We start from the raw sequence: 142,637 nt of genomic DNA, 5'->3' as shown, positions 1-142,637 counted from the left end.
ATTCCCTGCACTCTGCCAAAGGTTTGGTTATGAGTTTTAGTATCTGCTTTGATACACTGCTAGGAAGAGTCTCTCAGAGGTCCTCTGTGGTAGGCTCCTGTCCTGTTACTTGTTTTCTTCTATGTCCAATGCACATCCCATTTGTCTTTCTAAGTGAGAACTGATCATCTTACCCAGGGTCCTCTTTCTTGTTTATCTTCTTTAGGTGTATAGATTTCATTATGTTTATCATATCTTATAGGTCTATACAAGTTAGTATATACCATGTGTGTCTTTCTTTTTCTGGAATACTTCGCTCAGAATGATCTTTTCTAGATCCCACCATTTGCCTGCAAATTTCATGATTTTGTGGTTTTTGATTCCTGAGTAATATTCTATTGTGTAAAAATATCATAATTTCTGTATCCATTCCTCTGTTGATGGACATCTGGGTTGTTTCCAGGTTCTGGCTATTACAAATAAAGCTGCTGCAAACATGGTTGAACAAATGTCCTTGTTGTGTACTTGAGCAAATTTTGGGTATATGCCTAGCAGTGGTATAGCTGGGTCTTGAGGAAGCACTATTCCTAATTATCTGAGAAAGTGCCAGATTGACTTCCAAAGTGGTTGAGGGTTCCCCTTTCATCACAACCTCTCCAGCATGTGTTGTCATTTGAGTTTTTTATTTTAGCCATTTTGATGGGTGTAAGGTGGACACTTAATTTTTGATAAAGGAGCCAGAAATTCACACTGGAAAAATTACAGAGTCCTCAACAAATTGTGAAACTGGACAGCTATATGTAGAAGAACCCAGATAAATTCTTACTTACCTCCCTGCTCAAATTCAACTCCAAATGGATCAAAGACCTCACATAAAACCAGATACACTGAACCTCATAGATGAGAAGATGCAGACTCTTAAGTATTTTAGACTCTAAGTAAAGTTAACCTTGAGCTAAATGCTGCTTTGCTCCCACCCAACAAATCTTTAGAGCCAGGCTCTACAGAATTAGATTGCTCCCAGGAGAGTTTAAAATTTTCTAAAATAGATCTCAACAATGTTTATCAGAATATAACAATTCAAAAACAATAGTAAAAATTAATGGGCAGCATTTAATTAAAATGTGATAGACATGTAAAAAAATGAAGAAACATAATTCATAAAGATGACAAAAATGAATTAATTGAGCTGTCCCTGAAATGACACAGATGTCAGAATTCAAGACAAAGACATTTAGATAGTAATTATAACTGTGTACCATATGTTCAAGAGGAAGCAGGAAGACTGACTGTATTAAGCTCAGAAAGGGAGCTATCCCAAAGCACCAAATCAAACTGATGGAAATTAAAAACTATAATGCATGACAAGAAAAACATACTCAGTAAGATTAATGGTAGATTATACTATGTCAAAAAGCAAAGTTAAAAGCTGGATTGTAGTAATGAAAACAAACCACAGTGAAGTGCGGAGAGAAACAAATTTACGAAAACAAACCCAAAAAATTATAGAAAATGTAAAGTGGTTTTATATATTTGTAATTACATATTATCAGACATATAAATAAAAATATAAAATTAAGCTATATCAATATTAAAATGATAAAAACACTGAACTCTTCCAGGTGTGAGGGATCATGCCTGTAAATCCCAAAACTTTGGGAGGCAGAGACAGGAGCATGGCCATGAGTTCTAAGCCAACTTGGGTTACACAGAGTGTTCCTGGACAGCCTTGGCTACAGAAAAAAATCATACCTAAAACTCATCAAGAACCTAAATCAAAGCAAATAAGTAAGACCAAGTTTACACACACACACACACCACACAAAATAATTTCATTTAAATTGCTCAAAACTTGTTTTAAGAAAAAGATATTGCTATTCTAACTGTGTGAAAGTTTTTGGGGATAGTTAATTTTGGTATGTGATGTTTTTTTATTTGTACATATTTTATAACAAACTTTATTTTAATCTTTAAAAAAATTAAGAACAGCCAGATTACAAAAACATGTTTTACAATACAAAAAATAATAAAGAAGCTAGGACCGCTGCATATATGTTACAGTGGTGTAGTTGGTCTTGTTGTGGGACTCCTGCCTGCTTTACGGAGCCTTTCCCCCTTTTGGGTTGCATCCTCCAGCCTCAATGGAAGGGGAGTGCCTAGTCTTACTGCACCTTAGTTTTCCATGGTTGATTGTTGTCCGTGGGAAGCCTGCTTTTTTCTGAAGAGAAAAAGGGAAAGAATGGTTGGGGATTGAAAGAGAGAAGAGAGGTGGGTGGCAGGGACTCGGGGAAGAGGAGGTAGAAGAAACTGAGGTTGGGATGTAAAGGAGAAAGGAGAGAGAGAGAGAAATATGTATGTGAAAGAAAATAAAGAAGATAGATTTTTCTGATTTTTAAAAAAAAATGTATAGCCAGCACAGGACTTTAATCCCCGTACATGGGAGGTAGAGCCAGGTGGATGGATCTCTCTGTGAGTTTGAGATTTTTGTGGTGCTTAAATCCAACACAGCTCAAATACCAGGTCAATGCAGATGACAAAAATTCATTGTAATCTAGCTGCTATTGATCGATCAGGGCATAACAGACTCTGGAGATGAACTGTGACCCTGGATAGACTTCGTAAAGCATATTTAAAAGATGAAACTGTGAAGCAAGAAGGAGCAGGAGGGCTATAGCTTCGTCTAATCGTATTTTGACATAAGGGGTTGAACAAGAAAGTTTCCATCAATCAGGGTAGAAGTAGGCTTCTGGGTCTGGGAACACGAACTTAGTTTGACACTGCCAGCAAGATGGAGAAGTTGTCCTTGAGATGTAGAGACACAGACTGTTTCCTTAGAAGCTGTACCTGAACTGTCTAGACTCTGACAACCGTCTCCTTACAACAGAAGCTGTTCAGCTATTGGGGAAGTCCTCAGCTCCCCTAGGGACTGAGACCTTGAACTTTGTTTCTCCCTATGATTAAAATGGAATCTGAAAACAAAATGGTAGTACTTAGAATAAGTTTTTTTGCTTGTTCCCAACAACAACAAAAACAAAAAACTGCTGTTGTTTTTATAATGACTACTGAGGAGATTTGGGGTGATCCCTTTGATTGACATGTCCTGGTGACAGTGAGTTGAGGATTATTTCACTTATTTTTAAAAACTAAAGGTGTTTTTATTCTCTCAGAAAAAGAAAACTTTATCAATTTTAATAGGATTGGGGTTTTTTGTTTTGTTTTGTTTTGAATCTCTACTTTTATAAGAGCTCTATACTAAATTCCTTCTGTAATTGTAGATATCACATAAATATTTTGCCTCATTTCAAAGGTTTCTGTTTTATTAGTATTTTTTTGTTGTGCAGAAAATTTTTAGTTCAAATTCAGCTTCTTAGCAACATTTGTTCTCAAGTGTTTTCAATTTTAGTTGTAAATTGGCTTGCTTTTGTTTTTCATTTTTATTGTTCAAGGTTAACATTTGAAAATGGAACTACATTTTCCACACAAAAAAATTTTGCTATAAGCAAGGGCACAATAAAACCACAAAACTAGACCATTCCAGGGCAGGGGGTGAGGGTTATTGGAGATCAAGATGCCAAGGCAATCTCTAAGTGGGGATAAGGCAGAGAGAAACAAAAGGGCAGAAAAGCAAGAGCGGTTTATATGACAGTCAGCACGGTGGAGTCTTTGGACTGATGTGGGATTAACCTAGATGCCCATGCCTGGGGTAGCTAACCTTTGGGAGTAGGCTACAAGCAGTCCTGGTAAATAAAAACACTCAGATTCCCAAGAAATGCTGAATTTAGGCTTCTGTTTACTTAATAACAATTCTTTATTTAATGAGAGATTTTTAATTACTTCTTCATAATTACATCTTGATTGATCACGTGTTTCTGTGTTTCTTTTGTGGAGAGTAGGTATATGCATGCATGTGTGTATGTTCATAACCATGGTCATGACCATGGTTTATAACATGGTTATGTTATGTGCACACAGGTGAGTGCACACACATGTAGAGGACAGATGATTATCATAGTTGCTGTTCAGATGCCATACACCTATTTTTTTTTTCTGAGACGAGGTCTCTCACTGAGCCCTAAATATATGCTTTTCTTCCTAGAACTAATTGGATCATGATGCTTAGCTTCTCTCTCTCTTTTCACATATGTTCTGGACAATCAAACTCAGGTCATCAAGATTGTGTTTGTGCCTGCATGATAAACATTTTACCATGTAATCTGTTTCCCCAGTCCTAGCTTCATGTTTTGAAGAATCTATCGAACTTGTTGGAAACTATTCCAATCCACCCAGGGCTTTTGCAACTATTATAGCACCTATCTGAGACATTCTACCCAGACGTTTTCATGTCACCTGTAGCCCCTCACTCAGGTCTCTCTGCTCAGATGCTACCATCTAAAAAAAAAGGCCTTTTAACTACCCTGGTAGCCCTAAGTAAAACAAATGCACAAAACTTCACCTGATTCTCATGCTGAATATCCCGAGTCCTGTAGCATGCAATAACAAAGAAAATACTATATTCAATTTCAACAACACTTAAAACTTGCTTAAGGACAGTATTAAATCAATGGAAAAACATCAAACATACTAGAAAATATATACACACACACATAAAGTCACAACTAGTTATAATTTCATCTGAAATAGCCCCAACTTAGAAAAAAAAAAAACCCTTTTGTCTATCGGTGGATGATGAAAGGATGAAAGATTTGTAGTATATCCACACATTTGCATATCTGTCACCAATAAAACAATGAGACATTTATATTTGCAACAGAGTAGATAAATCCCCAAATGATTATCATAAATGAAATCAGAGAGACAAAAAGAAATATACATTTTATCATTCTAGTGTTTAAAATTCTAGAAAATGCATAGCAATCTATTATATCAAAAAGTAGAGTTCTAGTAATAACTATAATAACAGTTATAGAAGAGAGGGTAAGATTACCAAAAGATGCAAGGAAACTTGGAAGTGATTTCCTTAGTTCTGCTGATTGTTTTATAGGTATTAAACAGGTAAAAATTTATCTATGTTTTAAATATTCCATTACTTGACCGATACACCTTAAATAAATCAGGTATAAAAATAAATGGTTTTAAGTATCTGAACAACAGAAAGCCACTGGGAACATTTGAACAAAGACATTTCATAATGAATATAATATTTTAATTAGTTAACCACAGTTAATCAGGAGTAATAAGTGAGAAATAGGTTTCATGCTAAAGAGTTTCCAGAAAGACAAGTAAAACCATTTACAGTGTGTGTTGCACTGCAGAGCTGGGTAAAATCCTTCTTCTACGGGTTTGTTATTTTGCCAGATTTCCATTCTAGATGCCAGCTACCTTTTTATTTTGTCTTTCTCTTAACCTCATTATATCATCAGACATTCAGCTTAAAAACTATAACCAGATAAACAACAACAAATCAGACCTACTTGATCAGCTCTTGTTATACAGTCTTAATTAACTTACCAGTGTTGCCCTCTGACCCACTTGCTATTCACAAATGCAAGTCAGCAAAGAGTTTTCTGGACAATCTAGTACCCAAAAGAATCTTTTCTTAGAATATAATTTTTTATCATCTTACTACAAACACATACAACAAATGACTAAAAAAAGAAGAAGAGGAACTTGATTGTGTAAAACAGGTTGATACAAATCTCTTCATGCCCTGATCTTGAATTCATAGTGATTCAATCCACTGGAGGAAGTTTAAAGTAGATTTTTAATGACACTTCAGGACTAGCAATGGCTGCTTTGGAGTCTCCCACATAGAACTTATGAAGCATCAGTTGAAATCTCCAAAGAAGCAAATGAAGGAAAAAATACCCAATATCCAAAAGCAGAATCAGTGACCATCTACAACTTCAGTCATAAGAAGAAAAGAGTTTTAGAAATAAAATAAGAGGCATATGAAGCAGAACGGTGTGTCTTTGAAAGTCGTAATTAGAAACATGAAGCTACACATATGAAGAAGGTGTACTGGGGCCAAGTGTCTTACTGCTTGGAGGGACCAAGAGTAGCAGCACTCATGGACAAACTAGAGGTTCAGAGTGCGGAGAACCAAGGAGATGCTGATGGGAAAGGAGAGTACAGTTCATTCTTTTGTCAAGGTATTGGCAATTTGATTATATTTAAAAGCCAAGAGAAAGAAATCTGTGAAGGTAGAATATCTGAGGATGCTAAAGCATCAACATAGTAGAAAATGAAAGAATCATGAAGAAATTATTTCATTAAGAAGTCTTTTTCTTCCTCTGAAGTAGGTCAAAAAGAACATGTATATAAAGACTTTCAGTGAAGAAGACCAGTAATTTCACAGAGATGCTTTATCTCAGTGGAGTGTGAATTTAAAAACTGGATACAAACGTTTTCAAAATTAAAAGAATCAATAATATCTGAGTTGGTGAGCATGTGGGGAACATTTTCACACCCAGCATGAAAGTAAACTTTAGCTGACTTTGTGGAGGGAATTTAGCAATGCTCATTAAAAATGTACATGCATGCCAGTTTATTCTACACCACAATGAAAAAATTCCATAAAACATATATACATTTGAGAAATTAATGAGATTTAAGTTGTAGCATTATTCATAAATGGTAAGATATATGTAATATATACGTGTCTGTCAGTAAATAAATGGGCAGATAGTGATCTATGCCATGCAGTATGGGAATTAAAATGAATGAAAAAGAGCAATGTGTGGTAACATGGAAAAATTCCATAGTTATTTAGTTGCAAAGGCAAGTTGCCAAAGAGCACACATGAAGCAATATGATTTTTATAAAACATGCAAATGAATACATATGCAAACCAGTCTATATATATATATTAGTTATAGATATGTATATGCATATATATTGGTTTGTATGCACAAACACATACATGTGCATTTCAGTTTATTCTGTCTGCAGTGATGTGCACTTACTTTACATTTCCACCTTACTTTGTGTGGAATACAAAATACATAAAAAGAAAGGCTAGAAAAAAATGCACGCCTACCCGATAATGATGGCTATTTCTTTGTAGAAAGGTCAGGAAAGATACTTGCAGGAGAAACCTGATTTCATTTGTAGTGTGTACATCTTGAGTGATATAAAATATAAGAACTGAAGATTACTCAGTAGACTGTCTGCATAAATAAATAAAGTCCAGAGGAGAGAAAGTAGAGAAAAGAACATGAATCAAGGTCTGAATCATCCTTGGATGTGAAAATGGGTCAGCAGAGAATGTGAAACCATCAATTTCAAGCAGGCTGTAGTCATAAAAGAAAATGAGTTCAAAGAATGGCAAGCAGAGAAATGGGAGCAGAGCTGACCAAAAGTAAGGTGGGTCTGGCCCCTGCTGTGGTCCTGCCTCAGTATACGTTTTGGAGACCTCTGAATGGAAAAGGAAAATGGGTGATGGCATATAAAAAGTCGGGTTTTATTTTAGATTGCACAAGTTGGGAATCTAGAAAATATTGAGAGAAAAAGAGAACTGTGTGTGCAAAGAACAGACACTGACTGCACAGTAAGGATAATGCTGTTTGCTACGGCAGTGTGGCCAATAAGAGGTAGTCACAGCAGACCGTGCAGGCAGCCTGTTGGAGAGCACTGGGTGTCGTCAATTGGGATAATAAAAATATCTGGGCAGGCAGCAGGGAGCGAGCCATTCAGGGGAAAGTCTCAGTGAAACCTGGAGTATCTGGTTGCTGTTACCCCAAGACAGTGGTATGTCAAAACAGGAAAATCATGTTCAGGAGGCAAGAAGCCAGTAGTCACAAACAGTGCACATATACTTTCTCGCTCATAAACACAGTCCCTAAGATTCTAATGCAAGACTCCTAATGAGTCACAACAAGAGGGACAATGAGCCGACCTGTCAGGTATGTTTATTCCTGACTCAATAAGAGCAGCCAGGATGTGAGAGTTTCCTTTTCCATCTCCCTTTGAAGTCTTTCGCAGCGCTCTGTTCAAAGGTAGTGTTAGATTCTAATTGAATTATCTCACACTAAAAGAAGCTGAAACAGAAGCAGCTTGGAAAAGTTTCAGGATGGTAAAGAATTGCCAAAAGAAGTGTTTATGAACAAAGAAACTAGCTTTATATGCAAATTGAAAATAAATCACAAAGAACTTCCAAAATAAATTTTAAAATTATGACCATAAAAAATAGTCTGTTTCTTTAAAACAACAACAACAACAAAAAAGTGCATGAGTACTTGCTGTGTCCCTGAAAATCAAGCTTTTGTCAGACCTTACCACCCTTAAAATAAAGCTCTACAATGTTGGAGGCACTGGCAAGCAGCCCATATAACAAATGAGGGCATTGAGGCTTGGAGAGACTGAATTACTTGCCCAGGGTCACACCACACAGACAGCATCTGGGTCCAATCTAATACCGACTGACTACAAGGCTCAAGTGTTTAATCTGCACAATGTCTTATTTCTCATCACAGTGAGAGCAGTAGGGAGTCAGTTGCTACTGTGCGGAGGCATTGCCTTCCTCCATCTCTATTAGAGCTCATTGCTCCTCAGGCACACTTCTTAATAACTTCATCCTGACAAAGACCATGTGATTGAAGAGCTTTTCTCATCACCCCCACTCCACAGAAAAGAAACAGAGGGGAAGATGGGTTATACATTTCTGGCCACAGTCACATGCTTAGAGAGTAGCTGAGCCTAGAAACCAATCCAGCTGTGGTGAGCTGTAGTATGTTTGGGCAGATATTTATCTTTTCTTTGAGACTCTAAAAGAATTCTAGTTCATTTCTCTCTTCACAACAGGGCTGAGTAGACAAACTGGACCCCATCTTTTGTCTGTGCATTCTGGGTCATGAGAATTGAAAATAGTTTGGAAGACTAACAGACACATCACGGAAATGTAGAATCTCAAGATTCTTAAGCATCTCTTGTGTTGAGCAAAGCAATACAAGAGCAACTTGTAAAGTTGTCAGGGGATATGGGAAACAAAATTTAAGAAAAAACAAATGTAATTGAAGGGGAAAATAATAAACTTGTAGGATAAACTTGTAGTGGGTGTTTACGTGTCAGACACTGCACCACCGAGTACCCACTCCATGCTGGAGCAATTCCTGGTTTTCTCCCCTCTGTAGTAGGACAGTCAGATTTCTCTCCCAGAGCACTGAGTCATCAACCAGTGCATAGAGAATTGGAACTCAAGACTAATTCGGTCTAAGTTAACATGAATGAATTATTTGGACCTGAGATTCTATGATTCTAGAAATAAGATAGGCTTTCTAAGAATAAAGCCAAAAAAGAAAGAAAGAAAGAAAGAAAGAAAGAAAGGAAGGAAGGAAGGAAGGAAGGAAGGAAGGAAGGAAGGAAGAACAGAAAGGATGAAAGAACAGAAAAGAGAATGCTTGAAGACTTGATTAGAAGAGAACATAAAACAGAAGGGAAGTAAGAACAGAAAATCAGAGAAAAAACCAGATACCCATACTATGTTGATATAGAATTAAGGAGATATCAGGTTTACACCATGGAGAGAAAGCAAAAGGTCCAAGAACATTGTACAAAAGATAGCAGCCAATTTAATGGATTGTAAGATGGAAGTAAATGTCAGTAGAAGATGTATTAGGGCCTTTGTGGGCCCACTAGAGAAGTACCATGATAACTGGCTTCGTCTACTTTAAGCTACAGATTTCCTAAAGATGCTGTTATTTAGGAAAGAAGTGGGAAACAGTAAGATCTGGAGAGGACAGGAACTCCACAAGGAGAACAACAGAACCAAAAAATCTGAGCACAGGGGTCTTTCCTGAGACTGATAATCCAACCAAGGACTATGCATGGAGATAACCTAAGACCCCTGCACAGATGTAGCCCATGGCAGTTCAGTATCCAAGTGGGTTCCATTGTAATAAGAACAGGGACTGTCTCTGACATGAACTGATTGGCCTGCTCTTTAATTACCTCCCCCTGAGGGGGAAGCAGCATTACCAGGCCACAGAAGAATACAATGCAGCCACTCCTGATGAGACCTAATTGACTAGGATCAAAAGGAAGGAAAAGAAGACCTCCCCTATCAGTGGACTTGGGGAGGGGCATGCATGCAGAGGGTGGAGGAAGGGAGGGTTTGGGATGGGAGGAGGGAGGGAACCACAGAGAGGATACAAAGTGAATAAAGTGTAATTAATAAAGAATTTTTAAAAAGATGCTGTTATTTCATCTGATCACAGTGGAGAATGAATGGAGAACATTTCATTGACATGTCTACAAGGTCTTATATTTTTTCATTAAATTTGAACTGTGTTTAAGTCAAATGTATCATTCTTTCATAAAGAAGTGAACCATTGCTGCAAGAAGCCAATGAAGAACAATTTAAGCAATTCAGTTATTCTGCACAGCTGTCTTGTGAAGTTTGAAAGCCAGGCAGGGTGAAATGGAGGGGAGTCCCTGCAATGGGTGAATAAAGGTGATCGGAAGATTTCAGTAGTTCGAGCCAAGGCAGATTCTCAATAGCTGAGGCAAGCTCTGCAGTCCAGAGATGTTACCACTATACAGAACACACAGAAAATGAATGTGGGGCACAGATAGAGGAAAAGAGGGGAGAGGGAAGGAGGGAGGGAGTGACAGGGAGAGGGGGATGAGGCAGGCGATATTTACCAGGACAGTACAGAAAGGCCTCCATCATAGGCCTTAAAAATGCTATTCTGCAAAAACAAAGAAAGCACCCTAGTATGGCCATTAGCTTTACACTTAACAAGGCTGTAATTGGAAAGGAATTGAAAATTACAAACAAGGAGTATTTTCATAAGCATCAGAGAGTTGGCAGAAAGCATCATAAAAGTCAAACCAGATAAATTTTTATATTCCCTCTGACAAGACCCATATCTGAGCAAAGTAAAGGATCAAAAGACAACGTTTGAAGAAAAGCTGGTACATGACAGCTGGCTTAAGAGTCTTCAGCAAATAAAAAATAATAATGCAGTGAAAAACTAAGGGAGGAGGAATTAAAAGATTCTTTTCCCCTCATGTCAGTAGTATGATTTGAAACTATTAGATGAGTCGTAGAGGTAATGCAGCAAAAGGAGGCTAACAAGACCCAGTATGGAGACAAGCAGCTTCGGAGACAAGCAGAATTCACACAGCACTAAATGTAGAGAAAGAAGTCAGTGGTCCTGGAACATGTGTAATGGGATAAAGTGAGGTCCAGAGAGTCCAAACAAAAGAGGAAAGAGGGAGGAAACACAGGAAGCAGCTGTTGTCAGTCTCACCACATCTCCAGAGGGCAGAAGGCAGAGCTGGGGAAGTAGGGTGTCAGGTTGAGGGAGCAGAGAGAAAAACTGGTGGGGAGGGGGCGGGGAAAGGTGCATTAAGAGCCAGACTGATGGACTAGGGTTGCTGGAGGAACAGAGCCAGCCAGAGAGAGCATGTTCCAAGCCAAGTGGACATAAGGACAGGCACCAAAGGGTGAATGACGATAAAAACTCATCAAAGGTACGACTGTTTAACAGAGCCTGCAAGAGGAAGGACACAGTTCCTGGCAACAGAAATTAAAACAGGGTTACATTGTTTTTAGCCTGAATAAAATGATATCGTTTTAGAGCCTTTGAACTATTGCATGCATGAGGTCTCTTCAGCTCAGTGTTGGGAATTATTGATATCAATAATTATTTCTATCCCCTGTGAGTCCACAGGTTCATTGTTTCTCACCATAGACATCCTTGGGTGCACGAAGGTAAATTCCTTACCTTTATGGATGAAAACAATGGATCATAGCCATGATAAGGAGTTTTCTCACTTGAAGGCCATACCTTGGCCAAGATAGAAGGAGGCTTTGAATCCCAGTGTTGAAAGAGTAAAAGAACCAAGCCAAAACAACAAAACAAAGCAACAGAACCTAATGCTGAAGTGAGGAGCTGGAAGAGGGGGGCAGCAGTGAAGAAATGTATTTATCTTTGAATATTGCTTGAGGCACAAACAATCAGTCATGGTGTATAGTCTTTATTTTTCCTGTGACCACAATTCAGTGACAGAGCCAACTTAAGGGAAGAAGGATTTCTTTTGTCTCACAGTTTCAGAGTGTTTCAGCCCACAACCACAGGAAAGAGTGGCAGGGTCCATGACAGTGGGAATGCCAGACAGACATACATTACTCCACCACAGACCAGGAATCAGTGAACAGGACAGAAACAAGGACTGGGCCTAATGGCCTACTTCCTTCAACTACACCCTACCTCTTAAAGGTCCTCAGACTCCCAAAACAGTGCTGCCATCTGGGGAACAAAGTTCAAAACGTGAGCCTGTATGTTTGGCAGTGGGGGATGGGGAGTCAAGAGGCAGGAAGTGTCATTTCATATTCAAAGCATAACAAGGTGAGTATTAAAATGTCCAAAAATTACAGGGGGTTTGGTTTTTGATGAAGGAAGAAAATTTCATGGAAAGCTTCCTGAAGAGTAAAACAAAATCAGAGTTTAACTCCTTTGGGAACACTTCTATAGATGAGAAGACACTTTAAAAGGTGGTGGCATCCTGAAAGCATTTGCTAGCTGTTAAAAGACTCCTCTATACACACACCTGAGAGAAGTCAACACAGACCTTGACACAATTCCTGGTTCTCCTTGCTGGTACTTTTATGTATTTTTTTCATAGAAGTTAGTCCATCTTTCAGGGTCTACTCAAGTTCAAATAACAGGTTGTTATGTGAACAACATGACTGCAGAATGTCAACTTGTAAATTAAAATTTTAATCATGAAAAATACTATTGCTTTGGAGTCTAAGTACGTGCCCCTCAGCCATCGCAATGTCTTTCTGAAGAGAAGGAATTTAGGCATCCAAATGATTTCTGGAAAGTCACATATGGGTGCAGATGGCTCAAAGGAACTGTTAGCCTAGGCTTGCCTGATGCAATCAACTGAGGAAGAAAAATTCTTCTGCATCAAGGAAGAGTCATCCGACTATCTATTTATCCATATAGTCCTCTACTCTGTATTGTTATTTGTTTGTTTGAAATAGGCTCTCATGTAGTACAGGTTGGCCTTAAATTCTTTCCCAAGTGCTGGATTTTATTTCATGTTCCACCATAACTATATACTTTATGCCTTTTATACAATCTACTCCAATCGTAGTTGTAATTTCTTAACTATCTCCTCAGTGCACATGTGTCCTCTCTCCGGCCACAATTAAATTGCATACTAGAGGTACCTCATTGGGAAGGTGGATCCAAGCAGAGCATAGCGGTATTTCAAAAAAAGTGTTCACATTTCAAGCATCCTTAACCATTACTTTTCATTACTTAAAAACAAGCTAGCTCCTCATGTGGTAATATGATAGTATTGGTACTGCTATCTTCTTTCTTTTTCAATTTTACTTTCATTTTGTCAAGGTTGGCATTATTTAATTTCATTTTGTAGCATAATCAAGTAATTTTTTTGCATCTTCTTTATAACTTAATTCTACAAGTTTAAATTTGGCACTTAGGTTATTAAATATTCATAGTTGATTTTTTTGCTGCAAAGTACTACAGATTACTACAGCTATTTTCCTACATAAATTTTATTCCTTTTACTCTTTTCTTTAAAGTAATTGAATCTTTTTTACTATGATATTTTTTATTTCAGAAATTTAAAAGTGGTTTAAAATATACAAATGAATATCTATAATTTACAAAGAAAATTTAGCATTCAACCTGCATGAGACTTTATAATATTCTTGGTTTATATTCATGTTCCCCATCAAGTAAAATATTCTTTTATAGAAGACATTGCTAGTCGCCTCCCAATGTTTGTTCTCTAATCCTTCTAGAATAATAAATTGACATTAAATTTAGTTGGACCTATGGATATTTGGAATAAAAAACAAAACAATGAATACTTTTCCAAGATGACCATAAGGCTAGGTACAGTTTAAAGTCAGTTCTGCTCATAGGATATAACTATGGTGCCATATTTTGTACAACTTTCACTTGCTGTCAGGAAAGAAACTCTGTAAGCCCACTTTCTCTTCTTTATTCTTTTTCTCTCTCTTTCTCTCTCTCTTTCTTTCTCTTTCTCTTTTTTCTTTCCTTCTCCTTCTCCTTTTATTTATTTATTTATTTTTTGAGACAAGATACAGGATTTCTCTGTGTATCCTTGGCTGTCCTGGTCTTGTTTTATAGACCAGGCTGGCTTCAAACTCACAGAGATCTGCCTGCCTCTGCTTCCCCAAGTGCTGGGATTGCAGGCATGTGCCACTATGCCTGGCATTTAATTTGTTTCTTAACATCCAAATGTATTAGCTTGAGTTCATTCTTGGTTCCTAAGGAAAGCAAAGGTAAACAGTGTTCTGGTTCCCAGGTCATTCCACAGTAACACTAGCTATCCTAAGTACTTACATTCAGACTTTTATGTGGAAAGAAAGGCCTAACTTGCCCAAACGTCTACTCAGCCTGATGCTAGTCTGGCACTGTCTCACTCTTGACTTATTTTCTTATCATCACAAATAGGCAGACAATTTACTTCCCTTTGTTTCCTTTATTTTTTTGAACCATGATTATCTGACATCTTTTCCCAGCAGAAAAAAAAATGAACAATCTAATAGAATAAACTCAAAATAGATATTGAGTCTTTTTTCCTTTTGAGATAGATTTTTTAATGGTTATTAAATGATTATTTAATCATTTGTTTGTTTACTCTTTTACAGATGGAAATTTTGAAAGCAAACTTTGCAATATGAATTTTGGCTTCAAAGCTGTCTGTCATGTAGGCATAGTGACACACACCCGTATACCATTCCTTGGAAGACTGACACAAAAGTCAGTTGGAGACAGCCTGGACTACAAAATAAGATATGTCTTGATATTTCTTACCACCTCTGAAAACAAAAATTCTACTAAAATGATAATATCATTATATTTCCAGTTAAAATTCTATAGTTTTATTACTTTGTGAGAGAGAGGGGGTGCCCATACATATGAACACATGTCAAAGCCAAAGTTCAGCTTTGTTTTTGTTGTTGTTGTTGTTCCTCAATCATGCTTTGCTTTATTGTTTGATGCAAAATATCTCACTGCACCTGGAGCCTATCAGTTCAGCTAGACTGGCCGGTTCACTTCACAAAGGAATAAATCCATGGAAGATGCTCTGATTTCAGGGCACGAATTTGGTAGACAAAGCAGGATACAATGACTACTTGAATGGGTCTAGTGACACTCTGAGACAAAACACTTTTAGAGCCGAAGAGCACTTACAACAATTGTTGCATTTAGCAGGGTGCAGTGTACTCTAGGGCATAAAACTTAGGAAAAGAAAACAGGACTCTAAAAATGTAAACCTCTCTTCATAACCAGTGTTTCATTCTTAACTCGCAGAAAATGCCAGAGCAAGTGCAGGTAGAAAACATTCTACCAGCTAAATTCAGCTTCTCTTGCATCTCAGTATTGCAGAACCAGACCCTCTAATATTTTATATCTGCCTTTTCACAGCCAAGATTAGTGCTTTAACTATTCACAGCATTTATGACCTAAGCTGGGTTTTTTTTTATTATCTATTCTTTCTGTAATTTGTCCCTTCAGGGTTTTTTGTTTTTGTTTTTATGTTTGTTTGTTTTAATCAAAGCCTCTAGGACTCTTGAAAGCTAGAAATGTGTCCTCCATGTTCCTTGTCATATCCGAAATGTATATATATATATTTTTTTACTTGCTCCTCCTCCCACAGAGACAAAGTAGTCTGGAGGGAACAGAGAGTTGTTTAAGCACAGAGCTGTGGAAAGTGATCTCAGATATTGGGATGGTGTGCCCATAAGACAGATGAGTAGATAAATTCTGTAAGCAAGGGACTTGGAATGCTTGACCAAGAGGAAATGAATCCTCCAAGGTCAACCCTTTGTTTCCTCTTTTATCCTCATCAGGGAGAGCTTACATTTATTACTTGCCCAAAGCTTAGATGTTATACACATAATTTGTTTGCTATCCCTGTGTCCTTGTTAGTGATGAATATGTTTATATTCTAAAACTTGTTTAGATTATTAATTGTATAGAAGAGAGCTATGTAGCCATGATAATTAATATACCTCTAACTGAAAACAGCTTTTAGTTAAGAACATAAGATGAAAAAATACTTGTTCTCATTCTGTTTAAAGTCCGGCCTTGATATGAGCATTTGTGCATAGACTTATTGTAACCTGTTATGCCATCTTTGATTGATATCCCTGGAATACTTGCTCTTTTTATTTAAGGGGAAACAGAGGAAGCATGTATCTGGGGAAATGGGAGGTCTGGAAAGGAGAGGGAACAGTGGAGGGAGGAGAAACTATGGTCAGGAAGTAATGTGTGAGAGGAAAATTTAAAACAACAACAAATAGTGGGATGCAAGTTGTAACTTAAAATGTATACTAGAAAAATGGATACAATGGCAAAGATGTTAGAAATCATTAGCAAAATAAAGTATGAGTTTCTGAAGACTATTGATTACTATGTCTTAAGTACTATACAAATCAGAGTGCAGAGATACAGCAGTTAGGTCAGGTACAAGAGAGAGCGTCAAGTGAGGCAGGGCCCTTGGAGATATAGCCAGAGCCTGGGAAAGGACCTAAAGCATTTCTCAGCACATTGCAGGGCTGTTGGTTCTTCTTGTGGATGCTGAGTCAGGACCCTTCCTGTCCATCACAACTGTGAATATGTCTATGGAAGCCTCTGTGTACTGTGGCTGAGTGAAACTGACAGCTGGAGAGAAAACTGCTTCCTGAGCAGAGGCTGCTTATCCTTGAGCAGGGCTTACCAGTCCACACACCTCGCCCACCATCAGAAAGCTCGCAGCCAGCCTTTTCACGCAGGAAGGACAGCACTGCCAGAGGAGATGTTAGTCAGGCATGGGTAATAAACAGCATATCTTTTTGTTCATAAACACACTAGACAACTGAGCATCAGCAGATACTTGATTTTAAACACTGTGACAAGAACAACTCTATGGATTTATAAAATCATTCTGTTATCCTTTTTTGGAATACAAGAGAAACCCATTGTTCCTAGGGCCAGATGACTAGGTCTCGATACTGGAGTATGAATAGAAATATATTACCATCAAGCTTGGCACAAATATAAAATCTCCACTATATCCATCTCCCGCAACTCTCACAGCAGCACTGAGAATCTGCTCAGGAAGGACTCCTGCCTGAGGAGACAAGCACCGGCCTCTGTGTCAAGAGAAATAAAATCAGCTTTCAGTTGGTAAATGACCTAACAAACTGGGAATTGGCTACAACCAGTGGTGTTACTGGTGCCATAAAAAACAGGGGCTGGGATTATCTAGCAAGATGACCCCAGAGGAAACAGAAATGACTGACTGAAAAACAGGAACCTCAGCTGAACCCTAAGTCTCCTGTGTGTGTGAATGTGTATGTGTGTGTTGCTTTGTTTGAGACAGAGTCTTACTCTATAAGAAGAATTCACTTAACAAAAATTTACTTAGATGAGAATTTTTAAGAAAAACTGAACACTATAAAACACAGGCAAACAATTAGAAAAGATCAAGTAAGAAATAAATACTAATAAGGAAATATGTGTAAATAGTTTCATTAAATTTTACAATACAAAGATAAAATAGAAAGAAACATTTTTATTCTGAAAGAAAATATTCTTTAAAACCTACTACAGAAAATAATGTCAGGTAAAAGTCATTGACAGAATCATGATTCTGAGTGTCATCTGAATTCTCAGCAACAGTGTGATTAGCAAAAACAAACAGAATAAGCTATTTCATCAGGCTACAGAAGAAAATTTTGTACACTTCATATTCTGTACCTAATGAAAATATACATCAAGCAAAAAGATAGTATAAAGCCAATTTCAGATAGGTAAGGATTAAATTATTCGTGAAACAAGTATTAAAATAGTTACCACAACAAAATGCAATCTTCAAAAAGAAAAAGTAAGCAGAAGAAATCTGAGACGCAATGAAACAAACTCCAAAATTCAGTGAACAGAGGTGAATATTTTAAGAAAAAATAAATAAATATCTCTTAAACATTGCAAGAGTTGAAGTATTAAGGAAGATGAGAAATCAGAGGCAGGATGTGAACAGATACTCCACCCAGGACATTCTCAGTGAGCTGTGTGTATAACAAACACCAACAAAGGCACAGTGGAAGCTATGCTTTGACTCATCAACACAATCTTCTGTTGTCAATACTTATTGGAGATCCCCAACACTTCCAACACAGGTGCCAATGATTAGCACTCATTGTATAACATTCCCTGGGGCTTTGAAGAGACCACATAGCAACCTGATTACTAGTGACCCCCTTTGTCATGAGGAAACCAAACTCAATTTCAGAGTAAAATGCATATATTTTAAAGAGAACCGTCTTTCCTTTTTGATAGTGGTTCTATATGCATTGATATCCTTGACTTTTTTTTTTTACAAGAAAAAGTATTCCATACTTTTATTATATGTATCCATAGAATGTGCAGTTTTTATCACATGTCCCCTCTCAGAAGCAGCTTGGTAAAAATACGAAGTGACCTGACTCTGAAAAGTTTCCCACATGGCTAGACTGAGAAGTTGAAACAGTTTGCTAGAGTGAATGACATATGTCTCATCCTAGAAAAAAAAAACAAAAAACGTTATTTTAGCTCTTCTTGCCAGAACACTGGGGGCTGAGAAATCAAGAATCAGAGATAGGAGTCTTTCACTGTTATACCTTACATACCAATAAAGAATGTTCTTTCTTTCCAGTACCTTGTTTCATTTCTATTCATAGAATTGTTCTCACCAAGAAAGGAAGTTACTGTTTCATTAAATGGAAGCTGAGACTATTCTCTGGCATTTGTGGTTGTTCGTACTACTAAAGCAGCAAAGATGGGCACAGGCTTGGATTCTCATGGCTATTCATGATTCTCATAGCCATTCATGAGAAAGGTGATGGCTGGTGACCAGCAGATCTATTCCAATATTACTCAATATTCCTAGATGATATGTCATCAATTCACAAGCTCTAGCTGTAAGCCCAGTGACCAAATCGTCAGATCCTCTAGAAGGAAGGTATAATTCACTCCAAGGAAGATGAACTCCATGTGAAATGCTTGCAGAAGAAAGGGAAAACTGCATGGGAGGTGAAATGGCTGTAAATACGTATTCTGACAAGTAAATAAACATGGACTGAGGCAGCCAGGTATTGCACTATTTAATCCTCTGTTTTCTCTCCCTACCTTACAGCAACCATACACTGTGAGATGTCTAAGACAGTGACTACAGCTTTCGGTTGCAGGTGAACTCTGATCAGATCATTGTCCTTTATTCCCTTGTCTCTTTACACAGCTCAGGCATCTTCTCATCCTGGGTTCCTGCTTCACACAAAACAGTCTCTCTTCAACTGTTAATCAGCACACAAAAGACATTCTAAAGTAGTATCAGCTGCTGTAACAAGCAGACCCCAAGCAACTATAAGAAAAGTTTATTTCTTGGTCATGGAAAGTCCTAAGTGATTATTTTGGCTGATATGAATTATCTCTCTAAGGAAAAATTCAAAGACTGAAGTACTGTTGTTGTTTTCCTAACTGCCATTTAAAAGAATAAAACTTCCAGCATCCTTCCTTCTGCTCAACTGAACCATCAGGAAACAGAAAATAAAATACAAAGTCCACTTGCCATTATGTTTGTTGGCCTGGACACTTCACAGGTCTCTGATTTCAAACACGAGAAGTAAGAAAGAAATCTCTCTTCCTCCCTCTCACCCTCCTTCCAAATTCTTCCCTTGCTTCCATATTCTTTTCTATTTTTCTCATGTTCTTCAGGTTTCTGAGAGTCCATATGAAATCTCCAAGCAAAACCAACTGGTGATTTTTTAAAACATTTTTGAAGGGTGAGAAGAATATAATTATTGTTATAATTATGACTAATTATAACCAACAATGAACATTATCTAAAGAAAAAGAGATGGCATGGATGAATTCTTCCTTAAAGATACATGTCTACCTACCCAAAAAGGAACTGAATCAGAGCCACCTATATTTGGTACAAGTGAACTTCAAGCCTTGTTTACTTTCACTACATTAATAGAGTACCAAGAGAACTGTTCCTTAACACAGTAAATGAGGTAAATATAGCTGCCAATGGATGTTACCACAAAATTCCTAGGGCTGATGCATGAGGGTCCTGTTCCTAGATGAGTGACATTCTGACCGCAGCACACCCCTTTCTCTCTCTCTTGATATGGAAGGAAAGCATACAGAAGGCAGTTGTAAGACAATCATGAAGCTCTCTACTGGTGTGTCTCTCCCACCCAGCAGAGAGTAATGCCGGGAGACCTAGAGGGCAGAGCTAGAGCGCCGATGTGCAGGTCTCCTTTGATTGATACGTCTTTTGAGAAAGAAAACCAGAAATATGACCTCTTTTGACACCTTTGTCTTTGATTTCTAGTATATTGACTTTTTATCTAACTGATATTTTTTAAAAATTAACAGGAGATTAGCAGAATATTATTGGTAGTATCGGTGGGTGTCTCTCTCTCATGGCATGCTACTCAAGTGAGGTCAGTCACTGATTAGCTGGGTAGAAAGTTGTGGGTGTGGGTTAGTGTCCCCCTTCCTCCACTGCAAGTCCCACCTGGCTACAGGAGGTGGCTACTTCAGGCTCCATATCCCTTCCCCCTCCCCACCCCTACCCCCTCTGCTAATAGTCTTAGCTAGAGTCATCACCATAGACTCCCAACACAGCCTTCCCTGTCCCACATATGCACACACAAACACAGTGATTTCAGTTCTCTGTCTCAGTCCCTACCTTTTCCTATACCCTATCATCTTTACCTCTGTTCCTGACCCCACCTCTCACCCAGTTCCCTCCGTCCATCTATTTCAGACATCTGTTTTATTCTCCCTTTGGGTTAGATTCAAGCATCCTCCTTTGGGCCCTCTTTGTCACTTAGCTTCTTTGGGCCTGTGGAAATGAGGATGGCTAATATCCACTTATAAGTGAGTACATACCATGCATGTCTCTATGGGCCTGTGATACCTCATATAGGGACATATTTTCTAGCTCCATTCATTTCCTTGCAAATTTCATGATGTCCTTGTTTTTAATAGCTGAGTAGTACTCCATTGTGTAAATTACCACATTTTCCTTTTCCATTCTTCCGTTGACAGACATCCAGGTTGTTTCCAGTTTCCGGCTGTTACAAATAAAGCTTCTATGAGCATAATTGAGCAAGTATCCTTGTGCTATGGTAGAGAGTCTTTTGAGTATATGTCCAAGAGTGGTTTAGCTGGGTGTAAGGCAAGTTTTCATTTCTTTGTAAACTCAGTTATGTTATGTAAATATGTTTTTGTTTTAATACCAAGTGTGTGTGGAATTTTAGTTGGGTTATAGTTTGTCACGTGTGTGGCATCACCATTGCCAGCTGGTAAAGGCCTACCATGTGTAGCATGGGAGAGGCGTGGTCTAGGGCTCTGAGGATAGGAATTGAGAGCTGAGAAAGAGAAGTATGTGGTGTTGGTGTGTGTTGAGTAGCAGTTTGAAGAGGCCAGAGACAGAAGGCATGGTGGTTTGGAGCAGACAGATGGAGAGAAAGGACTCCGGGTGCAGCAGCTGCATTTGTTGTTAATGAAGATTGGTCTATCCCTAAAATAACCCCTGGACCCTAAACAGCTAAGAGAAGAAATAGGGTCTGGGCCCCCTCTCCACACTAACCTTTTTTCTCCTTCCTAGTGTTGGTGGAATGGAGGTAGAGGCATAAACACCCCAAATAAAGTAGAATTTTAAAAACAAATGTTACAAATGGGTCTTAAAATAGAGCTATTCCCAATTTTCTGAGAAACTCCTAGGTTAATTTCCAAAGTGGTTGTGCAAGTTTCCAAGCCCACCAGCAATGGAGGAGGGTTTCCCTTTTTCCATATCCTCACCAGCATGGGCTGTCACTTTAGTTTTTTATCTCAGCCATTCTGATGGGTATAAGATAGAATCACTGATGAAAACAGATGACCCACAGCCAAACATTAGGTGGAGCTTGGGGAATCTTAGGGAATAAGAGGAAGAATGATTAAAAGAGCCAGAGAGGTCAAAGACCATAAGAAAACCTACAAAACCAACTAACCTATGGGGCCCACAGAGACTGAACCACCAACTAGAGAGCATCCATGAGAGGGTTCTAGGCCCCCCACATATACGTAACTGATGAATAGCTTGTTCTTCATGTGGGACCTCTATCAGCAGGAGCAGGGGCTACCTCTGCCTCTGTTGCCTGCCTTTGGATCCTTCCCCTCTTGAGGCCTTGTCTAGCCTCAAGATGGGCCCAGTCCTACTTGATGTGCCAAGGCAGGTTGATACCCATAGGAAGTATTCCTTTCTGTGAGAAGAAAGGGAGAGGGCATAGGGGAAAGGGAGGTGAGGTGAGAGAGAGGGACTGGCAGGAGAGGAGGAGAGGTGAAGAGGAGGGACTAAGAGAAAAGGAGGATAAGGGAGGGGAAGGGACTAGGAGGAGAGGTGAAAGTGTAACTTCCTACCAGGATAGAAAGTTAATTAATTAATTAATGAAAAATAATAAACACAGAGATGCTTACCCCTTTATTATGTGAAACAATTCAACTCTGCCTAACCTCCAGCATGAAAATTTACATTTGCATGTTATATTTAGCCTAAAACAAAAGTTTTAAAACTGGTAACCAACCTGAGTTACTCCTTGTATTTAAAGGGCTATTTAAGAGACTCATGTGAAACAAAACACGAGCCTCCCTACTGGGAATTTTTAAAACAGGTGCTAAGTGGGGGAGGGTGTGTATATGACCATATTCTCAATCACATTCTTCTAACGTCTACTGCCAGAATAGTTCACAAATTGGCTTGTCTTCCTGCCAACCAACTTAGCGTTAAAAAAAAAGAATACAATGGCATTTAGCATCTGAAAAACTCTTAGATCATTGAGAAAGGCATACATCATAAACTTACATTCACAAACTTCTTTGAGTCCCAACAAAAACCCTTTAAAAGAACCTAATTTTGCTTGCTTAGAAAGACATAAAATTGTTTCTATTTGGAAAAAAATATAGACTAAATTATACAATTCAGAAACAAACTTATTGCTAATAAAAGAACTAAATAGGAATAGGCATTTGACATACAACAAAATACCTTCAATGTAATTAACTTAGATCATAGAATTTCCCCATCTTCAAGAGCATTGGATTCCCTATCTCTATCATTATCACTATAAAAAAAGATTTAATCAGAGGATAATTATTTTATAAAAATGTTTACAGAATACAATTTTGTCAATACTCTTGATTGTTCAGAATTAAAAGCATTCATCAGAGAAGCCATTCTAAAATCTTAAATTTTCTAGTCTGAACCAAGAAAAGAAAAAAAAACTTGCAAATACCACCTCTCTTTTTCTGTTGGTATTTATGCCTTAAGCTATGAATGTTTATCTTAAAATTATTCTAAATTATGAGACAGAAAAGAGCATAATACCCTATTGGCTTATTTGAAGATTTTCAGGCTCTGGCAGGAGAGTTAGTTAACATACCATCATTATTAGTTTTCAGAATGAATTACTTGAATTTAGAATGCATTCCTAAGCCCCTTCTTAATCAGCCACCTCACTCCCTTTCTACCACATTCAAATTAAAGAAAATGATAGCTCTTGGAGACCATTAGGAATAATTATCCCTTTTACGATCTATAATTTGATCATAGATAATTATGTGATGTAACAATAGAATAATTAGACTTGTTTCTCTATCTGTGTTTGTGTGTGGCCTAATCATGCCACAATTGCAAGATTTTTTTCAATTTTTTTTTCAGATTACGATATAATCACATCATTTCCCCTTTCCCTTTCCTCCCTCCAAAACCCTCCCATGTACCACATTGACCTCTACATCCCCACTCTCTTTCAAGTTCATGTTCTCCTTTTCTTGTTGTTACATGTGTGTGTGTGTGCTCCTAAATACATAAGTACAACATGATCTGTCTTTATATTGTTACTTGTACGTAGATATTTGCAGAGCCAACCATTTCAATGTCATTTAAAAATTGGCCAACTCAATAAATGTCGCAGCTAGAAAGATTTAGATGACTGAAATGTATAGTGTATTCAAAATAGTATTTCTTTTCTTCAGTACTGGAAAAAGATGAATTCAATAGAAAAGTACATACTAGATTATTTCAATGTTTAGACATTGTTAGAAGAAAAAAATAAACAAACCTGACATAGAAATGGTTATGGAGTCTGGGAGAAGAAAAAGACATTGCTAAAAATTAACCAAACAAACAAATGCTGACAATCTAGGGAAACTATGATAAGAGCAGATGATCTCAGGCTCTCCTGTTAGAAAAGCTATCAGACCTCTACTCTTGCCTGATGCATCTAAAACAAAAAGGGGGAACTGTAGAGAGCTGCGGAATGCTATGCCTTAAAGATGGAGCTGGTTTCTGCCTTCCACCTTCCCGATGGTGAGTGCTCTCTGTCATGAACAATTCCACATTTGGCTAAGGCTGAGGATCTGGCTTGCTTCCATGTATGTGGACCTATCTGCTTTGCCCACGTGGCATACCTGGGTTGGCTACCCAGAGGCTATTTAAGCTGTGGGCTGGCTTTCCCCAGGGTCCGAGGATTGTTCAAGGTTCCTGAATAAACTGCATTGAAAAAAAATAAATAAATAAAAATAAATAAATAAATAAATAAATAAATAAAAAGAAAAAAGAAAAGCTATGAGGGTTTTGTTTTTCCATTCCAGAAAAAATAGACAAAATCATATTTATCTCTTTTCACCTTTGTGACATAGTTTGGCCTAATTAGCCGAATTGGCTTCAAATTCAAGGTTTTCTTTTCTCAGCCTGGGGAGTTTTGGAGTTACCGGCATGTACCACTCTGTGAGGCCATTTTTTTTTTTTATCATTTTAACTACAGTTCTGTGTATTAAATATATCCACAAATTGTACAGTAATCACCACTCTTTGTGCCCAAAACTTCTTTAATGACATTAATTAAAAACTGTAGTATTAAATAAAACTTTCTTGTCTTAATTCAGTTATACTGCTGTGATAAATACTATGACCAAAAGTAACTTGGGGAAGAAAAAGGTTTATTTCAGCCCATAGTTTATAGTCCATCATGAAGGGACGACAGAGCAGAAACATCAGATAGTAAGCTGCAGGCAAGGACTACAGCAGGGCTCATGAAGGGGCTCTGTTTATTGGCTTGTTCTCCATTGTTTGCCCATGTACTTTCTTATACAAGTCATGACCATCTGTCCAGAGGTGGAGCCACCCATGGTGGGCAGAGCCCGCTCATGCCAATCATTAATGAAGAAAATGCCCCACAGACTTGCCTACAGGCCAATCTGATATTGGAGATTCCTCACCTCAGTTGAGATTGCCTCTTCCCAGACATGTCCTGATTTGTGATGGATTGACGAAAACTAACCAACACACCTCCCCTCTCTCCCTGAATCCCTGGTCGCCATTCCATGCCTTCTGTATGTTAATTTGCTTATTCATGGCACATTATTGCTATCATTCAAATGTTTGGATTCCCCCCACCCCCAGATTTTCACATATTGAAATTGTAACATAAAACATTGATATCAGAAGTTGATGCATTGGGAATATAGAATCATCATAAATAAGATTATTACCCCTGTGAAAGAATCCCAAGAGAAAATTCTTATTCTCCCTGCAATGTGATGATACAACAAACACATGAACCAGGAAGCCAGCTATAGCCAGATTCCAAGTCTACTGGTGAATTCCTGAGTCCAGAATTGTACGAATTTTATTTCTGTTGCTTTTAGTATATGGCATTTTTCTCTTAAGCACTTCATGAAACTATAACACTCATATAGCTGGAAATGTATATTTGCCCCCCTTTCCCTGGATTGTGTCATTATATATAAGAATTTCAAGATCTGTTTAGGTTGCGGCATATACTGAAGTTCCATGCCTGTGAAAGAGTGTGATAGTACACAGTTTTACTTTACACAGGAGGCAGAGACACGTGGATCTATGTGAATTCAAGGCCAGCCTATTCTACTTATTAAGTTCCAGGTCAGCTACAGTTACATAGTTAGGCCTTTTATCTTTTTTTAATGCTCTTTTATTGTTGTATAATATTATATTGTTTGTATGTACCAGATTTTGTTAATCTTTTCATCTTTTTACTTTTTGGCAATGTTTATGTTACTATTAAAAAGCAATGTTTATTCTAGACCTTGTTTTCAGTTTGGGTAGGGATAAAGGCAAGCAGAATTACTAAATTATATGGCAAGTCCATAGTTAGTTTTTGATGAAAAGCTATACTTCTATTTATAGTGAGGATCATTTTATACTCTTCCCATCAATGTGTAAGATTTCTAATTCCTACATAATACTATCAACACTTGTACTTTCCAATGTCCTAGAAAATGTGAGGAAAATCATTGTAGCTTCAATGTGCATGTTTTAATGACTAAAGACACTGTGCATCTTTAAACACAATGATTGTATATTTATATGTTTGTGTTTTGTTATGTTTGCTGTGGAAAACACAGAGGCGATAAACCTATTTAAAACAGGAAACATTTATGTCGGTCATGTTTTCAGACTGTAGCCAATCACACCATTGCTTTTTTGTTGAATTGGCTGAGCATCATGATGAAGAAGGTCTGATTGAGCAGAGAAGCTACCAGAGTAGCTAGTAGAAAGAAGGTGTGATAAGACCCCCATCAAAAGGCATGACCCCAGTGACCTATTTCCTCTTTTGTAAAAACACATTATTTATTGTTTCTTTTATCATTTTATGTGTCTAGGTGTTTTGCCTGCATGTATGTGTACTATGTGAGGGCATAATCCCCACAAAGGCCAAAGAGGACATTTGATACCCAGACACTGGTGTTACAGCTGGTTGTGAACCCATGCAGGTGCTAGGGATCAAACCTTGATCCTCTCTGAAAGAGCAGCAATGTTCTTATCCCTCTAATCACCTGTACTCCCCCTAATCCCATAAAATTATAAAGTTTTCAATGTGTTAGATCCTTCATGAACCAATTACTTCTCAGTGATTAGGGCTACAAGCTGAGGTTACAACCCATGAGACTTCTGGAGATGTTCACATGTAAACTCTTACATCTCTTTGGAGAATTATCTATTCCAGTGTCCTGTCCGTGTTTGAATTGAGTCATTCCTCACTTGTTGTCATGGCTGTGTTAGAGTTCTTTATGTATTCTGATTCTGTATTAATCCCTTAGCAGGTACATAATTTGTAAGTATTCTTCTAATTTGTAACTATTCTCTAGATTGTGATTTTGCTTTTTTGATAACATCTTATGTTTTGCATAGAAGTTCTTAACTTTTGAAATCTAACTTAACTGTATTATTTTCTTTCTTGAATGGTCCTATCTATTGCATTTCAACTACTCCAATAACATGAAAGTTTTCTCAAATGCTTTCTTCTAACATTTTTGTAGTTTAAGCTTTAAGTTTAGATCATTGATCCATTTTGAACTCACATTGGTGTTCAGTGTGTAGCAAGGGCCCAACTTCAGTCTTTAACAGATCAATATCCAAGTACCATTTGTTGAAAAGATTTTTTTCCCATTAAAAAGACTTGGCACACTTGTTGAAAATCAATTGGCCACTTATGTGAGGGTTATTTCTGGGCTCTCAGCTGATGTTTTAAGGATGAACAAGAATTAAGTCATGAACAAAAGAGAGAAACACCTCTCAAAGAAGAAAGATTGATTTGCGCAACAGTAAGCATTGACTTCCTTTTCTAGGTGTGAAGGAATGTAGCCTTGATGAATCTCATTCCACCATTCCTCTCATACATAATGTATCAAGTTATTGTGGTGTTTGTCTTTTGTGGGGAATTTTGAGTTATTCACTTTGCTTTTATGTCTCTAGCAGAATAGGATGGCTCTTAATCCATTCTTCTTTGTCTCACAACCACCTCTTTTCTTTTTAGAAGCCAGTAGGTGTCAGTGACTCAGAAAAGCACATCTCTCAAGTAAACTGATCAGTTCTCAAAAATATTGTACAACAACATTGCAAGGAGGAAGAACCCACGTTGCCAACAATATGACGAGTACAACTAGAAAAGTTTCTTTCAGGTAGTTACATACTTAGGGAGATGGGGGAGGGAAGGTTGTATCATCATCAGGGATTTAACAAGCTATTGACTGGAAATTTCTACAATTTATGCGAATTATATTTATGATTCTATGTTTTCTGTCAAGTATTTCTTGCCCATTAATTTGCTTTGAATATATTTAATGAATGATACATATAGTTAAGAAATGTACTGTTTTCTGATATAGCAATAAACAATTTTATGTCATTTATTTAAAATACTTAAAGTATCAAAGTATATAAGGTTTTATCTGAATGTGTGTTAACCATTATTTAAAAAATGATCTCCTGCTTCTATACTACATCCTCTTAGCTTTATAATAATGAAAACATCAGCTAATTTCTAAGTGGTAGTCCTTTTCATTACTGCTATCATAGCTATGCAAAGACTCAGAGGAAGCACCAGAAGTCCTGCCTACAGGATCCTGAGTTCTGTAGACAAGTCACTATCATCCTCCTGGAGCTCCTGGAGTTGTGGATGCACGGGAAAGTGATACAGAAAAAAAGAGAAAAAAAGGGGAGGGGAGAAAAAGGGATAGGAGCGGAAGAGAGGCAACAGGAGGAAAAAAGGACAAAGCTGCTGCTTCTTCAAGTGTGTCTGTGTGTGTGTGTGTGTGTTTGTGTCTGTGTGTGTCTGTATCTCTCTGTTTCAAATTATACACATAATTGCAACAAGCATCATTTATACTGTCATTGATAACCTCATTGTTATTTGAGAAATTAAAGAGACATCTACACAGAAAATAGTGTCTCATTTATATAAATATTTCCAAAAAGCGCAAGACAACAGCGATTTATTTGTATATATAATAAAATAAGAAAAAGCTTTTATTACTTGCTATGTGAAATTTCACAATACCGCCACTCCACCGACTTAACACAGAAATTATTCTAGAATATCAGGCTTCTTAGACATTGTACTGTGCTTGACACCTGTCACAATTGTGCACTTTATATTTTTGTGTTTCTTTGTTAACTCTTATCTATTTTGCCTTTAGATGAATGAATTATGTCCACTTGTCTTTACCTTTTATCTATGACTTGAAAAGTTAACACCCTATTTTAGAGATAATCTTACATGATTATCTTAAGGCATTAAAATTCTTTTAACCTAATTATGCCAACAGTAGCTACTAGCTTCCTCTGATGGATGTCAAGGAATTCAGCACTGATGACATTCCATCTTTGCTATTTCTCTTTCATATTTTACATTACATTAACCTAGAGTTTAAGATCTTTCTTCGAAAAGAAAACTTTCTGGAGCTATGGAGATGGCTCTGTACTCATGTACTTATGGAACAAGTGTGAGGTCCCCACACCCATTTAAAGAGCTGTGTGTGACTCTGTGTGATCGTAACACAAGTGCCTGGAGGGAGGAGGTGGGAGAATGGCTGGGCCCTGTTGGCTAATCAGCTTAGTCAAAGGAGGATAGTCAAATTCAACTATAGACCCTGTCTCCAGGGCACAAGGCAAAGCAAGATAAAACAAGATATTTCACGTCCTTCACTATCCTCCATATAAGTACATACTCCAGACAGCACACATGACACATTCATTTACACATATGCATCTGCACATACACATGTGTCCTCACATCCACACACACATATGATTTTACTGGTATATGGACACTCGATATTTTGTGTGGCTACAATTAGCCTCAGTTATAGTATTTTCTTCCAAGTTCAGAATAGTGATTTCCTGACCTATATTTTGTTTATATTGTATTTATTCTGTGATTTTAAACAATTTAAATGATTATAAGCACTTTTTTTCTTAGTCACTACTTCCATAATGAATAAACTGGCCATTCATCTTCTAGTTTTACAGTACACATTGTTGGAAAATAGTCTCAAGTAGCAAGTTTTCTAAGCACTGAAGCTCAGAAAATAAATTTGTCTTCTGAAAATAATAATCTTGTAGCCGAAGACAAAATATTTGAATCTGCGTATGTTAGTAATCTTCAGAATTTCATGGAACAAAATTACAATTACTGGCAGCCCCCTTTGCAGTGTTTGTGGTGTATGTGTGTGTGTATGTGTGTGTGTGTGTGTTGGTTTTTCCCCTAACAGTAGTCTGCAGGTATGCAATTGCTAGTTTTGACTCAGATACCAATATGCTTCTTCTGCACCTGCCATCAGCTCTCTGACAGGCAGAACCATGGTACCCAAGGATATTTCCTGGCACCTTGGAGTTTGCAGGAAGGGGGATTAAAACTTGGTTATTAGCACATCTATGAAGGGCAGGTTTTCCTGGATTATCCTAGCAGGTTCATTATAATCACAAGGGTCCTTAAAAATAGAACAAGGTAAGAGTCAGAGGGACAGCAGAATATAAAGGTTAATTCTCAGGGAGGTCACATTCCTGGCTTTGAAGAAGCAGGGCATGCCCATGAGGTAATGTCTCTTCTATAAGCCACACCGAGAACAGCGAGAGAACAGGTTCTTCTTATAAACTCCAGACAACACCCCTGCCCACACCTCAATCTCAGTGCTGGGAGGAGGACTTCAGACTTCTGACCTTTAGGAGTATGAGATAATAGGTGTGTGTTTTCAGCTGCTAAGTTCATTGTGACATTGACAGGAACCAATATTATGTCCAAGTAATTACTTAAAAACCAGAGAGGAGGACCTACCCAGTCAACGGAGCCTTCTGCTGGAGCGTAAAAGCTTTCTCAGAAATGCCCCTGGCAGAATTTTGTTTTCTTCTGGTGGACCACAGTCAGGTCATATAACTACTCTTAATTAAAGGAAGCGTAGAGAGGACAATTATTTAGCGTTTTAGCGTCAGCATTCGGATAACCTAGAAGAGAGCTGGAAATGGCTTGTGATCTCCTTGATTGTGTCAATTTACTCCTTTCTGCTGAGGATTCTGCAGGCAACACCCCTTTACTTTCTCATTCTTCAGTGTCCCCCAAAAGGAATTGTAAATATATCAAAGCAAAATGTAAAATCTGTGTGGCCTTATAAAGTATGGATTAGAAAGTATTTCCTAGAATGTATCTTAAATGTCACTTTTCCATCTTCTTTAGAAGATGGTGCAGTCTCTTGTCTTTTTAGTTACTTCAACTATGTAATACATACTTGTTAAAATTTAATATTATACTTCAAATATTCAAATGATTTTCTTAAATTTTTCTTTGTTCTCTTGTATATTTGAGCTTGTAGTGTTGGGATCCATAAGCAGGCATCTCGACAGCCAGCCCTGAGGGTCCTGACAAATGGGACATCAGGCATCTGTGTGACCACCTACGGACCACCTGCAGACCACCTGAAACCACCTGTGCTTGCTCTGGGTCACCTTCTCAGAGAACTCTCACTACCACTCCCCCATCTCTTGGTCTCTATGACTCTTTCCCCCTTCCCTTAATGAACCTCCCATGTGGAACCAGTTGCATTGAGTGATTTGTGGACCTGCCATGTAACTCTGCTGCACAATCCTAACATGGTGCTTTGGCGCTAAGATTGCAGGTATGTACTGTTAGCACATAGGCAGCCTGCCTTTAGCTTGCCTAGCAACCTGTGATGTTATCATGTGCCTCCACCAGGTGTGTGGCAGACGCACCTGGCAGATGCTTCAGCTGCCCACCAGGTATAAAGGACCAACCATCATTGCATGCTCTCTGATTCAGTTTCTCTCCTGCCCCCCCATCTCTTTTCTTACTTTCCCACTGTTTTTCTCTCTCTCCTTCTCTCTCTACCCTCAAGGCCCACTCAGGCCTTAACTCCTCTCCCTTTTTCTTCCTCCAATAAAACTCTTCTTATCAGATCTGTCAACTGTGTAGCATTTTTAAACATATCCTAATGTACCACAATGTCTTGCTTTACTATCTCACATATTGAGTGTCTTCCAGCTTCATCTTATATTTCAGCGGCTTACTTTTCCTGTGATTGTGAGTCTTTTCTCCTTGCATGAAAATTTATTTTCATTAATTTGTTCCCTTTTTTCTCTCTCATCCTTTCAACGTTCTACTCGTTGAAAACAGCTTCCACATCTGCTTGTAATTCATTAGACACAAAATAATGACACCTTCTTTCAACTCTTTTACCTTTGTTCATTGTCTGCTTTGTCTTCCAAATTCTAATGATTGAGAGTTTGGTTGTTGCTTACCCAGAAGTGAGTAGTCTCACATAGCTATTGGTGCTTAAAGTAGTGACACAGCCGATTTCTAGAACCCTATTTGGATGGTGAGTGAGATGTATCATCTAGAATGAGGGAGAACTCAGAAGGCTGAGGAAATATTCCCACCGTATCCAGATTCTGAGCGTAGATCTCACAGGGATGCAGGCCCACCTTCCTGCTGGGCCATTGGACATGCTCAGAGGGCACTTTCTGCACTGGAGCTGGAGGAAGAAACTATCTCTGACTGGAGGAGAAGGCCTTCAGGCCACGTGCTCCATGTGACTTATGATCACATCACCTACCTGAAGGACCTGAAGGAACGGAAATGACCAGAACATGATGTAAAGTGTTCATCAATCCTGTGAAGCATTCATAGTGTGCCCCAAACATTATTAAGTGCTATGGTCCTTTCAACTTTAATTGTGTGCATGAGAAATTGCCTAGGATTTATTGCTTTTCTTTTGAGATGGTGCTGTGCTTTTTAGTAAAGGAGGCTCCCAACACTTCCATTCACTCTACTTATTAACTCTCAGGGGACCATATATGTTTAAATAATATAACATATCATAATGGATATAATATATAATATGTGTGTATATTATGGATCTATTATATAATATCTATTAAGTATATATTAGTAATATATTGATTTCAGGGAAAATTATTAGCAAGGCTGTCCTGTGAAAGCTTCTATCTTTGCCAATTGTGGAAGAAAACATATATATCATTGTAAGCATTGTGTTTCTTTTGTGAGAGAGCTGTTGTTTACTAGAAAAATACTCATTATCTTCTCCTCCCCCCCCAAAAAAAAAAAACTTTAATTTTATTTGGCACCTGAAGCTTCCTGATTCTTACGTGAAGGAACGGCCAGGTAACACAGTCCAGAATAACAGTGTGTAAGAAGTTACTGAGTGGAGCCCCACAAAGCTTCTGGATCAGTGATCACACAGCTGTGTGTATATCTTTCATTCTGTTAACTTCTTTTTCATTGTGAACAGAGTTCTGGCTAACACTAGGAGACCCAGAAAGCAAGGCTTCTCCCTAAAGATGGAATTCTGTTGAACTGAGGACTTCCTGACATTCCTGCTCAAATGTGTAGCTGAAGACAGCCTCTGAGATAGTGTCCAATTTGTTAAAGAAGAACCATTCTCCTTTTCTCTTTGCACAAACACATCAGCCTTGTTTCTATTGTTTGGTCAAAGCAATAACAAAGTGTAAGACTGTGATGGGTAAACATTGAAGACCAACAACTAAGGAGTCAATCAGCTTTAATTTACAAATCAGTTCTCATGTAGGTCTGCCTTTTAAACAAAATGGTACCTTAGGATATGCTCTGAAAGTTTCTGACTCAGCAATTTTTCTTTGTATAAACAGGCGTTTGGCACTTATATTAGCAAAATGCTCAGAGAGAACAAACTTCAGCTTTGGGGAAATAAGAGTGTAACTTGGGGCCAAGAGCTCTCAAGACGATTCGGTGAAGAGCCAAGCATTGGGAGCTATAACTTCTGTCTTGAAATACAAGATCTGGAAGTTTAGGAAGTTCTTTTATTGCTTTTTGCTAGATTTCCTTTTACTGAAATCACTTGTAAAGCCGTTTGTTTATAATAACATCAACTTGCATCAGCTGTTCCAAGGGGAAATAAGGAAGTAGAAATTGCACATCTTTGGGGAGTGATAGATATTGAAAAAAGAAAAGCTTAAGAAGGAAGAAAAACATCAGCACAAAAGTGGCAGAGCCAGCCAAGGAGTCATGCCATCTTGCTTGGAGTTTTCTACTCAGGAGACCTTTTAGGTTCCACATTTACATTAGAGGTTGTGTGTGCTAGAGATAATGAGTTCTGTGAGACTGTATATGCTCTATTAAGTTCTGCCTTTCAAAATGTTTTAATACTAGTATTCTTTATTCTTTCTAAAACACTTCTAAGCACCCAATATGTGTCAGGTGTTAAGCAAGTTACAGCAAGGATTTATGCCAAACTTTAAACAGAACTCATTACCTTGCTCTTTCATAGCTGCCGACTGCAGCATAATTTAGCAGACATACTCTGTATTTTCTTCCCATTATTAATACCTGGTTACAGACTGGGGAGATGGCTCAGGGGTTAAAAACACTTAATGCTCTTACAGAAGACCCAGGTTTGATTCCCAGCATCCATGTGATGGCTTACAGTCATCTATAACCGTTCCAGGCAACCTGATGCCCTCTCCTGGCCTTGAGCACCAAGCACGCTCGTAGTGTGCACACACTCACGCAGGGAAAACACCCATGCACAATGCAATGCAATGCAATGCAATACAACACAACAGAAAAGCTTGGTTTGAAAATATGGAAATTAAGATATAAGGCTAATTGTAATAATAAATTTAATCTATGCGTTCTGGATACAACGGCATTTTCTTTGAAAACTAGATGCCCTTGGGTTTTCTGAATTTAAAAAATAATTACATGAAGAAAAGAAAATGGCACTTTTAATGTGTCATACAATAAAAAAGAAAGCAAATATTTTATTGTAATATCAATGCATGGTGTTACAAATTTTTATTGGAATTTCTGGGCTTCATAAAAATATCTGTATTTTGGTTTTGTGAAAATGTTTAAACAAACTCCAATTATGTGCTTTATTACTTTTTCGCTTTTCTAGAAATATTGTGAGTACATTTAAGGGGATGGAAGCACGGGGTATATGTTTAGTGAAAGCATCAACAGCATGTCAGATGGATAAAAGGAAATACACAAATGTCCCGATGGATATGAAGATGGATACGTGGTAGACTTATTTAATAATACATATGATGCAGATTCAGTCCCCCCCCCTTTTTTCCCCAGTAACTGAAAGCTTTGGAAAGAGCAGACCACAAGTACAGACAGCTCTTTATCAGAAAGCTTCCAAACACTGGAAGAAACAAGCGTTGTAGACACACCAGTGTTACTGAAGGTTTAATGAGGTCCAAATGCAGGTCATTAAACTTGACCAGGCTTATTAATTGATCCTCGATATTATGAGCGAACAACCTCCTGTCCAAGTGGAGACTTGTTATTTATCTTTATCTTTCTATCACTCACTCAGCCAATTCATTAAAGACTGTTTCTCACAGTGCCTTAATGAGTTTCATTGTTTAGTTTCTTGTGCATGTTGGCTCATAGTCTCTTTCACAATTTTCATTGGTTTCTAAAATGTTCTTTAAGTACCAGTTATGGTCAGCCCATATGCAGCTAGTGCTTTCATAACCATGCCTTCGAATAAGTGGGGGGATAAGACTGGAAGGCAAAGGGAGAAAAGGAGGACAGAGGAATTCACCAGGTGCCTGTGCTCCCTGAAAGAACCAGCAGGTGGTAGCAACATTTCGTGCGAAGGCTGCAGCCCAGCTCCGCGGGACCAAAACAATAGACCCCCAATCCGGTACTCCAGTTTAGAACTGCGTGTGTGTTGGGGGGGGGGGGGTGGTCCTCCTTCTTTGAGCGCTCGCTCCGTTCCGCCCTTGCCTCCAGGCACCGACCGAGTGTACCTTCCATAGCCTCTCATCACTGTGGGGAGGTTCTCCGCGGAGCGCGCCAGGAAGGTGGCACCCAAGAGGTGCAGCGACTTGTCCAAGCCTTGTCTGAGCTAGGCACAGACATCAGACTTCTCGGACTCCGCCCCAGGCTTCCCTGCCTTTGAGGAGGCGAAGGGGAGATTCGAGTCAGAAGCCCCAACGCTGAGCCAGATCCAGGCACAGAAAGAGATACAAGTTTGAAGCCAGCACCGGGTCGTTTCCCCCGAGACGCCCGCACTGTCTCTGGCTGTTCTGGGCTCCCGTGACCCAAGATTTCTTTCTCCCTACCACCTCCTCCTTTTCTCTGCCCACGCCCACCTCAGTTCAACCCTGAGTAGGAGCCCTACTGCTTTAGTTCTTAGAGTTAAAGAAGAGGAGGGAGGAGCCAGGGGCGCTGCGCTTGGGCTTCTGCCTGGCCCTGGCCATCACTGCCAGCCAGTAGCGCTTTGCTCCGCTGATGCTCGAGCGCTAGCACCAGGGTTTTAAACACGCCTCGCAGCGGTGCCCACTGACCGCCTCCTCCCGGATCCTAACGCGTGCCATCCTCCGGCCCACGTCCCCTCTGCCCGCCAGGTCCGCGAGAAGAGGCCGACCCTCATAGGACACGGGCGGGCCCAGGACGCGCTAGGCATCGCAACTGCTCGCCCCGCTGGAGATCGAGGACCGCGCACTTGGCTCCTAGGCCCAGAGGGCGGGCTCGGCTCCCGGAAGAGAAGAGCGTGAGGGCGGCTGGAGGGGCCGGAGAGGGGCGGGCCAGGCGGGGAGGGACGAGAGGGGGCGGGCCCGGCTGCCTTCGCCCAGCCAGTGCTCCAGTGCAGCAGGCGTCCGAACCCAAGACCAGAGCTCGGCCACTCTGATCGTGGCACCCTCCCTGGCACGGTTTTCCGTGGGGCCCGCCTCGGGAGCAGTCCCTGTTTGCAGCCTCGGGTCCTCCTCCAGAATCCCAGAGACTCCAAGCTGCGAGCAGTCGTGGCCCGTGGGGAAGCGAGGTCCCCAGACCCGAGAGGACGCGCGCGACGCTGGGAGAGATCTGCGAGCTGCAGGTCCACCGCGGGGGCCTCAGGGGCGCAGAGCAGCAGAGCTGGACGCCAGCGGGAAGGTGAGTCCGGGATTTGGGAGGTCAGAGGATACTGCATCTGGAGACTAAGGGATTAAGGTTTGCAAAGTAGAGGGTCTCTCTAGCCTGGGCCTATGTACAACCTAGGGGCGAGGAGGGCGGTCTTTTGAGGGAGTACTGTTTATACCTCTCCAAAGCAGGAGTAGGTTTCCAAGGAACTGTCCCTTCCCTAGCCTTTATCAATGCCCGCTGTCTTATGAATCCCAGGTGTTAGAATTCAGCCCATCCCATTTCCAGCGAGCCTCTTCTTTCTCTAGCATGGGGGGGGGGGTGTGTTGGGGGGAGGGGGTAACCTCCCAAAGGTCAGGCTCCCAGCGTTTGGAAAAGGTTTGTCCATGCCTCTGACTCCTGTGGCATCTCTCCAATCTCTCGCTGCTGGGAGGAGTCAGGGGGCCAATCTACATCTGTACACCGCCACCCCCAACCCCAAGCCTGGAGATAGAGGCTTAGATCTTGAGCCCCAACCTTAAGCACAGCCCCCCCCCCCCCAATTGCAAACAAAGTCTACTCCCTGCTCCTGCCCAGCTCCACCCCCTCTATGCATCTGGGTGCTTGGCCCAGCCTGCCTCTGCCTCTGCCCCTGCCCACTGATCTTGGCTGTCTGGCACCCTCTCGCCTCCCATCCCTGGGGGAGCTGGCAGGGGACCAGCATAGCTGATGTTGTAATGTCCCTGGCAGTGCCCATGTAGAATAGCTGCCCAGCCTGTTCCCAATCAGTTAACCAGGCCCTCCACCCGTCAGGGCAACCTAACTCAAGTGGCTCTGGAAGGGGAGATGATGCTTCTCAGCTGAGAGACCAGTGGGAGTGACTCCTGTGGCTGTTGACAGTCCTTGCAGGCTGACCCAGTAACAGGACATTGAGGGATTGAACCTTGCTCATAGCAGCTACAGACCTTTGAAAGCTGTGGACGTTTTGTCTTGAAGGAAAACTGCTCTGAGCATCCCAGTGTACATACCTAATGACATATAGAAAAGTCCTTTTGAGTCTATTGGTCCATTCATCAAACAAGCAGATGATTGGTAAAGACCATGGAGTTACCAGCATGCTGGGACTAACAGGTCATGATGGCTGAGCATGGGAAAGGCAGGACCTTCCTCTGGAATAGTATTTCTCCCAGCTCTTCACCATCTCCTGAACCTGGCCACAAGGTTTCCTGTCACTCTGCCATCTGTCATTGCAAGCAGGAGGACTATGGTAACGACTGAAGGTGCAGGAGGCCTTGGCTCCCCTTTCTCTGCCTGATGCTCACCCAGGTGCCTCTGCAGAAGCATCTTTCTGGAGAGCAGTTCACAGCCACTGAGGATGGAGCAGGGCCCTCAGCAAGGACAGCAATTCATAAGACCCCTGTGCCTCATTCCTCAGCTCCTTGCTGCTGCCTATCCCATCTCGGTATATTCCCTTATACTCCCTACCAGCCATTTGCTGATACAGGAACTACTCCTGGCCCTCAGGGCTTTCTCCCATCACCTCTTAGGACTCATTGCTCACACGTATTTGCCCCCACACCCTCCCTTATATTCTTTCCAAGCACAAGTCAGTGAACAGCCAAAGTGATTCATTTTCCATGGCTGTCTGGCTAGACCTAGACATTGCTTGCATCTTAAATGCCTCTCCTGTCTGCAAAGACTGGGACTGGGAAGCACAAGCCAGCATGATTGCGGGGGACATTCCCAGAGGCTGGAGATCTCCAGGGACATAGACCTGTCCTCAGCTAGGTACTCCACAAATTGGCTTCTTCAGTCTGGTCAGCAGAAGATCTCGGAGTCAGAAGACAGCTACCTCCTCCCTGTCTGCCCAGAAGGCTGCCCTGAAGTCCCATGGGATCCTTTTCTAAGGCACAAGGCCAGAGCACGGAGAGAGCTCACCAGAGGATCACCAGGGTGCAGATTAAAGGGTAGAGACTGCAGCAGTCAGCTGAGCAAGGATTATATTGGAATTTCCTGGGTGTTTAACAGCTGCAGAACAGGACAGAGGACTAGCCTATGGTGCTGACCCCTCCCACACTGACCCTGCAGCTAACAGGTGTGAAAACCAGCTCAGCAACCGCAAGAGGCCTAAAGCCAGTGACCCCTTGCTTTGGGACAACTCCCATCCCTGCTGGACAGCAGCCTACCATATCTCATGAAAATCTCTCTCTCTCTCTCTCTCTCTCTCTCTCTCTCTCTCTCTCACTCACTCACTCTTTCCTCTCTCTCCTCCCTCTGTTACCAGGGAGTCCCCTCCCGACATGTTGCAAGAATCCAGTCCTCTCTATTCCCCTCTTTCCCTTTGTAGGCATAGACTTTAGCCCTGCGTGGAAACAGAGAAGCATGATGACAACTTGAACTTCTTGGGAGACAGCCATAAAGAACACCCAAGTATAAGTTTTCTCGCCTTTGTTACTGACGTCCTTCTGCTCCTTCACGCCAATCTTTGCCTCTTGTGTCTTATAGTTGAAAATTCCTAGAGTTTCTGAAAACTAACAGGGAAAACAGATTAAGCAAACACATATGTTATATGTGTCTGGTTTCAAAAGCATCCTTTCATATATCCTTGCTTTTTTTTAGACTTTTAACTATAAAAATAAGGTGTGCTTATTATAATAAGAACAAAACAATTCAGGCATGTGTAAGAATTAATTGTCCCCACCACACATCCTCCATCACTAGCACCCTCCTACAGTAACCAGATTTAATGATCCGATTTATCTCTGTCATACCTTGCTTTAAGCTGATTTGGTTTATATTATTTTTTAAATTTAGAGTGAAGTGCATAAACTATCAAATAAGCTGATTTGTTCATGAAGCTATCATAGTTAGCATTTCATTTAAACACTGTTAATTTCTAAAGCTCTTACAGATTTAGAGTTGATGATTTAATTTCTTTCAAATCTTTCATTCTCATAGAAAACAGAATTCACAATCTATATCTGATGAGCTAAAATGCTACCCATTTCTAGGTTTTGCCAGTTTCTAAAATCAGAAATCAGATACAGCCTTAATGCCTAAGACCCTGCCTTATTATTTAAAATAAAATAAAATAAAATAAATGTATCAGGTTTGTGATCTAGTGTCACCATCACATCAAAAAGGCAGAGAGCAATAGACCCAGAGAAGGAGTTGAGGAAAAGAAAGATACAAAGTCACAGAATGTGATATTTGTCACATGAAACTGTCCTGTTGGTCTTTTTCCCAGCTGTCATTTACATTGACATTTCTGCTGCTTCAGCTATTTTATATTTTTACAACTTCATGTACATCTGAAATATGAATGTTTTCCTGGTTGATATCAGCCATAGCCCTTCCTCAAGTCAGAGGACTTCCAAACCCTGACCAGTTCCCTTCTTGAGCTGCAGCAGAAATGGGGATCTCGGACATGCTAGGAGGGAGGGGCTCAAGGAGGCTTGAGGCTGATCTCTTGCCCTTTGAAGACAGGATGCTTGGCTGAGGCCATGATACTCCTCCTGGACCAAATGAGAGGGATGTTGTGGCTACAAGCTGCAAAGCAGCCTTTGAAAGTCAAGTGCTAAGCCCTGCCTTCTTAGTATTCCAGGCATGGGGAACACTCCTGTTTTGTCTCTTGTTTCGCCACCTTTGGAACTTGCTTCAGAAGAATCTGCAGTGGTATGACATAGCTGACAACAATTACTCCTTATCTCAAGGTTCCCTTTTTCTTTGTTTTTATTCTGGCAATGGAGATATACGTCGAATCTTTTTATATATAAATAGGAGATTGGTTTGTTGGGTTAGCAAGTATTGATCTAACTTCCTATTCTGACTCAGCAACATTTTTTCCCACTGAATACACTTGTTTTTAATTTTCAACATTCTGGGTCTGAATCTGAAGATTCACCTCAACCGTCAAAATAATCTGCTGAATACTTTATGATCATCAAACTTTTTTAATGAATGTCTTCACTCTTACTAAATGAAAAAAAAAAAAAAAACAAAAACAAAAACAAAAACAAACCAGAACTCAAATAACAATCTACAGTTGGCTTTAGTTTTTGCTATTTGTTTTGCTTGTTTGCTTCTGTCTTAAGTTCTCTCAATACTGTGAACAATGCACCTCTCATTTTTCTCCTCAACAGAAATAAATGAATCCTGCCACCCTTGCTCATGTGCCACATGAGCTTTTCAGACCAAGTTACAGTGAAAGTCAAAAGTACCCCATTGTGGAGGTGCTGTTCTCTGTGGCCCCAGAAGCAGCCATACCTTTGCAGACCATTGGACATAAAACTGTATCTGCTAATGGTTCTGGAAGTTTCTTGTAGGGGATGGCTGTTATGTAGAGCCTGGGAATTACTCATAGGACATAAGCACTATTTTGACTCATTTTACTAAGCAGGCATTATCTACAGTTTTAAAAATAAATCTAAATTCATCATTAAGTTCAACAGATAATATTTAAGAAAGACTATTTTACTGTAAAAATTAAAAAGACAATAAAAATATCTCCCCAGCCTCTTTCATTTTCTTTTTTTCCAGGCTTGATGTATCATTCTGTTATGTCCTTCCACATAAATATGTATTGGTTTGCTTTGTATTTGCAGTGCTGGGATTGAACCCGGGCCTCACATATGCTAAAATAATGCTCTACCACTGAGCTAAATATCCAGCTCAATATCTATTGATATCTATTGTTTTTAAGTTAACAAGCAGTAGGAGTTTACTTTATGCCATTCTGCACATAGTACTTTGACTTGGAAATCATTTCCATATCATTACATAAACAGCTCAGATTTGTTGCTTATAATGTGCCATAATTTCTCGTATATCTTCCTACTGATGTTCAGTCACTTCACAATCTTTTTCTTTTTTTTTTTTTTTTACAAACAATTCTTTTTTCTTACAAACAATTCACAGTGTCTGAGGACAAAGCTTGGTGATAGTGCTGTGTTCAGTCCCCTGCATTGTTCCAACCCCAATCTCATGAATATCCTTATTTAAACAAGTATCATGCATGTGCATGGTATCCTGCATAATTACCTCCCAAAGGCCCCACCTCCTAAAACTGTCACACTGGGGAATAGGATTGTAACATATGCATTCATGGCAAAGGCACAAAAACCACTTCTGTAACAAATGGCATGTCACTGTTGTTTCAGCATGCCTTCCTTCAGTTATGAGCAAATAAGAAGCCTCCTTTCATATGTTCACGGTATATGCTTAGTTTTCTGTAAGCTTCAAGAGAGAACATACCCCTTGGGGAAGAGAACCTTTGTTCAGAGTAAGTGCCAGACCTACATAGCTCTATCCTCTACAAACACAGCAACATTCATCTTTCAGAGCCCTTATGCCTGCGTCCTTTTTACATCTGTTCTCTCCCCTCCCCTCCCATCATACCCCAAAGCCATCTTTCTTTGTCCCCATTTGCTTCACTATCTCTATGAAATGTCTAGAATATTTTGTGCGAAATTGCTGGGGCCTAGTGTGAACCCATGTGTCTATAAGGATAAACTGCCTCTCACTCGCCTGCTTTTAATGACAGGAGACTTCTAACTACCATACAGGTTAGCTGCTGGAGGGAAGGTACAGAGTAAATGAAGACAAACTGGAATATCTCCTTCCAGACGAAGAGGGTAAGACTGCGTCAGCACTCTGTTATGCCTCCTCTCTGACAGTGAGGGCCTTGAGACACAGTCTCATGAAGAGTTGAGGTGGGGGGTGCTACACCAGTGGTTCTCAACCTTCTTAATGCTTCAACCCTTTAATACAGCTCCTTATGTGTGCTGACCCCAACCATAAAATCGTTTTCACTGTTATGTTATAACTGTAATTTTCCTGCTGTTGTGAATCGTAATGTAAATATTTGATATGCAGAACACCTGATATGCAACTTCTATGAAAGGGTCATTCGAACCCCAAAGGGGATCATGACCCACAGGTTGAGAACTGCTGCTCTACAGGCAAGCAGAATTTTCATAACAGACTCAGAGGAGTCAACCCTTACTGGCTTCTGTCTATGGCTGGTTCAGGGACCATTTGAGGGTTGTAGAACAGGTGCTATGTGAAGTTTGTGCACATACAAACTTGTGTATGAAAATGACTTCTCCTCTCTGCATCTTTTCATCCAAGGACGCCATCTTGGCTTCAGACCCCAGGTCTTGCAAAAGCTGCAGCCTCGCCTCAGAGCAGGGTGGTGGCCGAGGCGATGGTGGGCGTGCTGAAGATACCTTATGGCTACTGAGGACATTGCTGGATCAGGGAGCAGAGTGGCGGGCATGCTGTGCAGTCTGTGGGTCCTGGTTCTGGGGCCCACAGTTCTGGCTCTGGAAGGTAGGAAGGAGGGGAGGCAGGAGAGTATCATCAGCTCGTAGAGTCCAGAGGATGGGGGTGGAGGGCGGGAGGTGAAGGCTGGAGACACATAAGAAAAGCAGAAAAGAACAAAGATGTTAAGGAAGCAAAGCTGTGGGAAGAGGGACCAGAACTTGTACCAAGTATTTTAGACTCAGGATCCTCACAGATACTGAGCTCTTGCCGGCAAATTTATTGGATCTGGAGCTACAGTTTTCCATGGACTTGAGGGGGAGGAGCCTTGCCAGCCTGAGGCTTTATACAATGCATCCCATTATGTCTGCACAGAGGTGCTGCTGGATACCACAGGGGAGACCTCTGAGATCGGCTGGCTTACCTACCCACCAGGTGGGGTGAGTACAGCTCCTCATTCTGAACCCATCACTCTGGCCCACAGTGTTCTCTAGAAAGTGGAACTGGGCGGAAACTGGATATAAGGTGTGAGATAAGACTGCAGCCACCGTGAGGAACAGAGTTTCCGTGTATCCTCTCTGTGCTTTGCTTGTCATTAATGCTAGATCTCGGTGTAACAGATACAGCCCCAAAATGCCCCTCTGTCACCTCTCTCTGCAAAGTCTGAGCAGTTACTGTTTTCCCTGGTCCCTTTTCAGTGGGATGAGGTGAGTGTTCTAGATGACCAGCGCCGTCTCACTCGGACCTTCGAAGCATGCCACGTTGCAGGGGTTCCTCCAGGTGCTGGGCAGGACAACTGGCTGCAGACACACTTTGTGGAGCGGCGAGGGGCCCAGAGGGCACACATCCGCCTTCACTTCTCTGTGCGAGCTTGTTCCAGCCTGGGTGTGAGCGGTGGTGCCTGTCGAGAGACCTTCACCCTTTACTACCGGCAGGCTGAGGAGCCTGACAGCCCGGACAGCATTTCGGCCTGGCACCTCAAACGCTGGACTAAAGTGGACACAATTGCAGCAGATGAGAGCTTCCCTGCCTCCTCCTCTTCCTCGTGGGCTGTGGGACCCCACAGGACTGGTCAGAGGGTGGGACTGCAACTGAATGTCAAAGAGCGCAGCTTTGGTCCTCTCACTCAGCGTGGCTTCTATGTGGCCTTCCAGGACACAGGGGCCTGTCTGGCCCTTGTGGCCGTCAAGCTCTTCTCTTATACCTGTCCCTCAGTGCTGCGTGCCTTTGCCTCTTTTCCTGAGACACAGGCCAGTGGAGCTGGAGGTGCCTCCTTGGTGGCAGCTGTGGGCACCTGTGTAGCTCATGCAGAACCAGAAGAGGATGGCGTTGGAGGCCAGGCAGGGGGCAGCCCCCCAAGGTTACACTGCAATGGGGAAGGCAGGTGGATGGTAGCTGTGGGAGGCTGCCGCTGCCAGCCTGGATACCAGCCTGCTCGTGGAGACAAGCTGTGTCAAGGTGAGAACCTTTCCTGCATGCCCTTGGCCTTGATTTCTCTCCTGAACACTCTATATTTGGCTTTGTTCACAAAATATATGAAATTAGCCACCTCGGGAGAGGCACTCATTGAGCTCTTACAAAATTTCTAGAATTGCTGTAGTTCTCCATATTCCCGTACTTTTGTGCCCTAAGGCCACAGGCCCAAAAAGTGACAGCAGAAGTTGCTCCATTCTTGGGTTATGTTATGTGTACATTATGTGTGCTCCTCTGTGCCCATAAGGTATCTGGCTGGGAAGGGTCCAATGCAGAGCTAGTGGCTTCGAGGCAGTGAGGAAGACTGTCACATAGGCTCAAAAGAATGACTACTGAGGGTTTATCCTCTCCAGGACCACCTCCTTCTGGGGTTGCCCTGCCCACAGCCCACTTAATTATTCACAAGTGGAAATGAATTCTGTCTCCTTACTGACTAAATAGATCTGTGCACCAGGAAACAGGGCATGGGGACTGGGTCTCCGGATTAAGAACCAGCTCTGGGGAACAGAGGACACCTTATACAAATGAGTAGAAACTCGGGGTTGGTGGATGAAGTAAAGATGACACCACATTCTCCCCCTGGTCTCTTTAGCCTGTCCTGAGGGATCTTATAAGGCCCTCGCTGGGAATATGCCCTGCTCACCATGTCCAGCCCGAAGCCACTCCTCTGACTCTGCAGCACCAGTTTGCCCCTGTCTCCAGGGCTTCTACAGGGCCAGTTCTGACCCACCAGAGGCTCCCTGCACTGGTGAGTTTCAGCTCAACACACCAAATCTGAAAATGGGTAGGTTTGGGGGTCTTAGTTTAACAATGTGGGTGAAAGGGCTTTGGAGTTCACTTGGAACAACTTAGCCTTCTCCTGTTTCCTTGGCCCCTCCCCTCATGACCTACATCCTACTATCTATCCTCTTGGCCATATCTTCTGGTCTCCTTTCTTCCCTAATCATCTTCTCCTCACAATCCCTAACCTCCCACACCCCTTCCAGGCCCTCCATCGGCCCCCCGGGAGCTTTGGTTTGAGGTGCAAGGCTCAGCACTCATGCTGCACTGGCGCCTGCCTCAGGAGCTGGGTGGACGAGGAGATCTGCTCTTCAATGTTGTGTGCAAGGAGTGTGGAGGCCACCGGGAGTCCAGCAGTGGGGGGACGTGCCGTCGCTGCAGGGATGAGGTGCATTTCGACCCCCGCCAGAGGGGCCTGACCGAGAGTCGAGTGTTAGTTGGGGGGCTCCGAGCACATGTGCCATACATCTTGGAAGTGCAGGCTGTCAATGGGGTGTCCGAGCTCAGCCCTGACCCTCCCCAGGCAGCAGCCATCAATGTCAGCACCAGCCATGAAGGTGAGCCCTTTTCCTTCTCCTTCAGGACAGCTTGCTTCAGCTCCTCAGACCCCCTCTTCCCCATACCCTGCTTTCCAGCCAGCCTGCATTAGACATCACACTCTGAACTCTATCTTCTCCACCCTTGGGTGATGCTCCTCCCAGACACTCTAGTCCCCCCAACAATAACCCTCCGCCCTGCACTTTAGTCCCTTCTGCAGTTCCTGTGATGCACCAGGTGAGCAGGGCAGCCAACAGCATCACAGTGTCCTGGCCTCAGCCTGAGCAAACAAACGGGAATATCCTGGACTACCAGCTGCGCTACTATGACCAGGTGGGCAGGGGGTCGGGGCACCTCAGCAGGGCCAGTGAAAGCTCTCAGCCGTCACAACCCCAGCCCTGCAATGGCATGGCTGTAGAGTGGGGCATGAAGCAGGTGCAAAGAGCCCAAGGCACCAGGGACATCACAGAGAAAGATAGGGGATCAGAGCAGAGGCAAAGTAAGTGAGTGATTAATGTCCCTAGGCAGAAGATGAATCCCACTCCTTCACCATGACCAGTGAGACTAACACTGCCACTGTGACACGGCTGAGCCCTGGCCACATCTATGGCTTCCAGGTTCGGGCACGGACTGCGGCTGGCCATGGCCCCTATGGGGGCAAAGTCTATTTCCAGACACTGCCTCAAGGTGAGAGGAAGCGTAGATGGGCATTTGGGTCTCAAGACTGTCAAAGCTACAAGCCATCCTCCAGACCAGAGTCTGTGGGAAGGGAGGATGCTCTGGGCGACCTCTGACTTTAGAAGCTGTATGAGTAGAGCGGGGGACTGTGAATCAATGTGAGTCGGGTTGAAGGTGTGAATGGATGTAGTGCGGACCTTTGTGGACAGTTCTTGAATATGGAGGGTTGGAAGGATGTACAAGTGGATGAGTGTACACTGTGAGGCGTATGTGTGTGGTACTGGCGATGTCCAGGGGCATCAGAGGCATGTGGACACAAACAAAGCCTGGCTCCCCCCTGTGACCCTACCACTCATCCCTCAGGTGAGCTGGCCTCCCAGCTTCCAGAGAAGCTGTCCTTGGTGATTGGTTCCATCCTGGGGGCCTTGGCCTTCCTTCTACTGGCAGCCATCACTGTACTGGCTGTCATCTTCCAGCGGTGAGGCCCCTGCCACTCCTACCCAACCTACCCCGGTACCATTGAAGTCCTGACAACCCCAGGAACCCCTGCAGCACTTCACATATCTTTCTACTAGTTCACTGCTAAGATGGAAAGGAGGGGCCTGGTAGAGTCCCCTTGGTCTTTAGACCCACCCGCTGGGAAGTGGTCTGTTTGGCCAGGGTGGTCGGGCTGATGTAAGCCGACAGAAACAGATGTCATTCTAGGCTGTTGGTTTGCCTCTCAGGAAGCGGCGTGGGACTGGCTACACAGAACAACTGCAGCAGTACAGCAGCCCAGGTTGGGAAGAGGGATTGTGGCTGGGATTGGGGCTCGGAGCTAGGCACATGCCCAGTGAGGAAAGGGTTCTTCCTCACCATCTTCCAGAAATAGAAGGGTGTGCTTGGGCATTTGGGTACTCAGCCTTGTAGCACTCCTAATAGCACACTGTGCTCTTTAGGACTTGGAGTCAAGTATTACATTGACCCTTCCACATATGAGGACCCCTGCCAGGCCATCAGAGAGCTTGCTCGAGAGGTTGACCCTACCTATATCAAGATTGAGGAAGTCATTGGGGCAGGTATTTGAGGAGCAGGTGGTGCCCGGGAGGACTTGGTGATGCCCTTCTAAGCACAACTGAACACTTCAATACTTTTATCCATACTGGTATCCATTCTTCCAGGTTCCTTCGGAGAAGTACGCCGGGGCCGACTACAACCCCGGGGAAGGCGGGAACAGGCTGTGGCTATCCAGGCCCTGTGGGCAGGGGGTGCTGAGAGCCTGAAGATGACCTTTCTGGGCCGGGCAGCACTGCTGGGCCAGTTCCAGCATCCCAATATCTTGAGGCTGGAAGGTGTAGTGACCAAGAGCCGGCCTGTCATGGTGCTGACAGAACTCATGGAACTTGGTCCTCTGGACAGTTTCCTTAGGGTCAGTTCTGCCCTGGGGGAGGAGGAGGGTTTGGGGGTTGAGGAAAGCTCAGATCTCTCACATTTTCTCACACAGTCTATGGCTCTGCTCCTTTCTATACCATCCTCCATCATGATCTCCATCTTCATTCCCAGGCCATTTGGATTCCCAAATTTGCCTCCCAACTGCCCTCTTGTGATGATGTATGTTTTGCACAGATGTTAGTGTCTACCCTGTTGGTGACCTCTACCCTCTGCTCTTCAGCAGCGAGAAGGCCAGTTCAGTAGCCTACAGCTTGTGGCCATGCAGCGGGGTGTGGCTGCTGCCATGCAGTACCTATCCGGCTTTGCCTTTGTGCACCGAGCGCTCTGTGCCCGAAGTGTGCTGGTGAACAGCCACCTGGTGTGCAAGGTGGCCCGTCTTGGCCACAGTCCTCAGGTGAGTTCAGAGCTTTGGGGAGTCAGTGTCCTTCAGCAAGTGCTGAAGGGAAAGCTAGAATATGGGATGGATGCTACAGGAGGGATATCGAGGGGCTTGGAGTGTAGACTGGGTCACATGGTGAGGAGAGGGAAGCCTGGACTATGAGCAATTGGGGGGGAGGGCTAAGAAGCTAAGAAAAAAGGGAGCACACAGGAAGACAGGAGACCTGTAAAACTAAAACCAGCTCCTACTTTCCATCAGTACAGAGGTCGCACAGGATGTAGAGTCAGCCAGAGTGACATTACAATTCTGAATGCTCCACTCAAGCCCCATGGCCTCATGCAGTGTCACGTTCTTGAATCCTTGACTCTACATCTCAATGTGTATCTAGTCTTTAGGAAAGCTAAGGGGCTTGGAAAAGATGCTGATGTGAGACTCCCAGGACATCTAAGCATCTATGTTGCCTAGTGAATGTGACTCTTATCATTTTACCTCTGGCTTTTCTCTTCAGAGTTCAAGTTCCTTGCTTCGCTGGGCAGCCCCAGAGGTCATTACCCATGGAAAATATACAACATCCAGCGATGTCTGGAGCTTTGGGATACTTATGTGGGAAGTGATGAGCTATGGAGAACGGCCCTACTGGGACATGAATGAGCAGGAGGTAAACTGGACCTAGACATTTGCTGATTTCCCATTCTGATTCCTCCCATGTTCTCATATCCTAAGCCCACCCTTTCCTAAGCCATTCCTGTCCTGAGATCTTATGTCTGGAGCATTGTAAAATTTGCAATTCCCTTCCACCTTCAACCTCATACTGTGCCCAAATACAGCCTCCCCCACCCCACAATACCCCTATAGCAATAGCTTCTCACTACATGTTCATCTTGGCGTGCAGGTACTAAATGCAATAGAACAGGAGTTCCGGCTGCCCCCACCTCCAGGGTGCCCCCCTGGGCTACATCTACTGATGCTAGACACTTGGCAGAAGGACCGTGCCCGTCGGCCTCACTTTGACCAGCTGGTGGCTGCATTTGACAAGATGATCCGCAAGCCAGATACCCTGCAGGCTGAAGGGGGCTCCGGGGACAGGTCTGAAGCTTGGGGCAGGAGCCTGGGAAAGGCAGGGAGGGTGGATAGAAACCAAAAGGAAAATTGAGCAGAGAGAGTAAGATGAAGAGGAAATCTGACTTGCTTGCCTCTCCCCACCTTAGGCCTTCCCAGGCCCTTCTGAACCCTGTGGCCTTGGACTTTCCTTGCCTGGACTCTCCCCGGGCCTGGCTTTCAGCCATTGGACTAGAGTGCTACCAGGAGAACTTCTCAAAGTTTGGTCTTTCCACTTTCAGTGATGTGGCTCAGCTCAGCCTGGAGTAAGCATGGTTGGTGAGGTGGGAGGGTGGACACTCTGGGCCCCAGGCAAGGGTGCACATCTGGGCTACTGAAGAAGCCGACCCAAGTCTGATCTACTCCTTCCCCACCAGAGACCTTCCGGGCCTGGGCATCACCCTGGCTGGCCATCAGAAGAAACTACTGCACAACATCCAACTTCTCCAGCAGCACCTGAGGCAGCCAGGCTCCGTGGAAGTGTAAAGCTTGGTCGGGAAGCTGTGAGCCGCTGAGGCCCAACCCCAGTCCTGGTCATAAGGTGCAGGAAGGACGTGTGAGACTGAGCCAGGCTGCATTCCAGCCTTCATGCCTGCCACATTAAACCCAACCCTCTGGACTGAATCCCCCAATCCTGCCCTTCCAACAGCCTCCCCATATTAAAGGAAAAGAAGGGAATTTACAAGTTGAGGTGTGTCCATGTCTCAGTCAAGAGGCCTTGGAGGAAAGACAGAGATGCATGATGGGATGGGCCAGTGGATACGTTCAATGAAACATGCAGGGCGCTGGGTGGGGAATCAGGAAATGACTTTATTGGAAGGTGGCAAGGCTCAGCCTAGCTTCCCCACCCTTAGACTGATGCCTGCATTCTCTCCGTCACACACCCTTCCACAAACTCAGTGTTCTCCATGAGTTGTCTGCAGCACACTAGGAAGAGTTCTGTCCCTTCCCTCTTAGAAGACCTGGCTGGAGACAGGTGCCCGAGACAGCAAGCCTGCCTTTAAAGTGCTCTGGTGTGCAGTGGAGCTTCAAGAAGAGAACAAGGAATGCTTGGTTGAGACAAGGACTATGGAGTCTTCTGCCATTTGCTCCAAGCTGAAGGAGTTGTGGAAACCTGGAGCATCTATTCTCCATTTGCATTCCTTGGCATGCTCCTCCCCCATCACCCTTGGAGTTCAAGGGTGATGCCTATATTTTTAACTGGCTTTCTTTCATTCTGTTCTGATGCTTGATGAGAACCAACCTTCAGATCTGGTACTCCCATCCCTCCCCATCTTCTAGGCCCCGGTTGATTATCCCTCGCCGCCGGTCCCTCCTTAGGGCCCCTTGTCGAAGCCTTTCCCAGTTTGTGCTGCTCCGGGAGGTACTTCGAGACACTGAGGGTGTAGGAAAGGACAGATAGGCACCAAAGGGACGTGCCATCTCCAGTTTATCTCCTGAGTCTTTTTCCAAGTCCTCAGAGTAGAGGTCATCTTGTTGCTGGAAGGCTTGTGCATAGCGGCGGATGCGTTGTCTGTTGAGATCTTGCCTGTCTTCCACCCTGGAGAGAGCAGGAGGAGGGATCAGAGACAGTGGAACTGAAAAGAAGAGCTGAGATCACACTTGTCATCCAGCCCCACCAGTGTTGAAGGTTCTGTGCACCCAGTGTGGGAGACACGGAGCACAGCCCCTCAGTGGTTAAGCCTCAGGGAGGTGCAGGCCTTGCTGTGGTGATGCATAGGGACCGACACTCAAAATGGAATTTTGTCCTCAATAGCCACACTTCAGACAATGAGGCATACAGACCTCTAGGAAGCATACAGACCACCATAGAGCATCTAGAAGCAAGAGCCCCCCCATCCAAAGTGATTTCTTAGGGAATACTACCAATGGGCCACGTCACTTACCTCAGGAACCAGCGGTCCCCAAGACCATACTCGCGCCCACATATCCCAGAGCGAGGCCAGAGGCAGCGAGGCAGCTTCCGTTCTAGCATCACAGTGGTGGCCACAACCTTTATTTAGGGACAGGAAGGGAAGTCAGAGAGGAGGTTGGGTGTAGACTGAGAAGGGCAGGGAGAGGAGGGGAAGCCAGACAGAGGGAAGACAACTTAGTAACAAAGACACTCAGGAGCTTATGGCCTTTTGGAAATGGAAGCAAGAGCCCAAACCAAGATGTCAGTATGAACATGACAGAGCCGCTTCTGTGGGAGTTAGTGGATGAGACTTGAGCCTCACAATTTGTTATCCTATGACTTGAAAGCCATGTCAAAACCAGGTAAGATACTAGTGGATGCAAACAACTCCACATTTGGCTAAGGCTAAGGATCTGGCTTGCTTCCATGTATGTGGACCTATCTGCATTGTCCACGTGGCACGCTGGGGTTGGCTACCCAGAGGCTATTTAAGCGGTGGGCTGGCTTTCCCCAGGGTCCGATGATTGTTCAAGGTTCTGAATAAACTGCATTGAAAAAAAAAAAGATACTAGTGGATGTAAGAGGTTCTCCTTGGAAAAGACCTTGATCCAAGATACAGGCAAGAGCATGAAAAGCATAAAGGGGTTTTACAGGTCTCAGAATGTTTTGACCCTGCATGCATAAAGTGATTTCAAAATATAAGCATTCTACATGGAAACCTAATATCAATATATTTTCAACATATTTTTTTCAGTAAACCCTCCTTATCTGGCTTGGGATTTTACTCCATTTCCACATATCACAGTTAAATGCTTTCCAGGGTTTTATCGTTCCATTTTTATTTTGCTTAAATTATTTTTGGTGAGATAAATTCCTTTCCAGGTATATTTTTAAATAGGGACTTGATTCATCTCATTGTCCACAAAGATGGGTTCTTTTAAATGTCATTATTTATAACACTTCCATTTTTTTCTGGGTCAAATTTTGCAGTCTTTAGCGTTTTCAAGAAGACTAGATACTTCCATTTTTACTTGGGAGCAAAACTGACCAAATATAGCTTTAGCCATGTGTTCACTTTATTTCTAGAAAAGACTGAGGATGTAATTGTTGGGAAAACCAAACAGAATTCTTCCCAGAGTTTCCAGAAGTGCTCTCTGTTGCTAATTACATCCCCATGGGCATGTTGCATTATTTTGTAACGTGTGCAAAAACCTATCCAAACATAAGTGGAGTACATACAAAGGACTGCTTTCATCTGAGTATGGCCAGTTCCTGGGTAGGAAGGAGATTTGTGCAATAATCCTCCTATCCACCAGAGGGCTCACCTGTGCTCTCCAGAGCTCATCCCGCTCATGGGCAACTCTCCAATGAGTGTCACCCATCATGGCAATGAGGAGGTTGAGCATGAGCAGTGTGGCGATGATTGCAAAGGCTGCATAGGTGATGCTGTACATGAAGGGCAGATCCACGTCATAGTTGGCAGGGCCATCAATGATGGTGAGAAAGAGTTCAAAGGTGCTGAACAGTGCCATGGGGTAGTCATAGAAATGGCCCAGCTCATCAGGGTCCTCTGTCTGGAAGATGATATAGAAGGCTGCTCCACCCAAGGGGTGAGAGTTACCATGGCAACTGTATCATGAATATCCCACCACCAGCTATTTGTTGTGTGTTTCCATCCTATTCTCTTCATCTCATATTGTGTTCTCAACTCCAAACAATACATTTTACATTATTCCTCTTATTTTCTGAGATGACAATAAAATTACATTATTTCCCCCTTCTCTTTCCTCCTTCCAAACCTTCCCATATAACCCTTATTGCTCTTATCAAACTCATGGCCTCTTTTTCATTAATTGTTGATATATTTCCTAAATACGTAAATTTGACCAGCTTAGTCTTATAATGTTACTTGTATGTATGTTATCAGGGCTGATCATTTGGTATTGGATAACAAATTGGTATGCTCTTTCTTGGGGATGGCTATCTCTCCTTCTCTCAGCATTTCCTAGTTGCCTGTAGTTCTTTGTGTATGGTTGAGGCCCCCTAGGTTTCCCCTATCCACTTTAGCAGGTCTATTGTTGTTTTTGATCAGCTCAAAAATGATACATTTTAAATTATTATGCTCTACTATTTTCTATAAGACTCATGCTCCTAATCTTCCAACCTTGACACTACTGTCCCTTACTTCTGAGCAACACCCCATCTTTAGACATTTCATGGTCTCCTCTAATCTCTTGCCTCCCTCCAAGTTCCTCCTGAAGAATTCTATACCCTCTAAGCTCCTCCCAACCCTTTCCTCCCATGGCTTCCATCCTGGTGTTTTACCTGAAGCAAATCCCAGGATTACTACAGCCATCAGCCAGCAGAATCGCATCAAGTCACCAAAAATCATCTATGGAGAGGAGGAGGAGGCAGTGAACACCATGCCTTCAGAGCAGTTACCCACCTGCCAAATGTCTGATGGCTCCACACACCAAGATGGGTGGAAAGCTACAGGCTGCGTGTTAACTCTCTGCCCTGTCTTGGTGAGGATCTTAAACTAAGGGTGATTTTCAAGCTTGAAGGGGATTTTAAACTTTTTCAAATAAATAAAATAGGAGAAACATATAATAGGAGCTATGTCAGGGTCACAACACCTGAAATATTTACTGTCCAGCCCTCTGGTAAAGTTTCTACTTAGTCTTGGTCTGAAGCTCTCTACTAGGAAGCGTGAGGGAGGCACTGACCTTCTGAATCATGATGGTGAAGGGACCCAGCATTTGGAATCCTCTGGCAAAGTACATGACATTGCACCAGCCCAACACCAGAGCAAAGGACATGGGCACCACCTCCCCGTCTGCATTGGTGAGCCGCATCACCATGGTCAGCAGCACCATGAAGGCATAAGTGATACTGTGGATGGTGGGGGTTGGGGGTGGGAAAAAGGAGGCATAATGAGAAAGAAGCCAGGCTCAACCTGGGGATCAAGCAACAAGCGTACAGCTGACACAGACCTTGTATTGTCAGAATCAGCCTCAACATGCCCAGTACCCTGGGGTTATACATCACAGAGCGAACCCAATGATAAGGGAAGGGAGGGTAAGTGAGATGAAGTATGGGAGTGAGATGAAGAAGACACTCACATGATGACATGGAATGGCCCCCCAAGGATGGTCTGCCCAAAGAATCGAGTGACTCCCAGCCTGAAGATGTCTGGAATCTAGAAAGAAGTCAACAAGACACAAAGGCACTTGTAGAGCATAATGCAGGCTGGGCCCCTGGGCAGACAGTCTCCACTAGGATCCTAGCAACACCTCACCTCCACCAGCAGGATGATCACAGCCCCAATGATGCTCACCAGCTCCCCCACCAGCCGAAGATCATCCTTGGGGGTCACATATGCCTCCTAGAGAAGAAAAATGTTAGCAAATCATCTGTTTCTGTCTAACATAGCCTAGCTCCAAAGGCCACCAGCTCTTTCAGATTCTTTCTAGCCCATGAGATTCAGCTAGTCTCAAATTATGCTCCAGGAGTAAGAATCTAGGTGTGTTTCTGTGGGTGCAAGTGGACTCTGAGCCCATTTAGCAGGGATCTAGGTGAGAAGTGAAATGCTGGTGGGGAAAGTGGAACAATGCTGTGAAAAGTGGATTTCTAATGTACTATCTGTCACCACCAAGGTGTCACCTGAAGAAGCTTCTGCTGCAGGAGGGTGTTGTCACGGGGATTGGTGCGGTTAGTGATCCTGGGCTTGAGGGGACGGTAGACGCAGCACACGGTAAAGCAGATGATGTATAGCACGTAGATGGCGCCCAGCACGCAAAAGTAGGGCCTCCCATACCTCTTCCACTTGAGGCTCACCAGCTCCTTCACAGGTGTCTGGTCCAGGATCTGGCGAGCCTGTGGCAGAAGGAATAGAACAGCATCTCCAAAACCGTGTCACCCATCACCAAGGCCTGTGCGCTGAAGACTGTACCTCCCGCTTCTTGGTAGTAACAATAAGTTCCAGCAAAGACTGATCATCTCCTGAGGAGTCGATCTCAGTGAGGTCATAAAGAGTTGAGGTCAATGGCCCATATGTCCACTGGATGTGTTTCCGCTTCTGCATCAAGTGTTGGAACATCTGAAAAGAGAGGAGATGGTCAGGATTCACAGGCAAATGGAATAGCACAGCCCAGAAGGAAAGGACTAGAGAAGGTGTTGGTATTTTCTTAAAGACCACAGCCTTGGGAAATGAAAGAACTCTGTTATACAGAATCCTAGAATTATCCTGCCCCAGGAGTCATTCCAGAATCTGGAGATAGAGGATATTGGCAAGTCACTGTTCCAAAAAGTGGGCTTAAGCATTGCAGAAAACCTCAGGATGAGGTCTAAACTATATGAGTTCCCAGTCAGAATAAACAGGCAAACAAAAACAAAAAAACAAATAAACAAAAAACAAGGACATGAAAGACATAGGCTAAAACAGACCCTAATTAGAGCTGAGAATGAGGCCTAAGCTTCATAGGTGTATTCGGTTCTTTTGATTCTCAGCAATGTAAAATAAGGTTCATTAAAGGCACTTTAGGGCAATGGCCTCACCACAATGTTGCCTTCTACTCCAGACAGCTTGAAGGGGGTGAGTCCCTGGTGGTTGGTTACAAGTTCCAGGGACTTCAGGTGGTCTCCCCCATCATAGGACAGTAGCAGGTTGTACATCTGGCAGGCAAAGGTTTTGTTGGGCTGAAGGATGAGTATGTGCAGTACTGTATTTCCTGCAGAGAACAGAGGCTGCCATGTGATCATTGCAGCAGAGTTGGTGACAACTTCATCCTCTATCCTAAGGTTTTCTCTCCCCACCCTACCCCCTCTCTCACACACACAACATCCAGAACTCCCTTTTATCCCAGCTCTTACCCAGGGAGTCCTGGGCCCTGATGTCAGCTCCATGCTCAATGAGCATCCTAACAATCTCCTCACTGCCAACACAGGCAGCAAAGGACAAAGGGTGCTCTCCTGTGGGCACAAAGAGATATGTGATAGGAGACAGGAAGATGAGATGAGAGGGATAATTGCCCTCCAGGCCCTCAACTGCTTCCTCCTCCCGTATCTCAGCTGTGTCTTGGGATCACTTGGCCAACAGAAGACTCAGGAAAGGACATCATATAAAGGGCTTTGGAGGAAACAGGCCTCTGGCTCTAAAGTCTCACGAGCACTGCTCTCCTAGCTTCCCAGAAGATATAACCAAGGAGAGGGTACTCTTTAGCATCCTCTCCTTAGCCACTGCCCCACTGTCCACCTCTGGCCCTGGCTCTTACCGTAGTAAATGAGGTTGTGAGGGCTGTAGTGGAAGACTGAACCTGTAGCTCGGGCAGAGACACTGGCCCCTCGGGCAAGCAGGGCGCGGACCAGGTTCACATTCTGGTTTATTGCTGCGATGTGCAGTGCAGTCTGACCTGAGAGAACTCTGAGTTACACGTGTATCTGTTCTCTTAACCCTGAAGGAATCCCTCCAATGTGTCCCCATAGTTTCCTTAGAGGGATAACAGAGGCTTTGTGTTTTTTTTTCTTTTTTAAAGATTTATATATATATATATATATATATATATATATATATATACACACACATACATACACACACACACACACACACACACACACACACACAGTGTTCTGCCTGCATGTACACCTTCACACCAGAAGAGGGCACAAGATTTCCTTATAGATGGCTGTGAGCCACCCTGTGGTTGCTGGGAATTGAACTCGGGACCTCTGGAAGAGCAAGCAGTGTTCTTAACCTCTGAGTTAAGCCCCGACCTTGTGGTTATTAAAGGTGCCCAGTAGGCCCTTCTGTTCCCTCCATCTAACTCTGTACCTTGTCTAGACCTCTGGAAGGTCAGGTACCATGCGAAATGCCTTGTAATCAGGAACTAGAAAAAGGAATGCTTGTGGAGTAATAATAAAGTGTGTGGGTTTTCAGATAACTTTTCTTGCTTGCCAGGTTATCCGCCTGAGATCGCTGGGAAACACAGATTACCATCCATCCTAGGGCCTCACCTTCATAGAGCTCAGAGGTCATGGGCTCAAAGACCAGCTCTGGGGCAGCCTCCATCAGCACGATGGCAGCCTCCAGGTTGTCATAGAGGGCTGCTATGTGCAGTGCAGTTTCCCCCATGGCTCCTGGTATATAGAGAGGGAAGGAAGACATAAGTCTTTGGTGGCAGTCAATAGAGAAAAAACAAACTCTAGGTCTTGGACTCTCTTAGGATGGTCTGTAGATTGGAGGACTGATCCACAGACCATTGCTAGGCCTCTGCTCCGTACCTCTCTGGTGCACCTCACATCCTTCAAATTTGAGCAGCTTGTTCAGAGCCTGGACATCATTTTCTTTGGCAGCTAGAAGAAGAGGCGACTCCCAGATCCTACCAGGAAACAGGACAAGAAAGGTAGTAACAGTGAACATACCCAGTTGCAGAACAAGTTGTGAAGGTTTCCCTCAGATGTGTGTGTCGCAACAGAAATGGATGGCAAGATTCCTGACCCAGCCAGGTGGGTCTGTTACTGTGCAAAGGTCACCAAGTCTCTTCTCCCATTTACTTGGTTCATCTAAACTGACTTTGTCCATTTAGCTTATGTAAGACAATGCCTTGACTAGTTTCCTGTCCCCTGGTGCTGAGATTACAAATATAGCATCTGTTCATATCAGAACAAGAGAGGATGAGTTTTGATCAAGCATACATTCACTCCATAACCTTCTCAAACCTGGAGTGATCCAATTTGGAACTCAGAAGTACCCTGAGATTGCCCTGCATGGTAAGCTTTGTTTTCTACGTACTAGAAGTATAAAGAGTTCCCTTATATTTGTGAAGGAAGTCAACTTGTAGAGCCTAATGTATTTTTTATCTATTACAAGGGGCCTTGCTGTTTGACCTTCAGTGTGGAACATTGGATTCCTCCACTTACCTCTTTTCTCTGGCAGTATCTTTAGGTCAATCTAAACACAGCAATTGTCATTGCGAGAAAGGGACAGTGGTCATTCTTACTCACCTTCTCTTTTCTCATATCTTAATTTCTACATTTTTCTTTCTTAAATCAGAAATCCTAAGGATGGTCAGCATCTTAAATCAGAAATCCTAAGGATGGTCAGATTAATAAGAAATTTCAACTCTCAGGTTTTAGATTTTGGACCTAATCTAGGTCCATTTGACTTGAAATGTCCAGATCTGCAGTTTAGGAAGAGTACCGATGGTTTCTTGTGCAAATGAAAGTTCAGGAAGCATTACTCAAGCCAAGAGTTATGAGTTATTGAGTGGTTCATGCATGTGAAATTGCTGAAGTAAAAATCCAAGGCAAGCCTTGGAATCCCTGTCTTTAAAGAACATGCTTTAAAGCTTAGGAAGTAGAGTCATCAGTCATTCTCAGACCCTTTCTGTGGGGTCTTAGGTGCTACTTTGTTTCCATCCATTAGTACCTGTGATGATATAAATGGTGGCCAATAATGACAGAAGAGGGCGAGTAAAAAATTGAATTTAGAGAATTAATTTTTTGAATTTCATGTGGACCTGAATATTCTCATTTTCACCTTCCATTTCTTCTTGGGGGCATCCAATTTTGAATTCAGAGTCTCCACTCAAATCCTAGTCTCTAACATTTCTTTATTTATTATCTGATTTTTATCTTTATTCATTATCTGTTTGGGGCAAAATTATGTTCCCTGGCTCTGCAAACCAGCTCTGCAGTCTTACTCCAACTATGACACGTAGCTCTGATTTTATTGAATTTTTCTTTCAGCTTAAAGCAATTTGGTCTTTCCATGGGAGTATATGTAATTATATTTATCCTAGATGGCCAGTTATGTGACATAAAAAAATGGTCTCGATAAGAGCTTCCATCTTGAAGTGCTGGCAGTGGCAAGAAGCTTACTACAAATCTGGAGCTGGAAAAAATGATAAGGAGAAAAAAGTGACTTCTATTTGCCCTGGCCATAACCCTCAGCTCCCTTGTAGGCAGACAGGCAGCAACCAGGTTTAATCAATTATTTAAGGTTCTGTCTCCATGTAGTTCTTTCGCTTTTGTTGCTACCAAAGCTCATTAATTCACATCTTTATTCTCTGGTCTAGGAGTAAGAAGAAATTCTCTTCATTTCCATGTACCCTACTTACCCCTAGTCCATCATTTTTTAATTCGGGCAAGATAGTCTTTCTAAATGGTGATATAGTCACAGCTTACGAAAAGCCAACAGGTCTTTCAATGCCCAAGGATAAGGAACACAGAGGCCCTTCACGGTCTTTGTGCAACTATTTTTCCATTCTCTGATCCTCCCCCTCACTCCTTACACCTGGCATTCGAGTCTCACCACACGCCTCAGCCCCACAGAGCACACCGTTCTCCCTGGGCATGTGCCCACAGGGCTGCTTCTTCCTGAATCCACTTCCCCCAACTCAGTGATTGTCCATTGTGCATTCTGCGCTTCTGTGCCCAGCAAAATTGCCTAGTGTGCTGTGGGTGCTTGCTGTGATGGTTGCAGAATGAATGAATTGGCGATGGTGCCAGGGTGGTTTTATAGCTCCCTGTCCCCTTTATTTCCTTTATCTACCACCCCTGAGCCAACTCTAAATAAACAGAATCTAAATAAGAAACAGTGTTTGGTTTGAAAACACTGCTGCGAAGAATCAAGTTTTCTATACACCTTACCACCACCATCACTCCAGTCATTTGCCCAAAGCTCTCTTACATAGATATCTTAGAGTCTGCACTAGAATGTAGGGGAGACAAAGCTTCCTCAAACATGCATACACACACGCCACCACTGCTGCCGCCGCCACCACCCCTAGAATGTTGTTTACTCTTTCCTTTGGTCTTACTTTTATTACAACATCTTGTGCCTTGTGTTGTAAATAGAATACATTTCTTCCTCTACACTTGAGAAGAGCAAAATTTACTTCTGTTCATGACACATCCCTGAAGCTGGCATACGCCCCTCACAAGCCTTTATTCCCTATGTAATCCTTTCTCTTTCGTCTGTTGCTATCCTAGTAGGCCTATGAAAGACCAAAGACTGCTAGATACACTGAGTACAGTTACAGGATACTCAATTAAAATCGAACCTTAGTTATACAACTATTTCAATACTATTTTATGTATTCTTTGAAAATATCATGCATTTATACAAGGTATTGTGATCATATCCATTCATAATTACCTCCCTACAATTTTATAAATATATCATATGCAATATTTTGGGATATGCCTACAGTAATAACCTATCCATTATTCATCTGAAAGTCAAATTGAAAGAAGTATTCTGTATCTGGCAACTTAGTCAGACCACACCCTTGTAAAGAAACAGCTTGTAATACAACTCAACAATGTTTGTTACAAATGACCTCCTCTGGTTGCAAACTCCAGATTCCAACAAAATGAAGGGGGAAGGATCAGGGAGAGTGTCCCAGACTTCTTTATCACTTGCAGTAACTACATAGGGCCACAAGGTGATAGCAGAGAAAGCCCTAACTTCTTAATAGTAAAGAGACAGACCTTCAAACTTGCCTCACAATCCCTGGACTCAAAACAAAAGCAAAAACTAGGAACACCAAAAAAATCTTGTAGATTCTCCAACAGCACCCCGTCGTAGAAGATTAGAGAACTACTAAAGGACAGGGGAAAAAGGAAGGAGAAAATGCTGAACATGCCATCGACAAATAATGTCCTGCCCAACATGTTAACCATGCCAGGTAGAGAAACCCTAATTTAGAAAAGAAAAAATATTCTTCACATGAAGAGAAATTCCACTTACATAATATTTTCTAGTAACATACAAAACATTTCCTCATAATTAAGATGAGAAAGACACAAAAAGGTGGAATCATTTAAACAGTAGTGACAGAGTAACAAAAAGCAATAGAATTTATAAAAACTTCCAGGTTTTTCAATATTTTGTTTACTTGGCAATTGAGTGTAAAATTGAGCAGTATGGTTCCATGATGGCTTAAAAAAATACAAAAAAACTCAATAATGGGGTTCTTGTTATAAAACCTAGCATGTTTTTGTTTTTGTTTGGGGTAACATAAATTAGTGTTCTCTTTCTCAAGCCCAACCCTGTGCCTCCAAGTGAGAGGCCTTGGCTTTCTGCCTCCATGACTTCCGCTTCCCCAACCCTCTGATTCTGGTTCTTATGCACATATAAGTCTATGTATGCCATGCACATGAGTCATGTTCTGCTGTTTATTCTGGAAAATAAGACAGAACCCAGCGAATTTCAAGAAATGTTCAAATCAGAAGAGTAGAAGTTGTGCAGAAATGGAGTCTAATCTGTTCATGTAACAGATGGAGCCCCAGGGTGAGTACTCTTAAGTGATTCGTCCAACCAGGTCAGAGTCTGAACTGAGACAAGGGCCTTGTCAGTAGTTTGTCCCTGCTCTTTGTGTTAATTAGGGCTAGAAGTAGGGGTCTCTGGGGATCCATGTGAATGTCTCTACAAATACCATCGCAGGTGACTGTCGGGGCTGGCAGATGTGAGTGGTAACACCATGGGGTTGCCAAGAGCATGAGTTTTTATTCTGATTGGACTCATTTCTATTAGGAGGAGGTTCATAGTCCTGTGGGTTCTTCTGTAGTTAGATTTTTAATACTATTTTTTGTCATAATCCCATGGTTCAATATGCCTTTCCATTTTCAAAGCAACATCACTTTTGCTTTCCATAGCCATACAACACCAGCTGAGTAATTCTCTCGTTTTTTCAAAAAAAAAAAAAAAAAAAAGGAAACTGAGGCAACAATGTTAAATAGTTTCCAGAAGAACACACAGGGTTAAAAGGCTGACTTGCTTACCAAGAACATAGCCCTGGGCACTTAGTACTAAATTATGTGGTTCTTCTAGTTTTTATGGCTCTTCCTGATTTTTCTTGGGAGGTGGAGGTCAGGCCCAGAGCAATGACCACAGATGAGAAAGAGCAGTCATGTGTGGTAACATGGCATACACTGGGCACTCATGAGCCACCTCCCTCCAGCTGAGACTCCTGACGATGAGATAAGGAAGTCAAAATCTGGAGATTGTGGCTATTTCAAGGCTTGGAACCAAGCTGTTTCTTAACTGCCACAACTCCTTTATGCAGGTACACAAACATGTGTGGTGTGGTGTGGTGTGGTGTGGTGTGGTGTGGTGTGGTGTGGTGTGGTGTGGTATGTGTCTGTGTGAGTGTGTGTGTGTGTGTGTGTGTGTATGTGGTGTATGTGTGTACTTGTCAAGACAAGAACTGAGGTCTACAGAAGAGTGTCAAAGCTCAGCTTGCACAGAAACATCAACTCACATATATTATTTAGACAGGCTTATATCTATGTAACCCAACTTAAAAGTTCAGCATGACTCCCTGTCCTCCCAGGGACTGAGAATGCCAGCACAGTAGGGGTGGGAATCAGGTTGGGCAGCTTCTGTGAAGCTCTCAGCACACCCCACAGGAGCAGAAATCAGATACCAGATAGGACAGTTTCCTTCTCTCTTTCCTCAACACTTGTTTGAACCTTCTCGTGACCTTCACCGTGCTCACCTTTAACCTCGGTACAGTTACTCTTCCAGAATCTGTAAGACAGTGATTCTAGAACATTCCTCTCTGTACCAAAGTCCATACAAGCTCACGTCCCCTCTGCAGAACGATACAATATTCATATATTGTTTATATAATCGAGTTTATATAATTTAAGTCATATCTTAAAGTGTGCCATGTTGTTCTGTGGCCCAGACTGGTCTGGAACTCACTGTGTAGTCCGTGTTAAACTCAGGGCAATCCTTCTGCCTCAGCCTCCCAAGTGCTGAGGTTACCAGAGAAAGCCACAATGTTCATCTTATTTACTAACTTCTGGGTTTTGAGAGACAAGATGTCACTGTGATAAACAGGCTAACCTTCAGCTTATCAGTTTCCTCAGTGCTGAGAGTATAGGCATGCACCACAGCCCTCGCTTCCTCCTGCGTACTTTAACTTATCTCCAGGTAACCTAGGATGCCTAATGGGACACTAATGCTATATAAGTTGCTATTGTGCTGTATTGTTTAAGAATGATGACAAAGAAAGAATGCTGAACATGTTCAATAGGGATACAACTACCATGAACCTAATGTGTAGCACACATAAGCAACAATATAGTTTTGCTGTCTTAGTATTTTCTCTCTGAGGTTGATTTAATCGGAAGATCTGCAAGTACAACATGCACATTGGTACATTTTGGCCATCAGAACACGAGCTCCTTGAGAAGAAAGACCTATATCAGGTTAATTTCCCACAAACCTAATGGAATATGTGTTATGCTCAATTGATGTTTAATGCATTGGATATACAGAAATGGGAAATTTTGAGCCAGAAAAAAAAATAGTTTTGAGGAAATGGGAAAGAGTTGAGAATTCGGCTAATATGGATTCAAACTGAGGGACTGCATGATTAAGACCCAAGAGAAGTGTAATGCTCAAAGCAAGACTGACTCACCTCTGCCCATCTTACAGAGTTCTCAAAAGCTTTGCCTTCTGGTGAGACTGTCCTCTACTCCATGAAATCCTACCTGGTCCTATCTCATAATTCCACTGTGGGGCCCTCTCCTAAGCTCTAACTTGTTCTTATGGAGATGGCAGAATCGCTCACCCTACAAAGCCTGTGTATCAGATAAGCTTTATGGTGACAGTGCCTATAGAGAATGCGATTCTTTCACAGTTCATAGTGCTTATTTAAGAGCCCAGCCTCAGCTTGTCTAATTTCCAGCAGGTCTTCCCTGTGTATAGCTGATCTCGCAGACCAAGAGACTCCTAGGAAAGCTCATCTTCTTTTTGGAAGAACTATCCAAAGAGGGACACTACTGTGGGCCCCGAATGTCTGGGAAGAAGAGGGTTGAGAAATAATGGAAAGAGATGTGACAATCAGAAAAATGGAGTGGTGAGTCCTCTGCTTGGCATTAAGCCTTCCTAGCCCAACACTGTAGAGGAAACCCATCAGATGGTAGGAAGAAATTGATGCCAAGTAGATGCATGCAAATGACATGATTAGCCAGGCTGCCTCTTCAGGCCAAGCCCTTTACTGTGTTCTTCCTGCATGGAAGATATAGGAATCTTACCTACCCCTTTCAAAACCCATGACCTTTCTGCAGTCTCTGTCTGATGCCCCCAGCGACAGGGTCCTGAGAGTGGGAAGAGGAGGCCAATGAGGACTTATTCTCTAACAACAATGCCATTCTGTTGCCCTAAGATGTCATCAACCAGACATGTGCCCTGGCCCCCACTCTCCCAGGCCTGGGGGGAGAGAGGTGGGTGGCTGGGGTGGGAGACAGGAAAGCCACAAATCCAAGAAGGGGCACATTCCAGCAGAGAATGCTTAATCCAAATAATAGGAAATCACAGGTAGCCTTTAGGCAAGGCTAAGACAAGCCCTGCATTCAGAGATGGAGACAAAAACTTCAGCCTTTCCTCTGTGGGTGCACATGCTGCCTGTCTCTGTATAGCCTGAGGAAAGCCCCCAAAAGCAAGATTTTCTTTTAGCACATAACCAAATGGGTGGGGAATACCACTTGCAATGTCAGAGAGGAGACTACTCAAAGGTTGAGCTCAAGATCCAGTGGATTACCTATTCTTCTGCTCCCAAAGCCAACTTGAAGAGGCTGAGGCAGGAGTGGCTATCCAGTGATGAAGGAGTATATATCAAGTGAGTATAGGGAAGTTTCCAGCGATTGGAAACAAAATCTGAGACTCCGTAAGGGTTTAAACTCCAGATTCTTTCCCAGACTCCCTAGCCTGAAAGGCAGCATGGTGAGCGTCTCTGGCATGGAGGCCAGGGGTCCATGCAAATCCACCCACAGAAGGAAGACACTCCAGGCTGCATTGTTGGTTCATTAAATTCCTCTAGTGCCTGAGACAAATGCACAGGAATGAATCATATGTTCACATTTTTGTCATATTTTATTACTGCTTCATTCATTCAGTTATTCTCCCATTTATTCTATTCCCATATGTATGCTTATATATAAAATGTGTTTCTGCCATCAACTGCTGTACGGGCATGGCATACAGATACCTAAGACACTACCCTGCCACTGTCACCTTTTGGGTAGAGGGTTCACAAGGGCCAGAAGGTGCCTGGCTACTGGGGAGGTACTTACAGAGAGCCCTGCAGAAATGAATGGGACCTTAAAGAGAGCTAACATCTGTGCCCAGGTAACCTCCCACCTGACATCCTGGCCAGCTAGCCTCACAGGCCAAGACTCAGAAGAAAATGCTAACAAGGAGCCGGTCTCTGACTGTCCAGCCCGGGTGCCAAGAGAAGACTCAAACAAGCTGAGGGTGGGCTGTAAGCCCTGCTGCTAGGTAGAAGGAGCAGAGCAGATGGCAAACTTACCTCTTCTGCTGCAGCAGGTTCTGCTCGTCTCGGCTCTGAGCCCAGGGCTCTCGTCTGTGGAACCATCTGCAGAACTTGTTCCATAGGCAGAGTATCAACCCCTTCTCCGTGGGCAGTGACCACCCCATGGGGTGGAAGGCTGGTTCTTTGGGGGGCTGAGGCTGATGCCAGACCCCAACTGGGCTCGGCCTTGGGGCCACATTGGCACCCCCAAGAGCCGGCCTGCCCTCTCTCTGTAGAGGTCCCGTCTCCTGTTTCCTATTTCTCCTGTTTTGCTGATGAGACTTCCCGTGGCTACCCCTACGTCTGAAGAGGGCTCCTGCTTTGTTCCACTTGGCAGAGCTGAGAATCTGCTTGGCTTGTATATCTGGAGCTCCTGTTGGGAGTGAGCAGGAGCTGTGCGGGCACTCCCTCCCTCCTCCCAAATTACCTGAGATTTAAAGAGACAGGCCCCAAAGTCCTGCCTCCTAAGGCCATGCGTCAGCTGCAGCTCTCTCCACCCTGGAACTCTCCCCCTGCTCGTAGGCCTTCAAAGAGATTAAAGAGCTGGCCCCTGGACTTTGGGATACTCAGTGACCTTTTTCTAGAAAGTCTTGGACAGGTCAGGCTCACCTGAGGCACTCTTGGCAGTAAAGAGGAGGAGAGCAAGAAAAGGGTTTTTGCGGGTTGAAGGAACTTCTGCTTGTCTCTACTGAAGTCCAGGGGCTTCATATTTTCTTGACTCTTGGGGTTAACTGTCTTGTCTGGCCCTGAACAGGTATGTAAATGGCAGAGGTTCTTAGTTCTCTGTCACACACTTTGAGTTGGCAACTGGTTTCCATAAAGGACCATCTGGTAGTACACGTACCTATTTCAGGTCTTGAAAGCCCAGGAAACAGTCTCTGATGAACATTCTTTGCTGTGGATTGTCTCCATCACCACCGCTGAAAGATGTAAAATCCATCCTCAAGCTAGTGATTCAAGGTATAAAATCCACCCGAGGAAGATTCTGTTTTGAGGGTGGGTGAGTTACCAGATAAGACACAGGTCGGGCCCAGTTGCACCTACCTGTAATCTCAGCACTGCACAGGTAGGGGCAGAAAATGGAAAGTTAGGGCCAGCCTGTGCTACACAGTGAGACCTTGTCTGGAAAGAAAAGGTGTAAGAATGCTGAAATAAATTTGATTTGGGGTGTAAATATAAATACTTTTTATATGCTCTAGACTGTTTTATCTGGCAACTTTCCCATTGAGACATTGGGTCATTGCCACCAGCACTAGACCCTATAACTAAGTTTGTCCACACAAACTCATGGGGAATCTAGGAGGCATATTTTGCCATGGAGAAAACTGAGGTTCCAAGTGCTAGTGTGAGTTCTCAAGGTTCCAGAGGTGACAAGAGAAGCTCAAACTCACCCCTGAATCTACAGTCGCCCTTTATTCGGCTTCACCATGCATACCACTCTAATAGGCAAAATGATCTCTGCGAAGATAAGACTTGCACAGACATGGTCACAGGCATCCTTTGTCAAAGCATTGGGTCTCACCAGGGGCCATTCAGGGGCTTGTATGGTTTACCTTCCGTATGTGGAAGAAGCCAAAGAAGCTCTGTCTTATTCAAAATTCTGCTGCCTCCCAGGGGCCCAATTATCTGGGAAGGCAGCTGGCTGTCTAAAGTCGCAGGTGTCTGTGTGTCACTCTCCAGTTTCAGCTTGTTTTTTCCCCTATGTCTGGTTCAAAGACCAGGGAGTCTCAACAAGGGAGGCATGAATGTGTGTGTTACAATGAGTGGCTTATGAGCAAGTGCTATGTATGCATGCATGCGTGTGTGTGTGTGTGTGTGTGGTATGCCTGTGCTCTGTGGTCAGTGTGCTCAGTTTGTGTGTGGTACATGTGTGATGTGTTTGACATGAGGTATGTATATTTTGTGTGTGCGTTTGATCTGTCTGTGGTCCTTTTGTGTGCAAGCTTCATGTTGACTATGATACTATATGGGATGTATAGTGAATGTGTATGTAGTATATGCAATTATATATTGTGTTTGTTGGTGTCATATGCTTGATGAGTGATATATGCATGTGATTGTGTTTTTAATGTAATGTGCTTGGCACATGAAATGTGTGTGTAGGGTTTATCCTTAATATGCATGTAATAAGGGCATGTGGTGTTTGTCTGGTTTGTGTGGTATTGTATGATGTATGTGTTTGCTTGGTGGGGTTGTTGTATGTGTTGTGTGGGCTTGTGTCTATGAGCATGCTCAAGCATGTGTAGGGAGGAGGTTCTTGGAAGCAAAAGTGAGGTATCTCTGTGGGTGGGGTATGGAAAGGCCACCTTCAAATGAAAAGCTACGGAGTTCCTGCTCTTGGGCCTAAGGCCAGGCCATACAGCCCTGAGCAAACAATGCACTTCGATTAGCTGCCTTCCCCACCCACCTAGGGGTCAGTGAGTTCGAGCTGGGTGGGGGGAAGGCTAGAATCCAAACCTTGAACCCAGGACCTTTGTGCCCATTAAGCCAAGTGTTTGTCTGCTGCTGACCAACTCCACCTTCTCTGTTCTCTTCGGCTCCAGGAAAAGACCCCGGTTTAGACACTAGTAGGAAAGTGGATAACGTTAGCAAGGCTTGAATGCTTGGGAGCGTGACAACAGGAAGACAGAAGGAAGAAGTAGTTTTCTAACACTTTTCCCTTTTCTTTCTTGGCTTCCTTCACCTGGCCCTCTGGTTGGATGGGTAGTGCTACAGATAGAACACTAATAACAGCATCAAAATATGTAGGGTACATATGGGGTGGCTTGGGGGTCAGAAATGTGAACATCAAATTCTCTGTCTTTGCACCCTACATCATGTTCTTGAGACAGGGTGAGGCTGTTTACTCAAGTCTCTACCCAAGGGCTGATAAGGTACCCCCACAATTCACCTCCTGTCTCACAGTTGACAGTTATGTCCCTTTATGCCTCCTAAACTGCCAGTTCTGACGATGGCATTGCTTTATTCCCATGCCACCACTGGGCAATATTGCCCACTTACGAGAGAAGAACTGGTCTGGTTTGGTAGCACAGAGAGAGCCAAGGGATGCCCTCATGCTATCTGTGTTAGAGTCAGGGGTGCTCCCACCTTGTCACAGGCATTGGCCACAAGTTGAGATGCTTGTAATATCACTCTTTGTAAACCTATTTCCCTGACAACAAATCTGAGAAGACTTCTGACACCAAGCTTGCCAGCTGTCAGTCAGTCAGTCAGTCAGTCAGTAGCTCCCCCTCTGATGGTCAGCAGACAAGGAGGATCAACCTAAAGTCTAGAACTGGCCATGATGCTGCACAGGAGTAGCTCAATGTACCTGGTTATTCTTGCTTTGGGCTTAACCCCGCCTCCAACTCTAAGCCGTGGCAGAGGGGAGTGAAAACATTAATGGCTGCCACTTGGGGTCACACACAGTGGAGCTAGAGATGTTGATGAGATGCTATGTGTTTGCCTGTGCTTGTGTGTGAGAATGGAACTGACATGCCAGGTCGATGTGTTCGGCATGGTTGCTGAATCTGGGTACAGTGCATACTGAAGTAATTTATTTTCCTGTAGGACCTGATGCCAGTATCGCCCAATGCTTAGCAAGCTCTGAACCTCCAGTCCCTAGTGACAATTGCCTCCCCTGCCATCAAAGAGCAAAATCAGTGTTCACTGAGAGCCACTGATAGAGTATAAGATTGTGTGTGTGCGTGCGTGAGTGCGTGTGATACTTAGCTAGTGCATATGCAGGATTTGCTTTGAATGTATCATATATATGTGTGTGTAGTGTCCATGTGTGTTGTGTAAGTATACATGGAATGAATGAGTCATATGTGGGGAAGGCACATAGTATGTTTGAGGTGTGGTGTGTATCATTTATTACATGTGCAGTGTGTGTATGTGCGGGTATATAGCATTACATGTTATGTATGTATTTAGTGAATGCGTAATGTTCTATGGTAACATCTGTGGTGTGTAAGCGTGTGGTATGTGTTGCATGTGTGTCGAATAGCATGTTTATTGTATGCAGTATGTGTAGGTGTGGTAGAGTGGGGCATGAATTCATGTGCTTTACTATTATGTGATGTGTGGCTTGTGCACAAGCATGTGTGATTTGTGTACCTGTTGCATATTGCATATGTACATGCTGCATTGTGCTATGTGTGTATTTGGACCATGGTTTGTTCACATGTGTGGGTTGCATGTGTGTGGTGTGTGGGCTTGTGTATACCTGTCTAAAGCTTTGTGTAGTCTCTATGGAACTCTGGATTTCGGCTTCTTATTCCTTTCCAGCTTTTCCTCTCTCTGGTTCCAGTGACTCTCTCTGCCCAGGGTTCTTACCCTGGGCCCTCCTGGAGGGTGTCTGAAGGCAGTTTGATCAGCAGAAGATCTAGCCTGCTACTGGCTGACAGGTGGTGGGGTCTTCAGGGGTGAAGCTAGGGCAGGGCAGTGAGGGCAGCGAGGGCAGAAGCAGTGTTCAGTAAGAGTGGAGTTTGTTCCAGTCACTGGGTTCAAAAGCCCAGAGTGCCTGCTCATAAAGCCAGTGGAAGAGCCTGACAGGTTAGCAGGTGAGCGGGCACATACCACACAAACACACACACACACACACACACACACACACACACACACACACACACAGAGCACCACCCAGGGGTCACCATGCCTGACTGGAAGGCTGGCGAGCTGGGCTCTCATGCTGGCTCCTTCATGTCCCTACCTGACTGAAAGACAGTTTGTGCTGAAACCCTTCAAGGTCCTTTTCAACGCAAACATCCCGTGATTTTGAAGAAATGAAGAAATAGGAGTCAGGTGCAATTTCGTGTGTACATAAAGACACTTCAGTTTTCACAGGTCAGGAGGTTTAATTCATTGCATAGCTTTTGTACACTTTTCTCCCAAACATTCCTTTATTCCCCTTCTCTTGCTGTGTCAGTGGCAGCTATAGTTCCATTACTTTTCCCCGCAGTAAAGTAATGCTGTGATCATTTCTTGGTGCCTCCTGCCCAGGCCCCCCAGAGCCTCACAACATGAGAAATACTGCGGAGCCCACGCTTTGTGTTTCTGTGCAAAATTCTAGGGAAGGGCCAAAAGAAAGACGGATGAAAGCCCAAGGTGATGGCTGCTGGCCACTGGGAAGGCAGAGGCTCTGCTAAGCAGTACCGGAAAGCTACTTCTACTTTCTGAGGCATCAGTGTGTACGTTTGTTGACAGTAATCGATGCAACTTTCATGCCCCAAATGGATCGGTGTGTTGTAACAATGCTTTTGGTTTGTTTCTTTTCATTTAGGTTTCTTTAAGGCAGGGGGTCTATGTCAGTGCACAAGTCCGTTTTCTGATTTTCTCCAAGTAGTTCATGCGTTTCAAAGTCCACATTGCCCTATACTCCATAGGACTCACCCAGAGTGAACAGGAATATCTGTTCTCCTCTTGTCCTCTTACCTGCATTGAATTGCTCGATCGGACTCTGCCACCTTCCTACCCACGTTCCCAGGGGAAGATGGTTTGGCTCCACCTTGATGAGATTGGGTGTGCTCTGGGTGCAATGGCCATAGACTGTAGACTAGTTTCACCTTGAGAACACTCATGCTGATGGTGGTACCTGCTTTGCCCTATGATGAGTCTGACTCGTTCCCCAGTTCCCCACCCAGAAGATATCAGGGGAGGATATGAGCTCTGTTTTTGTTTTGTTTTGTTTTGTTTTGTTTTGTTTTTCAAGAACTTGGTGATGGGTCTTACGGGTTTGTGAGAGAACTTTGTTACTTTAGTGGAAACTCATGAATCCCAGGGACCCCACAAGCTCTGACCTCACTCACTCAGTACCAGGCTAGATGTGGGTTAGGCCCCAGAAGGGGCCCCCTGGAGATATGATGTGGGAAAGAAGGTGTCAAAGTCCACAGCCTGCCCCTGGGTGAGCCACTGGTCCCATTGGCCTTGTTTTCCCCAGACCTGTTTTTCGTGCTGCTGCTTCCTTCTTTGTCTTTCTTCCCCACCAACCATGAGGTCATCTACCTTCCAAAACTGGACCTCAATCTTCTTAACTTCACTCTCTGTTCCTGTATTGTTGTCTGCAGAATCAAGCAGGAGATCGACTGGAGAACTGAGCACAGACCTTCAAGCCAGTTAGCTCTGCCAAGCTCTGCTGACTGGGCTAAGGTGGGTTGGCTTGCTAGAAGAGAAAGGCAGAGAGAGTGCTTGATTTTTAGTTGTGGCAGCTGCATTCCAGGTCTGATACTGTGAGAACTCACAGGCTGGCTTTTACTAGTCACAGACCGTATGGGTTCCTAATACGTAAAACTAAAGACTCCATGTTTTAAGGGCCCCTCTTCCTCAGTCTATTCTCTGTCCTCTTAGGCCGCCTCCTTCAACTTCCCTGCGCAGACATGAACTCAGTCTTACTTGGAGCACATTCTTAGAAATGCTCCTCACCTTTGGTCAAGTCTAGATGTTAGTGTATAAATAACGCTGGCAGGTGCTCGACCAGGTAGGAAGGAAAAAGAGAAGGCAACAGGGTGAATCAGGGCAGACGAGCTTCTCATCAGCGTCTAGCTCTGGGCGAGAAGGGGATGAAGATTTCCAACCTAGAATTCCCTTAAAGCAACATAGGGAGGAAACAAGGTGTGCAGCTCTTCTGCTCAAACAAGAGTAAGCTGGCTCCCTGTTCCAAGGCAGTGTCTCTGAATTCCAGGTTCGAATCCACCATCTGTTTCTACCCTCTATGAATTTCCTGTTCACTCAGTCAATGGTTTGGAGAGGTAAATGTGGTACCATGAACCTATGGCTCGGGGGGATGGTCCAAAATTTCATTGTGGCTGCTCAAATCCACCACCCCCCTTTGAAAAGTGTTTATTTGTTTCTAACACAGCCTTTCAGAAGCACATTTTATCACTAATCCTTCTCTGATTTGTTCCCACCTGCACTTATTCTTTTTCTTTCTCCACCCTAACAAACTCAGTGAAAGGGCAGCCGGTGATAAGAACTCTTTCAAATTCTATTTATTCAACACAAGTACTCACCTAAATACCCCATCACCTCCGTCATAAAACAAAGCAAAATGCCAGACTTGTTAAAGAGTGGGGGTGATTGTTTAATGTGTATAGAAAGTGTAAAACTGTGAAAAGGAATTTCTCTTCTTCTTCCTCCTCCTCCTCCTCCTCTTCCTCCTCCTTCTCTTCCTTCTTCTCAATGATACTGGTCTAAGAGGTCTGAGGCAAAGGCATGGATGGATAGGGAAAAGACAACACAGAGAAGGAGGAAATGTGTGAAGCAGGGAAAGCAGTTCTGAGGCTGGGGGAAGATTTTGAGCTCTGGAATCAAGATGCAAGTCTCATTAGTGAGGGATTGCAGCTCTACCTGTGATGAAAAGGAATCTGGAGGTTCACTGTCAGCATGTTCCAAACTGCAAGTTATCGCCAAGCTGGGGCACAAGGGCCTGGAGAGATTCTAGGGTAGATACCTGAGCAGGGTGTGGTTGGAGACTGAAAGGAAAGTGAAAAGGCATCAACCAGGGGGCCAAGAAAAGGTGACCCAGCTAAGAACAAGGCAGGGCCTGAAGCCAAACAGCACATTCTCTAGGTGGCTGTTGGGCAATTCTGGGGCTACCTGGGCAGATAATGTGAGGTCCCTGGTCAGTCACTAAAATAACAGGAAATAGTGAGAAGGCTGGGTGCATGAGGAGGGAGACCTTAGTTATTCTGCAACTCCTGCCTGTCTCCTCCCTGCCACCAGGCACAATTCCAGGACAAGGGACAAGGAACTGTCCCATGTATACATCTCTATATACACTTGGCTATGGATGGCTGGACATGTCCCCTGTACTTACTCAGCACAGGTGTAACGAAGCATGCATGGTGCTATAGGGGCTAGGAACAGAACATGCCATAGCTGGGCATCAAGTGGAGTATGCAATGAGCTCTTGAAAGGGACCTGTCCTCACTGCCATCACATTATCACAGAGCCTCATGCTGCCATGGGGACAACTGTCACACTTGGCTCCCATTTGCTTTCGTTTGCTTCCTTCCTTTCTTTCTCCAAGGGGTCACAAGGTCTGAGAAGTCTTTCACTGTCTGGGTTGGGCCATATGCCCTTGTACATGGGCATATACAGGGAAACCACCAGAAAATAGCACTATCAGTGAGAGCTAATATTGAAATCACCGGTGCGTGGGTTTGTCACCAAGGTCATCTGCCCATTACGGAGGGCATGCTACTGAAGCACATTCTTGTGAGAAGTACCCCTGATCTTAGTATACCTTCAAAGTGTCCCTGGGTTTTAGAATTTTTGGAGAAGGTAGTGTCCCATATGCCTGGGTTGGATGTCCACCTGTCCATATTGACAAGGGAGATAAGTCTTTCCAGGAGTCCATAAGCCCTGGATTATCTTCTTGCTCTGATCTGTTCAGGCCTATGACCTCAACTGGACAGCCTGAGAATTGACTTCCTTGTCTTTACATTCGTCCTGCCCTGTGAACTTTATAGGGCTGTTGTTGGGATTAAAGGTGATAATGGACATGAAAAGATTTTATAAACTATAAAGTGCAGTAGGAATGCAAGCCTCTTGCGTTATCACCTTTGCTTGGATGGAAGTACTTGAAACTGATGATTTCAAGAGATAGCTTTCTGACAGACGTCAGAGCTGTCTCTTCTCAGGCTGCCTGTCTTATAATCAAAGCACTGGCTTTGAGGCCAGATATATTTGAGTGTAAAGTCAGATTCAGCTAATTTCTGGTTGGGTGATCTTGGGCAAATAGTCCACCTGTCTGAGACTCAACTTCCTTGTCCACAAAATGAGCACAGTAATAGTCATCTCACCTTTGGCAAGAAACTCACCTTTCTCTGCCCCTTCAATACCTGTTTGTGAATGAGTATAGTGAGCTAACTTATAGCCTTATGGGAATTAGATGAGACAGGTGTACAGGGCACCTGGCCCCTTTTAAATGTACAGTAATAAATAACTTGTTTTTATCCCTTATCCCTCAGAAGCAATCTTCTGTACTAGAGCCCTTTTGGAGACCATGTTAACTCCCATGAACAAACTCACCGTTCTGTTTCCGGGGAGAACAGGTCTAAACTTAGGCTGTTACCACCTATACAAGTAAGTTTCTGTAACACTCACTGCATATATCTTCCCTCATTCATCCTGAGGACTGTTTAAATATAACAATCAAGCACAATTGCAGGCACAGAAGAAATACTTGGCTTAAATAAGTATGTTATTTCCCTGATAGGCTTTTCTACCAGATCATCCCTACTTTAAAACTGTACTTTTTCTGCTGTAATACATTGTAATGTAAATATCTGTGCTTTTGATGACCTTAGGGGAACCCTGTGAAGGGGTTATTCAGTCCCCCCAAAGAGGTAGCGACCCACAGATTGAGAACCACCTCTCCAAGTGGTCTACCCTTTAAGCACCAGCTCATCCACCGAAATGCAGTCCAAATGCTGTATTATCTCCTTTGCACACCTTGCAACCAGATTCAACACTCCAGACTGTGTGTCCCACCTCTCTTCTTCTCATAATGCACAGCTACCGACAACATGAACAGCTTTCCTTCATTTTCCTGTTTCCTCCACTTTGAGATCCCGGAAAAAAAAGGGGGGGGTAAACCACACTGTATGCTTCTTTCTTCCCACTAGTGCACTTGGCATAGAGTTGAACTATGGTTTGTGAAAAACAAACTGTGCCAAGGGACTTAAAAATCATTTAGTGTGTGTATTTACTTTCCAAGGTAAGGTTAGGTCAGTGGGGAAGAAAGAGACCAGAATGTGGCAGGAACTAATGAGAAGAGGAATCCATGGGAGTTGGAGATGCTGGTCAGTCCACAGTTCACATACAAAGAAGTGTCTGGCCATCTGCTTCTGAAAGATTTATTGTCTTGGATGTGAGCAGGGCGCAGCAGTTGGGAAGAGGAGGGCGGGGTGCATGGAGCAAAGGCACCTGTGTCTCTAGCTACTGCCACCTTTTCCGATGTGAGCTACCCCATCCTAGGGACCTATGACCTAGTGCTAAGACGTGATCCTTGACATGTGGGACTGTGGTTTAAGGACCCAATTTTGTCCGTGTAAGGAGAAGAAATGAGGAGAGTTCTGCGAGAGGAAAAGAAGTATAATTAGTCGTAGCCCTCCTTTGCAGCTACCTTCTCTGAAATTGTTTTTTATGGGCAGGGGAGTGGTAAAAATGAGGGTCTAGGAGAGGACCTGTGTCTAAGGAGTCCCTTGAAAGAGGAGATAATTATCTATAGGAGTTATATTTTTTGACCCTAGGTCTTAAGAAAAGCTTAGAGGGACAGAGCCATGAACATTTTCCTGATATTTCTTTGATATTTCATTCTCATTCTTATTCCTTTTCCTTTATAGCCTTGAATTCAGGAACAACTGGGAGCTGGGAAAAACAAAACAAAACAGAGGGAATGAGACTAGACAGAGCCAGGCACAGGCCAAGACATTGCAATGCCTCCTTGCATCATAAAATCTTCGTCTGCACGCTTTCACATGCATGATACTATTTTGTCATCTCAACTCTGCCAGGTAGACAAGTCAGAAATCAAGATAATCACCGACTTCTATCCAAGTTCCTTCAGTTAATCCCATTAGCAGATATGGGGTTTGGAAGTAAGTCTATTTCTGAGTATATTATTCCTGAAAGACTCAGCTCTACAGAGGACTCATTTCATAGGAACAAGAAAGGAAGCAACTGCAACCGAGATGGCCTTAGATATGACTAGGACCTAAGGTGGTCACTGGCCAGAAATCCACAGTGGAACTCGGAGAAGGGGTCATGATGTTGTGATGAAAGCATTGCCAGCTCCATAGTTGACTTCATTGTTAAGCGTCAGGACTTTGGGTCCAGAAGGCAGAGAAGGAAGGGCAATTTGATTGAAAAATATTTCTCCTAAGGAATCACTAAGCAGAAACCTTCTACCTGTCAATGCTTGGGTAGAAAAGGACTCACATTCTATTTCCAGCTGCAGCTCATCCTTGCATAAGCCTCCACGCCCGCAGGCTCAATTGGCTCTAATTGCCACCTCTTCAATCCTGGGATGACAAAGAAGACCTACAAGCAGAGTTAAGAAGGTGAGTCCAGCCCTTCCCCAGGTGGCTCCTGCCGGACTGCTTTGCCAAGCACAGAGAGGGGACCACACAGCCTAAGCTCTTCCACTGGGTGACTCTACATATCACCTGGTCAATAGTTTTTTTCCTTGGATGGCTTTTCACCATTTCTCCACTAACCCATAAGAAACAAGTATGCCTTGGACAGAGAGGTAAATAATTCATGACCCCACACCACAATGTTCTCTGAGCTTTTCAGAGTGATGCCAAACTCCTGCAGGTCTAGTCCCTCATATTCTATCTTGAATTTCTTTGAGTATACCAACCCCACTGGAGATAAACTGATCTCTGGCCTTTTCTCTCAAGAGTGAAGACAGAGCCATTTTTCAGGTGCAGCGCACCCTCCTCACCAGACTCATGTCAAGTCAGTAACATACTGTGTAAACATCTGAGAAAAAATATCTTTTTTTTCTTTTAAGTTCTGTGACACCTGTACGAACAAAACATCCCCATCCCTCCCCTGCCTCTGGCTTGTGAGGCATGCAGAAGCAAGCATTTTCTACATTCTCTTCAGAAGAAGCTTGGAAGGGGGCAGGGCTGCAGAGGGCTATGGAAACCTTACTGGGACAGTTCCCCAGGCAAGATCAACCCAGTTCCTCTTACTCTCTTCTTTACCCCATCCCCTTCCATTTTTATCTCTAGCCCATGAAGCAGGCAACACATAACCATCTGCTCCCTGTTTTAACCCTTCAGCACTCTGGATTTTCTCTCCTTCTCTGGAGCTATTGAGGATAGACTTCAGAAACTAGTAGCTCACCCAAATGCTTCTCACAGAGGGCATCACTCATGGGTAGCTTCCAAAAGTCACACCCAGAGACCCACTATGGGGGGCTCCCCTGACATATCTCTCATCTTTCTTTTTTTCCTCTTCCCTTTTCCCTTAAATCCCCTGTTCCTACTGTCCCTTCTTTCTGCTTCCCCCTTGTTTTTTCTCTCTTTCATATGTGCATACACACAGAGACTAGTATACTTCAGTGAACAAAAAAGCCCGTAGATAGTGGAATAGACTCTTAAGAAGTTTGGCTTTGAACAGGGAGTAAAAACAATAGGGCAGCTGTCAAAAGGAAAGGTGGATTTGAAGACGTGTAATAATACAACGTACTTGATGTCAGAGTTGGTGGAAAAAGTAAAGGTTACAGATGACACAAATGGGAAGGGTCAGAAGACACAGTGATGACCACATCACTAGTGTCTGAAAATGCAGAAGGAGCTGGACCTGGGACAGTCTAGAACACAGATGAAGTTTAATTACACATAAGATGGAAGTGCTTCTACTATGAAAGAGAATACAACTTAGTCATGACTCGGCCTTATTAAGTTCCATACCACCAAAAGTGTCTGAGCATTTTTTGTGATAATTCATTGCTGGAATACAGCTTTGAATATATGTATTAGAATGGACCTGTCTGAAATTTCCCAAATTTTACTTATTTATTTTTACTATTCCAACAGCAACAGCACTTTTTTCTTTCTAACTGAGATGATGGTTTGACTGAGATGAGGCATAAGGATTGGAGACAAAGAGTCAATACATGAACATCTGTAATGGATGCTCTTGATACTTGGTCCCAAGTTCCACTCTACATAGGAATGGCCAGATCTAGATTACTACTGTTTACTTCACAATCTAGTGTAAAAGTGAAGTGAGAAGGTTGTGGATCATGGCAGCCTCAAGATAAAACGGGAGCCTGTGTTTTCAGGATCAAGGATGATTACTTGCAAAGGAGTAGTTAAGGAATAGAAGAGAGAAGGTACTATAGAAGAAATGTTTGGGCCATTCAAACAAAGGAAGACACTCATAAAACACACCAGGATACTAGTGAGATGCAAATACCTCAGACTCTGAGCCTCTGAAAATTAGAAGGCAGTGCAGTGATAAAAACTGCTCCATAAATAAGAGCATGAAAAGAGACTCAATATCCCCAGTCTTTAGGGAAAGGGAAATCAAAACTACAATGCGATGGCATTTTACACCTGCTAGCAGGAGCAATAAAATGCTGAAAGCCACTATGAGAAACAGTATGGCAGTTTAAAGAATAAAACATGGAGTTGTCATGTGATCCATCAGTTCAATTTCTAGGCATATAAATTCCCCCAATACCTTAGAATTAAAAACAAAGATAATTACAGACACGCATACTCTCTTCATAGTAGCAACATTCACAATAACCAGAAGATAAGAAACCTATAAACACCCATTGGCAGACATGGGTGAATGAAGTAAGGTGTGTGTCTACTAAGTCTTAAAAAGAAATGAAATTCTGATACCTTTACAGAATAGAAAAAAAAAAAACCACCTTAACACTATTATACTAAACAAAACAAGGCAAGCACAATGAAACTGGACTTATACGATCCCACTTAACTAAAGCACCTATAATAAATTCCTATACAGGAAGTAAAATAATGATTATTGAGGAGTAAAGAGAAGGAATAGCGGAGAGTTATTTTTCAGTGAATAGGAGTATCAGTGTCTGAAGATGAAAAACTTTTATAATTGAATAGTAGTGGTGGTTATACAATAGTCTGACTGTGCTTTATACTGAAAATAGTTGAAATGATAAATTTTATGCTATATATAGTTTTGACATAAGAGAAAAAGGAAGAGAAACAGAATATGGGAGCTTTTCCTCTTATAGCTTTCTACAGTGGATTTGGTTACTAGTTGGGAAGCAACTCCCCAAAACAGAAAGGAATTAGGAAGGACTTTGATGTCATCATGATTCCACATTAAGCATTATGGAACCAGGCAAGTCTTGTGGCTTACTTCTTTGTGTATTCTGTTCAAGACATAAGCACAGATGTCAATCAAATGGATCAGTTAGAACCCATCTCATCTCCTCAGTTGCCAAGTTTTCAAGATAGAAGCCTTGGAGGAACCCATGAGATGTGTACAGCAGTGGATGGCCACAGCTCATCTTCACAAATGCTGCAATGTGAAGGGTTAAATATTGTTCCTCAGAGGATATTCTTTGTATATCCTCCCACAATTCTCAACCATACAAGTCAGATTCTTGCAGAAGCAGCTCTCTTCTCCCTATCCCTTTCCTCTCCATAACCGTTCGTTCTTCCACACCCACCTCAGGCTAGGTCTACAGTAACAGGATCCTCTTTAGAATTGGTAGAACTCTTCTCCATCCCCCTCACCAAGGTCTAGTCCAAGATTCAAATGTCCCAGGGTGTTTCGACGAAGAATTTCCCAGCCACGGTGACTATTGCTGCTTAGGGATGTAGTCCTAGACAAAGAAGGTGTTTGGGGGACCACTGAGCCTCTAGTTAAAGTTCCAATCTCAGTCCCAGAAGGCTGTTTCTCAGAGAGCTGCTCCTGCACCTCCTCCTTGTCTGAAGGTTTGAAAGCTTCCACATAGCGAAGTACTCGATAAGGATTCTGGTCATGGTGGTGCTCAACCCTGGAAGAAAACAGAAAGAAATCACTAGAGGTTGGTGAAGATGGGTCATAGAACGAAGCAGAGGGACATGTGCAAGAAAAGAGATACTAGAAAATAAAAGGAGAGACCAGAACGGAAGCAAGAAGAGCATCTAGGATGGAAGGGGCAAAAGAGAAAGGAGTGAAAGCTAACCTGAGAATGAGGTGGGAGAAGTGAGGAAGTCAGCTCTGGAGAGTAATGGGATATGGGCTGAGCTATACGTGGCAACATGTCAAAAAAGAAAGAAAGAAAGAAAGAAAGAAAGAAAGAAAGAAAGAAAGAAAGAAAGAAAGAAAGAAAAAGAAAAGAGATTTGAGTGTCCTGAGGTTTACAGTATCTAATTCAAGATGTTGGGGTGAGGAGAGCCAGACAGGGGATAAGGGTTATCTGTTATGTAAGAAGGCAGAGTCATGTCCAAAGCATAGTGAAAATGAGGATAAGGAAATAACATGAGTAAACACCAGTGAAACAAATGGGACAGCCCATATCCACACCTGAGCACTTACATGTCTGTACTCCTACTGTTTCACACACCACTGCCCTGTAGTAAACACAGCTTGCTATTGTTTTCTAACCCCCCCCACTGACACTTTACCTCCCTCTCTCTCCCAACTCTGCAGTATTGCAATCCCACGACATTTCCTGGTTGCTCTCACTCTCAGAAACTCCATCTGCAGGTTTCACATACACACTGTCACATACCTTAAGAACCAGCGGTTCCCCAAGCCATACTCGCAGCCACAGATACCAGAGCGAGGCCACAGAAAACGAGGCATCTTCCTTTCCAGCATCACTGTGGTGGCCACAACCTGGAAGGAGAAAGAGCCATGAGGGACAGAGAGACACCAGGCTACCAACAAAGGAAACAAAAACCAGCTTGCTTAAGGAAGACCATGGAGGCCAATGGTAAGGACCACTGCTCATCTATATCAGAGCTTGTCCCGGAACCATGCTAACCTGGCTATCTCAGTAACACAGAATAGAAGATGTTTTTGTTTTTAACAAGAATGAGCTTTACATTATTATTCATACATTCAGAGAGTGAGTCATTCCAAACTAATGTGATTTCATCCCCTCCCCCACCATAGGAAAGCCACAGACCAATGACATTGACTTAAATAAAAATATTAAATAGGATCTGTATGATGTCAGGAGCGAAACAGGGCAGCTCCAGTTCAGGGACTTCCTAACAAATTAATAATCCATATCTTCAAAAGGGAAAGGTTTGATTAATGTCTGTGTACTTGGCAAGGACATTTCCAGTAGTATGTCCCATGCTTTGTCCTTTGTCCTGATCTCATTAATTAGCTGGATGAAACAGACATCAAGCTTATCAAATGTGCCTATGACACAGAACTGGGAGGTATACATAATCTGTATGATGACAAAAGCAATAGAAAATGGTTTCACCAAATCGGAATGTTACGCTAAAGCCAACAACACAAAAAGTAACAGAACAAAATGTAAAGTATTATCCTTATGCTTGAGGAGTAAAGCTCATTCATGTGACAAAAATCCAAGGGTTATAGTGATGGTGAACTTAGAGTGGGCCAGTTGTATATCTGGTCAAAAACTGACCCCATTTTGCATGTGATTAGCTGTAAGTAGTATTTCTTCCATAATAAGAAAAAGCCTCTTCTGGGACTTTACTGAGCCCACCAAACCAGGAACTAGTCTAGCATTAAGAGGATTATGAGCTCTTTGATCATCTCCCCTAAGGGGGGAGGAGGGGCAGCTTTACTAGGCCACAGAGGAAGACAATGCAGACAGTCCTGATGAAACCTACTAGGTTAGGGTGAGATGGAAGGGGAGGAGGACCTCCCCTATAAGAGGACTAAGGAAGGGACATGGGATGAGAAGAAGGAGGGAAGGCGGGGTTGGGAAGGGATGAGGGAGGGAGCTACAGCTGGGATAATAAATGAATAAATTTTAATAAATAAAAAAATTTAAAAGGAGGATTATGAGCATAGTGTACAGTCCAGGTGGATAAGGGTGAGAAGGATGCAAGGAGCTGTCAATCCCTAAAATAGGCAACTCTCTGTAATACATGCCTCTACTTTTCCTTCTTGTTGTTCCTTCTCTTGGTCCCTTAGTTGTATCAGCTTCTCTCTTACCTCAGGATTTCAATCATGTTACTCTCTCCTCCTGGGTAGATTTTCTTCTTTTCTCTAAAATGAGTATGCACTGTTCTCCTTCATTTAGCCTCCCCCTGACCCAATGGAGCCTACCCTCTTCATATAGATTATCACTTAACCACTTTCAGACAACCAGTTAGAATAGGTGGGGCTGCACAGTCAGTCTGTTCTTCTAACAGACTGGAGAAGAGGCCACCTCATCTTACTGCTGTTGCTGCCTCCACTGTTCCGCCAGTGACCTCATCTTCAATTCAAAAATAAATCTTCCATCTAAACTTTGTCACAATCCCATGGAACTTAGAATGAACTGTCTTGGGTCAAATATGCTTTTAATTTTATTTTTTGAGATGTTGGGAATCCAGCTTCCAACTTGGACATGCTAGGCAAGCACACTACTATTCAGCAGCATCTCCAGCCTAAAGGCATTCTTTTAAAGCCTGTATTATTGTTCAATGTCACAAGAGTCTTGAATGGAACTTGAGTCTTCAATGAAACTTGAATGGGACCATTAGACTTGTGCAAAGAACTGTACCTTAGCCCCATTCTCTTAGATGCCCACAGCTTCTTAGATGTTATTTTGTCAATCTTATGGGGCTGATTTACCTGAGAAAAGAGAGTCAGGCAGAACAGGCAGAACAGGGAAACTGATAGGATGTGTAAGGTAGGGACTGATGTATATCTAAATCTAGTTTGATTTTCTAAACTTCCTGGTTATAAGGATCAGCTCATCCACCCCACCTCTACAAAAAAGTTGTTTGGGTTTGGTTTGTTTCTCTTTGGGATCATGCACTTTCATTAATATAAACCCTAATCTGAGCTAGCTAGTCTTACCCATGTTTAGCATCTGTTATAAACATTCCTCTCTTGATAAAAGCATTTCCTAGCTTTCTACTTAAATTCCTCAGTTAGATCTCTTCTTAGCACAATGTACTGCTCTGTAGCATTTTTATTTCTTTGAGTATTCAGCCTCCTGTGAAGCTATTTTCTTGGGGTCTGTATTTCCTATACATTGGCCCTTCAACTGGAGCACTGAGAATGCCTGTGATAGTTAGGTTTTGTGTCCCAGATCCTAAACTTCACTACATATGACAGGCTTTTGAGGACCATTGCCCACTATATAATTATCTGGAGGATAAACAATGATCATAGTCAAATGTTTATATGAAACTCATGTAGAAGGATATGTGCTCTCTGCTACAGAGAGGGAAAAAAATCTGAGGTTGAAGAACAGAATTATAGCAAGATAGGTTTTTGTTCACTGTAATATGAATGCTTCTAATAATAAACTTTTCACATTATGGAAAACTCTTATTCTCTGAAACCTTACTCAAATACACAAGATAATAAGGTCATAATTAGACTAAAGAATAAGCTGAATGATTTTCATACCAATATATAATTATACCAAGAAGCAGCTCAATTACTTCTTTGCAATATTTGGAACATAGCTCCTAACTATAGTATTTGATTAGCTTATTGTGATACAAAGAAAAGATATAATAGAAACTTATATAGAATCTAACAGAAGAGAAGGTCTATATGTAAGAGCTACATTACACAAGAACAAAACATTCTTGTTCCCTGTGGATTCAGACTACTGGATCCACTTTTTACCTGTGATAAATAGCCCAACTCCATGTTTAGATCCTCTATTCTATCATGCTTCTGTCCCCTCCACCCACCCACACATACTTCAGGTTGATGTAAATGTAACTGAAGCAATAGCCTCTTGGGATAATTCTGTTAATCTACTAAAAGTGGTCCACAATAAACACATCCTACTGTAATGTTTCATTCCAGTTCATGCCTCTTTGCAAGGCCAACAGCAGTGAACTTACCTGTGCTCTCCAGAGCTCATCCCTCTCCTGGGCCACTCGCCAGTGAGTATCACCCATCATGGCAATGAACAGGTTGAGCATGAGTAGTGTGGCAATGATGGCAAAAGCAGAATAGGTGAGGCTGTACATGAAGGGCAGATCCACACTGTAATTGGCTGGGCCGTCAATGTTGGTGAGGAAAAGCTCGAAGGTGCTAAACATTGCTGTGGGGTAGTCAGAGAATTCCCCCAGATTATCTGGGTCCTCCGTCTGGAAAATGATATAGAAGGCTGCTCCGTCCGGGAAGGTGCAGATGGGAAATGAAATTGTCATGATAAGTATGGACTTGGTTACCCTCAGTTTACCTCCCTCAGTTCATGCACGTGTACACAGTACTATGCATTCACAATAAAGTTATCTTAGAGCTGGCTAAACCCAAGAATCCTGACTAAATTCAGTAGTATGGGTCATGATAATGCTCAGCCATTTACCAAAAACAATTATATGGGTATGGATATGTATATTAAGTTGTATAACAGGTGATGACCTTTTGGAAAACCAAATATTTAAAAGATAAGTCATAAGAGAATGTACTGAATCTTGAATGATTTTGAAGAATAGAGCTAAAAGATAAGGCTGAAAGAGCACCCTTTAATCTTCAAGACCTCTAGATAACTACCCATTTTAGAACTTGCTGGGCGAGCTTTGACCTTCACAGAAAAGTTATCTCTGACTGGTGTGCAGCCTACCACATGGCAGGTTATACTGGATCCTTAAAACAGCACTAGACCTTTTGCTTCTCTCTGTATGGGATACTGAAAATGTGGCAAGGTGATCCCAAGATCATGTAAAGAGTCTGTATGAACTATGTGTTTCCTTAAGTGAAATCACAAGCTCAGTGAATGTACAAGCAGTGATCATTTAGGGGATTAGCAGTACAGGGCATCTTTAGGAAACAACTCTCACTGTTCTCCTAATTGGAGTCTGTATGTGGGTAAGTAAATTTGCGGTAAGGAGAAGGAAGACAATTTACAGCAGGCCTCACAGGATAGAATGCTCCAGACAGCCTGTTTGATTCTTTCACACTTAAGGCCTTAGTTCATTTTTAAAATCTAACATTTTGTGGGAAACCTCATTGAACAGAGTAGTCTCTAGAGATAGTAACAGAATTTGGTAACTATGGGAACAGGGTTCTCAGAGATCTCTTTCTTTGTGCACCCTCATCTCTAATGGGTGATCAGTTACAGACATGAAAGACTGTGTTAAAATTGTAGGGTTTTCATGAATCAGACCTGAGTCTTCTTCCTATGATATGAACTCTCATTTACTCTATGCTCTGTTCTCTCTGCTGGCTTTTTCTTCCTCTCCTGGACTTTCTCTGCTGCTTTTCACTCCCCACTGCACCTAGTTATCCCCATTCTCTGAGTCTCTCATTTTCTGGACTCCTCTCAGTTTGGACTCTGCCATGTCTCAGGCTTTCCAAACTCTTAATCTGTATCTCCTTTTTACAGTCTTTTCTTTTTATCAATATTTTAAATGACTACACATAGAAAGAGGACACTGTCGTATTGCATACTTTTTATTTATTCTTCTGAACTGTGAATATGACAGAGTGCAACATGGCATTGTCCCTATTTGCCCAGAGCTTAAAAGAGTCACAACTATTCAGTGGTTTATGTCTCTCTTTCTGCAATATTTCTTTAAGGGATTTGCAGCACAGTTAGCTGACATGAATCTTGCTAGCTCAGAGCTCATGAGCCTTCCAGGCCAACCTGGGTAGTCCCTTTCTATGGATAGGGGTGTGGTGTTAGATGTACTTTCTAATAGGAAATGACAACAATGAAATTAAGTGAAAGCGAGAACTGAGAACAGAGTCTACTTCCTGAAGATCTGATTCTAACAGTCTAGAATGAGTGCTGTTACCTGAGGAAAATCCCAAGATGACCATAGCCATCAGCCAGCAGAAGCGCAGTAAGTCTCCAAAAATCATCTACAGGAAACAAAGAAGAGGAAGAAGGACAGGATGACTTTTCCTCCACTGTCTCTGGGCAGCTGCTGCTAACAGCTCTAAACGTTCCATGATGCCTCCAGCTCTGCTCTGAACAGCACTTTCTCTTTGCAGCTAACGCTACTCTTCTATCTGTGAAGGTCCTGTTTCCAAATCAGAGGGAGGTTTGGGAAAGCACTGACCTTCTGAATCATGATTGTGAAGGGGCCCAGCATCTGGAATCCTCGAGCGAAGTACATGACACTACACCAGCCCAGTACCAGGGCCATGGATATGGGCACCACCTCCCCATTCACACTGGTAAGCCTCATCACCATGGTCACCAGCACAAGGGAGGCATAGGTGATGCTGGAGTGAGAGCAGAAAGCAAAAAGGCATGAGGTATGAGCTGAGAATATTCTGGATCTACTACAGCATGATGGTGACTTGGCTGGCGCTCACACATTCAGGCTAAGTCTTAACAGCTGAAACACACATACAAATCCATTGTGCAGAAATCCAGGGAGTGTTACCTGATATCTAGGTTTCAGCAAGTGAACTGAAGATCTAGAAAACTCTAGTGAAAGAAATCAGGGCCTGAAGGAAGACACTCACATGATTACATGGAATGGGCCCCCGAGAACTGTCTGTCCAAAGTAGCGAGAGGCACCAACTCTGAAGATGTCTGGGATCTAGGTAAAGACGATAAAGCAAAATGATAATGTATACTACAATTCAATATGGTATCTAGGTAAATTGCTTTATCCCATACTCCCCTGCTCCTCACCTCTAGGAGTAGAATAACCACAGCCCCAATGACTGTCACCAGCTCTCCTACCAGCCGGATGTTATCCTGGTAAGTCACATATGCTTCCTGTGGAAGGAAATCAGAACAAGAACTACCTCTTTATGTGAAGAGTTGTAGCCTTTGTTGCCTATTGTCTAAAGCTATCAAGATGTCTCCAAAACAAGAAGTCCTTCTTCTTACAACCAGCACCCTCCCCCCCCCATTATAACCTCCATTCTGGCTATACTGTGACTAGGACATGAGTGACACATCCAAGGTTTTCTTATAAGGTATTGAGTGGATCTACTCTGTGGCAATGCTATCTCCTTCATATATGTTGTAAGTAATAAGTTAGTTCCCTACATATACTGAGCAGATTAGATCACATTTCCAACCGGCAAAAAATGACCACATGACTTACTGGGCCCAGTGCTACATGCCTGTAATTCCAGCATTCAAGAGAATGAGAATGAGAGAGAACAGCAGAGCACAAATGCAAGGCCAGCTTGGGATACATAGTGAAACCTTGTCTAATTAAGTAAGAAAATAAGACAAACAAAACAAGAGAGCATGCCAAGTGAATTAAAGAGCTTAGGAGATGGTGATGAGAGTTTCTGCCATGGAAAGAATCCAACTGCTTCAATCTCTGCTCTAATCTCATTGTGGCTCCCACTCATTTTTAAGCATATCTCAGAATTCAGGGGCCTGTATGGACCCCACACTTACTAGCTCTAATGTGACTTTGAAGCATTGAAGATGTCTAAACTTAAGGGTTATCATTTAAGATAAAAACTTTAATGCTCACCTCCTGGAAATAGTGTAAAGATAACAGCAGGTAATACTTTAAACCACAAAAGGCCATAAAATATTCATTGTAGTCTTACTATGATTTGGCAGTACAGAATAGGGTAGAAATAGGCCTAGATATGGATTTTAGTTTTCTGAAAGGGCTCTGATTTTTCTGAGAAGTCCAGACAATTCTGGGGTCAAGGTGGGATAAAGGATATCCTACTTCAACATCATGCAGATGTGATGATGTCATTCTTCATTTAAGACCCTTACCTAGTTAGAAGTCATGACCCCACTTGAAAATACAAGGAAGTTTTTGGACCACTTCTGGAAAAAAAATTATAGACAGATAATTTCATCATGGAATTATACATCTAAGCCCAGGAAATTAAAGTAGCTTTGGGGTTGCACCATAGTTTCTTGTTTTCTGGTTATTTGTTTTCTTTCTTATTTTGTGCTCAGCCCTGGCAACTCTATGAACTCACTTTCTTCTCTACTGAAATTCAGATCACAGAATACATCCCTTTATTTATTGCCTTTGTAGCATCTATCTCTTATTGCAATCCATGCCAATTTACTTTTAGACTCTAGGTAAGTAGAAGAATAAATAGTAAACACATTAACTTTATAAATAACTTTAAATACAAAAAAAAAGTAGACAAGTGAATCTGTTCCTGCACAAAAATTTTCAAATTTTTTTGAAAACTTTGTATTTTGGTAAGTAGGTCTATACCAGTGTTTCTCAACCTTCCTAGTGCTGTGACCCTTTAATACAGTTCATGTTGTGGATTGCTCACAACCACAAAATTTTCATTGCTACTTCATAACTGTACTTTTGATACTATTATGAATTGTAATGTAAACATCTGACGTGCAACCCAACGGATCCCCGCCCATAGGTTGAGAGCGTCTTGTCTAGACACTGTTGTCAATCTTTTCTTGTTTGAGTTAAGAAGAGAAACAGAGTCAGGTATGATGGTAAAAGCCTGCTATCCCAGCAACCTCGAAGTGGAATCCATGGCCAAATCCCAGAGACGAAGAGATGAAGTCAGGAGGGATGGGAATTGAAGCCCCTTGTTTGACTGTGAAATTTGAGTCCAGCCTGCTCCACCCGAGATCTTGTTTTGAAAGAAAGGGGTCAGGAGGTTGTCAATACTGCTCAGAGGGCAGAGGTGACACAGAGCTGAGAAGATTAGAGTGCCTCTAGAGGCCAGTGGAGCAATGACAGCATCAATGCCCTTACATGATGAAAAACAGGGAACTTGGAGGCAAAACATGTAATCAATCTCTCTTTCTGGGGCTCCCCACCACACCACAGCAGCCCTTCTTTTCCCATTCAGCATATTTCTCTATATGAAGGCATTCCTCCGCACAAATTCACCACTCAGCTATGCTTCCAGAGACTGCCAGCTTTTGCTTGAGCTCCAGGCTGCCCTTTCTCCAAGGTTTCTTTTAAACCCAGCTGGAGAGTCTTCTACAAAAGCAGACCCCCAAAACAAAGGAGTTTGGTTTTTGTCTTTTAAGAATCTATTTTCCATGCATGCGTGTGTGTGTGTGTGTGTGTGTGTGTGTGTGTGTGTGTGTGTGTGAAATGTGTCATAGGAATAAGTGTGTTAGGCACTTAAAGCATTAGACTTTGATTGTAGTATTTTATACTGACATAAAACTGGTTTTGGTTTAAAATGAATATTTTTCCAGTGTTAAGAAAAAGGGCTGGGTATGATAGTACACACCTGTAACCTGTAATCCCAGCTCAGGGAAGTAGAGGCAAGGCAGAGCTCAGTGAGTTCAAGGCCAGCCTGGTCTACAAGCAAGACCAGGACAGCCAAAACTACAAAAAAAGACACCCTGTCTTGAAGAAAAGAAAGAAAGAAAGAAAGAAAGAAAGAAAGAAAGAAAGAAAGAAAGAAAGAAAGAAAGAAAGAAAGAAAGAAAGAAGGAAGGAAGGAAGGAAGGAAGGAAGGAAGGAAGGAAGGAAGGAGAAAATGGTAGTGCCTAAAAATGCAGAGACCTTGCATTTCAATGACACATCTCTGATGTCTCAGGAAGTGATTAGTATTCCTCTTAACTATCCTAAGCCTCCCTAGAATTAGGTCCAAATAAAAAATAAATTTGCCTTTTGAAGTTTTAGAATTTTATCCTTTAGGGATTGCAATCAAGATGTCCTGCCTAAATTAAACATGTAATTTATAGGTCTCTTGATTTGTGGTTCTTAAGAAAAAAAAAAAAAGGTTTGGAATTAAGGTTGTGTTTGATAAACTGTGTTCAAGCCACTCAGTCTCAACTCCTGCTTGTTCAGCTTCTCAGTTCCTTTAATGTTTCACTTTATTTCATTTCCCAGGACCTAATGCCTTCAGGTGAGTACTGGCTGTCTATCACCGTGTTTACTCTGCATCTCTGTATTCCACTTCCCTCCAAGTTCCAAGACTAATCTTTTGTGAATGTGAACATTATGACATGACTTTTGTTTTATATCTTTCTGAGCTGTCCAGTGCCTTCAGGATAAAAACACAGATGGTATTAGCGAGTGTTCCCTAAGTATTTTTCAAAGTAGAAAGTCATTAGTAGTTTCTGAACATGTTTAACAAACAGGGATAGAAGCAGAGGATCCTTGGGAAAAAAAAAAAAGGTAAAACCTGGTTGATTCTTCTGGAATGAGAAATGAATGGGGAAGAGTGAAAGAGTGATAGGCCAGGATGTAATTGCTATTTTGTTTTATTTGTTTCTAGTTCTGTTTGTTTGTTTTTGTTTTGTTGTCCTGTTTCGAGACATCTGTCTTACCATTTAGCCCTTGGCTGGCCTGAAACATGTTTTATAGACAAGGTTGACTTCAAATTCATGGTTGATCCTTCCACTTCTACCTCCAGAATGCTAGAATTCGAGGTGTGTGCCATCACATCAGCACTGCTGTTTAATTTTTAAAATTATGTTTCTGTGTTCTTTCAATTAAGAGTGTTCATTGTGACATAAGAATGAAACGTAAAGCCTAGACTAACTAACATATTTACAAAACCCATTGCTCTGACATGTCTGTCTTGTGTCTTTGTGCTCTGTGTAGACTGCAGACACACTAAGTTATGGGGTCCTGTTAACCAGCCCTTAAAGCAGAAGGTACTCTTTCCTGAAGAAACCTCTTCCACCACATCTGTCTTGTTCATCCCTTCCTGATTCAGGTCGTTAACATCTGCCTGAATTCTCCTTTCATGCCCTTCTGCAACTAGCTCAGATGTGTCCCCGTGGGCTCTCAGTATTGCTGATTATAGACCTCGCCTAGAGCACTGAAATGTCTGGGCACTCTATATCTCTTAGAGCACCTGAGGACATTAGCATCTTCTACTTTTAACTCACAATTTACAACATTGTGAGAAAGTATTCATTTAGCAAGAAAGCGAAGAAGAAAGGGGGACATGGGAGCTTCAGAGAAGCATCTTTCCCTGGAAGCTGAAGGTGAAAGAGGGAAATAAAGCAGTAAATGAAAATGGAGAAGCATATTTGGAAACAAACGAATGCAAAAGATGACACCTGACTCGGTTCTCCTAAGAATACCAGAGTCCTTGCTCAAGGTTGCCTGAAACATAAACATCATTTCACTCTACTCCTCTAAAAGTAAGTGTTTCTTACAAATAACTGGAATTTTCTGCATTGCCACGTGACTTAGAAATTTAGAAATTATTAACAGCCTGAAATTGTAGGAGTTGTGACAACCTGGAATTTAATTGTTGCCTATAACCAGATCCCTTGCAGGGATTGGTCACTCACACCTCATTGACAAGCCATCTTTTATGAGCTGACTGTTGTGGATAACATTCTCAGGAGAGGGCATAATAGAGCCTGAGGCACCAGGGAGTCGAAAGAGCTGGGCGTGCACCTTGTAGAGAAAGGCCAGGAGTACTGACTACCCCAGTGCAAAAGCACAAATTGAAAATTCCAGCTCAAATTTTCAGTTTTCTCCCCCAAATCACAGACCTACAAAGGGCTCCCCTGCCAGTTAATGGAAGATTTCTCTGATTCTCTAACCTGAACAGGCTTTCCTGAACAGGCCTGTCCACTAGAATTAACTGGTGAATGTCTACCATAACACAAATGCAAAGCAGGGTCCTGGGATGCTTTATGTCAATTCATTCCTTTTTGTTTTTTTAAGAAGACTTATAGGTTTTTATGGTATGCATCTTGAGGCAAGGACTTCTGGCCATAGGAGAATAAGATCCTAGGAAATATTACCTCCTCAGAATTTATGAGCCTGTATTTTCTCAGGAAGATAGACTGGGAAATTTTCTCTTTTCCAAGAAGTGATTAACTAACTGGCCACTCCTTGTGAGTTGCTCTTGTAATGTTTTGCACACACACACACACTGCTTCTGCTTTTGTCTTACTTTGTTCTGGTATGCTTAGTTTTGTGGTTTGGTACAAGGCTCACCTGGAATTTATAATCTTGGCTCACCCTGTCAAGTGCTGGTTGACATCTCTATACCCTTTGCAATGGCATAGCCTTTCTCTTCGCCTGCCATTCTAAGTCTTGAGGTGAAATCACACCTAAGTGGTTATATTGTTAACCATTACAGAATTATAGAACTCAGAACCTCTGGTCATCTTCATTTGCTTTTAGTTCTTCACATCAACTATGTGAAAACCATGGCGATCACTGAGAACTTTAAATTGAAAAGAAAAAAAAAGTAGTATGTGTATCTAGAGAAGTACAGAAATTAGCCTCAGAAGGCTAAGATCCAGGCCAATATTTTGATAAAAGAATAAGAACCGAGAGATGGGGGGAGAGATTCTGGATGATAAAGACTCCATGTAGCACAAAAAATTCCACTCAACATGGTCTTCTTGTCCTTCTTCCCACATATTCCATTAAACCCAGTATTGTACCAGAGAAACTCCAGAGAGAACTTTGAGATCAATATTCCTCTCCCTTGGTCTAAGAACAATTACCCGTTACCCATTCCCAAAGAAGTATGATTTACCCTATGTCTAACAGGTTAATGACATAAAATAACAGTAATGATTAAGAAAACTAGAGAATAGAGAGTAGCCCAGAAGCAGAGAGTGGGAGCTCTGATCTCCTTTCCTCACTTAGGGCATACTCACCTTTACAAGTGTTTCTATATAAAAGGTGAGGGTGGTGGACCTACGCTAGTTCAAAGCCTTGGAACACTGAGTTCTCATGCAATTCATATACAAGGAGAAAAAAAAGGACTAGGATATAGCATGTGACACTGGAGGGAGAAATCTCCTGTCTTTATGTTTACATTTCAAGGCTCTGGGTACTGGACACTTGAAGTCTACTAACACCAACATTGCCTTTGCTAACTGAATGTTTTTGTGAGAGGGCTTAATATCTTTTATATTTGTAGCCACTACTGTTTCAATGGTGCTCATTTATTTTTTATGAGTAAGAGGAACATTAAATGTTATAATTCCTGCCATATAAGAATCAATCTACAGAATCACATCTTTACCTAGTAACGTATTTAAAATGCAACATCTTGATCTTACCTCAGTTTTACTGCCAGAAACTTCATGTTAGCTTAACAGGGTCTTTAAAGCTTGACAAATTTATGCAAGGTTCACATAGAAAGGATGCAGTTGAGCTTACTTTTATTTCCCTGGCCCCCTGTTTATTGTATTTCCTTTCCTTGGCTTTAACTGGGATGTGTTCCACCAGAAACTGACAAGAGATTGTACAGAATTAGAGATCAGATGGTTTTTAAAAAGCTATGTGCCCTTGTTTGTCTGGACTGTATGAGAGAGAAGGGCATATGGAATCATCAAATTTACTATGACAAATAGATGATTTAGAATGGATAAGAATCCATGTGCAATTCCTGGAATTGTCCTCCCCCTCACTGTCCACATCCATCACAAAGAAATGATGATTTTTACCTTCATTAAGTGTCCCAAATAGCTCTTCCTCACCACCTTCCCATGAAATCACTGTGCCAAGTCACCATTTTCCCTTGCTTGTTAAACTATAATAGATACCTGATTGGTATCTCCACAGCTTCTTAATCCTTTCTAGTCTGGTTTGTACCCTGGCATGGGGGTACTGTCTAGCATAAGGATTTTTTTTTAACGCCCATCATTATATCCAAGTAGACTGATGCAAGGCTATACTAAGAGCATTCAGGAGGCTGAGACAGAAGGAGTGCCAAGAGTCTGAGGCTCTTGCAGCCCATGTAAAGAGTAGCAGGCTACTTTGGTCAGGCTAATTTCACATTTAAAATTCTGAGCATCCTGCAACTTTGAAGATGAAGATTAATCCTGAATATGGCTCAGAGAATCCTCCACAGGTTGGGAAGGGTCTGGCTTCTCACTCTCATTTGTGGCACCTGGCTCAGTTCTCTGTTGCAGTCAATCTTCTTCCCTAGACAATGAAGAGGATTTTTCTGCCTTAGGCTCTGTGTACATGTATTCTTGCCTAAAATTACTATTTTGCCTACAGTTTATTTTGACCTCAGCTCAGGACACAAAATTTTTCACAATTTTTTTTTCTGTTCTGCACAGGAACCAGATTTCCACTATATGCTATCTTAACACTGTGCCCTCCTTTTTTTTTTTTAACTTGGGTAAAATTTTAATGATAAGCAATTTGTAATAAAACAGATATTTATGTGCTAATTTTGTTAATGTACATCAATTTATAAATTTCTAGGCAAGAATACAAGTTACATTGTGTTTTGTGAAGACCATGGCTATTGAATTTCTAATACCTACATTAGTGGTTAGCATTATTTTTTCATTAGTGGAGTATTGAATATTTCTAAGAAAAGAAAACATCAGCAAAGAACTTGACAGAATCCTTTCTAGGAGACAGAAGAGATAGACAGAAGATAGATGGATAGATAGACAGACAGAAAGGCAGAGAGATAGACAGATATCTTGTTATAAAGTCCTGGCTAGACTGATACTCTGTATAAAATCAAGCAAGCCACTTAAGTGTTAGGGTAAGAGCTACGTCATAATGATGGGTGTAAGTCAGTACTCTCATGACAAATGTTACAGACAACGTCTACGTGACCCTGTGGCTGGAAAGTTAGAAACATCCAGGATGGAATCTAGCGGTTCTCAGCCCTAGCTACAGATTAGTCACTTTAGTTCCTTTAAAATGCCAGTGCCAGTCCTCTGCTTCATGCATTCTGAACATTTGGGTCTCATTCGGATCATGGGACCTGTCTTCTTACTAGCTTCCTAAATCTGTACCACGTAGTCTTGTTTAAAAGTACACAGATCTAGAAAGCAATAAAATCTACTAGTGCAACTATTTAATTTCAGAAGTAGTATTAAAATCTAATCAGCCTGGCTCCCAGACCTTGAAAACTCTATGGCTGAACAGTGAAGCACATAGTCGCTCAGCCATGTCCAAATTTGAGTGGAGATAAATTAACTCCACCCTTACATTGGCTCAGTTTTTATGTACTTTGTGCTGCCTCATGCAAGTAGAGGATTTTTCTCCCTCCCTTCCAAATATCCAGCATGGAACTGCTGGACTGTTCTCACAAAATCCCACACATGAAGCTAGAAGGTCATGGATCCCAGTGGTTTCCATAGACCCTAAAATACCTACGAAGACAGTCCAGAGTTTCCAGGAGCCCTGTGTTCCCAGTGCTATTAGCGTCGCCAACTATTAGCGTATTTATTTAAGTAAAAGCTCTGGGGTAACTAATTGGCCAACAATTGAATTCAAGTCTAAATGGCATATTTTTATACCTTTGTATTTCTGAAGCTTTTAAGTATACAAAGTAGAAAAAAAGAACTTTATATTATTCAAGCAATTTGGTGAAACGTGAAGGTAGAATATCACTTCTTATGGAGACAAGTCCAGGAGCTGCTCGTTTTATCCAAACTGACTTAGAACCAGACCATTCTAGAAACTCAGGGCCAAGATTTAAAGATTGACAGTAAAGAATAGGGACCTTTCATTGATGTTCTTTGCTATCTAAATCTCTCATTATTGTATCCTCGACTTTCTTACTTCTTGTCCCATTGTCAAAGAAATATTTAATAAGAGACTTCTATTTTGTCCAGAATAACTGACTTAAGCCAAAAAAAAAAATCAAAGAAGTAAAGATGTTAAGGAAAGAAAGAGGGATGGCTGGCGCATTTAGCTATCATTGTGCTATATTTAATCCTGAGGCAAAGGAAGAGGATCTTTCAAACATAATTTAGACTCTCTGGGTCAAAGAAATATTTTTATGCACAGTTCACCCTGCCCCAATGAGAAAGACACATGTGAGACTTAACTGTAATGAATTGCTCTGCATCACCAAAGTTTAGATAGGGCAGTACCTCATCTATATGGCCAGTGTGTAATATCTGTATAAGTATGAGGCAAAGGTTTGCAAAGAATACATGGGAGGACACAGGACCAAAGATAATGGGAAAGCCCCTCTGCTCTCAGCTTTCCTCATTACTGGTCACGTCCTTCAACCTCCTCATTACCATTAGTGTCACCCTTCTTCCCTAACTACCCCTATTGCAGATATTTGGCTTGAACTTTCATGCGCAGATGGAGCCACAGGAAGAAAAATCCTCTGAGCACCTGTGTCTACCTCTAACATGTTGTTGTTGTCACCATTTATGTTATGCTTTGTGATAAAACAATCTCTCTCTCTTCCCTCATACCTCTCTCCCTTCCTCTCTCTATCCCCCCTTCCTCCTTCATTCCTCTCCTCTCTTCAGATAATTTTTATAGTTGAATAATAAGATATATTAGAGCCATGTTAAGTAAATGTTAAGTACACATGTATCTTATATATAATATGTGACATATATTTATAGTAAAACCATAAATGTAATCCATTTATTTTATATGTCCTGTATACATATAAATAAACCCAACACACATACATATGTGTGTATTGTTAGATATAGAAAAGGGAGAGAAAATATTTAAAAGAATATAAATAAGAAAGGTAGAATATCTTCACCTACTTTGGGCTTCTTGTCTCTGTTTGTGTGCTATTTTTACCTAACCCAACACATTCAAGGTTTTTGCTCCTTGATTATAGAAAATATAACCTCTCTTTGGGACAAAACCACCCCCTTTCCCTACCCATGTTTAACTTTTTCTATGGCTAGCTTCTATATGAACCATGAATCTCCAGCACCCAGCTCTTACTTATACTGCACATATTTCTTTTATTTTTTGTTTGTCCTTATCTCTTTTTTATGGGGGGGGGTTAGGCACCAAGCCAAAAACTTTACTGTTTCATAAATAACTACCCCAAATGTTGTTCTACCAGTGACTACACATGTACAAAGCTACTCATCAGAGTCTATTCATTTTGGTACAACAAAAGGAGAACTTGCTCTTTTGGGCATCATTTTTTATCTGCTCCACAACTTATTTTTCCACCTTTACCACCCCAGACCTTTGCTGGACATCACAAAATGGCATGCCCCTGCAGAAGTGATTTGTATTCAACTGCTGCTCATTCTAGATAACCCACTATAAAGAGGAACTCTTTGGCAAATTATGTGGAATTTCACATAAGCATAAAGTTGGTAACACCAAATGTTATTCAAATAATTTTTTGTGAGAAGATCTGTAGCTTCCAGGACAAACACTTTTACTGATGAGGCATCACCAGTGGCCCCCATCTCCTGTCTAATTCCCACATTACTGATGAGGTGCTGGCAACAACCTAGGTCTATGAACAGTGTCTTTCCTGAACAACATCAATATGGTCCCCAACACCTCCACATCACCATTCCCTTTCATCCCTTTGAAGAAGAACTACCTGTAGTGGTTTCTGTTCCATGATGGTGTTGTCTCGAGAATGTGTGCGGTTGGCATCCCGGAGCTTGAGGGGGCGATGAACACAGCAGGCAGTGAAGCAGACCATGTAGAGGAGGTACAGAGCACCCAGGAGGCAGAAATAGGGCTGTCCATACTTCTTCCACTTCAGGCTCACCAGCTCTTTCACTGGGGTCTGTTCTAGAGTCTGGCGAGCCTGTCAGAGAGAAAACACAATGCAGAATGAGCAACATGGTGAGCAATGCTGAGTTTTGAACTGCATTGCCAATGGCAGGGCTATCATCATCCAGTCACTCATTTCTTTGACAGGCAATTAGAAGTTTCTATTGTATTCTAGGTTTTGTGCTAGTGCTACAGAGAAAGTACAACAGAAGTAAAAACAGTGCATACAGGAACACCAAGGTTATAACAAATGAGTAGCAGGTAGGTGACTGAACTAAGCTAGGAAGGTCTGAGAAGCCATTGCTTATTTGCAGGTAAGGTGTGGTTGGGACTGTGGGAGACTCTGTTGAGATTAGTGGGCAAAAATTTCATGGGAGAAATAAATGATAAGAAAGATCAGTGTGCATAGGCACGTTAGGTTTCACAGTAAGGAGTTTGATTTCTTTTTCCAAATATAATCAAGAGCAACTGGGAAATCCAAGCAAGAAAACAGTCCAATTTGCATTAGAAGTATGGTTAGACTGGCAAATGGAGATGGTAGAATGTGGCAATAGTCTAAGCCAGATGGAATGGTGCTCCAAGAGAAGTAAACAGCAAGGTGCAAATGAGAGAAGAAAACGGATGAAATAAAGCATTTGATAAAATAGGAGGAGGCAAATTCAAAGTAAATCAGACAGGATTAGGTAGATAGAAAAAAAAAAATTCCCTTGACGGTGGAGACAGTTTCCAGATATGCTCAACAATTCAGGGCAGGAAGTTGAAGGAGCCCCTAACCAGAGTATCTACTTTGCCATAAAAATAGAAAAATTTTGTCCCTCAGATGGAACTAAGAGCGACATTCGCAAAACAATAAAACCCAGAGCAAGACAGGTGGTAACTAAAGAGAAGTAGCTGGTACAGGCTGTGTAAAACCCATTGGAGAATGCAGGTAGTTAATACCTGATGTCAAAGAGCACGGGAGCATGCAGAGTCTGCACAGTGGGGTGAATTTCTTTGTTCTCCTAAGAAAGCCTGCTCAAACTTTTGGTGTTTCTAAGACTGTTCCAGAATCAGACAAAATGGCTGTGCATTTTTTCTTCTGCTCATTAGTTGTAATAACCTCTCATGCTTTGTGGGTCTATAACTGTTCTTAGGAAATTGGTGTATAGCAGATAGTCAACAGAAACTCAGTTTTTACCAATATCTTTAGGTTCCTGAAAGACAAAGGAATTATCTCCACTTTAGTCTTTTCCTTTCTCTATGCCAGTCAGTGCATTATGTCTGATGTCTTTGTTGTGTGTTGTGCTATCTCTGGAATGTTTGATGCAAAACTCCTAGGGTTTTGTTGTTTGGGTTTTGAATTTTTCTTTGTTTTTCCTTTTCCCAGTTACTCGCAGCTCCTCACAGAGTCCCCTGGAAGGGTACACTTTTTCTCTGGAGGCTCCTTCAACTTCTTGCCCTGGAGTGTCAAGCACTCTAGACACTCTTCATCCACCCTCAAAAGAATTTTTTCCTCTACCTAGGGCCAATCCTTCCTGCTTTACTTTGAATCTGCCTCTTCCTAGTTTTCCAAATGCCTCGTCATCATCATGCATCATCTTCTCTCCCTTGCATCTTGCTGTAGATGTTTTATCATATCTATGGTGACTTGTTCCCACCTTCATTTTGCTGCCTTTGTGCACAGTGTGCACTCTCAGCATGGCACAGATCCAAGTCTACTGCATATTTATGACAACATCAATCCAAAAATTGAAGAAATTGGCTGAAAAGATATTGTGGTTTTGGTTTTGTTTGTTTGTTTGTTTTTGTTTTGTTTTGTTTGCTTTATCTTTCTCATTGGTTCCTTTTGTATTGTTTGCAACAAAGTAGGTACTCAATATGCTGAATGATGGAAGGAAGAAAGGAAAGAGAAAGAAAAGAAGGAAGGAAATAAGGAATGAAGTGACTCCAAGTTAGAAGGTTCTTCATCTGAAAGGTTAGAATGAGATAAGTAAACAGAGAGACTAGAGTCAAGCAGGGGGAAGGTGATCACAGGAGATAAATGTTGGATGATATTTGCCCCTATGGTAACAATTTTCTTCTAGAGACTATTCTCTATCTATTGCAAGGCTGTGAAGTGTCCTGGGATTAAAATGTCTCCACAGGTGAAAATGCAACATCTCAACATGCATTTCCTCATAGAAATGTTCTGGACCTGTTATGGTATCCATACCTCTTTCTTCTTGGAGGACACCACAAGCTCCAGAAAGGACAACTCCTCACCCCAAGAGTCAATCTCTGTGAGGTCATAGAGGGAAGATGTTAGTGGCCCACATGACCACTGGATATGCTTCCGTTTCTGCATCAGGTGTTGAAACATCTGGTAAAGCAAGCAAAGATTTGAATGGTGAGTGTATTAGAAGAAGATCTAGAGAACACCTATGGGCCAAGTCAATTACCCATGCTATTGATGGGGTAGGAAGGGAAAGGTCCCTAAGCAGAAACCTTAGGGATGAGGATGGCTTCTCACCACAGTGTTGCCTTCTACCCCAGCCAGCTTGAAGGGGGTGAGTCCCTCGTGGTTAGGCACAAGTTCCAGGGACTTCAGGTGGTCTCCCCCATCATAGGACAGTAGCAGGTTGTACATCTGGCAGGCAAAGGTTTTGTTGGGCTGAAGGATGAGTATGTGCAGTACTGTATTTCCTGCAGAGAACAGAGGCTGCCATGTGATCATTGCAGCAGAGTTGGTGACAACTTCATCCTCTATCCTAAGGTTTTCTCTCCCCACCCTACCCCCTCTCTCACACACACAACATCCAGAACTCCCTTTTATCCCAGCTCTTACCCAGGGAGTCCTGGGCCCTGATGTCAGCTCCATGCTCAATGAGCATCCTAACAATCTCCTCACTGCCAACACAGGCAGCAAAGGACAAAGGGTGCTCTCCTGTGGGCACAAAGAGATATGTGATAGGAGACAGGAAGATGAGATGAGAGGGATAATTGCCCTCCAGGCCCTCAACTGCTTCCTCCTCCCATATCTCAGCTTTGGCTTGAGATCACTTGTCCAGTTAAACCCAAGGAAAAAATGCGACAAAGTGTTAGAGAAGGAATCAGGCTCTAGTTCTAAGACTTGGAAGGATTACCCCTTCCCAGTTTCTCAAAAAATGGAACCAAAGAAAGGTTCCTTCATAGACTCCTCTCCTTTTGCCCAGCCCAGCTCTCTACATCCACTTTTTCTAAGCCTGGCCCTGGAGCTCACCATAGTAGATAAGGTTGTGGGAACTGCGATGGAAGGCAGATCCTGTAGCTCTGGCAGAGACACTGGCTCCTCTGGCTAGCAGAGCGCGGACCAGGTTCACATTCTGGTTCATGACTGCGATGTGCAGTGCAGTCTGACCTGGCCCAGAGACAGCTGTGAGTCACAGTTCTGTTTAGAACATAATTCCCCAGAGCCCTTTACAGAAATTCTTGGATGGCTCTTAAGACAAATATTTTTTTGTAGACTACAGAGTAGCCAGGGACCAAGAATAGTTAATCTCTTAGGCTTAACTAAGATTAAGAGAGAGAGACAAAGAGCTAGCTATGGTCTGAGGGACCCTGAGAAGACTAAAGGGTAATAGTAAACAATGAAAAGGGAGCCATGGAGGCTAAAGCTCCAGATCTAAGATCTTGTATGAGGACCCTCCACCACTTCCCTTAGCCCACCCTACAGACACCTTTTAGAAATGATAGATCACCCCCACACATTTGCTTCTGCTTTGAGTTATCGTGAAGCCTCCTCACCTACAAAAGGCTCACACAGCATGGACTCTGTGGTCAGGTGTGGCGCAGCCTCCATCAGCATCATAGCAGCATCCAGGTTGTCATAGAGGGCTGCTACATGCAACGCTGTCTCCCCCAGAGCTCCTGGAGGGAAATAAGGCAAGAATACCAAACACTCTCAGTTTTCCTTTGAGAGGCTGCTGGCTCAGAAGCACCTCAGCAGCCCCTCCAAGCAGCCATTTCCCAACCCAATTCTATCCTACTAATTCTGATCTCACCTCTTTGTTGGAAGTCACAGTTCTGTTCAAGCTGAAGTTTCTTAAGTGTACACAGGTCATTTTCCTTGGCTGCTCTAAGCAGTGGAGACTCCCAAATACTGGAGAAAGATGTGTAGAAGCCCATTAGGGACTGTCACAGACAGGTCATGCTCCGAGGAGGCAGAAATGACTCTCATCATACACAGTAACAAATCAACTTTGTCATTCTTGAGTTATTTGTTTGACTAGAGGGATGAGATGACACTAGGGCAAGAGCTCGCTTTAAGGCTTCTCATTCTCTCACTTTAATACCTCCCATAAAATGCAGGCTTGTGTGTGGTCAGTCTTAGCTGTAAGTAGATAAACAGATGGGACAGTTCTTCATATGGCTGAAGACACTGAACTTATGTCACACGTCTCAAATTATTCAAGTGGGATTTATTGTGAAGTGCTATGCAAATTGCCAGAGGAAAAAGCAACCAATAGTCCTATCCAGCTGTGACATCTATGAACCACAAAACTGACCACAAGGGTATGATATCCTTAAGGTACAATAACGACATTCCTATCTTTGCAGTGACCAACAGTTGTCTAATCGAACTTAAGGTCCAATCAACAGAAAAAAAAAATCATACCTGATACTATAAACAGCTAACTTCATTGGGCTAGTAAGGACATGAATATCAGAAGAGAACCTACTACCAATACTTTGCTAGACCAGTGTAATTCTTAAAAATATTCTATTACTTGTCTTTGTACCCACAAGGAAGTGTAGCTCCCAACAATTAAAGAAGCTTCTCAGCAAATGAAAACCATTACAGAAAAATCACAACTGGACACCGTACAGAGATCAATGGAACATGGAGATATAAGCTCCAGGACATACACCTTCAATACAACTCCTGCTCAAGAACATCACAGGAGAGGAGGTAGGAAGATTGTAAGAGCCAGAGGACCAGAAAGTCTGCTGTTAGACTGTGTCTCCTAGAAATGGTTGATTGAACAAGACCTAGTATCAACAGACATACTAACTTGAAATGGAGAAAATGTTCGAGTCTCACCCCTAGACAAAGAACTATAGGCAACTAATGACGACTGAGGGGAAACTGCCTGTCCCAGAGATGAGCTCCATAATTGTTTGTCTGACACAAAGTGGTCAACCCCAAAATTATTTACACACAAACAATGAAAGCATACTCAGCAAGTTGTAACCCTATTTTTTTACATGTGCATGTGTAAAACAATAATATCAAAGATAAAGGGGACATTAAGTTTAAGGGAGGAATGGGAAAGGCTGGAGGAAGGAAAGGGAAGAGGTAAAGTGATGTAATTATATTTTAGCTAGAAGCATGCAAAATAAAAAAAAATAATAAATTAACTAAACAAACAAACAAGCCTCTTTTTTTGAGGAAAAAGAGCCTACAGTGAAATCCTGCAGTGGGTTTCAGAGTATCATTGTGGGAAAAAAAAAAGACCTCAGGCCTGGTGGACTTATCTAAGACACATAAACATGTCAAGAAGAGCCTGAAAGGTGAAAGGTGGACAAGGAGGAGGCTTTTCTGTCAGTTCCTCAGGTCCCCAGGCAAGCTAGACCTGTTCTCTGTAGCCAAGGGGAATTTGGAGACCCAACCTTGAAGGACTTAACTATTGGTAGAACTTAAAAATCCTGTGAAATTCAGGACCCAGATCTAAGGGCTGTTAAAGGACTGGACTTCTACATTTGTCTCTACTCAAGTTCTCACCACTCCTTCAGGTTATTTAAACACACTTCTCAGCTGAAAATATAGTGTTTGGGGTGCCTATTGGTCATGCCTTTTTTTCATACTTAATATTTAGACCTAAGACTCAAAATGCTTTGTTTTCAACCAAAAAGAAATGAGCACTGGGCTTCATAGCTGGTTGATATGGTTCTCCTACAAATGCCCCTGAGTTAATCTTTGATTTTGACTTTGCCTAGACCTAATGGAATAGGAGATAAAACTGAAGCCAGCCTTCCTAGATAACATAGTTTGTGCTCCAATCATGAGCCTAGGATTTGTGGCCATAGGGAAAGCAGAGGAGACAGATTGATGGTTATTTCTCCTTGATATCTCTAGGTCCCCAATTTTTCTCTTCCATTGTCTCAAGGCAATCTGAGGAAAGAGAGAGAGGAAACTTTATAGTTAAAGAAATTTTTTATCCTGCATAATATTCCCAGAAGGAACTTAAAAAAAACTGGAGGTCAGATTCCCATATCTCACTTAAGCTCTTGATCCTAGTTTTGCCTCATGGCACCGACCAGCCCAGAGTGACTAGGGATGATTCCAGAGTTTACTCTCTGTCTTGAGGTTACTATATAAAGCACTTGTCCATCCTAACCCTTGACCACTACACCTCTGATGAGGAAAGGTACAGGGACAAATGATCTCAAAGTCTACCCTAGTCCCACTCAAAGCACAGAGAAGCCAAAGTTCCCATTGCATAACCTAGAGTGAAGCTTTGTGAATTAGCAGAGAACTTACACAGTAGAAGGAACCAGTACAAAAGAGAAATGCAAGACTCCTTCTTCACAATTATTAAAACTTTCCAGACAGGACAAACTGGACACTGAACCAAACCCAAGGCTCTTCTGAACCACGAGCAGGCATTCTGTCATTGACTCATTCTATGTTCCATCCAGCTCCTAAGGAGAAGCCAATCCTCTAAACACTCTGATGCAGAAGTTCACCTGAGGGAGCATCTCTAGTCCCTTGCCTGGACAACTTTTCCTCCTTCTGGACCTCAGAGTTCAGTTATGGAATGATCTATCTGGAGATGGATCAGCAACCCTGCATTAAAGGCCTTTAGTTATCTCCATGATCTCTGTCAACCATAATATGTTAAAAGGTAGAATTGAACTCAGTACTCCAATCTCACCTGAGCTGCCTTCTCAGCTGGTCACCTCCAGGCACTATACAAACAAACAAACAAACAAACAAACAAATCCCTCCCCTCTCTTTCTTTCTCAGGTAATAAATTTCATTCTTCTGGATGACAACTCCTTGATCATTCTTTCATCAAGTCCTCTAAACAAAGGCTATTTCAAAGCCTGTATGCATTGGTCCCTTCCCCACAAAACCCACTTCCCAGTAATCTTTGCTTGGGGCCTCCCCACCAACCCACCTAACTTCCTCTGTCTCTTTGGGTCCCTTTACTGCTTCCTTCCTTGAGGCAGGAGGACAAGTTTAACCCTCATGTGTCATTCTGCCCTCGTTTTTACATCCATATTCAAGTAGTTTGCCACCTGCAAAGGCTGAAAAGGGTGAATACAGGCAAGAGCCTGGCACTGAGTCCGAGTGCTTTCTCAAGGGAACAGGCTATATACCAAAGGACTTAAAAGATTCTGTGAGGTGATGTTGATACCCTGAAGAGCCTACCTCTTCTGCTGTAGCATGTGAAGCTGATCCAAGCGCTGGTTCCAGTCTTGTTCTCCGACCCACCAGTTGAATAGTTTCTGGAGTTTAATCCAAGGCCTTTTGACCCCCATGTTTTCTTGCAAAGACTTGGAACTTGTTAAAATCTGATGAAAAGAGACAGTCAAAGAGGACAGCAGCTGAGGAGTCTCAGTCTGCTGGGCATGAAGACCCAGGTGAGAATATATCTTCTTCAGGTGATTTGTGCCTGTGGTGGGTGGTGCTGTGGTGTGAATGTGTGCATGTGCAGTGAAGAAATTGCTGGGGGAAGAGGAGGAGACCTTCCCAGAGGTGAGCCTGGGGGCACAAAGCTGCCTGGAGTGAGGAGGGGAGAAAGGAGGAGCCTTTTTGGTTCTTGGCAGTGGGCTGGGCAGCTGAGACTGGGAGTGTTTGAGGGGTGGGGCCAAGGAATTCAGAGAGGGAGCAAGGCTAGATAATCTTGAAGGTGAAACAGGTACCCTGGGATGTATATCCTAGAAGGCTCTTAGGAGGTTCTGTGTGACTCCTGATGTTGGACGGAGAGAACTGAGAATTATTAGAAGGTAAAGAAATCATGAGACACTCTCTAGGAGTGAGATAGCAGGAGGAACGAATTATGATAAGGCAAGGGTACTTTATCAAACAGTTTTTTATACTGTCCTTACACATATCAATGAGACATTCTAGTGTTATTGAATATACTACTTCAATGGATCCCTGAAGTCAGTGGAAATAAGGCAAGAGTAGTTTTGAGTGAGAAGATAGAATACTGAGAAAGAGTGTGTTTTCTCAACCCTAGAGCTGCAGACAACACTGAAATGGCCTTTCAAGTTGTGAACTTAGTTCCCAATCCACAGTTCTCCAGGCCTTTCTACTTCTTGGAAAACTTTGGGCCATACAAATAATGAGATACTTGAATGGGATATGATTGAGACCCTCCCTTGGAGAGCTTTGGGATTTGGGAACTGCCCTTTTTTTTGACATAAGCAATAGAGTTCTGATTCAGGGAACAAAATAACCTAGAGAGCAGGGCAAGGACTGAAAGGAAAAGAAATATAGAAAGGAAGAGGAGGTGCCTGAGACAAGGAGAAACCGTGTTCTTACCCAGAGAGTGGGAGGGTCACCTTGTGGGGCATTTTTATGCCTCACTGGGGGTTGGGGCAGTGTGAGTGCTAATGGTCTCTGAAACCTGTGGATTTCCAGTCTAAGGAGATGGAGGGAGTGATAAGATTGAGGTTCAGGTTATAGATGCGCTGATAAGTGGAGGGGGAGCGGGTCATGAGCAGTGCACTTGCCAAGAAAACACTAAGCCCATAAAGCTAATCCTTGAGGGGGTGGGGGTGGAGAGGGGTTATGGTGGAGGAGTCTGGCTTAGTCAAGACCACACAGAGCAGGTGCAGTCACCAAGGACATGGGCCACAGGTCTCTAATGGAAGAAGGGGAGCAACCACTCATAGGTCTTCAATTTTTTTTCTTGCTCCTGTGCCTGCACTAGGTTCTTTAATGGAAGGGTGGGTACCAGATTGTTTCTTGTGCAATCTCCACCCATCTCAGTTGTGAAACAGAGTTTTGAATCTTTCCTCCTCTGGAATTTCTTTCTACCATTCCTTCCTTCTGATAATAGCCAATATTGTCATGATACCACTGTGTTGCCTTTCTTGTCTTCTCTTTCTTTTCAGTGCTCCTACAGCTTTTGGAATCAAGCACCACTGCAGCCTTTCTTCCAGATAGCTGCTCCCCCAGCTAACAGTGCCCCCAACAGAGCAGCTGCCTCTTAATTGCAGGCATGCCTCCCCATTGTTGAGTCCAGGAGATGTTTCCCACCTGCTCACAGCTATCTAGGAAATAAGCAATACATCTGGATACCACATTAATAGCAGTTATCATTAGGGGGTAGAATTTAGGGTGTTTGGTTTGTTTCTTTGTTTGTTTCTTTGTACTTTTATAGGTTTTTGTACTTTGTAAGAAGATAAAAATTAAAAAGTGACTAGTTTCTGCCTGATTTACATCTGATGCTAGGAGTTGGGCAGGTGAATTGGTAAAGAGGTAGAAGTCATTGACAGTGAGCCCAAGTTGTTTCTTTCCACTCCAGTCTGTCCCCTCCCACAGTTGCCCTCCCCATTCACGTCTACAGAGCTTTCTCTACATATCAGAGAGCCAAGAAGCTCCTCCTCCAAAATAGCCAGGAGGAGAGTCATGATTTTAGTTTTTCCATTCATTCATCATTCTCTGGATCTGCAGGTCATTGGGTGCAAGGTTGGGGTAAGCAGGATCACTGCGTTTTTACAGCTTTATGCCACCACTATAAAGCACCCTTCTATGTCATTCCTCAGTTTCCTGTCACCTAATTTGGAGCTCCAGGAAGTGAGATCTGGAGTCTGGCAAGATCCATATGAGTACCCCTGATAGAATGGCTTTTACCTCCAAGGGAAAGAGTTTCATTTCTCATCATCTTCTCATTTCTGCAATTCTTTCTTGCAAAAAAGTATAGGTTTGTGTACATGCCCTGGCATCCATGTCTGCATACAGTTTTCTAGGCAATGTGTGCATTATGAGAAAGGATGATAAGCCCTTTCTGGCCCTGTGCTCAGTTGGCTACTCAGGGCTCATGATTGTTTTCGGTTTTCCAGTGAGGACCTTCCTCCTACCTTCTCAACCTACTATCCTCTCTGTCAGTAGCCACCAGGCTTGACTGTGGAGAGAACAGCACAGGGGCTGGTTCTCTCCCATTTCATTATTTAGAATTTTTTACTCCTTGTCACACTGTCTTCTCTCTGTCCATTCTCACCCCTCTGCCAAGCAAAGAGTTGTCAGAGACCCTTGAAACAGCTTCTCTGTGTCTGAGAGTCCAAAAAAGATGCAAAATAAAAGAAGGTATTTCAGCCTAGATGTAAAACAGGGCCACATCTGGGAATGAAGAAAAATAAGGGAAAAAGAAAAAGAGAATACCCTCTGTTCAGAGGCAAGTTAACTATCCTTTTGCCTCTATTTCTTTTATTTTGTGTTTGTTCCTTTGATGGTTTGTCTGCAGCACTGGAGGCTGAACCCAGGCTCTTGTTCATGCCAGGCATTTTGCCACTGAGTTACGCATCCAGCCCTTTGAAAAACATACTTTTATCAAGGCCTGAAATCACTCTAGAACATGAGCAGGCCTTGAACTTCAATTTTCCCACTGATCCTTCCCCTATGGAATAACTGGAAGTATGGACTGCACCACCAGCCTAGATCTCAGTCTCTGTTTGTTCATCCTTATGCACCATTTATAAAGTTCTCTGTCTATGTTTCTGCCTCTCTGTCTCTTTCCCTTACATGGTATGTGTACTTTCTCATCCTCTCCCTCTGCTCTTATTCCAAGTTTTCACCAGACTTTGAATTTCATGCAGAGTACCAGGCACATGTATGGAATTGAATATACTGGTGTGTAGATAATGGTTGGGCTCATCTGTGCCAACCACTCTGTATAAAGAAAAGCTATGTGGAATTATAACCAGGTGTCACATTTGGACTGAAAAGCACTAATGTAGAATACTCCTATTTCTAGAGAAATTTTTATACAGAACATGGCTGCTCTGGCCAAAAAAAAAAAAAAAAAGATCACATCCAAAGAACTTATAGGTCTGTGTGATCCAGCTGGAATATAGAAACACCTTTAATTCCAGGAGACAGAGGCAAGTAGATCTCTGAGTTCAAGGTCAGACTAGTATAGAGCAAATTTCAGGTAAAGAAAAGCTTAGGTCCAGACATGTTGTACATGCCTTTAATCCCAGCAGTCAGGTGACTGAGGTATGCAGATCTCTGAATTCTAGTCAGCGCTGTTCAGGCAGTTCAGTTGAGTCAGTGAGTTGAGAAGCAATGTAGTGGAGTTGAGTTGATGGCAGTTTTCTTGGAATTCAGAGGCAGCTTTTACCACAAGAGTTTCACAGAGAGAGGTTGAGGAGAAGGAGCCAAAATATTAGAAACAGATGGCTAGAGTTAGTTAGAGGCCAAGCAGAGCAATTCAGTGAGAAACTGAGAGAAGACAAATTGAATCAGTCAGCTCGGAGAAGAGTTTGAGCCAGAACAGCTGAGTTCAGAACAGCAAGAATTCAGAAAGAACTAGTAAGGGTGATCATATTCAGCAGTAAGTCTCAGAGATTGAAAACATTCTAGGCCTAGATTAGATTGTATGGAAGCTAAAAGCTTCCAGGACTAGGCCTAGGCTAGCAGACAGAGGCAGCAAGCCTCTGAGGCAATTACATCTGGAGAATAAAAGTTACTTTTACAGCTATGCTGACTGATGCCTGTGATGTTGCACGGGAGATGCATTTTCCCAGTGAACCTATTTTCTCATCTAAGTGGTGACTATGAGTATGTTGTTGCTTTAGACTACAGGTAAATATGCAGATCCAAAGGTGTAGTAGATGTGATGGTACTTGGCAAATTCTGGAGCCCTTTTAGGCTATAATCTATAAGGTGACTCCTTATAACCGTCTTAGAGGCCTCTGCCATTTGTCTTCTGTCTCTCAATGGAATGGCATAAAGATCTAGAATGTAGGTCAGAGCCATGGCAGTGACCTCACAGAGCACATAGCGTGAGAGGTCCTATGGAAGAGAAGAAAGAAAAAAGATTCTGGCAAGGGGTAAGAGCTGAGATAGGGATAGGGTGGTGCTGGAACTGGGGATTGGGGACAGAGGCACCATGGGAGAGGAGGCCAATGACTTCCCTGTGCTTTCAGCTCCACAGGGCAACATTCCTGACAGCTGTGCTGCTGCTGCTGCTGCAAGTGAAGGCAGTGAAGACTCTGAAGGGCAGTATAACTCTGGATGAGAAAATGTTCTCTGCAGGTGAGTAGAGAGAAGGGATGATGGGGATGAGAGATGGGGTAGGTAGGGAGTGGGATGGGATGGAGGTGGAACTGAGTGTTTGCTTGGGTTGAAATCAGGTTCCAGCAGCTGACAAGCCTAGGATCAATCTGAGGTTGGTTTGAGTTTCAGGAGAGAACTCATTTTCCCTATCACCATAGTTTGAAATAATGGATGCAATAAAAATGTCTGGCTTTACAAAGACTTTTAGCCAGGACAGAGTATAGTATATCTGCAATTGTCCAAAGCTTCTGAGGAAGTATAAAGAGTGTTTGCTTAGAGAGGGGCCCTATGTCTTCATGCTTGAAGGTGCTGCTCACTTCCCAAATAGCGTAGCACTTTGGAGGAGGGAACTGGTATGAGAAGTGGGTGTCACCTGTGTTTGAAATGGGGCAATGGTTGAAGTGAGGTCTGAAAAACCCTCTAGATAAAATGTTCTTTCCCCGGCCAAGGCCAACATTATGACTGGTAGCTGGCCATCATTTGTCTCTCCATCCTTCACCTTCTCCCCATGCTGGTACAGACCAGAGATTGGGGATGTCCATCTCTGCCCTTTCATGTTCCAGACCAGGGCCAAGAGCAGTTTGAAGAACACTTTGAGGCCTCATCAGTGGGTGAGTTGTGGCAGGTGATAGATATGGTCCAGCAAGAAGACATGATATCCCAGGCAACAACTATCCGGGACCACCTCTTTGATCTAGTCTTCTGCTTCAATCTGGCCAGCATCATGTTTTTTTTATGAGAGACTTTGAGGTGGATGCAGTAGTCTGGGTCCTTCATGAGGACTTGGACATCTATCTCCCCTTTGTGTTTGCTTACTGATCTCCTTTCTCAGATGCTACTTCAAAATGCACACCACACTCCCTGTCTCTAAAAAGCACCTGGCCTTAGAGTATATCAACATTGCTTCCCCAACTCCCACTTCCACCACCTAATTGCCACCCCAACCCAGAATTTCATGTCCCAGGGCCAAAGACACTAGACCTACACCCTTCTCTCTTAAGCCTTGTATGAAACAGCAGGTTAGAGGGAGGAGACAGTGACAATAAAGTAGCAATAGCCATAAAATCTTGAAAACAGTTGTGAATGGCTTTCAGCAACTTAAGCTCTTAGTTCACTAACTGATCTGTTTAATCTCCTGGCCTTTGGCCCACTAACTGACCTTCAGACCCACCAGCTCACCCACTGCTGCTTTCCCAGTGTCTATGTTTCCTTCTTATTTCTCATGACTTCTAGGAACAGAACACATCAGGAAAGAGGCATCAAGAAATGACAAAATGGACTGTGGAGATGGCTCACTGAGTTGAATAATTGCTGTGGCAGTGTAAGGACCTGGGTTTGGATATCAGGAGCACATTACAAGTCAGATGCAGTACTCCACATAAGTAATCTCAGCACTTCTACAGTGAGTCAGGCACAGATGTGAGGTGGAAACAGAGGAGCCCTGGATGCCAGAGAAGCAGCTATCCTGGTGTACACCCTCAGATACATGCCTATCTCAAAACACGGTGGAAGGCAAGGACTAACACCAAAGGATGTCTCCCTAGCCTCCACACATAAGCTAGAGCACACATATGTCCACAATGTATACACCAAACACACACACACACACACACACCACTACCACCACCACCACCACCACCACCACAACCACACACCACACATGCTGGAAAAAAAGAGAGAGAGAGATAGCAAAAGCTAAATTCACACTTTTAATTTTTGAACAAGAAGAAGAAAGACATTTGTTCTGACTGCAAGGATGGGTCCAGAAGGAGTCCATGCGTTTACATCTCAGTCTCTTCTGTAGTCAAATTACCAAAGCTTGCAGCGGGAAGAGGGGTTCAGAAGGCTGCCATGTGGACAACGAAAATGTTTGGCAAAGTCTGGAGTATTGCTGAGGGGTCCATGGACTCGAAGGCTCAGAGTGCTGTGAGTGTCCTGAGGGTCTTGTGAGCTCAGATCCCTACACATCACCTGAGGAGAAAGATGGTCAAAAGAGTAACGAGTAGAGAAAAATCTCATAGGATCACGGGGACAGGCTGGATATAAAGACTAGGAGATCACTAGGCAGAACAAAGGGGAGGAGGGGCAGAGTGCTCAGGAGCCACACATATAATTTGTCATGTATAAATCATTCAATATGGCACTAGCTGTTTAGGAAGAAACTTGGCTGCCTAATGTTACCATTTATAAGGGACCAAGGTGATGTTTGGTAGTGGGTTCTGCAAGGGAGACATTAGTGTGTTGAAGAATTCTGGACCATGCCTGCAGACAGAGCACAAGGTCCTTAAAGAAGTGATACCAGTTTGGGACCAGCCCTGGGACTGAGGTCCCTGAGTAGTGTGGTCATCTATCTAGCCTATTGTTGGCTCTCTTTAAAATAGTCTATATTTCTGAAGTACAAGTAAGAAACAAGTCTTATAGAAGGACTTGGAAGTAGAGAGTCGTATTTTGGGGGTAGGGTGAGGAGCCAGTTGCTGGATTTGGTTAAAGAGCCTATAATCATCTAGAGGATGGATCCAAAAGGACAGCTGGAAAAAGATAAAAGTGGGATCTGTGATAGTGGACTCGTGCGAATGGAGCAGTGTAGTAGCGGACAGTCCATTTAGCATCAATACTAGGGTCCTTAACTGATATGAAGCAATTATAGAGAGAAATGGTAGATGTTTACCTGGGCGTAGCTTTGGAAGAAGAGTTGATAGGGGCTGAGGTCCTGGTTGGGTAGGGTCAACTCCCCACTGTGCTCTACTATCCTCTTGCTGTATGCCTAGATATGGATATAAGATAGACATTTCTTTTAGGCTTCAAATCTGTAGGCTCTTAGAAGTCTGATGTCAGCTGCATATCATAGTGCCCCAACGAATTCCTAAGCCTTCTTATCAAAGTGTGCATTGATGTACTGCTCTGAACCAGGAAGAAGGCGTACTTAGCAGAAGACCTACTGAAGTCCTAGAAAGGGAGAGGTGATCTACAAGGGTGGTAAGGGGGTCCCAAGTGGCCATCTGTTCAGGGGGAATGTGAAGGGCAGAAAGCTATGCAACTATGTTTCCCATGAGGGATTGTAGAAGAAAGAGGATGGACAGGGACCTTGGCACACCTGGAATGCAATGGCTAGGCCTCCTATGTCTGCAGCATTTGCCAGGAGTGTGTGAGAACCATTGAAGGAGGACATGCTGGGGAAGGCAGCATATTGGTGTTCCAGGCATAGAAGTGCTTCCTGAAGTGCATGAGTGTCACAGGCTGGGCAGCCCCCAGGAAGTACTGTTAAAAATGGAACAAGAGAATGAATTTGTGAAGGTCAGTGGAATATGAGGAGTGTCACAGGCTGTCCTGGCTCTCAGGAATATAGAGCATTTCTCAGAATGTCCCTCCTGGAGCCTTTGAATAATCTCCCTCTTCTCCCCAGGCATCCTTTGATTTCCTCCCTGGTGATCACTTTGGCCCTGACTTCCAATGACTCATTACTCACAGAGTCGGTCGAAGATGTGCAGCAACTTCTGGGCCATGATGCTGCCAGCAGCTCCAAAGTTCACAGCTCTAAAGAGACAAAGTCCTGTTTTACTTTCAGAATCCTTCAAAAATATTTTCTCCAATTTTCCAACTCGAAGTCTCATCTATCTTATCACCTCTAAATCCCTCTTGAGATCACCCACCAAAAGACTCACCTTCAGAGAATGGTCCATACCTGGGGTAGCCAGGGTGGAAGAATGGAGGTTGGAGAAGGCCAGCAGGGAAGACAACCACATGGTCAGATATTGAATAGTAGGCATCGACCCCCCAGGAAGACTGCTGCCATCTGTGTGAAGAGCACACACAAACACAGCCCCATCATGTACTGTCTTTGCAAGGCACATGCCTTCTCTCCCAGGCATCATTATGGATTGGTGTCTGTTATCACTGTTCTTAAACTATCTCTGTTCTCCTACCTGTGGTAGGGGAAAGGCTGCAAGAAGCTCCGAACTTTTCTGCCCTGGAGGGATCGTACGCAGCTCAGGAAAGACTGAAGGAAACTGGGACCAAGTTGTATCTGAGGAAGAGACAGCAGGTCATTTAGATGCATTGACATGAATACAGGTGGATGTTGCTGGACACATTTAAAGCTAATCAAATAACCCCTGATGTATATGCAACCACATTTAAGCAGAAACAACCCTGCAATATCACCTCATGTTGGCACAAAGTTCACATGCTTCATCGTGAAAGTAAACATAGACATATCACAGAATGCATGGGTGTACATATATGTATGTATACAAGAGAGCCCTAGAAAGTTTCAGTATTTTTGCCTGTAAGACTCATCTAGTACCAGGGTAAAGAAGAAGTTGGCTTAGAATTAGAAAATGGATTGGTTTGTAGACTCAGTTGAGTCTGGGAAGTGAGAAGTCTAGGACAATAAGGGGCACGAAGAAGGACAAAGACCCACATCACTATATTCCTGTTCGGCCAGCTCTTGCTTCAGGGCCTGTTTTGGGGCTCCCATCTCCACCTGCAGTTGGGTGAGCTGGAAAAAGACAAAAAAAAACTGTAAGAAAACCTCAAGAGCCAATAACACTGTGCCCAGACATGTGTTATGTGCACATGAGAAATTCTGTGCACATGAGAAATTCTCCATCCCCATTTTTTGATCCAGTGATCAACTTTCTCTTAAATGGCCCCAAACTGGCCTATAATCCTGGCCTTACCCTGTTCAAGGCCTCTTTTTGGGTCTCCTCACTTATCCAGGAAAGCTTTTTGAGGCGTATGATGACAGCATCCTTGATCTCAGCAAATAATTCCATGGCCTGTGGGTTGAGGGCAGGGAAAGAAAAACAGTGTCAGGATCAGTCTGAACCCTAGTCTTGCTGCATCCTGTAAAGACACCTTGGCCCTAAAGAGCCCACTAGGTGCTAGAAGCTGTCAGAGAAAAGGGGAAGAGCCTGTCTCCCAGAGTACCTTATCCCGGGCATAAAGATCTGTGGGGTTATTGCAGAAATGCCAAGCACAGAGATGGTAATGAGTTGGCTGCCGGAAAAGGTGGCTATAATAATTGTGCCTTGCCATTGGGATATCTGACATCTATGGGGGTCAGGCAATTTTCTCAGAAAGCGGAGGGCATGGGGAGCTACTTTTTCCATCTCTGCTTTCAGGGCCTTTGTGTCCACATCTCTCCCCTACCCCACCCACTCCATTGAATACATGTTTTCTTTGTAAGTTCCTTGACTTCCGAGAAAGTTGGAGTCTCCATAGCCATACAGCCTGAGCCATATGCCTCTTTATTTCTCAAATGCTCACTGTTTTATGTACATTCTTTCCTGGTGGAAGGAATTGGGTGACAATATCAGAAATGACCCCGGCTTCAGACTGACTGAGTTCAAATTCTGATGGCTATTTGGTGGCTCTGTGAAGTTAAGCAACTCTTGGCTTAGTCCTCTGTCCTAGTAAATCAGGAAAACAATTGTAATTAAAATAAGTTCCTCACTCATTCACAAGTTGCTCATTTGCCCTCTGTGATATTATACTGCCCTGTGCTCATGGTATACCATGTGTTGTTCAGAACTCTTAAGCAAACACAGATAGCCTTAAAGGTCAAGGAGTTTGATTTTTTTTTTCTTTTTATGGTTGAAGAAACACAACACCAGAAAAGTCAAGTGAAGGGTTCAAATTAATTCATGCTGTGGATACTTTGTGTCCTATGGATAAACTGGATTTGGCCAAGGGACTGAACAAGCCTCTGGGTGCTTTCTTAGTTGTCTTTTTTTTTTTTTTTTTCTGCCTGATTCCCACCTTGCATGCCACAAAGAAGAGCCCACTTCACAGAACCAGAATAAGGTGTTTTGGGTGGGAAGGATAGAGGGTTGAAGACAGGGAAAAGCTCTCACATACAGCACTTTGGATGCTTGGGCCAAAGGCTTCACGAACAAACAAAGCTGCCAGGGTGGGCTCAAAGAACTTTCCTGTCTCTTCCACACACTTCATCCATCGCGGGTAGGCTGGCTGCAAAAACATGCTGGAGTGAGTGAGACCTGCCTAGACCTCTGTTTTCAATGTCAGTCCTGCCTAGACCCTCATCCCAAAGGATGTTTTCCTTGATGTATTTTTTACATTTTTATTTCCCAGAGAAATAAAATGACTAAGGAATAAAATGCCTGCCACACAAATACAAGGAATTGAATTCAGGACCCCAGAGCCCACATAAATAGTCAGGTCTGGAGGCTCATGCTTGGAGCGGTGAGGAGAAAAACAGATTCCTAAAGCTGGTTGGCGTCCATTCCTCCAATCTGGATAAAAAACAAAACAAACAACAACAACAACAAAAAACTTAGGTTTAGTGAGAGGACTGCCTCAAAAATTACGGTGGAGAGAGATAAAAGAAATTTCCTTAGGCCTTAGGCCTCTATAGTGTATGAATAACACATGCATGCATATGCTATACATATAGACAACAACAACACACACATTTTTCTTTATCATTTTCTCTGGCAATGCCTATTGCCTATTGCTGCTCAGCAGAAAGAGGATTCCTTCTCTATCAGGACCCATGCTTGTTGCTATCAGTATGAAAGCCTACATCTTGGGAGGCATCATTCTGAGGAATAAAAGGTCTATGGGAAGGGGAGGAAGACTATCCAATCCTGAGTTACTCACCTGATTCCTAGCCTACCACACAAATGGCCCAGGAGTTTCACCACACACTTCTTCCTTCCAGACCTCTATTCCTAACCTGTATACCAAAGGGAGAAACTCTTTTCCTTTATATAATCCATACCCTGTCTCAAAATGTGTACATATGTGTCATACTGTAGAATCCTATAGATCAGGAAGTGTGGGCTTTAGGTGATACACTGTTTGCTGCTAGAACAGGTCAAAGCAGAATATTAAGTAGCCAGTGTATCACTTAGATTAGAACCTCAGCTGTCTCTGCAGACAGGGAAAGGTGGAGGGCAATGTACAGGTAAGAGGGAATGTGGAAACACGAGGGAGAAATCTCTGAAATATAAGGGATGGAAAAAACACTTCACATGCAAGATAATCAAACTCAGTAGATTCATTTCAAGGCAGTGAAAATGATAAAATATATCTCCTACAAACCATGAATGATAATAATATAAAGAAATGATAGAAATCAAGAAAGCTCCCTAGTATGTAAGGACTTCTAGATAAAATTCTGAAATGAAATTATTAAAGGAATGTTTATGAAGACATGGGAAATAATGTGTAACTATTAAATACCAAGGTAGGATCTCTGAGGACAAAAATGGCAAAATAATAAAAATGTATCTATTTAAAGGACTCATTAAACTGGGTACAATATAGACTAGGAGCTCCAAACTAGATAAGAGCACACTACAAACACAGATAGAGGCCATAGTAACATCACAGAGTCCCACATCAAAAGCACAAGATGCAGAGGTACTGCAACAACTGGAGCATAAACCAAGCAAAAATGAGCAGCATTATTGAAGAATGTTTATCCGGAGCTGCTTGCTTACACAAATGCAAATGTGCATGTATGTTCACAGACCGTAAATCTTTTAGAAAGCTACCTCCTAATTTCTCAGTGCAAATTACACCAGTGAAACCTGTCTGGAAACTAGATTTTTCCTTAAAGACTGCCACAGTACTTCCCATAAGCACAGTGTTCAGCATAACTTAAACCCGTGTGCTTTAGGTTGACCAGCTGTATAAACAAGGGCAATGTCTGCTCTACCTACTTTACAGATTTGAAGATCAGGTGACACAGTTCCTTAAGAGCATTCTGTTTATTCTGAATTCCACTGGCATTCCATTAGCACTATCTGTAAATTCTATTACCTCTCTGATAGCATTATCTTAACATCAGGAAAGCATCTGGAAAAATCTCAAATCATGTCCTCGTAAATAAAGAAAGTGATGTGGAATGATGGTGCAATATGAGTGGACTCTTGTCTGATTGAACCATAACTAAACGTCACAAGAATGACTCACAGCTAATTTGACATTTTCTGACCTGCCAATTGATAATCACACCTGTTCTTTCTCTTGCATTCCTTTTCTTCGTTTGATATTTTGCCTTTCTGCCTAACACCACGCAGCACACATAGTTCATTATCTTTTTTTTTTCTGAACTATAAATACCCAAAGACAGGGATACTTGTCTATTTTGCTCACTCCTACATAACGAGTGCCTAAAGAAGCATTTTTTTAATACTTGGTACTCAACAAATATTATCACAGACCCATTACGGGTGGCACACACACATAATCCTAGCAGTCAAAGGGCTGAGGCAGGAGGATTAGAAGTTCTAAACCATCGTGATGTGGTAAGGGTCTGTCTCAAAAAAAATTGAAAAGCAACAAAAATAACACATAAATGAAGAGATGAAGAATCTATGCCTAAACCAAGCCTGACCTAATACTTTTTTTTTTTTACCAAATATTAATGGTAGTATGGATTAAGAAATGATGAGTAAAATTACAGAAGACCCAGGCAGGATTCAAGAAGAAAGGCAATTGAAATTACTTGCTTAAATAGAGTTTTAAATTGCCTAAATAAATTGGGATGTTGGACTGCATATAAGTAGTTCTTATTACACAGAGAAAATGTGAAATCTTGCTTTCATTGTCCCAAATCCAATCTCTCATGTTCCCATGATATAAGGCCAAGGAAGGGCTTTCTTTCTATAAACCTTGCTTCAGTTTTACCTGCAACTAAGGGTCCCTACTCATAGTCAAACACTCTCTGATCACCCTGTTTAAGGAGCCACCAAGGGTAACTACGGTCTAAACCGTGTTTCTTAGGGGCACAGCTCTCTTTGGTGCTATTAGGACAGTCAAGTGTTAGCAACATAAACTGTATGGAACATAAAGCCAAATATACTTAACTGTCTTGTCCTTTATTCAAGAGTTTGCTAACTCAGTGGTGTTGCACCATATACTTCTCCATCCAGCCTGGTATGTTAAAAATATAGGTTCATGAGCCAAGCAGATTGACTTTGCAGCCTGTTTCTTCACTAAGAGCAATGAGATCTTGGTGAAGCTGTCATTCTTATACCTGTTTCTGAATCTCAGAAATGGGAACTAAAAATGCCAGGCCATTTCTGGGAAGCCTAAACACAATCATCTTTAGTGAGTGGTGCATATGGATGCCTGACAATGACTCTAAGACTTACCAGATGCTGTCAGCATTATTGCTCTGTGTCACATTTTTTGGTATTGTTCAGAAAGGCAGAACAGCTTCTCCAAGGGCATAACCAATTTGTTAGCAGAGCATGATACACAGTTCACAGTTCTATACCCCAATGAAAAGGATGGTGATTACAGGATTTGTAAGCCTTTCACATTCTTTAAGCATGACTCTCTGTGTTGGCATATTTATACCTTCTAAGACATGACCTCATGCCACAGTGCTAGCATTTACAGGAAGCTGTGCTTTTGCCAGGAAGTTTTCAGTTGGGGTTATGCTCTGCTTCATCTGATCAAGAGATAGGTTGCGTAGAAGCTTCTTGTGAATCTGCCCCTCACTGAGTGACCATCCTAATGGAGAATGGTCTAAGGTATGATGAAGAAGCAACTGACCTTGAAGCCAGACATCCAGAGAAGTAACTGCTTTAACTTACTACTAAAGTCAGGTTCTTACAAACTCATATATTCATTGATCCATCTCTAAAATAAAATGAGCTGGGTGTAGTGGCACATGCCTTTAATCCCAGCCCCTAGGAGGCAGAAGCAGGCAGTAAGTTTAAAGCCAATATGGTCTACATAGTGAGTTCCAGGACAACCAAAGCTAGTGAGATTCTGTCTCTAAAAACCAAAAGGTAAGTAAATAAAAACATGATATGATATGTCATAAAAATTTGAGGATTAAGCTAATAAAATAAATTATCTAGGATTTTGTAAACTATAAATAATCAATGGCTACATCTCCACCTCTATGAGGACATTTTACCTTTATAAATTTGAGGAGATAGAGAGAGAGAGAGAGAGAGAGAGAGAGAGTGCAAATTAACTGCCATGCTGCACATGTAGAGTTCAGAAGACCACCTCAGTTGTTAAAACACACTTTCCACTTTGAGACTGGGTTTCTTTGTTTTACGCCAATGTATACACAGGCTACTGGGACCTGAATGTCCAGGGGTCTCCTGTTTCCATCCCATTTTGCCACAGAAACTCTGGGATTATAGACAACACTACTGCCATTTGCTACAAACTGAGCATTCAAACTCAGATCCTCACACCCATGAGTAGCAAGCACTTTAGCCACTGAGACCTCTCCCTAGAATTGAACAAATATTTTAAAAGGTGTTTTAAAGTAGACAAATGACCCACAAATTAACAAGAAAAAAAAAGGTTATTTTTCTCTCAAGACCACAAAAGGAGACCTCCAGTGAAGCAAGGACATGCTCAATGCTCTAGATGTCCCCACTTGGATTTAAAAGGGTCTGATATAGAATGTCAAGAAACATTCTGAAGAAAGAGCTGTGTATCTCAAATAATGCATATGAGTGGTTAATTGGTTCTACACATTTCCTACATATCTTTCTCAGGCATGTGAAAGATCTGATTAACATAGTTCTTTTGTAACCCAGAAACATTTCATGGGATCGAGGATGAGTTCTGTGATGCACATTTAAACATCAAACATGAAGTCTTCTAGATGGCTGCTGCCTGACAAATATTGCTTATCACAGTATAGCTGAAGTTTTAGGGCCAGGTCCTCAAACCATGCAGTTTAAGAAAACAGCATATTGCTCAATAGTGATGGTAAAGGAAGGGTTCTTCTTAATTTTACTTTTATGTTGAAACCCTAATGCTCAGCCAAACGCCACAGAAGTGGCCAGGTAGTATACTGATTCTAAAGATGTACTCTGTCTTCCCATCTTGCCTATTTCCGTGGGGTGGGAGCTCTCCTCCTACACCTTTTTTTTTTTTTTTTTTTTTTTTTTTTTTTTTAGCTCTGTAAATACATCAATATTTTCCCCAATATAGAAAAACATGGCCTTCTCTCCTCACCAAGGGTGGTTGTTCTTTCAGTTTCCGGAGTTTCTGTCTCAGTTTTCTGTGTGCCTCCCGGAATTTACTGTCCAGGGCTGGGGAAAGGGTATCCACCAGCCCCAAAATCATGTAGCTCTGCATCATGTCCCTGTGGATACAAAATTCCCAATCTAAAGCTAAAGCTTCTAAACATGCCCGAATGATTAATCCCTTCAATAACCCACCCTGCTATACTTGTAGCCAGCCCTTTCTCCATTTTATTTACAAGAGTAACTACCACATATGCAAAACCATCAAGAACAGTTTTTCTTGGTTTGGCTTTGGGAGTGACAGAAGAATGGAGTGAAGAGGCTGCCTTGTGAAGTACAGGGAGAACTTAATTCATCTTTTTCCATAACCAGGAAACCTCAGTTCATTTGAAGGTAGGTTCCTAAGTACAACAAAACCATTTGTGGCTTGCCTTGGTCCTGCTGGCCTTTGTTTTTCAGGGCACAGATATAAAACTGCTGAAGTACATGATTGGTGCTTCCTCCCCTCCTCCCACTAAAGGATTTCTATGACCGCCCCAAGAAGGACTTGGGTTCATGCCTTTCAGAGTTGGGCTTCCTCCATTTTCTATAGTGCAGGAGCTCCTTACAGGCTGATGATGGTACATTCCTGGCAGACACCTCATCTTGTCTCACCCCTATATCCTTCATTTCATATACCATATGCTCCCCACAGCCTTACATAATTCTTAGGGTTTGTTTGGTTGGTTGGTTGATTGGTTTTATTGAGACAAGGTTTTTGGTATATCCTTGGCTGTCTTGGACTTGCTTTGTAGACCAGGCTGGCCTCAAACTCATATCATAGAAGTCTACCTGGCTCTGCCTCAAAGAGATCTGGGATTACAGGTGTTCCCCACCTCACCCAGGTTAATTCTTGACTTTTATGTTTCCTTTTGTGCCACCCACCCAACCTTTCTCTATCCCCCCCCATGTTGAAGGTGCCTCTCACTCAAGGTGTCCCCAATACCTCACTCTCCTTCCATGCCCAATATCTGTCCAACTCCACCTGGGCAAACCTGCTTGTCAGTAGCTCTTCTTCTATCAGTTGTGACATGTTTCTCAAGTAGTCTAGGTCATGGACCACAAGGGTCTGGGAGGGACTCAAAGACATCGGTGTGAATGTTGCTTGTAAGCAGGACAACCAGTCGATGGCTGGGGCCATTTCCTTAGAGAAAGGACACAAAACTGAGGAGGAGGAAAGGACGTCAATAGAAACAGTAAAGAAAGGGAATGAGGAAGGAGGGGGTCTGCTGGGGGAAGGGCTGGAGAAGACTAGAGTGAAGGGCAAACTGAAAGGAAAGGGAGGGGCCAAGAAGATGGTTCAATGGTTACAGGAACTTGCCACCAAGCCTGACCACCTGAATTGAGTCTCCCAGCCCATATGATAGAAGGCAAGAACCAAATTCCCGGAAACATGGCTTCCATGTTCATACGTTGGCATGTTCCTACCCATTGTCTCACCGAATAAATAAATACATACATGGTTTTAAAATTTCTTTGGTTTTGCAAGACAGGGTTTCTCTGTGTAGCCTTGGCTGTTCTGAACCAGGCTGGCTTCAAATTCACAGAGATCTGTCTGCCTCTGCCTCCCTGATGACTGGGATTAATTACAGTAGAAGGAAGAAGAGAGAAGGGAGAAAGTTTTTGAAAAGCCATCCAGCACAGGGTCCCCAGGCCCTCAGTTCCAGGCACCTGCAGTTGATTGATAGTGGCCACATGAAAGAGCTTGTCTTGTGCCCGCTGTCGCTCTAGCGGCCTCAGAAACCTGGACAGCCGTGAGGCAAAGAAGACGGACCAGGAGACATGTTGTTGCACTTTCTGGGGGTCGCCCCCCAGTAAATTTCCCAGCCGAACCAGGTAAGTCACATATTCCCGCAGGATCTAGAGGAGGGCAACCTTAGTCACAGAAGCTAGAAGCCTTTCCCGTAGGGTGGGCGAGTATATTGCATGGTGGCGTCTTACCTCGGCATAGACCTTCTGTTCCTGATCTTGCTGGAGAAGAATGTCAAACTCCGGCTGGTCTATCTGGACACAAGAGAGACTGGAGAGAAGTGGGCGTATAGGGGATGGAGAGTGTAGGCATGGGTAGGCAGGGGAGGTACCATTGAAGAAGGGAAGATGAGAACAAAGAAATGAGAGCGGTGATAGAATGAACAAAGAAAGACAGGTGCTGGGAAAAGTCTATGAAAATAAGCTTGTCAGCAACAGAGGAACACACAGATTTGTTTAGAGAAAGCTATTGCTGGGGCCAGTGTAGATCCAGAGTCAAGGATGTGAGACACCCATGTCAGGTACACAAATTAAAAAGTACTTACACTCAGTTGCAAGATGCATTTTTTTTTTTTTTTGAGACAGGGTTTCTCTGTGTAGTCTTGGCTGTCCTGGACTCAGTTTGTAGACCAGGCTGGCCTTAAACCCACAGAGATCCACCTGCCTTTGCCTGCTTGAGTGCTGGAATTACAGGTGTGCACCACCATGCCTGGCTCAGATGCACATTTTAAAACATTCTTTTAAAACATGATTAATGCAGAAAAGTCCATCATGAATTTTTTAAAAATAAGTTCTAGAGTGTTAGGAGCTCGTACATGGTTTTACAGTTAGTTACTCTTAGTTGCCTATTGCAGATGAGGCCTTTGATCAAAATCCTAACACCAAATTCCACAGTGTATTTTATTCCATTTTAAAATCATAATTTTTTAAAAGAACGGCAAGAACTGCTCACTTTTGAAAAAAAATGTATTTGCAGAATTACAAATGAAAATGATAGTTTGCTCATCATACATTTTGTATTAATTTATATTTTAAAAAAGCATTCATATTTAATATCCCACTCCCACTCCAATACTCCAATCCCACTGATGTATATACTTTTTGTCCACCTTGAAAAAAAAGAAAACCTTTTGAATGACCTCTTAATTGCATTTTATACCCAAAGTTTAGAGAGACAGAAAGGCATCCTTGCTTAGTGTCTTAGTTTCTTTATTATCCTCCTGAACTCCAATCACAATCTCTGCCCACTTTTACAATTGTGTGTGTGTGTGTGTGTGTGTGTGTGTGTGTGTGTGTGACTAGCTGCATGTTTCCAGTGGTGTCTTCTTGGTCTCTACTCGTTTGTGAGGGAATCTCTGGACTCCATAGGTTCCTTTCTCCTGTAGTTCCACCTTGTCCTTTGTGATCTCACCCTTGGTGGTCTACCTTCCATCTCCATGATCCCTCTTCTGTTTCTCTTGCTTCAGCACCTCATGGGCTCCTCTGAAGTCCACCCTCTCTGGCTAAGCTTACTCTACAAAAGGCTAGCCAGAATGGTGTGGACTAAGTGACTCCATGTTTCCTCCAACTCCTTTATTATCTACCACAGAAACCTTGGAAAGTCTCTGGGGCCATAAAAAAGTGTTGAAACTGACCATGTTCTCACACTCCACTCTTACTTTCCATTTTTGCTATTATCCATCAAACTCAAGTATGTTAAGTTGGTTCAGGTTGCTCCAAACCTGATTCCACTTGAGTGCTACAGCGTCATGATAATATCTGAAAGGATTCAGAAGCTTCTCTCCACTGCTCCCCCTGCCTCGTGTGTCAATAGTTAATAGTTCTCCCTGACTTTCTGAGCCAGCAATACCGAAGCCCAGTCTCATATTTTCATTTCTACTTTTCCTTCCCACTCAGCTTCCAGGCCAGCCTCACACTGACCTCGTGCAGGATCTATAGCACTCCAAATACTTTCCTTAGCTTAGAACTTCCCTGTAGCCTCCCCCTTTTTCTTTCTTCCATCCTTCCTTCCTCCCTCCCTTCTTTCCTTCCTCCCTCCCTCCCTTCCTTCCTTTCTTCCTTCCTTCCTTTCTCTTTCTTTCTTTTTCTCTTTCTTTCTTTCTTTTTTCTTTCTTAAATCTTTTGTTTTGTTTTGTTTTGTTTTGAGACAGAGTTTCTTTCTCTGTGTAGCCTTGACTGTTCTGGACTCACTTTGTAGATCAGGCTGGCTCTCTGTGCACCTCCTCCCCACCCCTTTTGGTTTTATTTGAGAGGTTTCTTTGTGTAGCCTTGGTTGTCCTGTGCTCACTTTGTAGACCAGGCTGGCCTTGAACTCACAAAGAGCTGGAGAGAGGCCTGTGTCAGCTTCTCAGAGTGCTATGATTACAGGCCTGCACCACTGTGCCCAGCTTCTTGTTACCCATTTATGGGGTCTTTTAGCTTCATTTTTTATTCATCAGGATAATTAGCCATGCCCCAAGGCTCCACTGATGTCCTCCTCTCTAAATCTGTTCTTCAGCATTTCAGATTTTAGCTAATTCCACCATAGCATAATAGTTAAATTTAAGAATGCACATATTAGAGCCAGATCTTAGAATACCTTATATTGATGGCCATGTCTTTTTGAATAATCACTCTATACAAAGCTATGGAATTCATAGACAAATATAGAACAGTCCAGTGCTTATCACAGCAATGATAGCTCCATTATTTATTTATTTATAAGCACAACTAGTAGTGGCCACTAGTTGCTGAGAACTCTGTGGAGGGTACAGGCTTTGAGAGTATTAAGTGCTGAGAGCATTAAATGGATGACAGAGGAACTTCACCTAAATTGTAACCAGTGTGTCAAAGAAGGCTTATTGAAAGAGCCTCTAAAAGCTAACACCCAGAAACACGCAGGAGTCTTTCAAGGTTGTTACAGGCAAGAAAGCACCATATGCAGGGAGAAGAGGAAAATTTTTGGCACTACATGTGAGTCAGCAGAATGTAAGAGTTTAAGGGGGAGACAGAATGTAACAAAAGATAAGTGTAGGGGTCAGATTACAAACTTGCAATGCTTTGTAAAGGATTAAGGGGCATGTCTAGATGACTGAGTGATATTTAAATGACAGGCTTTTAGCGATTAAGTTTAGAAAGGTGTCTTAGGGAAAATGAACAGTAAATAAGAGAAAGGCAATTCTGGAGACAGGATGACTAGTGAATCGGTCCAGGATTTGCAATAAAGAAAGCAGAAAGTTTTTTTTTTTTTCTGCACCCTTTACAGAGCTGGCCCTCCTATACCTTTTTCCCACCTAATAGCCCTGATCCTTGTAGTACTAATTTTCCTTTAAGATAGGGTCATTCTCGTCATTGCATCTGTGTCTAATCTCCCAGCCCTAAATATCTTTTACAAGCAATGATAGCCTAGAGTGACTCAGGTGCATCTGTGGTTTATCCAGTTTATGCCTCACCTGGATGATTGGTTTGTGTGGAGGGGTTGGATGAGGTTGCAGAGAGGCTCTGAAGAATGGGAAGTGGCCATACTGACTCATCAGAAGCCTCAGCGTTTGGTTGAAGTCCAAGGAAGTCCAGTTGCCAGAGATTTGCCAGCCTCCAAGCTTTGAAGAAGAGAAACAGAAATGAACCTAGGGACCCATCAGATCCAGCCCCAAATGTGTTCACCTTTCCCTACTCACATCCACTAGTTTCTAGTTTCTGAGCCCTGTGCTGCCTCTTGGTCTTGTACTTCTCTGCTCTCAAATCTTAATTCATCAGAGTATTTCCACTTCTATCTCCCTCCTAGAACTTGGAATCCCTGAGAAAGCATCCTACATTCTAGAAAATCATGGCAGCCATTAAGCATGCATTGGTCATATGAATTACTTAGTTGGAAAAGTTGACACCCTAATATTTCTCACCTCAACAAGAACTTGTTTAAGTGGACCCACCCCTGAAGCTTCAATGGCATCTGTGTCCATACAAGAGTTATAGAACTGAAAGGCTTTCTCCTGCCCAGATCCTAGGTTCCAGGACCCTGGGGTCTCTAGAAAGGAAACACAGAATTGAATGAGTTGATACTGGTACGAAGGCAAAAAGGAGATGGGAACTTCATATGGATGTCACAAAACTTCCCCATTGGAATATAGAAGAGGATCAAACTGAGATAAATGAGAGGAGCTTTCAGTTTTTAACAGTTCAGCTTGACAACAGTACAGATGAGCAGGGATATGGAGGGCAGACACAAAGATGATAAGGACAATAAAGAAAATAGAAAGGGAAACAAGAGATAAAAGAAGTAGAAGAAAAAAAGACTAAGAGGAAGCAGCATATGAATAAAGAGGAATGTCAGGTAGTAGCAAAAGGCAGTAGCAAGAAGGAGGTTTTCTATACTTGTGTAGAATTTAGAGTTATCAAGGTCACTTGAGATTCAGTTGTCTACTTTCTCAGAGACTCTGCCAACCTAGGTCCTCACCCAATAGTCTCCACAGTTGGCTCTTGTTCTCTTCTGTAAGAGCCTGAAAATAATTACTGGTCCCATTGGCTTTTTGGCAGACAAAACTGAAAAAGTCGGTGCAGGGGGCCACACTTCTGTTTCCAGAGGCCTTGTAATGAGACAAGAGTTCCAAACACACAGGTGTTTCACAAGGACCTGTGAAACAAAAGCTCAGAGCTTAGAAAAGACAAGCAAACTGAACAAGGGCTCCCCCCAGGGGCTGGCAAAGGACTCTGAATGAGGCACAAAGGAGGGACAAAGGTAAGAAAAAGCATTCCTTGACTGATGGCATGCTATGGGATTCAAGGAGAAAGTATTCTAGATCCTCAGGGACCATGAAGCTGGGAGCAAGTAAGTCGTAGGGCTGGAGCCTCAGGGGTCTGGACCAGGGCATATGAGGGAGGGCTGCTTAGGTCAGGTCTGTTTGAGGATCTTCCTTACGAGGACCACAGTTCTGGAAGATGTACACACAAAGCACAGAAGAACCAAGGAGCAGACCACAGAGCAGGACTGCAGTCAGCACCCGTCTGCCTCTTTTCCACTGCAGTCTCCATTCAGGGGGAGGTCCCTCTGCTGGAGAACTCTAGTGGGGGAACCAAAGAGAAAAAAATCAAGACAAAGAACTTTGCAATGGACAGATACAAGATAATGGGAGAGGGTACGGGGTGAAGAAGTTACTGTTATTGTCCTTTGTACAGCAGTAATTCTGCTTATTCTCCCTAAAAGCCCACCCTCTTTAGACCTCCCGTACATGATACAACAATTCATTTGCAAAAAGGATTGCACAAGATTAGTAAAACTTTAGAGACAGAAGAGATGACTCCAACATCCTGGCAGAGGCCACTTACCTCCTGGTTCGAGGGAGGACGCATTCTACTGGCTTGTCTCTGTCCCCTCAACACTCCCCCACTCTGTCTTCCTCCTGAAGTGAGTGGAGGAAGGAGGAGGAGAGAGAAGCTGGTTCTGAAAGGAAGGTTATATTAAAAACAGATTTGTCAAGCCTCTCCGACACTACCCTTCCCCACATTTTCATCTCAAGGAAATTCCCCAAATGATCCACTTTCCTGGGTGTTCAAGCTTCCCCATCTTTCCTCAACACCTCCTGTGCCTTTCCTTCTATCTGGATGCTTTATATCCCCTCCTCTCCAGTGTGTGTTGGGGGACAGTATATTTGCACATAGCCATCCTAATCCTCACACTAGGGTCTGCCTCCAAAACGGGATGATTTTCCAAGACACTTGCCATCTGCCTGTGCTTCTCTCTGGCTCCCAGAATCTTCCCTGGTTCTGCTCCAGATGTTTTCAGAAAATGACCCCCCCTTCGGCCCCCACTCCAGTCCCTGTGGCCCTGGAGAAGGGGCACCTCTTCCACTCTGTCCCTCTGTCCCCAAATGTGTACTGTTGGCCTCTGGGTGGAGCGTGCTTATCAGTAAGGGAACACTCAGGCCTCTCCTCCTCCTTTATCTGAGCTTCTCAGAGGGAAGAGGGAGGAGTCTTTGTTCAGCAAGCAATCTTGCCCTTGGTCTGCTTCATGCATTTGGCTCTGTAACTTTGTTTCTTACAGTGTCTTCATTACTAGACTATCCTTTTCTGCTTTCCTTTCTTTTCTGATTGAAATCTCTTGGCCGCTTCAGCTCTTGAGTCAAATGCCACTTGCCAGGAAGGCCTCACAATCCCAAGCCTATTGAACACTGCTCCCAAGCATGCTTCATTGCTTCACTTTGTGAGCCATGGACCTGCTTATAGTCAGAGCCACACATTAAAAAGACCAACTAACTAGTGGACTCTAATCTGCTAATTATTAGCTTTGTAACAACAAACAAGCTCTCAGGAAGGTAAGCAAGTTTTATCATCTGGAAAATGAAGGTAACAGTTTTCCATGCCTACCTCACAGGGCCTCATATCTGCTATAAAAGAATAAAGCACAGTTGAGTCTCTTTCTTTCCTCTACATTATATTATGATGACAATTCTACTCTTCATCTCCTTATTGGTTGAAAACGTTTTGTGGCAGGCATGGTATTTTTTTTCCTTTACAGTCTCTCAAGATGCTTCACAAATGTTAGTAGGAATGAATGGAATTTTAAGCCTAAATGCCTCTTCCCACATCACCCTGAGCCCTCATCAGCAGTACCAGCAAAGCAAGCACATTTCTGTTCCCTGAGTCTTCATCATAGGCAAAATGGGATGTATTAGGATAGCTAAACTAATGGCATGTATCAGCAGTCTGGATTCACCGAAGGGACATGGATGTATCAGTTTGTGTGTAATTTGAAAAGTAAAACAAAACTAGAGTGTCACGTGGGCCATGCTGTAGAACCAAGTCATGGAAAAATGTCTAGACTTCATGCAATAGAAAGCAAGATATTGGGAACAACGAGATTTTTGAGGATAGGTGAGACAAGATAAAATAACGTTTGAGAAAGAACGATGGATAGATTGAACAACGACAAAAACAGAAGGCAGGACCCACCCTGCCACTGTGCTGTGATGAAGTAAGATCTGTCAAATGAAAAGAACACAGAAAAGATTACACACCCCGAAAATAGTCATGGAATCTGATTTTAGGGCAACAAATTTATGAAAGTATCACAGATAATCTTCATTGTGGCCTTGGATGGCTAGGAGAATGGTGAGGCCAAAAATGGAAGTGGAATTTTGGTTAAAGGTGAGAATGATAAAGGAGAATTGATACTTCGGGATATCGAAGTCCAGAGTCCAGAGCCCAGCAAGATAGCTAGTAGGTGCCATCTTGTATGCAGGCCTGATAACCTGAATTCAATCCCCAGAACCCCTGGGGGACAGAACTGACTCCCATAGGCTGCCTTTGGGAGCTGGAGAATTAGCTCAATGATTAAGAGAACATACTTACGAGCGGTTAAGAGGGCCTGACTTCCATTCTCAGCACCCATATTGGCTGGCTCACAACTCCCTGATTCCCTTGGAGCCTCCATGGGCACCTGAACTCACATGCGGGAGCACATGTATGCATTCATGTGCCCATACATGTTCATGCATATACATGCACACTCACACACAATTGAAAAATATAAAAAATAATGTCCTCTGACTTCCACAATACCATATGACACATTGGTACACACAGACACACACGCATATGTGCACGCACACATATACACATGTTAAAGGGTCTGTTCTGCTCTAGTATACAGCAACGGTACAGTCCTTTCTCAGGATGTCTGAAGCTATGTATCCCTGAACACTCATACTTTCCCTGTACTCATATTCTCCCTTATTTGCTACAAGCCAATCCTTTTAGTTGGTGATTCTCTAGAAAAAATTATTGCAGGGACAGTGTAGATTAGAAGAGTGTAAGCTAGTGTCTAGTGCCTTCAGCTGCATCATGATGTTGATACGTGAGAGAAAGTTGAAGAAGCCATGTGCTGTGTGACATTAGCCCTGTGGACAGCCTCCATAGCCTGAACTTAGGTTCTGTCCTTGTTGGTGAAATTGAGCCGGTAATCATGATGGCATGGTAACTACCACAATGGAAAGTCGGTTCACCCCTCCCTACCAAGATGCTCCTGATGGTAGAGCAGCCACTGTTCCTGGAGCTGCCTCAGGAGTGAGGCCTCCTTATCTGCCCTGTCCTGCTCTGGGTGACTCATCACCAGCACAGCTGTGCCCAACGCACTCCTGGAGCTGGGCAATGAGAAGAGAGAGCTGAGCACACACCTCATGAAGCACTCGTGTTTCTCTCAGCGGACAGTGCTGCCCAACGCTTTAATTCTCTCTACCACTGATGCGAATTCCAAGGTCTTTTCCCATTAGCAGAAAGTAGCAATTATGATGAAAATAGTACCTGCCATCTACAGGGCACACCCTGTGGGTAGAGTGAGTAGAATAGTTCAGCCATACATATTTTTCTATGTCTTCACAGCAATTCTATGGGAAAAAATAAGAGCTATCAATAACTTTTTTTTCTGATGAGAGAGGAGGCATATAGAAGCATATATGCCTCCACTTGTCCATAGCTATAAAATCAACAATTAACCAGGATGAGGAACTGAGCAAAAGCCTTAACGATTGAGCCTCTCTGGCAGTAAACTTGGTTTTGTGAGCAGTTTAGTCAAATTCTTGTTTTGGTCTTCATTTTGGAACTGGCTGTCAGGGCCTTGTACTATTATATTTTGATCTGAGGTGGAGGTGGTGATCTGCATTCTCCAAAACGTTTTGTTTTCCATGCTCATGATCTAGCCCAGGGCATAGGGTGACCTGAGCAAGCTCTCCAATACTAATCTACATCTCAGCCATATTCTTCAGTTTTTAAAATTTTTCCTGTGTGTAGCATATGTGCATGTTCATGTGCAAATATATACTGAGACCATAGGTGAATACCATGTGTCTTTCCCTCTTGACTGCGTGTGTGTGTGTGTGTGTGTGTGTGTGTGTGTGCACTTGCTTTGAGACAGGGTCTCACTTATGTAGCTCTGACTATCACTCACAGCTGGCAAAAAGTGTCTTGTGAAATCACTTAGCTGGTAAATAGACTTTTAAAATATTTTAATTTCATGTTCATTTTCTTTTATAAATACATTATTAGAGCAATATTACATTTAAGCACCCATTTCAATTAAATGAGTAAGTATATTTAGAATATAATAAGCCATATTTGATCACACATGTGTCCCTCTAATCCCAGTATTTAGGTAATGAAGACAGGAAAATTATGAGTTCAAGGCCAGCCTCATCTAGTGAGTCTCTGCAGCCACCTCACACACACATACATGTCAATATATATGTGTATAAATATATATATATATATATATATATATATATATAGAGAGAGAGAGAGAGAGAGAGAGAGAGAGAGAGAGAAAATGAGAGTTTGGTTTTTGGTATGGGAAAACATTCAAAAATTGAAAATATAAAATATGTACAGACACACATCTCAGAAGGAAGATCTCTTTTCTATTTTATTATTTCTTCATTCATATCACCCATCTTTTTTTCTTAATTCAATAGCTAAGACAGTACTTTGGATATAGAAAATTCTAATAACTTTTGTCAATTCAACAAGAGTTTGCATAAGAGTTTTCTAAAACCACCATCTTAGTCAACTCTGACCATGATAGCAATGCTTTATGCTACAAAACGAGCATTCATTCACATGTTCAGAGCTCTGCATGTAAACTCATGCTTTTCTGAGCTCTGCTGTGGTCTGTGCTGCCGGCTTTATCCTAAGGGGTTTACATCCAGGACAGTAGCTCATGCAGGCTTATCTCACATGTGCTTTTCTGGGCTCAGCTTCTGAGGTATGGAGCTGAGGTTTAGCAGGTCATGTCTCCCCCACAAAAAAAAAAAAAATCACAGTGGTAAAGAGTTAAGACAAAGCATGTAAAAATTTTACAGCTAAGGTTTCATCACGTCTACCAACATGGCCAAATGCAAGGTCAACAAACCAGAAGTGTACTTTGCATATAGCAAGAGAGCAAGGTAAAAGAATATTTGCTAATTAAAGAACAGAATAGTATCACCATACTCATTTTATTAAAAGCCTCATAACCTCCCCAGTGAGTATAAGGGACTTAGTCATTTTGTTTAACATCATAAAAATTCATTTCTATATGAAACCATCAAATCTGAAATGGCAAGAACCAGATGGGATCATCCTTTTATGAGGAAAATGTTGCAAAAATACATTATCTGATGAATGATGAGCCGTGTCCTGTTCTAATAACTTTCAGACATCCTTGAGTTCCTTTGGTGCTTCTTATATACTCTTAGGTGTGTGGACATCCACTGGGGTTGATAGACTTAGCAAGAGCCACAGCCTTAAGGAAAACTGATCTTCCTTTTTCACCAGTTAATAATCATCAGCAGCTTCTCAGTTAAAGATGGGACTTTTTGTTCACCTTCCTGCTTACTCCATGATGGAATTCTATCTGGCTTGAGCTTGCACAAGTCTTATCCATACTGTCACAACCACTGTGAATTCTTATATGCAGCTGCTCTGTTTTTCCTGGAAAATGCCATTTTTCTGGAGTCGTCCACTTCCTCTGGCTCTTACTGTGTTTCGGCTTCCCCTTCTGCAATGATCTCTACGTCCTGGGAGAATGGAATGAGGCATAGTAGTAGTAAGAACTCCATAGTCTTTTATTATCTGCACATTAGCCAGCTGTAGGTCTCGTGTTAAGCATCATCTATTGCAAAGAGGAGCTTCTCTCAAGAGGTTTGAGAGTTGGCCACCCACAAAAGCTGTAATCACTTACTGTAAAATGTTTAGAAATATCTGTACATTGTGAAATTGTAAAATGAGGCAGTTTAACATATGTAAGACCTCATGCATTTATCATGTTTTTAGTGAACATGCCTAAAATCATCCTCTTGGCAGTCTTCCGCAATATAATTCATGGTTATTAACTATAGTCCCTGTGTTACCCACTGGAACATACGCTTGAACTTAACCCTCCAATCTAAGTAAAATTTTATCTCCTTGGAAAGTTATCTATCAAGTTTCCTATTTTCTACCCCATTCTCTGGCAATCATTTTTTTCTCTTTGGGACTTCAGTTTCTCCCAATCAAAGGCACGTTGTCATTTTCTGTCTCTGTTATTTTACTTAGTGTATTATTCTCTGAGTTCTTCCATATTTTCCTACAGAACAGAATTTCTTTTTCAAGGCTAATAGTATCTTTTTTGAAATAAACATAACCTTTACTGTATCCAGTATAAGATTCACTCAGTATCTCTACTATTGGAAATGGTGTTGCAATGAACACGGGGTACACACATTTCTTTGACGCTGGTTTAGGTTCCCATAAACATATCCAGCTGTGGAATTGCTCGGTTGTTTAATAGCTCTCTGTTTGTTGTTGTTTTTTTGAGGATTCTCTGAACTGCTTTCTGTAATTGTTATACTGATCTAAATTTTCAGCACACCAGTGTTTCTGCACATTCCCACTAACTTTTTTACCTTTCATCTTTTTATGTATCTGTGTTCATGCATGTGTGTGGGCTAATCAATATGCATGTGGTTAGTTGCATGTCAATGCCAAAGGTCAACATCAGATGTTATTCCTCACAGTACAGTACGTTCGATTCGTGGTTGGTCTTTTTTTGTTTTGTTTTGTTTCTGGATGTGGCTCTGTTGCTTTCTTTTTAAATCAATTTATTCTTTGTCGTTTTCATACTAGTAGATAGCTTACTTGAGTTACGATTACCTGTCCCTCCTCTTTCATCTCCCTCCCATCTCTGCCAACTTCTACCCAAGTCCCTATCCCACTTTCGTGTCTTTTAGGCTTTGTTTTGTTTTACTTTATTGTTTTGTTTTGTTCTGTTCTGTTATGTTATGTTATGTTATGTTTTGTTTTGCAATCCATTGGGCTTAACCAAGGCCACCCCTGTGGCCATGGGTGAGTAGTTATCCACTGGAGCATAAGGAACTCACTGGTAATTCTGTCACTGAGGTCAATATGTTCTCCCCACAGTGACTGGGTGTTTATGGGATTACAAACTTCGTGAAAACAATCAGTCAATTGCAAATTCTGTGAATTCCTGAGTGTCACAACTTTGTCATAGTTATAAGACATTTCAAAATCTCTCTCCCTATCATCAAGATCTTTCATTCTCTCAGGATCTTTCCTGAGTCTTGGAGGGAGTGATAGGCATGTCCTGCTCAGCAGTCACTTATTCTCATATCTTGACTAGCCATGAGTCTATGCATTAAGTGATATACACTGCAAAGAGCAGTTTGCTTGATCGAAGCTGAGGGCAGCAATAGTTTATGGATATAAATGAATTTAGGAAACCATTTGAGAATATGTCCATTTAGCAAAACAGGAGCAGTGGGCTCACCCTGGGTGCTCGTTACCTTTGCAGCAATGGCTGTTTGACCAGGTCCCCAGTAACAGACAAAAACTTCCTCCCATGAAACAGACCTCAGATCCAGTTACAAATTTCTCATACCTCTATTGCATCTATAGGCAAAGAATGGAAGTTTTAAAGCTTGGGGCTCCCACCTCTGGCTTTCTCCCCCAGCTATCTGCATAGTGACTAACATCACTATAAAAACTAGGCACAGGTAGGAAGATTCCAGGTCAGTTCCAGGTTTATTTGCATTCTCCAATTTGTATTCTTCAATTAGTCAAAAAGTCTTAGTATCCATTTCTGGTTGGCAGTCAAGACTGATAGTTATAACTTACATGGTTTAGGGGGACTTATTGTTCAATAACTTCTAGGAACATAACCCCTACCTGGCCTTGAAACTTCCATTAAATAAGTCACAGCCTCTGGGATTAACATTCACCCACATATTATAATAGCTCTGCTCAAACTCCTCATTAATTGTGATTTTATTAGCTTAGATGGCAGTAGATTTCAATGTTGCTTCCTCATATATCCTTGGTCTTGGTTAACACTTCCCTATTCCTTGTCTTGAGACAAGGTCTCTCCCTGGCCTGAATCTCCCCTTACAGTATAGAATAGCTGGTCACTGAGCTTCAGGAATCTTCCTGTCTCAGTCTCTCCAATGCTGGGATGATAAGAATGTGTTTCTGCACCTGGAGTTTGTTGTTGTTGTTGTTTTGTGTGTGTTTGCTTGTTTGTTAAAGGACTCTGGAAATACAACTAAGGTCTAAATACTTGCATAGCAAGAACATTCCTAACTCAGTATTCTTTTATATTTCTGATAGTAGTTATTCAAATAGGTGTGAGGTGATATGTCATTGATTTTAATTTGCATTTTTCTGATGATTAGGAATGGTGAAGATCTATGGTTGGCTTTATGCTATATTTTCAGAAATAGCTTTTTAAATCACTTGCCCTCTTTTAATTTGGTTCTGTGGCTTGTTACTATTTATTTCTTAGAGAGTTCCCTACATATTGTGGATTTTAACTGTGTATCAGATATCATGGCTGGCTCTATAGTTTTTTTGTTTTTTTGGTTGTTGTTTTTTTTTTTTTTTTTACTTTGTTGATTATTTTATTGGCTGTACAGAAACATTTTAGTTTCATATTATCCCATTTGCTTATTCTTGCTTTTTGTTGGATGTGTTTTGACTTTTATATCTAGACCATACGTACCAGTAATTTGTTAATCTGGGAGTGGTAGCTATCACTACAAGTGAATCCTGAACAAAGATTGCAAGGGATGAGTCATTTAGAGAAAATGAGTGAACTAACTGGAAATCTAGGCTGAGATTAAATACTAGGTGAAGAGAGAGAAATACTGATCTTAATAAATGGAAATAGAAATTAGTTATAGTCACACCTGTCAGTAATCCCCAGCAATTACAAAGCTTAAAAAGGAGGATTATGTGTTTGCAGTTAGTCTGCATGAAATAGTGAGTGAGTTCTAGGCCATCCTGGTCCACACAATAAGACCTGTTTAAAAAAAAAAAAGCCTCTAAATAAATAAAATAGAAATACAGTAATATTGTTTTTGTGACAACGAAAAAATTAACATCCAGAAAGAGGCATCTGTTCTTAGTGCAATGAGGAGTTTGTATAGAAAACTGCAAGCTGTGTCTGGCCTATTAGGAATCAAATATCACACTTGTGCCAGGCCTGGCTTCTGAGGTTAGACCGTTTTCCCCAGCAGAGCTTATTAGCTACTGACCGTTGTCACAGAACTGGAGATGTTTGTCTAATGTCAAAGAAGTGACAGTGAATGCACTTTAGGCTTCATTATAAGGTCAGGAAGCCCAGTGTTGTTTATAATTTTCAAAAAATATGAGCCCCTAATTGCCCCTGGGTAAAGTAATGGTTAAATAAACAATGATGAATCCAAACATTTCCATACAAACACAATAAATAAATATGAACAAATATTGTAAGTCATAGAATCCAGTCACAAACGTATAACTACTGTGCAATTCCACTTATATGACATGCTTGAAACAGACAAATTATGAAAACAAAAAGCATGCAGTCATTTCTAGTGTCTAGGGGAAGGAGAGAATGATATTTAGCATTTAATGAGGGACAAGCTTAGACTTGAGCAAATTAATAACCTATGCAAACAATTGGTGGTGATGGTTGCCCAGAAATGTGGACGTATTTGGTATAGGTTATGTTTATTTAGCTACATTTAAAATTTTTAAGGAATGTTTTTAAAGAAACTAAGAATCATAGTCATATTTTTAAGTCCAACAGCCACACTTTACTCTCCTTTTCTTTGATCTTTCCATACTTGGGAGGGTTGTGGGGAGTGGTAGGGAGAGGTGTTTTATTTTTGAGAAGAGGTTTCAAATATGTAGCCAGTCAAGCCTTAAACTCATTATCTTCCTGCTTTAGCCTCCTGGTGTTGAGATTACAGATATGAGACAGGACATCTATGCTCAGTTTGTTAATTGCCTATAAATACACACACACACACACACACACACTAGGGCAGTGTGAGGAGAGAGAGCAGAGGTCTCCTGTTTTAGGACTTTCTAACTCCTTGTCTAATTTTCTACCTTATTTTCTGTAATTATTTTGAAACTATCTTGGTACTTTTTTTTTTCTTTTTCTCCTTTTCTTCTCTACAGAAAGTCAAACCAAGAGCATCTCTACTGGTTACAGCTTCCTAATGATCTAACCTTTTCTAGACTTCTGTGTCAGTTTTGACTTTCTCATTCTTCATTAATGTACATATAGAAATATGTATGAGTGCATTTATACATTTATACTCAGTAAACATATTCAATGGATCTAATGTAATAAGCAGCAATGTTAAATGCAGGCAGCTTGTGCTATTACTCATAAAATCCTGGGAAAGTCTTATCATTTATCTACTCTTAATTTCTTCATCTTTTAAACAATAATCATGCCTTCTTTAACAGGATTGACACAAAGATTGGAGTAATGTGTGTTTTCTTGATTGTTTGGCATATTATAGGCAAACAACAAATTGACACCTTCACCCACATGTGTTTGCTCACGTTGTATCAGTCTCCAAGAGCAATGAAAAAGTAACAGATCAGGTGATACAGAGCTGAGAAAGAGAGTTTGTGGACCTTGCCTGCTCCATCTTGATTTGCCTCATTCCTCGACAAGATGCAGAATAAGGATTCACTGAAAGTTAGAGATCAATGAATGTGGACTTCTATATAAGGAATTTGAGGATACGGTGGTTTTTCCTTTTCCTTACCATAGATCATTCTGACATCTCACTTAAGCCACATGAGAAGGTTCAGAGAACTTGAAATGGCAAGGGTCACATAACTCATATTTGAAAACCATAGGGTGTGTGGGTGGTACTAGGCACCTGCCCTGGAATGTCACTTCACAAATACCATATTAGATAAAAGTTACACTTTCATAGATTCACATTTTCTCTCTTTTTTGTACTCTGTATATCCTATGGAAAAGAGCTGGCTATGTACGACATTTGGGTATATATGGCAGGAGAGCTTCCTCACATAAGAAAGATGATACAAGAAAACTCTGACCATACATCCATAAATAAAAAATTAAGGCAGGATCATTAACAGTAAGCCAGGAAAACCCAATCCAATTCACAAGTCTTTAGCTATAGTTCCCCACAGAAAGCAACTCCAAATATCTCCCCTGTGATACAGAGAGCTTATGGACATTTAGTCCCTTTCAGAGAGCTCTTGCATCAGATTAAATATAAAACCTGTTCTATCAGGAACCAAGGCAGCTGTTCCAAGTGAGAAAACAGGTCGATAAATAAAGTAGATGTTGAGTATGGCTTGCATTTCTCACTATGGTCTCCACACCTGAGATGAGTATGAACTGGAGAGAAAAAAAGCAATTTTGAAGGAGATAACAAATCAGAGTTTGGGTAGTAGATTTAAATGCCCTTTTTATTACTTGTGAACGACTGGAAGACACCTATTGCCTAAAGGACCTGGAAAAGCTGCTGGACTTGCTGGAGATTTCACCCGGAGTGATGAACCAGCTGACAGAGCAGGTTCTGCAGGAATGCTCGCACGAAAGAATAAAATCAATTCTGCCAGTACCCTGTCGGATCTAGCCCCATTGTTAAACAGTGCAAACATGGTCAAGGATTTCATGTTTTTATTCCGTCAGGAAAGAAAGCTAGAGAACTATGTTTAAGCATTTTATAAGTTAACCTTATCAGCACAAATATCAAACATTTAATGCTGCTTGGTCTCCTAAATTTTCAGAACAACTTATTTTTTAATTTAAGTTTATTTATGTTACATCCTAAGGGTGTTCCCACCCTCCACTTCTCCCAGCCCTTCCCTTCCCCTTCACCCCTCTTCCCCTCTCCTTTTCCCCCTAAAAGGGAGAGCCCCACTTCCCCCATTATCAATCCTCCCCAGCACACCAAGTCACATCAGGATTGAACATATCTTTATTCCCTGAGGCCAGGCAAGGCAGCCCTGCCAGAGGAAAATGATCCAAAAACAGGCAAGAGAGTCCATGTTAGAAATAGCACCCTTCATCCGATTCTACTCACTTCCTCATGTGAAGACCAAGCCACCTATAGCCACATATGTGCAGGGGGCCTAGGTCCAGGCCATGCATGCACCTTAGCTGATGTCTCAGTCTCTCTAAATCACCATAGGACTGGATTATTTGTCTCTGTCGGTCTTCTTGTGAGAGTCCTGTCCTCTCCAGATCCTTCCATCTTTCCCCTAACATTTCCACATGACCCTTGGAGTTCCACCCCATGCTTTCCTGCAAATCCCAAGCATCTATCTCTATCCACTGCTGGCTGCAGCCCGCCACAGACAGTCAAGTTAGACTCATGTCTGCAAGCATAGCAGGGCATCGTTAATAATGTCATGGACTGGCTCTCTACTGTGGGGTGGATCTCAGGTTGGGCCAATTATTAGTTGGAGATTCTCTCAATCTTTGTTCCCTCTTTATCTCTGAACTTCTTTTAGGCAGGGTGATTTTTGGATCAAAGGTTTTGTTGGTGGGTTGTTGTTCCCCTCCTTCCACTACTCCTGCCTTCCTAGGAGGTGGTCACTTCAGTCATTATGTCCCCTCCTGTCAGGAGTCTCAATAAGGGTCACACCCATATCCTCCCAGTGTCACAGGCCTCCAGCTTGACCAAGAGACATCCCCCCTCAGTTCCTAACCCTCTCACCTCCTGCTCTCATTCACCCCACATCTGATCCCCACCTTTGCTTCCCTCCCCATTCCATCTCCTGTCCAGTTCCCTTTCTTCATTCACTTCTGCTGTCTATTCTATTTCCTCTTCTGCGTGACAATCTGGCACCCTCCCTTGTGCCCTCTTTGTTACTTAGCTTCTTTGGGTCTATGGTTTGTAGTATAAGTCTAATATCCGCTTATAAGTGAGTACATACCATGTGAATCTTTCTAGGTCTGGGTTACCTCACTCAGGATGATCTTTTCTAGTTCCATCCATTTGCCTGAAAATTACATGATTTCCTTGTTTTTAATACCTGAGTAGTATTCCACTGTGTAAATATACCACAATTTCTATATCTATTCTTTGGTTAAAGGACATCTAGTTGTTTCCAGTTTCTGCTTTTGAGTATATGCCCACGTGTGGTATAATAGCTGGGTCTTGAGGTAGAACCATTCCCAGTTTTCTGAGAAAGCACCAGACTGATTTCCAGAGAAGTTGAACAAATTTGCACTCCCACCAGTAATGGAGGAATGTTCCCTTTCTCCACACCCTCACCAACATGTGTGGTCACTTGAGTTTTTTATCTTAGCCATTCTGATTGGTGTAAGATGGAATCTTAGAGTCACTTTGATCTACCTTTCTCTGATGGATAATGGCATTGAGCATTTCTCTTTTTTAATTTAAAATTTTCTTTTTTATATTAACTGCAGTTTATTCACATTGTATCCCAGCTGTAGCCCATTTCCCTCATTCCCTCCCAATCCCACCCTCCATCCCTCAACTCCACCCATGACCCTCTCCAAGTCCACTAATAAGGGAGGTCCTCCACCCTTCCATTTGACCCTAGCCTATCAGGTCTCATCAGGACTGGCTGCATTGCCTTCCTCTGTGGTCTGGTAAGGCTGCTCCCCATCAGGGGGAAGTGATCAAAGAGCCAGCCACTGAGTTCATGTCAGCGACAGTCCCTGTTTCCCTTACTAGGAAACCCTCTTGGAGACTGAGCTGCCATGGCCTACTTCTGTGCAGTTCTAGGATATCTACATGCATGGTCCTTGGTTGGAGAATCAATCTCAGAAAAGACCCTGCACCCAGTTTTTTGGGTTCTGTTGGTTGCCTTGTGCAGCTCCTGTCCCTTCCAGGTCTTTCTATCTCCCCCCTTTTTTCATAAGATTCCCTGTACTCTGCCCAAAGTTTGGTTATGAGCCCCAGCATCTACTTTGATACACTGCTGAGTAGAGTCTTTCAGAGGCCCTCTGTGGTAGGTTCCAGTCCTGTTTCTTGTTTTTTTTTTTTTTCCCTCTTCTGATTTCTGTCCTGTTTGCATTTCTGAGTGAGGATTGTTCATGTTACCCAGAAGCCTCCATCTGGAGGTATCTCCATCCCTGATCTCAAGCTGTACTACAGAGCAATAGTGATAAAAACTGCATGGTGCTGGTACAGAAACAGAATGGCGAATCAATGGAATTGAATAGAAGACCCAGAAATAAACCCACACACCTACGGGTACTTGATTTTTGACAAAGAAGCCAAAACCATCCAATGGAAAAAATACAGCATCTTCAACAAATGGTGCTGGTCTAACTGGATGTCTACATGTAGAAAAATGCAAATAGATCCATACTGATCACCCTGCACAAAACTAAAGTCCAGGTGGCTCAAAGGCCTCAACATAAAACCAGACACACTAAACCTGTTAGAAGAAAAAGTGGGGAAGAGCCTTGAACTCATTGGCACAGGAGAGAACTTCCTGAACAGAACACCAAGAGCACAGGCTCTAAGATCAACAAGCAATAAATGAGGCCTCATGAAACTGAAAAGCTTCTGTAAAGCAAAGGACACTGTTGTCAGAACAAAATGACAGCCTACATATTGGGGAAAGATCTTCACCAACCCTATATCTGACAGAGGGCTAATATCCAGAGTATATAAAGAACTCAAGAAGTTAAAAAGCAGCAAATCAAATAATCCAATTAAAAAATGAGGTACAGAGCTAAATAGAGAATTATCTCTAGAGGAATAGCGAATGGCAGAGACACACTTTAAATGCTCCACATCCTTAGTCATCCGGGAAATGCAAATCAAAATGACCCTGAGATTTCACCTTACACCCATCAGAATGGCTAGGATCAAAAACTCAAGTGACAGCACATGCTGGAGAGGCTGTGGAGAAAGGGGAACCCTCCTCCACTCCTGGTGGCAATGTAAACTTGTACAACTACTGTGGAAATCAATCTAGCACTTTCTCAGACCATTAGGAATAGCGCTTCCTCAAGATCCAGCTATACCACTCCTAGGCATATATCCAAAAGATGCTCAAGTACACAACAAGGACATTTCCTCAACCATATTTGTAGCAACTTTATTTGTAATAGCAAGAACCTAGAAACAATCCATGCCAATGAGTTCCAGACTTTTCCCCACTTTGTCTTCTAATAGATTTAGATTCTCTGGTTTTGTGTCAAGGCCTTTGCTCCACTTTGACTTGACTTTTGTACAGGGTGATAAATATGGGTCTATTTGCATCTCTCTCATGCAGCACCATTTAGATAAGCACCATTTGTTGAAGATGCTTTCTCTTTTCCATTGTATGGTTTTGGTTTATTTATCGAAAATCAAGTGCCCATAGGAGTGTGGGTTTATTTCTAGGTCTTCAGTTCAGTTTC

The 142,637-nt window shown here is 42.4% G+C and overlaps 5 protein-coding genes across 11 annotated transcripts; 2 read left to right on the top strand and 3 right to left on the bottom strand.

Annotated features, from left to right (window-relative positions):
• The first annotated feature begins 35,682 nt into the window (after positions 1 to 35,682).
• Ephb6 (EPH receptor B6) lies at positions 35,683 to 50,013 on the top strand. 7 transcript variants are annotated; one of them, XM_021654138.2, is made up of 20 exons: positions 35,683 to 36,742; positions 39,036 to 39,118; positions 41,848 to 41,969; positions 42,253 to 42,321; positions 42,818 to 43,018; positions 43,325 to 43,389; positions 43,648 to 44,407; positions 45,015 to 45,170; positions 45,409 to 45,759; positions 45,948 to 46,072; positions 46,264 to 46,426; positions 46,781 to 46,895; positions 47,143 to 47,195; positions 47,356 to 47,475; positions 47,578 to 47,825; positions 48,069 to 48,242; positions 48,736 to 48,885; positions 49,120 to 49,313; positions 49,436 to 49,591; positions 49,703 to 50,013. In XM_021654138.2, the coding sequence occupies exons 5-20, from the start codon at positions 42,919 to 42,921 to the stop codon at positions 49,809 to 49,811; spliced, it is 3,039 nt and encodes a 1,012-aa protein (XP_021509813.1). In that variant the 5' UTR covers positions 35,683 to 36,742; positions 39,036 to 39,118; positions 41,848 to 41,969; positions 42,253 to 42,321; positions 42,818 to 42,918; the 3' UTR covers positions 49,812 to 50,013. The 7 variants fall into 7 exon arrangements, with proteins under 7 accessions (XP_021509813.1, XP_060236103.1, XP_021509812.1 ...); XM_060380120.1 differs by lacking the exon at positions 39,036 to 39,118; XM_021654137.2 differs by lacking the exon at positions 41,848 to 41,969.
• Positions 50,014 to 50,111: 98 nt separating this feature from the next.
• Positions 50,112 to 65,957, bottom strand: Trpv6 (transient receptor potential cation channel subfamily V member 6). Its single transcript, XM_021654140.2, has 15 exons — positions 65,544 to 65,957; positions 57,499 to 57,596; positions 57,232 to 57,354; positions 56,493 to 56,630; positions 56,092 to 56,190; positions 55,777 to 55,949; positions 55,172 to 55,318; positions 54,883 to 55,095; positions 54,518 to 54,604; positions 54,342 to 54,418; positions 53,946 to 54,111; positions 53,545 to 53,611; positions 52,545 to 52,813; positions 51,212 to 51,318; positions 50,112 to 50,865 (listed from the first exon to the last, which is right to left on the bottom strand). The coding sequence occupies exons 1-15, from the start codon at positions 65,669 to 65,671 to the stop codon at positions 50,571 to 50,573; spliced, it is 2,187 nt and encodes a 728-aa protein (XP_021509815.1). The 5' UTR covers positions 65,672 to 65,957; the 3' UTR covers positions 50,112 to 50,570.
• Positions 65,958 to 72,323: 6,366 nt separating this feature from the next.
• On the bottom strand, positions 72,324 to 105,205 carry Trpv5 (transient receptor potential cation channel subfamily V member 5). The gene is made up of 15 exons (XM_021654135.2): positions 104,865 to 105,205; positions 101,491 to 101,588; positions 101,234 to 101,356; positions 100,710 to 100,847; positions 100,296 to 100,394; positions 99,981 to 100,153; positions 99,684 to 99,830; positions 97,314 to 97,526; positions 86,782 to 86,868; positions 86,610 to 86,686; positions 86,198 to 86,363; positions 85,931 to 85,997; positions 84,029 to 84,297; positions 80,758 to 80,864; positions 72,324 to 80,037 (listed from the first exon to the last, which is right to left on the bottom strand). The coding sequence occupies exons 1-15, from the start codon at positions 104,972 to 104,974 to the stop codon at positions 79,740 to 79,742; spliced, it is 2,172 nt and encodes a 723-aa protein (XP_021509810.1). The 5' UTR covers positions 104,975 to 105,205; the 3' UTR covers positions 72,324 to 79,739.
• A 4,257-nt stretch (positions 105,206 to 109,462) lies between these two features.
• Llcfc1 (LLLL and CFNLAS motif containing 1) lies at positions 109,463 to 110,463 on the top strand. The gene is made up of 3 exons (XM_021654130.2): positions 109,463 to 109,498; positions 109,595 to 109,703; positions 110,288 to 110,463. Exons 1-3 carry the CDS (start codon positions 109,463 to 109,465, stop codon positions 110,461 to 110,463), a joined length of 321 nt encoding a protein of 106 aa, XP_021509805.2.
• A 957-nt stretch (positions 110,464 to 111,420) lies between these two features.
• Kel (Kell metallo-endopeptidase (Kell blood group)) lies at positions 111,421 to 128,306 on the bottom strand. The gene is made up of 19 exons (XM_021654133.2): positions 128,184 to 128,306; positions 127,790 to 127,904; positions 127,383 to 127,524; positions 126,921 to 127,097; positions 126,367 to 126,491; positions 125,920 to 126,066; positions 122,681 to 122,743; positions 122,411 to 122,599; positions 121,735 to 121,883; positions 120,690 to 120,819; positions 115,584 to 115,694; positions 114,404 to 114,502; positions 114,145 to 114,222; positions 113,648 to 113,748; positions 113,407 to 113,517; positions 113,191 to 113,258; positions 112,819 to 112,982; positions 112,393 to 112,488; positions 111,421 to 111,695 (listed from the first exon to the last, which is right to left on the bottom strand). Exons 2-19 carry the CDS (start codon positions 127,811 to 127,813, stop codon positions 111,534 to 111,536), a joined length of 2,136 nt encoding a protein of 711 aa, XP_021509808.1. The 5' UTR covers positions 127,814 to 127,904; positions 128,184 to 128,306; the 3' UTR covers positions 111,421 to 111,533.
• Positions 128,307 to 142,637: the final 14,331 nt, after the last annotated feature.

Source organism: Meriones unguiculatus, chromosome 3 (assembly GCF_030254825.1).
Source record: "Meriones unguiculatus strain TT.TT164.6M chromosome 3, Bangor_MerUng_6.1, whole genome shotgun sequence".
NCBI classification, from domain to species: Eukaryota; Metazoa; Chordata; class Mammalia; order Rodentia; family Muridae; genus Meriones; species Meriones unguiculatus.
The sequence above is the reverse complement of the archived record's forward strand: the minus strand, read 5'-3'. Positions and strand labels throughout refer to the sequence as shown.

What these genes read in the sequence shown, in the direction of transcription:
- Ephb6 (XM_021654136.2), top strand. Translation starts at nt 42,919, where the DNA reads ATGGCTACTGAGGACATTGCTGGATCAGGGAGCAGAGTGGCGGGCATG. An exon ending in CACAGTTCTGGCTCTGGAAG is followed by an intron (nt 43,019 to 43,324) that starts GTAGGAAGGAGG and finishes ATGTCTGCACAG; the next exon opens with AGGTGCTGCTGGATACCACA. An exon ending in CTGGCTGTCATCTTCCAGCG is followed by an intron (nt 46,896 to 47,142) that starts GTGAGGCCCCTG and finishes TTTGCCTCTCAG; the next exon opens with GAAGCGGCGTGGGACTGGCT.
- Trpv6 (XM_021654140.2), bottom strand. Translation starts at nt 65,671, where the DNA reads ATGGGGTGGTCACTGCCCACGGAGAAGGGGTTGATACTCTGCCTATGG. An exon ending in TGCAGCAGAAGCTTCTTCAG is followed by an intron (nt 54,605 to 54,882) that starts GTGACACCTTGG and finishes TTTCTTCTCTAG; the next exon opens with GAGGCATATGTGACCCCCAA. An exon ending in TCACCATCATGATTCAGAAG is followed by an intron (nt 53,612 to 53,945) that starts GTCAGTGCCTCC and finishes TCCTCTCCATAG; the next exon opens with ATGATTTTTGGTGACTTGAT.
- Trpv5 (XM_021654135.2), bottom strand. Translation starts at nt 104,974, where the DNA reads ATGGGGGTCAAAAGGCCTTGGATTAAACTCCAGAAACTATTCAACTGG. An exon ending in CACATGCTACAGCAGAAGAG is followed by an intron (nt 101,589 to 104,864) that starts GTAGGCTCTTCA and finishes ATCTTTCTCCAG; the next exon opens with TATTTGGGAGTCTCCACTGC. An exon ending in GGGTAGAAGGCAACACTGTG is followed by an intron (nt 99,831 to 99,980) that starts GTGAGAAGCCAT and finishes TTGCTTTACCAG; the next exon opens with ATGTTTCAACACCTGATGCA.
- Llcfc1 (XM_021654130.2), top strand. Translation starts at nt 109,463, where the DNA reads ATGGAAGAGAAGAAAGAAAAAAGATTCTGGCAAGGG. An exon ending in AAAAAAGATTCTGGCAAGGG is followed by an intron (nt 109,499 to 109,594) that starts GTAAGAGCTGAG and finishes CTGTGCTTTCAG; the next exon opens with CTCCACAGGGCAACATTCCT. An exon ending in TGAGAAAATGTTCTCTGCAG is followed by an intron (nt 109,704 to 110,287) that starts GTGAGTAGAGAG and finishes TTCATGTTCCAG; the next exon opens with ACCAGGGCCAAGAGCAGTTT.
- Kel (XM_021654133.2), bottom strand. Translation starts at nt 127,813, where the DNA reads ATGCGTCCTCCCTCGAACCAGGAG. An exon ending in GAAGAGCTACTGACAAGCAG is followed by an intron (nt 120,820 to 121,734) that starts GTTTGCCCAGGT and finishes TTGTATCCACAG; the next exon opens with GGACATGATGCAGAGCTACA. An exon ending in CAGCCTTTCCCCTACCACAG is followed by an intron (nt 113,518 to 113,647) that starts GTAGGAGAACAG and finishes CTCTTCACACAG; the next exon opens with ATGGCAGCAGTCTTCCTGGG.